Below are 144179 nucleotides of genomic sequence, written 5' to 3' on the forward strand. Positions count from 1 at the left end.
GCAATTTGGTGCTCGGTGAACCACAGAACACTGTCTGCCAGCTCACGCATAGCAGAGGTAGTGTGTCAAAAAAGATACGCTACAACTATCCATGGTACCTCTCATTTATAACATCACATCGCATTATGTCTGGTTACACTATGTCAAGCCACATCATTACCCTCATGTCACTGCAATGATGATCTGCACTCCTTTTTTATTTCATTTAGTATGAATGACCCATCTGCAGCAATACTGGAGACCTCCCCTTTTCTCTTGCATCTCCAAGGACTTTTCCAAGATTTCTGTTTATTTTGTGTTGTGTTGTTTTTTTTTAATACAAATGCTAGAAACAAACGTGTACCTTCTTATATCAAAATGCACGCAGATGGTTTGATAAGGGCCTTGCCATACATTCCCTCAGGAATGCCACTTGAAAGAGCAGGAATGGGAAATGGTATTTTATTACTTCAAAACAATAATATTAATATTCTTTGTTCTACAATGTACCCACACCTGACACACGTGGATTACAGCACTTTGCAAACACTAGTTTTAAGAGACTAGCCTAGAATAAAGGTTGGGTTGCAAACATGCTGGGGACAGCTGTCCTACTTACTTGCTCATTTGATTTCCTCAGGAGCAGCATGGAATATACAAACACTGCCTGAAGCCATTAAAAAACTGGTAGTAGAACTGTAGCAGCATTTAGGAGTAGTTCATGTCTCCCTGCATACTGCAGTTTTCCATTTTTTATTACCTGTTGTCCTTCCCCTCAGCATCCTGCTTAGATCAGCACATTAGATAAGGGATTGGCTTTATCCCAGGCAGCTGGCACAATGAGGAATAACCTGGGGATCCAGCCATGCTGTAATACCCATGGTCAGCAGTAACTTTCTAGTGCTAGAAGTATCCTAACACGAATACCTGCACACAGATGTCTTGAAATATGCATCTGCCCCAGATTAACCATGCACCTGGATATGGTGCAAGCAAGCATGTGGGAAAAACCCATGAGAGAGTGACTGCAATCATCTGTATTTAAGGCATCTATCATTTCAGTCTTCAGTAAGGTTTTGCACTGAGTTCAGCTACATTTATCTCATAGATAATTGCCAAAGCCTGAGACTCGCTATGTTCATTGTACTGATAACTCAATATAATATATTATCCTACTTAGAATATCTTCAGTGATACATAAATTCTATCACTTGTGAAAACATACTGTGAAGAAACAGAGGTTACCACTGTTTTTATTTAACTGTAACAGGACATAGCATCCATGTGAGAAATACAGGGTTTATTACAGCTCAAATACTGAAGTGTTTCAGTGTTCAAAAGAAATATAATTCTTGCACAAATTTCATTCTACAAAACTCATTTTTTAATTAAGGTTGATTAAGGTTAATTAAGCTTGTTCAACCAGCCAAACCAACAAGTTATCTTAGAATTCTCCATTAAAAAATACATATATAGTATTTTCACTGAGCTATAGAAAACAATAATAATAATAAAAACTTGTTTTATAAAGTAACAGTGAATATTTGAGTCCAAAAGCTACATTATGCTCAAAGTATGAAATATGCATTCCACTGTACATAAGCACAGGAATCCAACTGCAGTCAAGAGCAGAGGATCATTCATTCATGGAACTTCACCATAAAAAGCAAATCTGAAATTACAGTCCACCAAAACAAGGCCTATGCTTTTTTATGCCTTTCAGAATGCTCATATGTGAAAGACTACGGTGAACGAACAAGAACAGCACATTTCCTTGTTCATATATAAGTTGTTTCTATACAGCTGCAGTAAGAACACGCTTATAAGCAGCATCCTTACCAACGAAGAAGAGATGAACTGCTCCACAATTAAGAAGGCTCTAAGTAAATATATAAGAGGACAACAATTTCACACATATGACCCTCAAGAGGAAACATATGCCCGACAGTCAGAGGTACTTGCTAGACCACATCTCAACAGGTGTCTTGTCAGGAAACCAGTGACAGCTCAGTTCTCCAGTCGAGACAACTGGACAACACTCAGACCTGCTGTCCATGTGCCGAGCCATTTCCTTGTGATGCTGAGCATGTTTCTCATACAGCTAGCAAATAATCCCAATATTTGGATCACAGTGAGCTAGGTAGTCCCCTCCAAGACACACAGCATTTGGATCATTTAGGACTGACAGAATAAGAAACAAACAACCGGACACATTTCTACAGTGCATGATAAGCAGAAACTTGTCATGTCAGGCTTGGTATCTCGCATTAGCGGGTCATTAAAAAGACATGACACAATATTATATGCTTGTAAAACAGCTCAGACTCAGTTTCCCAGAGCTAAGTGGGAGGCAGGCATTACCTCACCTCTCCAGGGCCTCCAGAACACAGAATCACTCAGTCACTGCCCTGAAAACCCTCATGAATCCCAGGGGGGGAAAGAGACCATTGGGCATGGAGGGCAACTCGTGGAGGAGATGCACTAAAAAAACGCCGGTCTGCTGCATACCGACCTGACCAATGGAAGTGCTGAGAGCAAATCCAGCAAGTTCTGTGGGTGAGGATTACCCACTGAACTATTAACACTTATGAAAGCTGAGCGTGGCATTAGCCTAGAAAGCTCCCTATCAATTCTTAGCTTACATCACAGCCTCACCTTCATTTAACTTGGGCTTACTTTGCTGCTGAATAAAACCTCCCGAGCAGCATTTCTCCCAGGTGCCTTGGAGGAGGGTAAGAAAGCACAGTGCCCTCCACCACGACCCAAAAGCCCCACCATACCTGAGCAGCACCAGAAGGGTGAGGGGCTCCCTCAGCGTCCTCAGACGCATTGAGGGATGAGGCAAGCCCTGAGGACACAACCGGAGGGGCAGCTGTGTGCAGCCGACCTCCTGCCAGCAGGGCAAGCCTCCAAGCAGCACAGGAGAGAAATGAGGCAGCAGAGCTGAAGCCAAGGACTTGGGTCACGGGGGCAGACCGGAACCCCAGGGGCATCTTTAAAGGCTCCTTTGTGACCCCAAAGACTTCGATTTTTTCCATTGAAGGGCTGGGGGAGGCCGTTTTGTTTTCTAACACTGACAAAACAATGCATTCAGTCCACGTTGCCGACTGAGAAATGGCTGACTCACCCCCACCTGCAGCTTTCCTCAGAAGACAGTAAGCCAGGACCCAGACCAAGCGTGGAAAAATTCAGCCTGAAGGGTTAAAATCATAAGCAGCGGATAAAGGAGTCTGAATTAGGTCTTTGGCCATGTATCACATTCAGCTTCTCCTGTTGCACTGAAAAAGGGTACAGATTAGTTCCTGTGGGAAGGGTTAATAACATCTTTCATAACATCTCGCCGCTAAATGAGCCTTGTTTCAATGCTACCTATGCCGGGGCTTACTTGGATGTAATTCCATTGCTCCTGATTTATTCCAGTTCAAGGGAAAAATGAATGCACCCGTGTGTGTCTGGGCCTCTTTATGATTGCAGTCTATCAGAAAATACATTGAAATGTCAGGACCATAGCAGCCTGTCAGCTTTATTTCTCAAATGCCAGACTGCTGCATAAACTCACAAAATAGTTTATGGCTTAAACAAAACTCTCCTTTTATTCTCCAGAGCTTGACTCTTCCCTGATCCCTTCAGTTGCATGTGGTACACCAGTTTGGGGCACGTTGTCAGGCTGCACCTGGGGTATCGTGTCCAGTTTTGGTCCCCACATTCAAAAAAGAACAGATCAGAGATGGTCAAAAGTAGGGCCATGAAGGTGATCAGAGTGCTGGAGAACCTGCCCCATGAGGACAGACTGAAGGAGTTAGCTCTTTTGATCCTGGAGAAGACACCTAGGGACCTCCTTATAGAGTTTCAGTGCTCAAAGAGTAGGTACAAAAAGCATGGAAACCCTCTCTTCAAAAGGTGCCATGTGGAGAAAACAAGAGACAAGAGGTAGGGACTTCATCAGGAGAGGTTTCATCTTGATATTAGAAAGAAATCTTTCACAATAACACTAGCCTCTGTAACAGTGTCGCCAGGGACATGGCAGAGAAGAAAATGAAATCTAATTCTTCATTAGAAGATTTCAAGATAGAGTTGGACAGGGTGCTAGATAATCTCATCTAGACTCCCTTTTCCCACAAAAGTTTGAACCTGATGATCTTTCAAGGTCCTTGCCAACCACTGCCGTTCAGTTATTCTACAGATGGAGTCCAAGGCTGCCCTGATGCAGGAACAGCAGTGAGAACAGGCAGCTGAGATATTTGTTTTCTGTTTCTCACATATCCCTCAGCTACTCTGACCAGCATGATTGTGTGGTGACCCTTCACCACAAAGCCATCTAGGTAAAAGCCAGCTCATCTTTCTGCCAGCCAGTTTTAAAGGATGTGTTTAATACAAAACTGCTGCAACAACTTTGCCCTTGCTGTTGGGTACCAGCAAACCTGCAGCACAGCAATCTTCTTTGCAGAAAGGAGAAGGCTTGATGTTGTACTTTTTATAGCTTCCAGTGTAGAATTTTAATTTCAGTTTGAGCAGTTTAGTTTGAGCTGTCTAGAGAGAAATGCTGGAGTAAAAATCTGGACTGTGCCTGGACATGGCAAAATCAGCTACAAATATATGTCTAAAGAATTGGAGTTGGATTCTTCTTATGTTTATTTTTTATGCTGTTGTTTTTTTCTTTTTATTTTCAGACATTAAATTTTTATGATGTCTCTTGTAAAAGAGTAGTTAAAAATAAAATTGTAATAAAGAGAAATATAGCTGTGTTATCTTCCTAATAATACACTGTAAATATATATAAATTTCTAGCACCCTAAACACCATGCCATCTCCAAAGGTCATTTTGACTTTGTTATTTGATAAAAAAGGGAAAAGGTAGAATTCTCTACTAATGCTTTATTTCTGTGATCTTAAATTTTAACCTTTTCTGGCTATTATCTATAAATAGATGCAGGTTTCTATATAATGAGCTGGAATCTCAGTGGATTTAAAATAGGCATAGTTCACCGAGTTGAACTGAGCTATGCCAATTTATGTCCACTGAAGTTCTGGCCCACCATTCATAACCCTTTCAGCAATTTCTAACTAACTTGATACATTCTTTTGCTGTTAATCCACACTTCTTTAACGAGCAGCATACCAGAGCTGATGCTCCATTCAACTGTACTACATATTCCCTAAAATTCTTAGCAACACGAAATAATATCAATTCAGGACATCCTCAGTTTTCGTTAAGGCCTAATAGCTTGATCTGCTCTGTTACTTTCAATGTGTCATGTGCTTAAAGGCAGTAGCCAACATCTGACATTTATCTCTGACTTTCAATCTATTCACTCTATAAAAATCGGCACAACCTGTTGGGAAATTTCATTTGTAATTGTTAGGCTGATGCTCCTCACTAGAAAATTGCTCCAAAGTCTTTGCTTTACAGAACTCTTTTTATGTCACTAAAACTTGAAGTTTTTCTATGCTTATCTTCCACAAAAGTATTTAAGTCAATTCTTTGTCTTAATGCTTATTTCCTTTTTGGCATGGGCCAAACTCTATAATATGCATCCATTTCAGCCTAGCCGCTTGGCACCTTAAATAGCATATGAAGCAGAATAAGTTATCTCAGATTTGGATATACTTGCCAGAATTGATATATTCACTTATACTGTTAGGTCAACATTTATAATAACAATTCTTATTATATTGCATATCTATTATTATAAGATTATGATCTAGCAGTGCCTAGAGGTCTCAGAAGAGGCTGACTTATCATCCAAATAGTGAGAGACAGTTTTATACTCCTGGAGAAACCACCCGCAATGAATTTGGGTTATTTAAGCAGCTTCAGCATACCTTCTAATTTCAGCCTCTGGACTTGTTCCACACGTCATTCTGAGACACAGAGTGTGAGATGGAAGAAGATCATTTCCCAGTAGTGATATTAGCTCATTTCCAAAGCAATTTTTAGTGCCTCCAAGTCTAAACGCCTATAATGGCTGTCCCAGGAAAATAAATGGACCATAAGCAGAAACAAGACAGGTTTCAACCGAACAAGGAAATTATATGTGAATTTGAACTCATTTGAGACCCAGATAGAATGGAGGGCTTAGGAACATGTCTCTGATCCATATTTATAGTTGGGTAATTGAAACTGTAATTTTGCTGAGTTTCAGTACTCCATCATCATCTACATTTAATATCACTCCCCAGGGTGCTCACTGTAGTGTTAAAAATACATACTAATAGGAAACTTTACAGACAATACAACATAGCTGAATGAGAGACCCCAAAGCTGAAGCCACAAAGAACTTTGGAGAAGAGAATGATGGAGAAGTTCTCAATACACCTAAGCCACTCACTGACTTCTACAGAAGACCTGGTTGCGCTTAACTCTGCCTTCTTTTCCAGACTGAGTAGATGCTGCCCTACTCTGCTTATTTTTTCCCTTGTTTATGCAGATGTGTCTGCTGGAATCAGGCACATCAGTGCAGTGTTTTAGTACGTGTCTTTAACACATCTCTCAAAGGCTGCATCTGCAACAAAACATATGAGACTTTTTCTTCTGATACAGGAGCATAACAGTGAGCCGATATTAGGATTACATGGGGTTCAGGGTAGTATTAGAATTGTAAATATATGTATTTTAATCACATAAGAATAGGCTAATACTAGACAATAAGAATAGGCCAGCAGATATTTCTGCATGGAATGTGTCTTCCAGGTATATCGGGGGGCATTTTCATACTGCACGATAGCTGTTGTTCCTTTTGCCTGCTTTTGTAGAACCCACAAGTCTAAAGGGCTTCTCATTCCGACCTTTCCACAAATGTTCAGGGCCACAGACGTGCCTTTTCTCCCTGATTTTCAACCTATTTGTCTGTTCACCCTGACCTCTGCTGACAGCTTCCTGCCTCATTTACTGGAAAACATCCATGCTGTGAGCAGCATGCTTGCAAAAATAATGGCCTGTGTATGCCCTTCATAGTACGTATGAAAATATTTTTCCACTATTGAATGAATAGGCAGGCCAGACAGCAGGCGACAACATGGGAGAAAGGCAACCATCTACTGAAAAAGTCCAGCGAGAGCTGATGAACTTCCTCTAAAAAGTGATTCCATGAAATAAAGGTGTTTTGTGCTAGTCCAGAAGAGAATCTAAACAGTTGATCTTTCGTGAAGGGGCTTCCCGTTAGCAACCTCATGACCGAAATCCCCAGGGGCATTAGGAATCTGTAACATAAACCTGGGCTTAAAATGAAAACTTTTGTCATCTTATATAAGGCCTTCCTTAATTTCAGCCTTGGCAGAAAACAGCACTACCTTCCACAGCTGCTGTTTCTCTCTAGACTCTTTTTAAAAAGACCTCAGACAAATCTAATACACGTCTCACTTGCTCCAGGCACTCAAACCTTCTTTGGAGTCACAAAAGCATTCTGGCAATGATATTGCTGAGCTGAAAGCAGATTGGTAGATTCAGTAAGTGTGAGAAATTCACACGTGTGTCTGAAAGGTTTAAAAGAAAGCTAACAGATGCGAGACCTGTTCTTACAGTCTAAGTATCACATAGAAAAACAGCATAAAAACACAATTAGCAACTTTGTCCTTAAAGATATTACATCTCCACTGCTACCTATTCAGTCATTCACATGCCCAGTATGAACACACATTCTAAGAGTCAGTCCACAGTCTAGTCTTAATTACACCTCATTTTGCACTTAAAAGTTTAAAAACATATTTTGGGTCATTAAGGGATCCCAGGAACTCTTATCTACGCTGAAAATTAAAGTAGCGCCCTACTGAAGCCAGTGGGAGTTTTGATACAGTCTCCTGAATCTAAGCCCTGGCACTCACTGTGAGCTAAACTAAAGCTGCAGTTGTTGCTCTGGCAATCTGTTACTTCAGAAAAGGAAGCTAGTGGCTAAAATGGAATAGCTGTGTGCCAAAAGCTACGACTTCAGTTGTTTCTCAACTACCATTCCCCCGTCTACATACCCTTCTAAGAGATACTGCATTACCAAAGTCATTAGCAAGTCATTTTATTTCCATTATATCTGCATTTCCATCCAGAAATAGAGGAGAAAGGAAATCGGATCTCTTTCTCACCTACACACACTGCATGTTAATGTGACTGTGGCATTTTTTTACTTAGTATTAGAGACAAAACTCCCTGGCACTTACCAATAGCACACCAAACCCAGACTGACTGCACACGTACACAGACACAAACCTAGTTCAGTCTTGTATTAAACATCCCCCTTCGCTTTCAAAAAGATACGGGGGAAACTGCAGTTCATAACTCCAGATCAAGAAAACCCTGCCTGCATAAACTGTGTTAAGAAAACTCTCTTGGCATGCCAAAACGATGACCAGTGCTGGATGTGCTGGCCAAGCTCACTTGCAATGAGGAGAAATGAAGGCGCCTACCCATGGACAATATCTGAAAGCAGAACTTGAGTAACTAGTGAAGAAGGAATTTTCTGACCCGGGCACCACCATGTAGCCTGACGTCTGTACAGTCTGCAGGGCCTACCCAGATGCAGCTGAGATTTTAAATCAAGGTTCATTTTGCTGCTTCAAACAGTATTTTCACATTGTTTCATTTTATTTATTTGTTTTGGCACGCATCTTGACTTCAACCTCATTAACAATCTCTTGGCTATATCATTTGGTTGGCACAGTTTAAACCAACCATTCCTCGGGGCAGAGGTATAAAGTGTCTGTTGCATGCATAATTCCCTGCAAGTGCTTAGTGTCTGCTCCACACGTTATGAACCACCAAGTTCAAAACACAAATCAGGGTGGAACCACTCCAAACATCAGTCACCTCAGGCATATTTTGTTCCTTCTTTTGATCAAACAGATTAAGACTACCACAGCTCAAACATGGAGGTGGCATACCTAATTGAAAACCTTCCTGAGCATCACAGGAATGCCAAATAGAGCTTCGTACATTGCAAGGTAAAAGATATGTTCTTAATTAACTCAGTGCTTGATTGAGTGGCACTGCCACACCAACACAAAGGGCCAGTCATATGAGTGCAAATGAAACACGGATGTACAAGAGAAAAGAAGCTAGTTAAATGAATAGCTTCATCCAATGACAGGAACAAGCTACTTGCTTCCCCTTTAGGCCTTTGTAAATCTCTCTGGTAAGTCCCAGGGTAAGTCCACAGTATCTACGTGGTATGGCCACTTATCTGAAGCGAATTCCACCGATGATTATGGGAAGTACCATTTACTGAGCTTAGGGCAGGTCACATTTCAGAACTATTCTAAAATTGGATGGTGGGCTTTCAGTGGGAACAGAATGCTCTTGCTGAAACAAATGACATAATTGGAAACACGCCAGTTCACAGGAGCAACAACATTCTTGTCTCTAATTCCATATTGACCCCTGCAGGACACAGGGCTTGGCACCCTATGCCCACATCGTCCTCTTTCTGCTGCACCGTGAAAAGACTTCTTGCTAATGAAACATGTGCCTTCCACGCACAGCCATTTCTCATCTTCTGCACACATTTTATATTGCCTACACTTTCCCTTCAAATTGTTTAAACTGCTGCTCGCGTAATCAAGCTGCAGTCAAATAAACACTCGTGTGTTTCTATTAGGAAAGAATAACAATACAGAAGTGTGAAATTTCAGTCATCACAAGCAGACAGATTTAAAGCTGACATTCTGTCAGAGCTCCTTTCCTTGCAGGAATTTCGATGAGGAAAATGCAGCAAACCAAAAAGTCACATAGTCAGTTGCTCTAATCTACTAAATGGCTCTAGCAGTGTCAACACACAAGTGAGCTGACATGGAGCAAACCAAGCCATACATTGTTTGTGTCAGCACAAATAGTAACCATCCTACATGTGCACCTTTATAATCTCCATAATCAGTAACTGTGGTAAGTACTGTTATCTACAGTGTGGAGCAAAGTTTCTGGCCAGATCACAGGTCCAGATGTCTACCAGGGCCATGACCAGACTACAGACTAGGATGAGCTCCTGTCTCTGTTTCATGCCTAATTTCCATGGGGAGGAAGCTGGGCATATGGATTCATGCAAGTCCAGTCTGCCCCTTGAACTTCCTGTGTTTCAGAAACTGGGAGATAATCATTTGATGTAGCTTGTACAGCCAGACTCTGATAGTCTTATTCTTTCACTGCTTATGTGCACGTTGAAGCACTGTGCAACTCCACTGGGCACAGACTTTCATCCTCTTTACAAATCCTTTACTTCATCTAGTAAAACCTGCTCAAGAGATTGTTGTAGTATCTCAGGTCCTGAGACAGTTGCAGAGGAGCTGTTTTGCACAGCATGATTTCATTAAAATTTCCAGGATCACATCACTAGAAATAAAAATAGGTGTGAATGGTCAAAGACATTGAGCTTCAACTACATTTTAATACTGCTTTCCATAGCAGGGTGGCTACGTTATTTTTACTTTCTCAGGTTTCTCAGTAAAAAACCCAGCCAGAAGTAGGCAAAATACTGCTACAAACACTATCTTGTAGTATCATAAGGCTGGGGATCCACAAGCTCACATCAACCACCAAGTCTTTCCCCTTAAAAAAGCCCTCCAATGTTGCCTCTTACAGTTGTCCTGCCTACAGGTGAGGGTTTCATTCCCAGCATTTTACTCATCTTGCTGATTGTCCTTAAGATTTTTTCTGCTTTCTGTCATCTTTTGTGGGTTGCTGACACTCGTGCTACCTGTAGAGTGCTCCTATCTACTGTATTAATAAACAGTAATATTTCAGAGCACATCTGAACTGTTCTACTCATGCTGCCTGCAGAGGCATGGGATAGCACACACGTTTATTGGTGTAACCATGCAACAATGGGTTGTTTAATTGTACATTCCCGAGCAACCAGGAGCTACAAGAATGAAAATCATTGCAAGCTCTGTTTGAACCAGCTAGACACCCTGGATTTGAGTCACACATAAAGTGGATGCAAAACTTCTGGGACTGCTCTTGCACTCAATCTGTCATTCTTTTAAAATGATTATTTTCTGAAGTGTTCAGCACAATACTCAGTGGGTGCAGAATTCTAACTCATTGCCAGGGCATCTAGAGTTTGACAGACAGTGATGCAGGCATACCTACATAAAGAAGATGCTTGAGAATCAAAAAGCAGAAGACATTTTCCTTTTTTTCACACTCCTCATGCAGACTTATTATGCTCAGAGGCAGAGATAAAATAGACCAGTCACTTGTGAGGGTTACTGCAGCACAAAATGTTACAGTTGTTTGCACTAACCAGAGCACTGGAGTGGCCATTTCTAACTTGTTATTAATGGTTATAGGACTGATCCAAAGAACACTGTAAGCAATTGAAAGACTCTGACTGACTGATGGGATTTAAAACAGCCCTGAATGCACTCATCTATGCACAGATTTCTGTTGGGAAATCAGTGTGGGTGTACACAGACCGCTCAGAGCCACTGTGATGAGTGAGGGTCTGCAGCTAAGGAGTTATTTCCAGTTTCACTGAAGAACAAATCTGGAGGTAAAGATAAAAAGTTAGGTTGCTTTCATTCATCTTCTGCTTAGGGAACGCTTTTAATCATGTTTTTAGGCTTTTTTCCCCCCAATTTTCATGCTTTTCGATGCAATCCAAGGCTCTTCTACCACAGCAGCAAGAATTATTGAAAAATAGCACATATCATAAGATTGATGGTAAAAGGTAAGAGCTGACAAAATGCAGTCATCGCAAAGGAATCCTTATGGACATCCTTCACCTTCTCCACTTCCATGCAGCAGTAACCAATATCATAATATTTTTAACATGTAGGACTTCACTATGTGTGATTCCTCCTGAATGACTAACATTTGTCTCTTTCAGGCAGCTGGTATTACATAAATCTATGGAGTTCAAGATACTGCTCATTTAAATTTCTTTATTTAGCAGCTGAGCCTCGTGCCTCCGCCATTTCTCCTGACACATTTTATTTCTGAAAAGAGTCCTAATGACTCTCAGTCTCTCAGTGGCTTAGCTTAGCAAGGAACAGAGAAGATACCAAAGATCTGTACCTTTGCTGATTTTAGCCCCTATCTTTGCAATCCCCTGCTTAAACTACTAATCTGAAATATGTGGGTGCTTTCTAGAGCCCCCCCAGCTCTACTGGGCTGGTTTGACAGAACAAGACTTTAAACCATTGAATGTTAAATTTCAGTGCAATATTCGGTGCATGCTTCTAAGCACTGTTCCTTCAAAAATACCGGCATTTGCAAACCTGTGACACTTCACAACATTATTTCTCCCCAGATTACTTTAAATCTGCATTTACAGCTGCAGGCATAAAGATGGGAATGTTTGGGGATGATTTCTTCTGTCCTCAGTTAATTAGCACGTGGAAAGACTGTCATCCCTGGAGCATGGATGGCTGGTTCTGGGACACAATCAGATTTTCTAAGCAAGTCCGGCTGCAGATGGTCCAGATTAATTTTTCTTTGATTTCAAATGTAAAAAAAAAATAAAATCATGAGTCACGGAGCTGCTGTTTTCACAGATGGCCCAAATGTGACAGTGCACAGCATTCCCCATGAAGTTAATACAGAACGCATACCTCAGTTTGGGATGTCAGCATCTTTACCTGTTAGAACTGCATTAATACCGTATTCATCCATCAATGACAGATCTTCATCCATTGATTCTGTGAAAATATTACCAGCTGAGGACAGTCCTGAGCAAATAATAACAAGGATGCCCAAGGAAGGTACTTAACAGCGCTCCTGTCTCACAGTTAGAAATTCCCATACTACAGCATGAAACGGAAGGAAAGATATAATAACATGGCACATCTTTATCTTCACCAATATTAATAACTGGAAGGGAAGGAAGAATCCCCAGAAAACAGCTATCTGGTAAGGGACCTTTTGCTGGAAAACCTCTTTTTGTAGACCCAGACTTCTATAGGCTAAGGGAATGATTTTGACTTGTGTGCGATGGAATTAAGTTTCCTGCAGTGATGGTTCATCTCCATACTACCATCTCCATACTGCCATCCCACTGGCCCTAGCACCTGATCAGCATACAGATGGGAAACTGCTGATGCTCAGAGAAACAACTCACATCCCGCTTCATGAAACAGGCCTCACCACCCCTGGAGGTGCACAACCAACACTGTGTCCCTGAGAATATGCATCTGCATTCCGTGTTCCACATGCAGTGCACTGGGAGTGAGCCCAAGTTAACATACTTGAAAAAGATGCTTGGATAACTGCATGCACAAACAACAAGTCCAGCATGCACAAACAAAAAGTCCAAGTGCAGATCCCAAACACAGCTGTTCTCGGGCACTCTGGTATACTCAAGGGTACAAGTTTTTCCAGGCAATGGTGAAGCTGCAGGATGTAAGCCACATCGCTGAGGCCCAAGGCTAGGCCTGGAGTCTGCATTTGCCACCAGACCACCCCCTCACTGATCCTGGAGCAGTGTATGGGCCAACTCACCATCATAGTAGCAAGGCTGGGCCCAAAGAGAGTCTCAGTTCCTGGCCATCTCCATCAGGACATCTCCCTCAACTGACCAGAGTTCCCTCCTGGGCAAGCACTGTGGCAGGAGGCGGGCAGAGACTTGTAGAGCTGCAGGTGCCCTGGGCGAGGGTCAAATGCCCTCTTAACAATACATATGCCTGCCACAGAAGATGCTCGGTCTCATTTGTTTTCACTCCCTTGGCTCTGCCTTCCCACAAGGAGTACAGAGAGCCAAACTCTGATTAATTCAACACAACAGCAACAAACCGCAGCTGGATGTCATAGTCATATGCTGTTTATTGGGATGCTCAGTTGGATCTCAGCCTGCAAACCAGATCTGACACATGCATATTGGTAAAATCAAAACAGGTAATGAAGCATTGCCTTCTGGTTACCTGAAGCACTGCCCTTTTACACACAGGCACTGTCTAGTAAAATGGGAGCAGGAGAGACAGGAGATCTGCTCCTACCCTGCCTCTGATCTGCCTGTGACTCCAGACAAGTCATTTTGCACTTAGTTTCTCCTTTTTTTTTATTCCCACATGCAGACTGAAGTCCCCCTGTGAAGGATATCAGTATACTGTATGTTCTAACACTACTCAAGTCCTATGCCAAAGACTTAAGCTGCCATTAACAAAATTCCCCCCAAAATCTGTAACAGTCCACCCAGGATTTTGAACTCTACCACAGAAGACATGCAGCAGGTCACGTGCATAATTCAACCATTTCTTTCCCCTAGTTAAATAATATCAAAAATAAAATAAAGAGCTTCTAACACTGTGGCTCTAACACTTCTTTTTTACATCAGCTCCACAGTTCACAGTTAGGCAGAGCTGTTTCTGCTTTACATTGTTTAAGTGAAAAAGGATCAAACCTTATGCCTCTAGAAGCGATCCAGCTAAGCTACTGGATAATCTCCTGAAATTTCTATGGCAACAAGAAGGAATTTGTTTGGCCTGCTGTATGTGTATTTTCACTCTGTGTGTACGAGAGAGAATGTTATGTCAGAGAGACTGAGAGAGAGAACATTTAACACATAATCAATTAGATTTCACCTTTGATCCAGTCAGTTGTTTAGAAACATTATCTTGGCATCACTGAATGATTCTTCTCATGGGCTGACAACGTGTCTGTTTATTTTCTGTAAGGAATGATTAAGTTAGACATGGTTATTCTTCCTGTGAATGAATGCTGAAGAATTGATTTGGTATTGATTGGTCCATTTAGAAATGCTCCTGGACCTCTGTGCCTCTGCTCTTCATAAAACCTTAGCCCTGGAGAGCACCCCTCTCATGCCTGACCTAGCAAAATCTTCCTGTCACCACCACATTTTGCTTGGCCTCAAGTTGGCCAAGGAAGAAGCTTAAGGAAGGAGCACAAGGAGGGGTCATGGGGGCTTTCACAAACTTTAACAGCTCCCACACGGTTAGAAATTCACTCACCACACTCCCTGTGCAGGGGCTTCAGTCCTGCCTCGCCTCACCTTACCCCTCCTTAGCATCCCTGCAAGGTCAGGGACTGACTGCAGATATGCAGCAGATGCACCATTTGTCCAGGTGCCATTTCTTGGTTCACACTGAGAAAGGAGCAAACTGAGTCCTCCCAGTGGAATGCTACTGACTGCTCCTTTGGATCAAAAAACTCACACTGAGTTCTGTGGGGTTTGTAACAAACTCACCATATTGATTAGGGTTTTGATGCATCTTGAATTTGAGGACTGAGTGACACCAACTGGAGCTGCTTGGTGCTTCAAAACCCAATCTAAACCTGAGCATATACCAAAATTGCATGCAACATACAGAACTACACCTTCCTACTAGACAAACAGCAAATTTCACACCACAGAGAACTGAAATCCTGGCTGTGTAGACAGAAGAAAAAAATAACTCATTAATGTTCAGGTCTTTTCAAAGTTTGCTGAATGGGACAATTCAAGCTTAAGTCCAGAATCCTGATGGTGTGATGACATATTATTATTCTCTTTCTACAAAGGGAAAATACTCTTACGATAAGAAGCGGACGCTTAAACATGGCGTAATTCACAACTCCTGCATTTGGCAATACTGACTATCAGAATACCGTACATGTAAAAGCAGAGCTAGCAGTTCACACATTGGTATTTTATGTGTCTGTGGGCACAATGTCATCTGTGGAAAATGTGAGGCTGACCCTTCTGTGGCACATCGGCTGTGCCCTATTTTGCTGGATAGCAGCACCTAGATAGTGCAGTATCAGAGTGACGTGGAGGCACAGTCTAGAGTTCATCGTCAGTCAGACCCAGAAGTGCACACCGCAAACTACTCATTTTGTTGCCACGCAATCAGCATTGACTGAAAATGCTCTAATCCCCATAGAATAGTATTGCAATGTAGTACAGTCAAGTACATGGCACAACTAGGATCTATCCTTCCGTATATGGTTTTAGGCATTCTAATTATGTGATGTAAATTACCTCTGTGCAAACCTGCAGTGCTTCACAAAAGATTTTCAATAAATACTAATAATGCTGCTGAGAATATTGATAGCCTGCTGTTGAGATACAGCAAACATCTCCTACCCCTAGATTTTGTCCTAATAACGTTGCAGCACCATATAGTTTCCCAATTATATATTACTGCCTGCTGAACCAGCTCTGTTTGTGTTAGCCGATAACGTCCATGGGTTTAAATCAGAGGATCTACTGCTATGAAATGACACCTGTGCTACAGCTGTAGCAATTCACCCATTTTCAGGCTGAGGATTTGTCCAAATTATAAATCTCCTGTCCACCAGCAATGCCCCGGAGTTTGGAAGGAGCTGCAAGATGATTAAAGTGAATAAATAAAGCGAGCAAGCCAACCGACATTTCACTCTAAATAATAATCAGACAGCTGGGTCTGATGAAGTGAGCTGAACGGGTGCCTTAGAGTCAGAAATTCCCATGGTTTAATTGCAGTCTCTGTGGACAATTTCCTTTACCTCCCTTAGCCCTGCTTTTCAGTTTCTTATTTTTATTTACTTACCCTAATTAGGTGTGTGTTGTGTTTTTTTATAAACCAAAGAACATATACATAAATAATTTGAAGGTATAACAGGGTGCCTTTTATTCTCTTGGAAATTTTGTGAAGCATTGCCACATATATACAATATTGCACATACACACACATGCAACCTCCTTCATCAGTAGCTTCCCTCACCATACATCTGCGCCGCACTAAAATCTACCTATAACAGAGATCTCAGGTTCCAATTTAGCTCAGCGGCCACCTGCTGGAGTTGGTAAGCACAGGTGGGAATGCGGTTGTTTTTTGAGAAAGCAATATGCGTTCCAAGTGCCAGCACCCATACAAACATGAAAGCTGGTGCTGGCTGGTGAGGGATGAGGCAGCTTGACATTATCAGGAGCTTTCCTAACTCATAAGATGAAAACAGGAGAAAGTGATGCTCAGCTCCAAAACCCACAGCTAGCCTACTACTTCGGAGTGATGAGGGAATGGATGCTGCTATTGACCAGTCCTCTTTTCATTACCTACCGTACACAGATGATTGGGTCTGAACAGTCTCTAATGCAGACACCTTCTTGACAGCCCTCAGGAAGACAACTCGCTCTCTGGGAAGCTGTAACAAACACAACATTTGGACAAGCTGAAATCTGGCGCCGATGGGTAGGTACACAGACAAGTTTCACCCAGTACCAAGGTTTACTTGATTCCCTCAGGGACAGATTTCAGATCCAGATTTTCAAAATCATTGCCTAAAACAGAGCTCCCTTGGCCTTACTTCAGCCCCTGTTTGAGCCATTTCAGTTTCAAAAGCATCAAGTATTCAGTACCTCCAACTGATTCCATGAAAGATAGAAGAAATACGGGTGTTCGGTAGCTCTGAAAGAATCGTGATATTTATTGTGAATTAGACAGAATGTAAGTTTAGATAACCGGTTAGCAAATGTTCATCATGACTTTGCAATGTCACGAAAGCAAATATGTTTAAGGCTCTCCTATTTCAGCTGTTCAGTGCAACTCCATGTGATACCCAACGGCACGACCTTTAAATGCAAAGCAGCATACGTTTCCTCATCCATAAGACAAGACAAAGCTCTCTGAAGAATTTCACTGCTCTGCTGCACCTTGCATGACTTTCTGAGCAGCTGAGCACCACAAGTGCTCACACATCATGGGGCACTAACAGATAAGCCTGTCAGGTTTTGAAAAGACTTCTCCTCTTATATTAGTTAGTATAAGAAAGGTACAGATTTATTAAAATGCGTGGAGGAGTGAAAGAGATCTCATCCCATCACTTCCTTCATTTCTTAGCAGCTGAACAAATCCCATGCAAGCGAATTCAGCACAGCCCTCACTGCTTGCACGTGTCTGTCTCCACTGACAGTGCTTCAGCTGCTTCACTCATGCGGTTGCTTGGAATTTACTTGCATTTCGGATTGCTTTTGGACAAATAAGACCCTGGAGCAAGAAGAGATTCACTGGTATATCACTCCTCACTGACAGTTTGATACAACAAAAGATTGAGAGCGCTGAGCCTGAGCCTGCGAAGCAGTAGACATAACAATGTCTTTTACTCTGAACATGGTGAGAGCAAGCCCCACGCACAGACCCTTTCTGTAGCGGTGACAGTAGCTCATACCTGCTCTGAAGAGAGCATTTTCCACTGGAACCGATGCAGGTTCCACTTCCTGTACAGGTAGCAGTAGTGGTAGGCTGAGACCTATGGACAGCAAAAGCGGCAATATTCCCCTGAGGGGTAAGAGCTTCACATCAGTACTTGCCTTAATATTTGTCTCTTGGTCTACAGGGGAAGAAACTGGCCCCAGAAGCAGGATCACACAAGCACTTCCACTCATGGTAAGAGCTTCTCCCTACCTCAGTATCACCAAGCCAGCCCTACACTGCTTGCACAAACACAAAAGGGGTCGGGTATGTTTTCTTTCCTATTTGTGGAAAAGATTATTACAGCACCTGGCACGCATGTGAAAGATACATTATCTTCTGCAGTATAGCTTTGACTATTTTTTTTATGATGTACCTTTTAACATAACCACCAAATAACACAGCTTGTTTCCTTTGTTTTTGGATATATTTTCCCTTGGTGAAACTTTCCCCCTACAATGAGGGCCACAATACAAAGTAATCTTTCTAAAAAGAAAGGAGCTCAGAATCGGTGTTTGGAACAAATCTGGTGCATTAATTCACTGTATATCCTGCATGTTGGTTGGCTTTCTGGAGTTCTTTCTCAATCCTGTTGTCCTAAGATCATATCCAAAAGCTTTAATTCATCTGCCAGAAATGAAAGCAAAAGGGCTGGTTTCCAGTCCTGACTTTGTAATCTCAGTACAGCAAAATTCTTATAAGCCAGTGCTAACACACACCCATATATTTGCATGGGTCAACCTTTCATCATCAGTACAGCTATACTTCGCATCACAAAAAAAATTGATGTCTATCCTAATGATAAAACATTCATTTATGTCCTATCATTAATTTACCGGTCCTTCTGAGCAACGTAATTACCCAACATCAAACACTGGTTTGCTTTCTTTGAAAACTGTGTGGGAATAGAAGTCATCGAAAACAAAGTAAATCAGTACTTTAAGGCACTTAACACAAACAAAACAACATCATGTGCTTTTTGAATGATCAATTATTTCCTAGTTCTGTTTGTATACTTGGAAAGAACAAAATACCCCTGACCTGGCCTTTGCCTCTGCCTGCTCCAACAGACCACTGAAACATGCAATACTTTGACAGCTCCCTGTAAAGTGCAGCCTTTAACCTTTAGAGTGTTCTTTCTTATGTCTATTCTTGACCTCATGTAGTAAACCAAAACTAAGTCAATCTATACTCCCTCCAAAAATACTGCATAGAATTAAACAGATCAGTTATTGTCCACCCACTTCAAAAACCAGTGAATAATTCTTCAGGCAGTTGTTCATTCGGAGCTTTTTGGAATAATTTAGGAGAGCTTGAGTACAAAAGCCACAAATGGGAACAAATTAACCGAGTACCAGATGAGACACAATAAAGGTAGAGAGGCTACTTTGCTCATTCTAATCAAAAACAAACACCTCACGAAGAACTGAAGATGCGTATGAGCTGTCTGAGGGCTGCTCAACGACTACAAGTTCTACATTTCTCCTCATTACTTTCAAAACGGAAGGAATAAAATGTTCATTTCTGTTCGTATTGCTTATCTGAAACTATGCTCATAGAAAGTAAATGTCAATCCCAGAAGCTGTAAGAGGTGCCAAAAGGCCACACAGATTAAAACTACAAAACGAGTTATCTGTAATTCTCAATATTCTAGCTTTCATTTAAAAAAAATAGGAAATTATATATATATATTTATATACATATATACTCTCTCAGAGTGTTTGTTTGTTTGTTTCTTCCATTCCTTGTATTCCAGTGGTTTGTTGCGTGTTCAAGTTGTTCAAAAGTTTTCAGCCTCTGAGGAAAGAAATCATCATTTTGAAACAATATCTCACTTCTTTTATTGTACAAACCATTTTTGCTCTTTTTCTCCAAACCATTTAGTTAAATTACCATGTTCAAGACAGGGTGGTGAGCATTATCTTGCTTCCAAGCCCACAGAAGGATGACCTGAAAGTTAACTGCAGCAGGAGCCATGGTGTTTGCTACCTCTGCTGCTAACCATTGCTCTAGCACCTGATCCTGACACTAACACTGATGCTGATGCCGGTGCCATGGTTGTGAATGATGTTACTGCTGTGACTCACAAATGCCAGTCTGCTGCTCAAAGCTGTACCTTTCCATGAGACCCACTCTCTGACTGATGAGCCTCAAGTCCTCTTACTTCCACTTCTTCATCACCCACCCTCCTTTCTGCCCAGCACACTCATTGAGAGTCAAGCTCGCCCGCCTGAAGCAATCAGACAAAAATCAAGGGAAAAGCACTGCAAGGCAAACTTTTGAGGAGCAGAAGGGGCTGTGCCAGCACCCAGCTTGTTGATTTTCATTTGTATGTCTCTGCAGAAGAGAAAGGCGCTGGATTCTCGGCCACCAGGTGCTGCCCTTTGAAATGCACCTTTTGCCCCACGAAGAGAAACGCAAAGGAGAAAATAGACAGTTCAGGAAAAACTGTTGTGTCTCCTCAGGGAAAGGGAAGAGGGATACTTTTCAAATCAGAAATGCTTTTATAATTAATTTAGGAGGCTTTTTTTTCCCTTCCCTCTTCCTTTTCTCCCCAGCAGTAGTTAGTTGCTATTTTCACCACCTCCTAATTACTTAGTACTGGTTTGTGGGCGGATTCTGCTTCACACAGCATCCCACACAGGTTGTCATTTTGTCAAGAATTCCTTCATTAACAAGCTGTCAATACCCTGCCAACAGCCACCATTTGGTTTGTTAAGGGAACGGGGGCTCTGGAGTGAAGAGTTGGCTCTGTACTCTTTCCTCTTTCTTTCTTTTTCCTTTTTTTTAAAGAAATAAATAAATAAGGCAAGAGGCAGATGTCTGCCAGTCTGTTCCTTTGTGACACATTGCAGCCTTTTCCTCCTTATTTCTTTATTTATTTTAACTTGCTGAAAGAGCAAGGCAGGAGAGGAAGGAGAGGAGAATCGGTGCAGACTGTGGGTTGGAGCTTGAGCTGCCTTCTCCCCACACTCTGCATCCCAATCCTGGCACCACCTGCCAGTCCATGCCCTCCGACATGCCCAGCATCAGCCTGTGCAGCCAGGGAGAGCTCCGGAGCCACGAAGGCGCAGGTCTGCCTGCAACCTTTAAAGCAATCATCCTAATGAAATACGAAGAGAGCTCGCCTGTCGCTGAGGTACTTCCAGAGGAGTTTGTCCTTTCTCACTAATTAACTGGATTACCACAGATGCTGACGGGCTTTGCCAGGTCCTCCCATCGCTACTCTGTTGAGATGCTGATGATTAACGACAGCTTTGTGCCTCTCCCCTCTAGAAAGCCATACATATCTGCACTGTCATCTTTTTCTTTTTTTCCTTTTTTTTGTTTTTCCTCCTGTTAGCTCCCAAGATCAAATCCCAGCTTGGTTTCACTGATTAGATTTTGATTGTGCTGTGCCTACCAGGTAGGGTTTCAAGGTTAACGCAGATGCTGAGAGAACTGGGGCATCTGTCCATCATCAGGGGCATTTCGGAGGACCTGCTGCTTCAGCTGGGCCTCAGCTGTGTCAGGAAGGAATTCAGCTGGGTTGGCATGGTGACTGCGAGGGAGAAGGCAGACAGGGAGCATAGAGGGACAGAAATCCACACTGCATCCAGATAGAACAAAAATACAGGATGGCTCATATTGGCAGGGGTTGAAGTAAGTAGTACCTCTGGCTTACTTTTGGTCCTTGCATACCAGTGAATCTATCATTCATATCTGGGGAAGCTTAGAGGAACCCGAAGGGTTCCAAGAAACATAGTTTCATTCCTCTTTTTGTCTCTGTCTGATCACTGTGACTTAAATGTCAAGCAGACCCTCCTTTCAGCTGGAAAATCATGTATGTAAGGGTCATATCCAAACATACAGCTCCAATAATTGCTTGTCAGTGTTCTTATGTAAACACAGCCACGCACAAAGGTTTACTGGTGAAGGCAGCTACACATATGGCTTAACAGTAAAGAATGGGTGCCAGTCTTAATTTTGAAAAACAAAGGTATTTATGCTCCTGTAATTCTCAAACACAGACACACAAAAAAAAGCTCTCTGCTATGTAATTAGGAGGAGACAATGCTACCTAATTTTTGTCCTAGTGCACAGACACATTTTTGCACAAGAGTGGTTGCCTGAATGATGAAGGAAGCAGCAAAGACCACTTGAGATTCCAGCATGAAAAGCAGGTTGCAGCTATGTCAGATGCAGCTCTGAAGTTGATTTAAAATATTCAAGTGCAATTTAAACACTTCGGTCTGGATGGAAGAACTTCTCCGTTATCAGCTGCAAATATATCCTAAAGCTAATTGCCACGGAGCCTACGTGAGTAAAGTCAGGGGATAAGCAGCAATTGGAAAAAATGGGCTACATGAAGTGCGTGCCAGTCATCCTCTCTGCTTATATGTTTTCTTATCCTTTCCTCCCATCTTTTTGTCTTTCTTTTCTTATTTAAAGCTCTTCCTGTTAGCTCACACAATACCAGAAGTGTAACACTAGGATAAGAAGAACCAGAGAGAGAAGCTTTGGTTGCCAGAGTATATGTGTGCGTGCACTTTGCAAGACACAAGTATATATAAGTACAAGTACCTTCACGTCTGCCCTCTCCATCCTCTTTTGGCTCTTTCCAGCTGCCACTGCCACCTGCTCACCCCCAAGCCAGGCATTTAGGATGCCACAAGACCAGCCAGGCTCATCCAAGGGCATCCACATGAGGGTTGCCCAGAGCCTCCTCCAAGCATGTGTTGCAGGTCCTCACAGCTCTTTAAACCTGCCAGAAGTATTCAGTGTGTTCCTGCAGATTAAAAGCCAGCTCATTCAGCTCATTCGTTTTCATCTGAGAGCTGTTTTTCTCCCACATCAGAGTAATTAAGCACAGCACCTGTCATAACCTAGTCTAAAGGGCACTACACATTGTCCCTCACATTAGACCTTCCAAAAGTTGGTTAGTAGCTCTGAAAGCAAAACTTTACATAACACATCTGTAGTCAGAAGAGCCAAAGGGAAAAGGAGAGGCTTTGCACTCTCAGCATGCAAAGGTTTGTCTGTTGATAAACATTTACCTGTCTCTGTTCCTCAAGGAGAGCGTACAGGAATGCATTTATTTAGGGTAACATTTAGAACAAAGGCAAGCAATGCATTTACAGTGCCCCAAGTGGCATGTTGTTAGAAGAACATCCCCAGAACACTTGCCTACACACTGGTAGGAGAACTAAAGCAGTAGGAATGGGGGTGTGACCCAGAATCCAGCCTCTAGCATGACCCTGTGCATACAAAAAAATTCATGCATTTAATGCAAAAAAATTCAACAATTAAAAAAAAAAATCATAATAGAATGATAGAATGGCCTGGGTTGAAAAGGACCACAATGATCATCTGGTTTCAACCTCCCTGCTATGCACAGGGTCACCAACCACCAGACCAGGCTGCCCACAGCCACATCCAGCCTGGCCTTGAATGCCTCCAGGGATGGGGCATCCACAACCTCCTTGGGGAACCTGTTCCAGTGCTTCACCAGAAGAAAAGTGCTGAACAAAATTTTCTAAGTCCAATAATCCATTATGGACATAATGGTACTTGGGGATCTGACCACGCGGTTTCCATATACTTTAATGGGTCATAGACAGCCAAATCCTTTATGCAGCACTTCAACAATGTCAAAAAGTATGCCAGGCTATATACCTATTGTTGTTACTGGCTGTACAGCATTAAAAAACTCCGTTAAGATTTAATATATTGGAATTATAAACTGTTTTTTCAAACAAAATACAAAGGAAGGATGGAGTTGCTAGCAGGAATGGCACCCTTGTAGATCACAATACTGCTGCACAACAAGTTATTAAAGTATCGACAGGACTGAAGACAACAAAGTAATATTAGTCCTTAATTTTCAGTATACAATCAAGATAGAACAATGTATTGATCCCTCTGGTAGTGGAAGGTGTAGTATTATTCTTTCTCTTCTTTTAATGAGAAAAATATCACTCCATCCTGGATTTTTTCAGAGCCTTAGATATTATGATTTTCATCTAGGATTTCTTGAGCGGAACTGTTACACTTATAATATGTCTGCGTGGACACTGAATGATGTGTTAAAAACATGTCAGATGTGTCAGAACATGTCCCCAAAACAGTTTCTTTTGACTAAATTTAGCATCCAGTGTCAACGAATGCCACTGTTTTTTCTAGTAAAGAATAAAATACCCAAGTATTAGCATAGAGACATGAAGATACTTTCCCATTAAGTATACCCAAAATATGGAAACTCCTGTGGGCTGAAAAAACTCTGCTGTGTTAGCAATTTTCCTGTTTCACACAGCCAGAAATACAAAAAATAAACAAAAACCATCGTTGCAGAGAGCTAGCCTAGGCTTAATAAAGTCTTTATTTTAAAGTTTTTAATAGCTAAATCATCAAAAGCAGAGGTTATGGGGCTCTCTGTGCTGCACAACTATCATAAACCTAATCTGATCCTGCAGCCACAGTGCCCATTAGCAATTGGCAACCAGACCATAGACAGGTTCGATTCTGGACTTGTCCTTTAGCTCAGCTTCAGCTGGGAATAAACAGAAGTGAAATTTAGCAATACAGAGTCTACTTACTCCCTGTTGCCAAGAAGAGAGCATAAAATGGCTGATTGTTTTCTACTCTTGCAGCTACTCAAGGCTACCCGGAACCAAACCCCCTAGTTTGCTAATTAGGGTGTTGCCATTGCTAAATTATTTTCAGAAAGAGGCATGAGTAAACCCTTCTAATGAGGTGAATCTGCCCCTGTGAGCTTTACTAAAGCAATGCCAGTTTACGGCAATTTTACATGTGGGCTCAAGAGTCTTATTTCATTCATATTAGTATTTGCAGAACAGCTGTCTAAATAGTAACACAACAAATTCCTCGTAGCAGACTTAGTTCAAGACAAAGAAACCTGTTTTTCTTTGAAGAAGTTTAAACATCTACTGCATTTAAAATGCTTTTCAAATTAATGATAGATGCGAACTGTTTCAAGAGAGTTAGCCTAGTTTCTGGGAAAAGCAGTTAAACAATGACTCTGATGAGATTTGAAGCCTACGTAATTAAGTTTTGCATACGTGAGCATGGAGTTAATTTTTTATGCGTCGCAATGTTTCTGTGGAGCGGTTCATTTTTTTTATTGGCTAGCTGTGATGTTTTATCTGTGCCCCTTTCTTTTATTGTTCACAATAAAAGAATAGATGGTATCTATGAAAACTGGTTCAGTTAAAGCCCTGCCCGGGCACCATCTCTAAAGTAGTTTCATGATTTAACAGAGAAATCTGGCAGAAAAGTACTTGGTTAAACACGACCCATGGAAAAAGAAAAGATCAGGTCTCTCATCTCACTGCTTCTTTTTTAGCCACATACTAGCATCATCTTACTGAGATGAATAGTACTACTCCTCACCTGATGCCCAGCTTCTGATTTTGCCCATCCTTCTAGTTGCATTCTCATTCCCACCAGTGAACGTTAGAAGCTTTTTGCTTGGAGAATAGAGTCCACTCCGCAATCAGTTTAGGTCCAAACAGGAGATGTCTTTGATTCTGATGTGATCACCATGACTGCCCTTCCTGACACCCCAGCTGTTGCATGGCATACCCACCCACATGGCTGGCTCCTTTCCTTCCTTGGCAAGGAAGCAGTGAGACATTCTGTGCCTGAAGTCAGAACACAAATGAGTCTGCACAGTTGTGTTGGTCTTGTTTAGACCAAAACACATATGAACGGTTGTATATGGCCATGAGAACATGCAAGGAGCTCCAGCAACTAACAGGCACTGCATCTGCAGGACAGAGCAGGAGCCACTTAGTTATAACCCTTCAAACAAAACACCACAATGACACTGTTCCCTTAGAACCACTTGCTCTGCTCTGCAAACCTTCTCCATTTACACCCAACCACTTGCTAGCACAGGCACATCCCTGGTCAAAGAGTATCTCCAGACTCCAGAAAACAAATCTATTCCCAGTTGTCTCAACTCAGATATAGACTGAGTCTCTCTGCAAACATTTACCCTGACACCCTCTTTCTAGCTTCCTGCTATGGACTGGAAGACCCAATTCAATTACTGTTTGTATCTTTCCAAGGAAAAAGAAAAACTACAGGGACCTGTAATAAAATTACAGACAAAAATTGCAGTGGTTTTGGTCTGTTTGCAGCTTCCTCTTTGGCAGTCTTGAGGTTTGCTGTGCTGCTTGCTATTCCGTAGAAACACAGAAAAATCCATGATGTGTATTTGAAGCCAAGACAGTAAACATTAAGTCAATATTCCTAATGATAAAAGCACATTCTAAAGGCTGTTACAACCCAGGCGCGCCAACCACCACCAACTGCAGGATGCTGCTGTCTCTGCCATGCAGTCAGCACTAACAGTGCATGTAGGTTTGTATCAAAGCAAACATGGGCTGAGGGAAGTCATGATGATAGCAATTCTCAGATGTAATTATGCATATCACAGTTCTTAAAGAGCACTTTTTCAAAGGAGAAACTCTGGGTAAAACTACTGATTTTTACCCAAGTATTACTGCCAGTACATTTCATCACGAGCTCTCAGAGCCCACAGCCTATTTCTAATGTACTTCAATCAGCGCTCTTAAACATAAACCACTAAGGACAGAGGAAAGTGTTTGTGCTCCCTCTAGTTTTATAAAGACACCTTGAAAAGTTTTTTGTTCACAATTAACAAACATTTCTCTCCATTAGTGGCTTATACCATTCAGCTGAAATTCTTGGGTACAAGCCAGAACCTCCACTACGTATATCCCCAAAGGTACACAGGCACTAACATAGGTGTTTGATCAGATAATCAAAATACACAGGTACTAAAAGGCCTTGAGTATCTCAGAGAGGTATTTGAGATCAGTTTCAGCCTGGGGACATTGGTCTTCCTCAGTTCCCAGTGGAGGATAGAGGTATAGGCTTCCTTGGGAGCAGCTCAGGTCAGCTATATCTCTGTGTCTCCCTCGGTTGCCTAAACAGGTTTCGATACCAGCAGCACAATCATGTCTGAGTAGGGTGGGGACAATTTTAAATGCATGTATTCCTAAAAAAAAAAATACAGATGGGTGCTTTAGGAGACTGTTAGGTGTCTCTGTTCTCAGTGGTTTCAGTTGCCTCAGTCTGCACACGCACCAGGCTTTCTAATCAGCCTTTTCATGACAGAATGTTTATGGTATGGCCTGGAAAAAGAAACACCTTGGACTGCCAACCAGCTATCAGCCTTCTTAATTTCAAGCAATTTGAAGAGAAGAGCCTGATTCAGTTATGAATTAGAGGCTTAAGTAACTAGCTTTGCACTTCCAAAAGAAATCTCACATAAATAGCTTGAAATACTGCTTCTCATCCCAACAAGAGCCTACAGCAACAGCAAGAATGTGTGTTACTTTGACATCAGTATGTAGAAAGCATACTCTACAGAGGGAATCTGCACAGAGAGTCGGTGCTTTTCAGTCTGCCTGTTTTAAACACAAATTGTTGCTGACTTGCTTCGACTTATGGTGCTGATATTTCTGCTAGCATCTATTTTAGTAGATCTGGGAAATCCAAATACTGAAAATCTGGTACTCAAGCAGTGCTTCAACAGCCGAACAGAGGGGACAAGGCCCAAAGTCGGTCCCCACAAGCCGACACCTCAGAGCTATCAGCTCAAGGTTAGCTTTTCTCTCGCAACGAAAACATTTCCTCAGCATTAGCAAATAGATTTCATCCCCTCGGTTGCCAAATTGACTGTGCCTTCCTGTTTAGACACCATTATTGCAGATTAATTATTTAATCCAATCTGACTGTCATGCCTACTGATTGTTTACCAGCAGCGTCTGCTTTCCTTTCCCTACTTAGACAGTACAGCACTACCCGAGAAACTGCATTTTGCCGATACTGATATGTATGTGTGGCAATACATGATTTTGAAACAGAACAGATTCTCCGCAGCCCCTTACCAAACAGCATCAACACTGTGTCAACGTCACCACGTCGTCTGTCCACTTTCTTATCCCTTGCACTGCTGGGGGGACACCAACTAGTAGTTAGCTAACATCAGCAAAAAGATGTGCCAGTTGTTGGTGAGACTCATTTTGCAACCATTTACATTGCCCAGCGGTATTTTCTGCTTAACCTCCTTATTTGCAATTGACTACAGGAGAGACGAGAATCGAGATATTTATCATGACGAGTGATATCTATGGGAAAGAAACGGTATTTTAGTCATCCGCTAAAAAACTGCTCACCCCCGGTAAGTGGGTGAATATACTCTTTCAAGGCTAACCGGAGGAAAAGAACAATAGTTTAAAGCTTCACTGCTCCAATTGTTCTGTCATCCCTACAGCTAGCAACCGTTGCTGCCTGAAAATTGTCATCTGGAAAATTTTCCTGTGAAAAATGAACAATCTCCTCTTCTGTCAAGAACAGGATTTGGCGAAGAAATGCGATTTAGCTCCTTTTTTGAATGGGATAGCTCATATAAAATTAAACAAGCACTGCGGGTTCAGTGGGTTTCCAGACTTTTCATTCTACTTTCATCTTTTGCAACCCTAAACACTTGACTGAACAGGACTGATTTTTTTTTTCCAGAACCTTTTCCAATCTTCCAAACCATCAGAGAGTTGAGTATGACTGAAAAGACAGCAGGAGCAAAAGGAGAAAGAGAAATCTTAAAAACTCAGCCAAGAATTTAAGCTTTAAAAAGCTAAAAATAATAGACACTTAGGAAAGAAAGGAGATTAACAGCAAAAAACCTTCAATAATGTTCATATTATCAGACTCGGTGACAGAAAAAAAGAGAGAGGGGATTAATACAAAAAACATCCTGAGCAATATATTGTAATCTAATTTTTTCAGAAAACATTACAGTCAATACAGTGCCGTTGGTAGCTGTTCTTTGTAAACAAGGATAGATAAAAGCATGCTCAAGCACCCCATTATTTGCCTTTTACTCCCAGCTCCTTTTACAAGCTGTGACTCACCACTGTGTAGAGCGACTTCTGTTTCTTTCCCTGATTATAGTCTCTGATATGTATTGTCCCATACCATACATTACCACCTTATTTCTGGTAACATCAATGACACAACAGTGTGATGGAAAGAAGTCTTAACTGTAATAATTTATGAAAATTGTGCAATCCAACTATTGACTGCATGACTGTATTGGCTAAATATAATAGCAGGGTGTTAGAAAACAAGACTTCCTAAACACACAATGGAAAACTTTGTCTCAGAGATTGTCCTGAGGATCTCACTGCATTTATCATGGACAGCCAGCCCCAACTGGGAAGCTAAAAGGCAATGGATAGACAAAAGTTGTTTGGATAAAATTTGCTTTACAAAGTTACTTGTATAAAAATGAGAATATCTGTGCTGTATTAACAGAGGAAATGATGGGGATGGAGCAAGAAGGCCTCTCTGAAGGGACAGAAGAAGGCAGCCTTTTCCTGTGACTCTTTCCACAGAGTGAATGGTTTCAAATAAGGATCTTACTGTCACAGCCCCCTTTTTCTTTAGTGAAGCTCTGCTATGATTAAGGCATGCTTGGTTAGCTAAGAAGTCTGTCTAGTCACCAGTGACAGTTTGCTTCCAGTGAGAAGGAGCCCCCAGGCTCCTCACTGAGGCTGTGACTGGCACTGGGTGACACTCGCTGGGCTTCAGTCTGATGCTGGGAGGACACGGGAGGAAAAGAAATAGATCTGTGGGAACAGAAAAGAAAGGCAGAAACAAGAAAACAAAAATAGTGAGTCAAGATCAGCCCACCCTACAGCCACATAGCCCTACTAGATGTCATTGCCTTAAAGGCCGGGATAAGGTGATTTCTGCTTACTTTTCTGTTTTGATTTGTTCCCCAGCTTGTTTAACAGATATCCCTACTTCATTCATTTGGAACCTGTCTAAAACTTCAGGTAAGTATGCAGTAGCCTACCATAAGATTTGCAGTCAGTGTGAATGAGACATTCAATTGAAGTACCCTGATAGAGATGCCAGGTGCAGCCTCCTGTGACCAGCAGCACTGGTAGTCTACCTGTGGCCATTAGTACTGGCTGTGTGTCACCTGCTCCTCAGCAAAAAACTGTGCAGATTGAAGGACAGCAAGCTGCTTCTCCTTGCCATAAGGCTTTTTCAGCTTTAATGTTTCATACTCATTTTCTCCGCAAAGAAAAAATCTTTAGCTAGAAAACCTTTTCTCTCGGATTAGATGCTGCTGGCGACGCAAGAAATAATAAAACTTCCAGATTAACAATATTTTTCAAGTAGTGAATCAGATGACTGATATCTTCATTTCACCTCTTTTAGCTACTCCTGCTTATACGAGAACATAATTTCCCTCTCTCGTTTTATTTTGGGAAGTTCAGCAGTGCAAGGATGATACATAAGGACCACAAAGCAAACTTGGAGGCTGGAGATGCAGAAAGAATATTTGTTAAAAAGTATATAATTGTAAGTGCCAGCTTTTCTATAAAAAGGAAGCTGAGAAGCATGCTATGAATGTTCATTTGCAAAGTTTCAAGCTGTGACTGTGTAGCTGTGAATTTCATTCCACTATTGTCAAAGCAGCGCATTGGTAATTGGCAAGAATGGATGGCTAGCCACATACAAAGTAACAAAAGTTACAAGATCAGCAGCAGCTAAATATACTTGCTTCTTTTACAAAGCGTATAATCTACTTTTCTTCTTTTTCACCCAAAAGCGGCGTGATAGGTGATGAAGAATAAAGTTAGGGCATAAACTGGAAGTGCAGTCCCTGAGGCTTAAAGCTGGGATTGAAGCCATTGCTCTGACCTTCTTTCTGCTCTTTGGCAACACTGCGAGAGGGGCCAAGAGACAGCAGCACCCAGCAAGTGCCCATCAGCAAGCTGCTCAGCAAACCCTTCAGGGACCACCGAGCGCTCAGAGGTATTAAATCACACGGCTGTTGCTGCAAATGATGCTCCCCAGGGAAAGCATCACCAACTGGGAGAGGGAAGGTGAAAGCAGTTTCTCCGCAGTATTGGGTGGGACATGATATAGCACACAACACGATAGTCTGCATCTTGGTACAGCACCTGTGTATGGGGCAGGAATTTCATCTCAGCAATAACCCAGATTGCAGAATATCTGCTATAAATTCCCTCACTGTGAGAGAGATGCTGCGAGTAAAAAGATTGTACCTTTTCTGGAACAGCTGCGAATCACTTGACATTTAGGCAATACTGTAATACAAATAATAAATAATAAATAATTTATAATTTATAAATAATAATAAATAATTTGGCTAGAGTCTCTTGGATCCTTTAATAAATGCAACACTTGAGCTGCTGGTGTCTCTTGAGCATTTTTGAAATGTTATCGGAAAACACAGGTGAAGGAAGATCCCACTGGTAGCTTTGAATGTCTTCTAATGATTCTCTATCCAGATAATTTGCTTAGACTCATCACCTTTGCTATCATAAATCAAACTCTGATGTGATTTCCAGTCCCTAAGCTACCCACACAGAAAGGATATTGTATTAGGATGTTTTCTGTTGCGTTTTATCCCCTCCTTCAAACAAGAAGTTTGGTAGAAATCAAAGCAAGTTTTGAAATTATAGGGAATTTTAAAGTAGTTTTCTTTTTGGAGGGGGATGGAGGGGGTTCAGATGAAGAAATGGCTCCATCTAGTCCTTTCTTTTGGTGGAGAGTCTGAATGAAAGCATGTGGAGGCTTACAAAGTAAAAAGACTCTTTCTTTGTATTGCTTACTCTGTAGCAAAATGGAAAAACTTTTAACTTCATTCATTATGTTGCTTTACATAAAATTAACTTTCCAAGACATGGGTTGTGCCACTCCAACTGCTGTCCTGGAATAGTGAATTGGAAATGGACTGAAAACAAGGAAACCACTGGTGGCAACATCGACTGAGTGAGAAGAACGAAGCTGCAAACAAATAAAGTATGCAGAAGCACATCTAGCAATCCTTTAACCCAGAAAGGGTTCTTCTAGTAGAAGCAGGAAGCAGGAGTACTCTAATTATTGAAGAATTTTCATTATGCACCGAAATGTGGGTATTTCAAACCACCTTTAGTTTTGAACATGCCAAAACCAAAACTGGTTTAAGACACCAGTGAAGGAAAATCACATATCCATCCCCAAAAAGGTGATTTGGGCTCCAAGCTGAAATTCCACAAATTGATTTCAGCCATTTCCAACTCTTCTCAACTCACATACAAATGTAGTGCAAAACTGAAAGGCTCTGCTTTCATCTGAGTTTTTTTCCTTCTAATCACCTCCCGGTGTAAAATTCTGAGCAAGTGGCTCAGGTAGTGTAATGCATCCCTTCTAACATCAGGGCCACTTCTCCCCGTGGGTTATACTTCCCCCTGCACCCTCATGACCTGTAGTATCGACAGGATAATATGGAGGGAGGTATGGAAGGAACATGGCCAAGCAGGGTCCTGAGAGGGCTTGCAGGGAATGAGATGCAAAGAGTTGTGCAAAGGCACTGATGAAAGGAATCGCTATGGGGAAAGGACTAGAAACTGAAGTGACTGCAGGCAGGCAGGCAGGCAGGGAGAGGTATGAAAGAATAGCAGCAGATGGAAAAACCTGGAAAAGATGCTGGATTTAAAGGGCAGCAGTAAAGCATGATCCCAGCAGGGGAATGTTTGCCACAAAAAAGAGAAGCGTCAAGACTAGAACAATTAAATAGCAGGGCAGATTTGAAACTCTATTTTCTTAAGTAAGGTGAATGCCAGAATGCTTTAAATATGTTCACTTTCAGCCATCATTTTGTGTGTAAGGGGAATAGGTTAAATTCTTCCCCAGGGTTGAAAGAGAAGGAGACCTATGGAATAAAAGGAGAAATTTTCCTTTGCTTATCTCATCTGGAGGTCAATGATCCATCTGGAACCAAGCGAAGGACAATGGGGAATGGCATCTTTTCAGAGAAAACAGTGATCCTCTGAGCAGGAACTCCTTCCTTGGCAGGAGTGGTCCTGTGAGAAAGGCAGCAGGTGATGCAGAGATGTGTCGCATAAGAGGTGTCAGAGACACATCGATAAATGTTTTCAGGATCTGAGAAAGAAAGCTTGAGCAGATGTGCTGCCCTCCGCCCAATAAGAATGCTGCTGAGACAGAGCAGCAGCCTGACTGGTGTGCTCCCCCAGCCGACCAAAAGAAGAAGCTGGTTTCATTTAAAAAGGCTCTATTGCTTCCCAAGAACATTACCACCTATATCAGCTCCCTGTGAAGAGTTAAGTCCTCATTTCGGAGTGGCTGTAGGCAAACAATGGGGCCCAGGCTTTCAAGGCCAGGCCTTGAGACAAGGGGACCTCTCCTCATACACTCAGGCCATGGTTGGGGTCAGTACACGGAGGCAGCAATGCACTACAGCTGACCTTTCCTTCTTCTGCCTCCATCTTGCATGTTCCCCCAAACTGGCTCAGGTTATTGCTGGCTTGTTGGCCTTGGTCACCTACCCAAGAAGCACTGGCTAAGTAACAGCTCAGCCACCAGTTCATCTCTTTCCCTTTCTTCTCCCTCTCCTCCCCACCAAGCAAATGCACTTTCCTAAAACCTTTCTGTTGCTCTCTGCCTTGGTTTTTCAATCACACCTCCTTCCCTTTGCTCTGAGATTCTGCAGAGAGAAAAAAAACAGGAGTTAAACAGCAATGAATAAACTGACTAAGGCACATAGATCCACGTAGAATCATAGAAGCACAGAATGGCCTGGGTTGAAAGAGACCTTAGAGACCATCTAGTTCCAACCCTCTGCTATGGGCAGGGTTGAACCCACCAGACCAGGCTGCCCAGGGCCCCATCCAACCTGGCCTTGAGCACCTCCAGGGATGGGGCATCCACAGCTTCTCTGGGAAACCTGTGCCAGTACTTCACCATCCTCTCAGTAAAAGAATTCCTCCTAACATCTAGTCTAAATCTTCCTGTTTCTAGTTTAAATTAATTTTTTTCCCTTTGACCTATCACTATCAGACGGTGTAAAAAGTTGGTCTTTGTTTATAAGCTCCCTTTACGTACTAGAAATACACAATGCAGTCTCCCTGTAGCCTTCTCTTCTCCAAACCAAACAAGCCCAGCTCCCTCAGCCTTTCTTCATAGGAGAGGTGCTCCAGCCACCTGATCATCTTTGTGGCCTCCTCCAGACCCAGTCCAAGAGCTCCATGTATTTCTTGTGCTGGGGGCTCAGGCCTAGATGCAGCACCTCCCTCATCTTGTTGGCCACCCCCCTTTTGATGCAGCCCAGGATACTGTTGGCCTTCCAGGCTGCAAGTGCACACTACCAGTTCATCTGTAGTTTTCTGCCCACCAAGACCCCCAAGCCTTCTCTGGGGCTGCTCTCAATGAGTTTTTCCAGTCCGTACACAAGGCATTGCACTTGGTTTTGGTGAACCTCATTAGTTTCATGTGGGCCCACTTTTCGAGTTTGTTAGGGTCCTTTTGGATCTCATCCCTACCTTTTGTCAGGCCATCTACACCACACTGCTTGGTGTCCTCTGCAAACATCTACACAGCACTGCCATTTAGACAGTCTGCTTGGGTTGGCTCCTCTCAGATACCCAGCTCCATCAAGCCCATGGCAGTACTACTGCACATCTTCTTCTGGATGTCATCCTACAGGGGCTATGTCAAAGCATAAGGAGGATACTTCATTCCTTTAACCATATTTCCTCTTCCTTTAACTTTAGGAAGAAAATGTGAGCACTGATTATAATACTTAAAAGGTCATCTTTCTGTTCCTTTTCTTCGTATTTGCCTACCAGATATTGTTGTAAAGGCAGAATTTCACTTTCAGTAGAAGTAAAGCTTGCTGTAACAGAATACATATGCAGTTGGACATATGCAGTGTGGCTGTAACTTCCTCCCCACACACGGACCATTTCCCCTGGTAACTGAAACACTTATACAGTGTGTTGGGTGACAAAATATATTAGCATATTCCTTATATAGAAAAACCATATACTGCTGTGTTTTAAGCATAACTGGGAAAGAAAGTTGTAACATGAGCTCTTGAAAGTTGGATTCAGAAGAGTGAGCATTAAACCTTCCCAAGGAAAAGTCTGAGTTGAGATTTGGCTTCTACATTAAGTTCTGGTGGAGATGTAGCAGGCAGCTTGTATTTGCTTAGGGAATTTGGCATGCTTCATTCAAATGCAACTGGCTTGATAAAAATGCACATATCTTCTGCATAAACATCAAGGAAATCTGTATTTAATGAAAGCAAGGCTGCATGTGCACACACATAGAGGAGAAAGAAAGGATGAAAAAGAGTAAGGAGTGCAAATGAAAATCAGACAGTGGGTGAGTCAGATCATCCACTCATCAGAACCTATGTTTGTCTCCTAAATTCATGTATCTACAGACTAATACTGTACAAGAAATACTTCCTTTCTTACTGAGGAGTTTGTACACGTCTCATGCCAAGCAGAAGTCTCTATATACTCTATATAGCAATGGCTTCAGCTCAGAGGAAGAGGACTCGCATGCTTCCTTCCTTCCTTCCTTCCTTCCTTCCTTCCTTCCTTCCTTCCTTCCTTCCTTCCTTCCTTCCTTCCTTCCTTCCTTCCTTCCTTCCTTCCTTCCTTCCTTCCTCCCTCCCTCCCTCCCTCCCTCCCTCCCTCCCTCCCTCCCTCCCTCCCTCCCTCCCTCCCTCCCTCCCTCCCTCTCTCTCTCTCTCTCTCTCTCTTCTTTCTTTCTTTCTTTCTTTCTTTCTTTCTTTCTTTCTTTCTTTCTTTCTTTCTTTCTTTCTTTCTTTCTTTCTTTCTTTCTTTCTTTCTTTCTTTCTATAAGCCTTTGAAAGAATAAAGAGCTTAATTCCCAGTAATTCTAAGAGAAATGAAAAGCTAAGAACATTGCGCCCTAAGGCCCAATCCAGTGAATGGCTCTTAGAGAGAAGCCCACCTTATCTGCAGAGAGCCCTGCTTAAAGTCAGGATAACAGAATTACCAGACAGGGAGCTGTACTCTGAGCGGGTAAGAGAATACAGAAAATTACTTGTGCCAGGATCCTGGCATTCATAAAGCTTGACCCTGCCCTAGCACATCATCCTGCGTGAAATGATGAGGCTTGTGAAGGCTGCTCTATCTGTCTTCAAGGAATAGCACCAATATCAGCTCTTCCAGCTCTGCAATAACAAGACGTGAAGACTTGGTACCTTTAATAGCTTGTTTATAAGTCAGCTTGGATTTCTATCCCCCATGCATGTGCCTGAAGCTATAGTCCTGCAAGGACAAACATTCTGCCTTCAGTTTTCTTACATATCAGAGGGGTTTCTGCAGAGGCTTCAAAAGCCACAGCACAGGAACAATAAGCAGAATAATTCTGGATTTGCCTTCCTAGAAATGCCCCTCCCTGCTGCCGATGCTCATGTTTTGACATAAAAGCTGTTCTGGAGCCACTGATGTACTCTACTCTTGCCTTTTATGAGGTATCTATGAGATCTATGGCATAAAATCTAGGGCACAGCTGTGGATGAAGCAGTGCCATTTTCACCCCTCTTTTTCTTTCTGTGAAGCTGCAGCTTCTTTATTCTTCTTTGCTATCAGTGAAAGGAGAAACTCCTTAACTATTTCTCTTGGCATTTGGTTTTTAAAGATTTTTTTTTTAAGCATCTATTGCTACATATGCTTTACTTTTCTGTTTTCTTTCCCTTCTCCCAGTTATTTTTAAAAGAATTGCCTCAGCCACATTTACTTAATATTTCTGGTATTTTAGGACTGTAAATCTCAAATACCAGCATGAACTTCAGATAATGAAATAGCTTGAAAGAATGTACTCAAGCTGTCCATCAGCACTAAGGTTTGATACGTGACTGAATGCATAGAGCTGGGTACACGGGGAATATTTTTAATAGGTTTTTTTCTTTTTTTAATGCACAACGCTACCACAATAACATTTAATAAAATGCTGAGAAAAGGAATAAATAAATGGTACTTTCTGCAGCAGTCTGAGAGCAATGATGGACAAGATAAATACTTCAGTGCTGTCTGACCAAGAACTCTGCAACATGGTTCAGGTGTAAGGGCATTCCAGCTAACGGTGAATTTGTCCAAGAAAGCATTTAGTTTGGAGATACTATTTCGGAATGACTGATTGGTGCTGTAATTGTTTAACGTTTCTAATTATTTTTATAGCTTAAGTGTAATTCTGCGGAGGAAAATATTGTTTTCTTTTACATCTGTACCACAGAGTAATTTAAGAACAGGTAAAACTGAGCTCCAAACAAAAATTTAACACAGTTACTCCTTACCTTGCTAAATACTTTCTCATTGAGTATTTCCTGCAATGAACACGCACAGTTCTTGCACTCACAACAGGGATACAATTCTTAGCAACAGCTCAGCTTCTTAACTGCAGAACTGGATTAAAAACATGTCTTCTTTCTATTACAGTTTTAGGTCCCGATCCACAGCAGTATTAAAGGCTAATTTTAAAAGTCTGAGTAATTTCATTGTCTACAATGACAGCACTGTGTAAACTGGCTTCTTAGTCTTACATACAACCAAGTATCACTACTGCACATCAAAACAGATTGCTAAGAGAAAGGAAGATGCTTTATTTTCATGCAACTAAAATACATAAATATGGAACCACAGAAATACTCCTGACTGTTCTCTGGATATGAATCTACAGGATTAATGCTTGGATTTCTTGTTGATGGTTAGAGACAGTTATCATTACCTCATTCTCCTTCATTTTGCCCACTGATAGAATTCTCCTTTAGGATAAGAAGCAAGAGAATCTGGCATACCTGTTGTTCAGCACTAACAGATGTCACTGTTATTATTATGAGCTTAATCATAATTCAGCTGCATGCAGTATGTTACTGTGTTTTACGCTGGATCTAATGAAGCTGCAGATACACTGAAAGAAACAAGGGGGAGAAAAAAACATCTCTATTTTGCAATTCTGTTGGTGCCAATAAATATCTGGATTTTTATTTATGGTTTTTTATATGTCTGAGCCAACTTAATACACTGGAAAGTGCTCATAAATGCCAGAAGTACAGGACATTTTGAGTGTAAAGTACTGCAAACTAGGAAAAAAAAGGCACTTGGTGACTCAGCTGCATGGCCAGTTTCCTCAAGCCACTCATTATTAACCCCGTGCTCCTTCTGACCTTTTCCGTCTCTCTCTTGAACAGAAATGAGAATACAACTGGAGGTCAGATGCTTCCCCATTGCTCTCAACCTCCATGCGATCATTTCCAGCTGCAGAATGAGTCAATTTGGGAGGGCTGTTTCTTTATGTTAGAAAGCAATCATTAAGGAAAAATTAGGTGGGTTACACAGTTGTGTAGGATATAACGACCTCGATGAACATAGTAAGGTCTCTTGGCAGCCGTGATAGTGAAGTTGCTTTTGAGGTTTGCCAATTGCAAATTTGAAGTGGTGGTTGCAAAGTTTCTGGTATGGAGGAGGAGAGGATGCTGTACAGGGAGCTAACATTGTTTTGAGAAACATGTTGAGGGATGCCACCCCTCTTAAAATACATTTTTCCAACATATGGTCAACATGTCGTACTTTAACACTTTTACAAGTCAGAGATCTATGCATTACTAACCAAAGTAAGGTGCAGCTAACGCTAGAATACTGCTCTTCCTGCAATCATCTTCTTGTACCTTTGTCTTCTACTTAGAGCTCCATAACCACCTCTTCCTGCTAAAATGGGAGTCAGATGGCAAGTGCCAGTGAATTAGTAGCTTAGAAGGACTTAGGAACAAGAAATGAGTCTGGGGTTTTGAAAGAAATTTAAAATGGGACATTACCTGAACTGCTTTCCACTGAGAAATGGTCACCATCCTACACTCTTTCTTGTACCCTTCAAGGCAAATATGAGAAGGAAAAAATTAAAATTTATCTCCATCTATGAAGCTTGACTTTGTGCCTTAGAATAACAAATAGAATAGAATAATTTAGGTTGAAGAAGACCTCTAAAATCAAGTCCAGACATCATGTAACACTACCAATTCCACTACAAAACCTTGTCCCTAAGTGCTACATTCACACATCTCTTAAAAATCTCATGGGACAGGGACTCACCACCTCCCTGGGTAGCCCATTCCAATGCCTCCATGGAGAAATTCTTCCTGATATCCAATCTAAACCTCCCCTGGAGCAACTTGAGGCCACTGCCTGATGTCCTGTCACTTGTCACCTGAGGAAAGAAGTTGGCATCTGCCTCACTGCAGCCTCCATGTCAGGTGTACAGCCCTCAGCTTTTTCTTTTCCAGTCTGAACAGCCTCAGTCCCCTCAGCCTCTCCTTGCAGCTCTTGTTTTCCAGTCCCTCCACCTGCTTCCTTGCTCTTCTCCAATGTGTTCCAGCAGCTCAAATCCTTCTTGTAGCGAGGGGCTCAAACTGCACACAGCACTCAAGATGCAGACTCACCAATGCTGAGTACAGAGAGAAAATCACTTCCCTGGTCCTGCTGACCACACTACATCTGGTGCAGGCCAGGCTGCCATGGGCCTTGTTGGCCACCTGGGTACCCTGCTGGCTCACATTCAGCCAGCTGGTGACCAGCACCCCTGGGACCTTTTTGTCAGACAGCTTCCTAGCCACTCCTCCCCAAGCCTGAATCACTACATGGGGTTGTTGTGCCCCAAGTGCAGCACCTGGCATTTAGCCTGGTTGAATGCCACACAAGTGGATGTAGTCCTTCAGTACAGCTCACTGAGGTCCTTCTGCAGAACCTTCCTGCCCCCAACCAGATCGACACTCCTGCCTAATTTGGTCCCTGAAAACTTATTGAGGCTGTATTCAATTTCCTTGTCAAGATCACTGATAAAAATGTTAAATAAAACCAGGCCCTTGAAAATGCCACTAGTGCCCAGCCACTAACAAGCCACTAACAGTGGCCTCTGGGCCTGGCCATCCAGCCAATTTTTACCCAGTGAGAGTCCATCTGTCCAAGCTATGAGCAGCCAGGTTTTCCAGGAGAAGGCAGTGAGAAACAGTGTAAAGTGCCTTGCTAAGGTCCAAGTAAATACCCAGTCTTGGTACCACACATCCCTATAAGCCTGTATGATAGCTTTATACTGACTATCAAAGGAAAAGTCACTTAAGGTAAAGCGGATAGGGAACAGCGGAATAAATTGTGCATATATGGTTTAGCTGCATTCATTACCATGATAATCTCTTGTTGCTATGGAGAAGCAGGTTTTGTACGTGCCGGCACCATCGGGTAATTCAGTGCCATGCTACCAACTATTGCAAAGATTTCAAAGACGAATGGCAGAAGTTTCTCTTTTAAATGGGGAATTTTGAGGGACAGAGAACATACATCTCCATTTAACAATTTAAGGTTTTCTCAGCCATTTGAAATCTCTAGATCTTCAGCACACCTAATGCAATTACCTCTGCCTGCAGTAATTATAAAGAAGTCAACACAACACAGAATCCTGAAGTTCATGACATAATGTAAGTATTGTGGTGCTAATTTTTTTAATTCAATAACATATTCCAGCAGATGACACATATTAGAGCTTTTCTTTTCTCTCTCTTGGCATTGACTAACGATGTGTTTTTTAAGAGTGTTTTCTATGCTTGAAGGTAAAAGAAAGGCAAACGGCAACATGGAACACTGCCAGGAAAGAAAAAAAGAGAGAGAAATACAGTAAAAGACTACCTAAGAAATGTGAATAGTTGAGTGTCACAGTGCATGCAGTCTATTCAGAAGCCAAAGATCGCATCTTCCCACCTCATGCAATATTATGAGGGATTTCTTAAAAAGTTTTTTTTCATATTTAATATTTATACTTTCAAATTTCCTTCACGCCTTAAGACTAGAAAAGGTCATTTCTGCAAACAATAAATCCCTATTCCCCAAACTGATGCCAGGGTGAGGCATTTTTGAAAAGCAGACCTTAGCAATACCAGCCCCCATGTGCTATGCAAGCTGGGAGCCCCGCAACAACAGCTGCTCAAGAAGAGGCACCAGGCAAGTGCCATGATCTGCAAACATAAATGTGGTGCCAATGCAAATCCACTTGTCTTGAGTATTCCTTGGATTTCAAAAGAAGTGGGCTTAGGAGAACTGGAGTTTGTGGAAACAAGTGACACAAGTGCACAAGGCTGTTCTATAGGCAGTGTTTATTTATAAAAGATTAGCAAGAATATAAGAGAGTAAATGCTTTTAATCTGCACGTTCTACCTAGCTCTCACTAACTGGCCTGAAAAGCACAGATTTACTCACATTTTCTTCTATCATTACATCTCCGATTTGTGATCAGATAGCAAAATAAATAAATAAATAAATAAATAAAAATAAAAATAAAAATAAAAATAAAAAAAATCTTAAATAGCAGGCAGCTTATCAAAACTAAAATTCACGTGTTTTTTGTTCTCAGCATTTGTAGCAGTTAATCTCTCTCCTCACTTCCCCCTGGGTAAGCTCGCATCTCAGAAACAGACTGGCATCACTCAAAGAAAACAGACAGCAATCAACAACAAAGGGCCCAGCGTTCACTCCAGCTTTCCAGGAAAGATGGCAATCATCATTTTTTTGGCTAACACGAAGGCTGAACCAGGACATCCAATGACAAAAGGTTGATGTAGAATAAAGACAGAAACAAAACTGGAACACAAATCTAGGAACCCAATGTATGCTGCTGGTAGTGATCAGTTTAAAGAAGTGTATTTTTCTTATTAGTTTACGCAGCTGACCACTGAGTTAAATATACCTGTTGTTTTCTAACAATTGTGTGAGCTATCATCGATGCATTTCAGTAGAATTATCAGTTCGAGATTCAGAATTGCTTTACTATAATATGCATCTGAATACACACTTGAAATTTAAATGTGGTAAACATTTAATTAAAAATCTTCACTTGTAAGAGGTAGAATGACAGTAAACAGAACACGAGAATCAAATCTCAGAGCTATCTTCATAAATTCCCTCAAAGTCTGTAATGATCTGGTGCGCAATCAGTGCTTAGATGGCATACATCTGACAGCTCAATCAGTTCCTCATGAACCAGACTGGGAGGATTTCCACACCTTTGACAGCTTTGGCTCCCAATCCTGGCTTACTGCAGCAGCAACCAACCCCTGTATTCCCAGCTTCACACTGGAGCTTCCATCCAGTCCCTGTGCTACAGCATCAAAGCTCCAGCTCTCCCCTGACCCCCGTGGACCTGATTCCCATCCTCAGCCCCACAACACTGTTATCAGATACGATGTGACTATTTTAGGGTATGCAGAAATTAGTGGGTGAAATCACGCCCTGCATTATTCAGGAGATCAGACGAGACAAACAGTTCCTTCTGGCCTTTAAATCTGTGAATCTCCACTTGGGCATTTTGCTGGTGTTACAACACAGTCCTCCTGCAGAGACTTCTTCCTGAAATATCTCAAGATCTCTCCTTGAGATAAATGCAAGGAAGTCCAGTGAAAATCAAAAGCATCCTAGCATTGCTATGGGATGCACCCTCCTTGATAAAGACAATCAAGATGGTTCCCATGGTAATTCTCCCTTCCCATTTCCTATCAAGTTTATCCAAGAAATAATTACAGGAAGCAATACATATTTAATGAAACCTATATCTCTGTGGGAACTGGATGGCTCACGAAATGGTTTCTGGCAATGGGAAATGAAAACTTTTACATATCCCAGACTAGCATCAGAAGTTGCTTTCATAAGAGAGTTTGGGATTGCTCCCAGATGCCAACACTGAACTGTTTGGATGGGCAGTTCATGCCACCTATTGCCCTTCATCCAACTCCTTGACTCCCAGGTCACTTTGGCCTTCTGTCTTATCACAGAGGACTCAAACCTTTGCCTTACTATTATGTGACTGACAGATCCTATCACAAAATAAGCACATCTGGCCACATGTTTGTTGTTACAAGCAGCGCTGAATCACATATTGCCCATAACTAAATAGAAGCCACACCTCTGATCAGTTCTTCTGTGTACCCAGTTCACAGCACACTGAGGTTTTGCTGATATCAGGGAAAGCAGTGCAAGCACAAAACTCCGGAAAGAAGACATGTCCCAGAACCAGGCCACATAAAGGAGAATCTGTTGTTGTGAACAGCAAAGGAAGGGGAAACAAAGACACCGCTTGACATGCTAGAACGTATATCTTTCTCTGAGATGCTCAATTAGTGCTATAAAATTCACTATGAATAATATTTACATATGCTTGATAAGCCTTATTAGTGCTTCTTCAGGAAAACAAAAAGTACATTTCCACCCCTATGGAGCTTCCAAGTCTTCTAACCTTTCCCATGGTCAAGCTTCTGTATGCAGAAGAAATCACAGCTTCAGCAGGCCTGGAAGGCCACGTGAGATTAGGACCAGACTGAAGCTTACAGCAGTAAGACCTTTACACAAGATCTGCTTAAAAAAATACTTGTTTCCACAGGTGAAAATATATATAAATAAATAAATGAGAAGCAGGAATATTTATGTGATTTTCTGTAGCATCTCTTGACATGGGAACTTGCAATCCTATCATCAATGGGAGTTCAGCACCTTGCCACCAAGGGACACTACATTATTAAGCAATCACAAAACAAGGAGAGAGAAAAACAATGTTATTGCTTCTAAGGCTGGGTCAGGTCACCACTTAAAAAACCACCACCACATTATCAGGAGTGGAGACAGGGCAAAAGCTGAGCCCAAATGTAATAAATTGTCCCAGTCAAGAGCACTCAGGAATAGCTCAGAAACCTCCCTTGTCATTCAGGTGCATTTGAGAGAACGAATTAATTAGCACGAGGATCCTTTATTGGCAGCTCTCAATGTGAAAGCCCTGTCAGCAAGGCTGGGAAAGTGACTCAGAAATGAAAATGAGGAAGAGACAGACAACTGCCACAATACCCAGCCTCCATCCAACACCGACCCATCAAGCCAGTCAGCGGGCCAATTTAGCTCTTCTCGGTCTCACACCATTGTGTAACTAACACTGTGTCATACTACTCCAAACTGCACCTTGTCATACACCTAAGTGGCAGAACATCTCTTAATGTAATGGCGAGTGGAACAAACAGAGGAAGAAAAGATACTGATTATGGATTGCATGCCTGCTACCAATTTACTTGGTGGTTATCCAAACTGAATCATATTTTTATTTTTAATACAGTTATATTTCCCTCTACCTTTGCCCTCCTACACATTCTTCCCTACGGCTCAGCGGCTTCTTTTTTTTAAATATATAATGCACCAAACAGATGCGAAAGCTGATTTTTCTTTGCCCACATTTCTCTAGCAAAACCCCTGAAACCATGCTTTTAATGAGGAAGAGTTTTAATAGAAGGATAGAGAGGTTAAATTGGCTAACAGAGAAAAAAAGAACTGGATAAGAAGAAGATCAGGTTTCCGTGGAAACGGAGCCACATCCTATAATACTTTTGACTTTCTGCATTTATTTATATATTTCAGCTATATCCGTTTCTAGGCAATAGGTTTAAAAAAATGTCCAAGAATTCAGAGTTGAGAAAACTGCTTTTAAATAAGGGCCCGGCCCTTTAGCTACCATAAATAAGCACAGCATTGCTGAAATCAGCAAGGCTAATGACACCGTCAGGATTTACACCACCGAAGAATTCAGCTCCACACAGAAATTAAGTGCATGAACACAAGAGGTGAGACAGGAGATTAGCCAGAAGATCTGCACAATGAGAAACTACCAGAAACCAAAGCACAGGATTATAGGGGGATGCTCCCAAGTGCCCTCCCTCTAGGCATGAAGGAAAGGAGAGGTTTGTATAGAAGGAACCACAGAGTCATAGAATGGCTTGGGGTGGAAGGGACCTCAAGGATCAAAAAGCTCCAACTGCTCTTCCATAGGCAGGGTCAGCAGCTTCCCTGATTAATACTAGACCAGGCTGCCCAGGGCCCCATCCAACCTGGCCTTGAACACCTCCAGAAATGGAGCATCCACAACCCCTCTGGGCAGCCTGCTCCAGCACCTCATCACTCTCATAGTAAAGAACTTCCCCCTAATATCCAACCTAAATTGCCCACCTTCAACTTAAAACCATTTCCCCTTGTCCTGCTGTTATCCACCCTTTCAAAGAGTTTACTCCCCTCCTGTTTATAGGAGGGGCTTCCTTTAGGTACTGGAAGGCTGCAATGAGGTTACCCCACAGCCTTCTCTTCTGCAAGCTGAACAAGCCCAGCTCCCTCAGTCTTTCTTCATAGAGGAGGTGCTCCAACACACTGATCATGTTTGTGACCCTCCTCAAGACCCACTCCAACAGCTCCCTGTCTTTCTTGTATTGGGGAGCCCCACACCTGGACGCAGTACTTCAGATGGGGCCTCATGAGGGCAGAGTAGAGAGGGACGATCACCTCCCTGTCCCTGCTGGCCACCCCTCTTCTGATGAAACCCAGGATACCATTTACTTTCCAAGCTGCAAGTGCACACTGCTGGCTCATGTTCAGTTTTTCATCCACCAGGACTCCCAGATCATTCTTTGCAGGGCAACTGTCAGGATTGCACCTCCCAGTCAGTATATATGCTTGGGTTTCCTCCAGCCCAAGTGCAAAACCTTGGAGTTTGCTGTGTTGAACCTCACCAGATTCACCTGGGCCCACCTTTCCATGTAGGTATCTAGGAGAGGTGTAGACCTCAGTGTGCAAGCAGAAAGACGGCAAGCAGTTCTGGTTTGCCGTGTGAAACAATAAGATAGGGTTAAATAGGCTTACACCTTCATTTTCCATCATAGTCCTAAAATATCTTCAAAGAAGCAGAAAATGTTCTTATGGTTTTAAAGATATGTTGATGAAAACGACTTACAGTTATCCATCAATCAGCCAGCCACATACATATTCCACCATAAGCATTTACTGGTGTGATAATGTATTTCATCAGAAGCAATGCATTTCATTTTTACTCAGGAGTCCATGCAGCACTGCATTGGGCAGACGTACTCAGAAGAGACTTAAAACTCTGCAGCACCAGGCTGCATTTGAGCAGGCTTAAAAACTCCCTTTCGGGGGACAAAAATAAAAGTAAAATCTGGTTTTGCTAGAATCGATCTGACACCAGAACCATTTCCCATTGCCCACGTAAGTGGAGTGACTGCAGCTGAACTTTTCTTTCCCAGAGAGACAAAACTTCATCTCTGCTCTGCTGAGAATGTTGATTTCTGGAGCCTTCAAACCTACCTCCAGATCTAAACAATCTGTCTCCGCCCCATCTCCTGATGTAAGATGAACAACTTTGGCGAACATTTCACCTACATGTTTGTCCATCTTTCTATGCATGGAAAATATAGCAAGATCGGGAGCCTTATTTAGCCTTTTTTCATCTCAGTTTATCTAGCAGAACTCAGAGAGTTGAGCCAATCTAGTACATAATATGACTTGTCTCCTTATAAAGGAGGAAAAGAGAATTCTTATGGCTCCACAGAAGGGAAACATATAACCAGGTAAAGATATATGTCCTGGTGCTCTCTGGGGGACTCTGGGGCTCTGTTTGCTCAAGCAACACTGCCCACTGCAGTGTTGTACTGCAACCATGTGCCAAAGCCATCAGTGTCACTTCAGAAAAGATCTAAATGCAGAAAGCATTTGGAACTATTAAAATCCCCATCACAAAGCAGCAGGTGCAGCTCAACCTGCCAGTCAGCCTGGCTGTCTTCTGGGGTCTGATGGACCACAAAAGGGTGGGAGACTTCCAGCCCCCCTCCTTACCTCCTCTCAGCAGATTTCAAGCACCTTCATTTCAGCATTTGCCTCAAGCAGTCAGGTAAAGCACCTCTAACATACAGCAACTAAATGCTGTCCACCAGGATGGGTGGAGGAGACAAGTAGAAGGAGCTGTGATGGGGAGACACCTCACTCTGGAAATCAGAGGCAACATTTTTTTTCTGACCAGGCTTTTACCAGATTTCTGTTTTGGTTGAACTCTAGACAGTAATTTCTTTCCACTTCACTAAAAACTTCATCCAGCTCTGGCTGTATCACAACAGGCCTTTAGAAATGCTGGATTATCCCAAGTCCTCTTCAACATCAAGGAACCATGAGCAGAAATACATTATTGGTGTGACGTGACAAATGAGATGTTTTTCCCCTTCCCTTCCCTTCACTTCCCTTTTCCAGATCTCTCTGTCCATAAGCTCCCATTAATCATAAGTAGCAAGGTAGATACGGCTGTATTCTTAATAGCAGTAACCTCCCAAATCCTGACAATTATATTTTGTGTTATGGCAGTTTTGCTGTATATTAGGAAACAAAGATGCTTGCTGCTATTAATGAACTAAGAGGAAATAAATCATTTTTTCAAGTGTTAGGAAAGTAAGTACTTGCCCTTTTTTTAATGAACGTGTGTTAGGTTTGTTGTAAGCCTCTTTTAAGAAACTACAGTTTCTAACATTTCTAATGATAATAACTCTATAACTCTCCTCTTCAAAAATCTTTGCTGAAGTGATGCTGCACATCATTTTCCTCCTTATAATCACTTATCACTTGGTTCAGATTTACAGTTTGCTTGCTTCTGGTCTCTCGAGTCCATTCCTCATCCACATGCAGTCTCCGATCTGCAGGAATGGGAACAGCATAATTCCAGATGCTGGGACAGCTTTGTGTGATGGCAATACAGACATGCAGCAACTGTCCAAAATCCTCTTGGCAGCAGCTATTCAGCCCTGAGGATGAAGAGGAGGAACTCACCTGGCAGGGTTTACTCCCAAGTTCCTTTTTTGTAGGTTTGCACACAGTGTGTAACAGAATCAGTGGGACTTCAGCTGCACAAGCTTGGCAGGGCAATTTCACTCCTCTTGGCCTAGGAGCGTTGGTACGTGAACACTTGCTGAAATCAGTGCTTGCAATCTTAATGAAACGGAAATATATATGAATTCAGGAAACTTTTAAGAAACAAAGCAAGACACAACAAAAACTTTGGGTAAAGATCCAGTGTTTTGCCACGCTTGAAAAGTGTTAGGCGATGTACGTTTTCTCTGACTATATCTTAGGGTTATTCGGCTTTAAAGGTTTCAGTTACAGCATTTCCAAGATAACATGCTACTTCATTGAGTTCATTACTTTACTGTCCTAACACTGCAGCTTTCTGCTATACTGAATAAGACATGGTCCTGCTTAATGCAGGACAGGCTCAAAAATATCTATTGGGGTTATGACTGATTTGCAGCTATCAGCCAAGCTGCTAAAGATATGCAAAACAATACATGAATCTGTTTCCTCCTGAAATAATTTGGTTTGGTTTCCACACAGTGATCTATGATCAGCATGTTGCATAGGAACTCTCATACAACATACACAAATTTTCACTGCATTGTGCTTATTCTTCTCTTATTCTTTGTTCAAGGATTTATTTGGACCTAACTTTGCTGACCTGCTGGAAAAAAAAAGTATTCTTTGGTGTGTGACCTGCTGCTATGTTCTTGAAAAGGCGGTTTGCAATGGATCTACTTTGCATCTCTCAGCAGTTTTTATTGATATCTCGTAGTAAACTTCAAGCGCTACATCAATTCTACAAGAATTTCTTCACCTTCACACAGTGCTGACAGGCATGTTCCATAAGCTTTGAAAATGCTCTGTACTGCCATTTATTCTCTGGAGCAAGCTCATCAAGACCATATGGCAGGAGGATACATTCAGCAGCTCTTGCAGTTCTGTACTATGCCTTTCTTGCCTTCATACAGACTCAACTGAACCATGCTGGTACCCAAAGGATCCCGTGGAGCACAGAAGTGCTTTTTTCATGCCCGGCTTTAGACAACAGTTAGCACGATTACAGAAATAATTTGCAATGTGTAGAGTAGAAGTTTATTTCCCAAGATCTACATCATCTGTTTCTGAAACTTCAACGTCCACTTAGTCACATTTCTGTCAAGAAGCATCACTTTCAGAAGCATCATTCTATTCTTCTCAAAATCGCCATGCATTTGCTTCTTCATTTTTGTTGCTGTCAGTAAGTCATCAAGACCTCCCAGCTTTTGCTGGCCAGCAGTCAGACAGGTGGCTTATGTTTTTTCAAGTCTTACCAGATCTATCCAACTGTTCTCAAGCAGTTCCAATGAAATCTCAAAACCTGGTTGGTATTTCTGAATCCTAGAGAACTACAGATCTTCTGGAGTTAGAAAAATACTCATCTTAGCGTGTCTGTTGATGCAGGTACATGAAAATGATACACTGCTGCATTGCTCAGCAGATAAACAGCACATACTGACGATCCCGGTTTAAGAGTAAACACCTTTGTAGCTCTTTGAATGTGTATATTTTTATCTGGCCTTTCATCAGTTAACTGAGGTCTTCTTTTACCAAGAGTACTGCCATTTGAACACAGTATCTCCTGTTCTTAAGATAGATGTGAACATTTGGGAAGCTTTTTAGTAAATATACTATCTCCTTATGGTTTGGAATTTTCATTTATCACCTGAAAAAAAGGAATCACGGAATAGGATTCCGTTCCAACCCCCTGCTTAAATGTTCAGCATAATCTCATCATAACGTGGACTACACCACTGTCAGAAACTCAGAATTCTGACAGGTTCCATCAACACAATTTTCCAGGTAACTGTTCCTTTTGGTAACAGAGTTACACTCCAAGGACTTCAAGGATTTGTGAATATCTGTCACTACAGAGCAGTCCACAGAAATGTACCTGGCATGTGTCATCACAAGCATCATAGATATATTTCAGTGTTTCTCTTCCAAGTGGACAACTTCCAAAACTAGAAGGCGATAATGGCTCTGAGCAGGTTTCAGAAGGGCATTCTGTAAATTTATGCTCCACAGACACTGTACTGGCACACGGATCTTCTGCAGTTGTGAGAAACATTCACACTTTCCTTTCTCATTTGAAAGACTGTCCACTGGCTCGTTGTTCTTCTATGCTTATCTCCATATACATGAACTTTATTCTGCAAGCCTCCAATAAAAACACTGGCTGTATTGTAAGCTGCACAACAATTCATCAGCTCAATTAAATAAAAGCAGTAGAAGCAGATGTACAAATGAAACTGCTTCCAGTTTGATTTCAGCAACCATCTTGGAAATGCTGTTCATTCATAAAGGTTGTTACACACAAGACAGAAATACAAAGATGAATATGTTTGACTCAGATTTAGCAATAGTTACCAAGCCGGTTAATCATCACCAGGTAAACACAGCTGAGCAAGTGCCTGGAGCTATCACTTTCCACAAGGTGTTTGACTCTACCAAACTATGTGTTTACTCCTTTCTCTTCTTCCAGTGCGGGTGCTTTAAAGGTACTACAGAACAGCAAGCTCCTGTAAATTAGATCTGCAGAGATGTTTTATTCTTCCAAGGGCACAGTTCCTCTCAAGAAAAGGCATTCTTTGGAAATTTTCCATCACTGCTTTTTAGTGTTTTCCTGGACAGAAATGCAACTCACCTATTCTAGGGTCTGTTTCGGAAATGGAATCATAGAATCACAAAATCATAGAATGGCCTGGGTTGAAAAGGACCACAATGATCATCTGCTTCCAACTCCCCTCCTATGTGCAGGGTCACCAACCAGCAGACCAGGCTGCCCAGAGCCACATCCAGCCTGGCCTTGAATGCTTCCAGGGATGGGGCATCCACAACCTCCTTGGGCAACCTGTTCCAGTGCATCACCACCCTCTGTGTGAAAAACTTCCTCCTAAAATAGAGGAACAGAGGACCTTGAAATAAGACCTCTTTAACTGGGATTACAAACACTCTCTTTGATACCTAATGCAGTGTAACAGATCCAGTGAAATGTATATTCATGAGCTTCACACTGGCACGGCTTACACAGAGCATAGCCAGTCCTGACCTTGCTTGGCTGCAGCTGTTGGAAAACTTCATGACATAAACAGAGCACACCGAATCTTGATCACAGTATGTTGATGACTGCAGGCATAAACTTGGTGAGGTTAACTCAGCAACTTGTCCATCATTACCTCAGCCTTCAGTGGCTACACGTCTACAAATGCAGAACTGGTCTCAGAGAAGAAAATAGCTCCACTGCCATCAACTCCTAATTTCCAAATGGTGTCTCTGGGAGCACGCCCTTTGGGTCAGTTACAAATCATTTATAACCAATTAGTCTCCACCTGGAAGGAAAAGTATCTTTGGGCATGAAGAACTGCTCACTCAATTGCACCTCCTGGTACTTGCAACTGAACATCACTGAACACAACCAAATATGCTGCTACTCTTGTGATACCCTTCAGCAGAAAGTGAGTACAGCATTAATAGCAAATGCAGTGCCATAGGGTTTTGGCTGGGATGCAGAGTCCTCATCCACAACAGTAACTGATGGTCTCTATCACCTGTGGCAGTCTGCTATGAATTAAACTGGTGACTATATGTTATCTTCTCCTTCCTAGCTGAGTGCTTTCTACATACCAAGTATATTTTAACCCAAGGCAATTTTTATAGACAAACATCTGATTAGACCCTGCCCTGAGCTGTTGTTTCTGCTGCTTGTTTCTGGCTGGGTTCCTATTGAGTCTCCAGCCTTGTCACCCAGGGATGCCTCTCCCATGCCCAGGTTGTTTGCTGGTGAGGATTTTTTTCCTAGGCATTCTCTCATCTAAACTGCAGGACATCCACAAGTAGCAAGTGTTCCCTTCAGACTCCACCATTTTTGATCCACCAATATTTCTTGAAGTCCTTCATGCGCTATCAAGGGACAGCCTTGCTGCAGAGAATTAATTCTTTTTACAGAGAATTAATTCTCTTTATAGAAATTCACCTTTTCTGTGGGCAACTCTCATACGACCAGGTCCACAGCTTTACTGTGTTTTCCATCCTCTTTTGCTAGTGATGATTTTCACTTATTAACTCATTCAAGTCCCATCTCAGACCAGAGTCCCTCTCCAGGATCAGCACTGGCTGTGAGCCACATCCAAGACTGGCACAGCAATTTCTGAAGCAGAAGTCACAGACAGAATGGACAAAAACCTATTAATATATTTTCTTCACATAGATAACTATCCCACGTTTTCCTTTCCTGTGCTCATGTGCCGCTCTGTCGTTCCTCACTGTTCCATCCTCCTGCCCTAAGGAAATTAATTATTATAACTCTTCTGAAAACTATTTAAGATCTATGACTTTTAGCAGTAATATTTGGGTAAAAGGGGTAGATATCACCATTCAAACCAATCTGCTCATTTTGCTTCTCCTGTTGCTCTCTTGTTAATCTGCACTTTCATCATCATGGAGCTGCAGTGGCAGGGGGGGTGAATAAACTTCTCTCATTTCCCTTCACGCTCACTCTAATGAACTACTGGCATCTACAACTTTCCCTGCTACACAAACGTGCTGGCTATTGCATGACGAGTCTCCAACGGCTTCGAGCCTGGCTCATCCCAGCCTCTCTCAATGTACCTTAGCTCTCCAGCTGGCACAAACAACACACAATTCTTATCATGCCTTTCAAGATCCTGTCATCTCTTTTCCAGGCTGAAGAGGCCTTGCTTCTTTAATCATTATGTATGTTTAACTTCTCCCATTGCCTCCGAATCCTTTTGAGTTCTTCTGCATTCATAGAATCATAGAATCACCAAGGTTGGATATTCTTTCTGGATATTCTTTCTGAGGGAAGGAAAACAGAAATGCATACAATACTAAAGACAGGAAGGTTAATTTCTGCTTTGGTCTCTAATCCTTTCTTGCCCATTCTTTACATTTGATTTATATTATTTTTTCATCAAAAAATAATAACTTTGCGAGGGAAGAGCACTGAAAGATCTGTTGAAACGCCAAGGTCTTGCTTCTGAGGAGTAACATCCATCTCAAGCCCATAGACTTGTACCCCGATACTGTGGGTTTATTCCTTTCACATCCTTCCGAAGTCTCCTGTGGTGGAAACCACAGCAAAAATAGTATAGGAGTCAGTGCACTTGTAATACTTCATTTCTCAGCTATGCAGTTACAGGGTCTTGAAAGAGACCAGGAGTTGGGGTTGCTGTTCTGTGACTATCCACAGCACAGCTGGACTATGGATTTACTGTAAGATGGAGTGAGGCTACACATGCAAGTGCTAGGGTAACTTTCTTCTCCTACAAGCACGACCAGAGTGAATAGATTCTACCTCTGCATCACTACTAAGAGCAAGTTCAGTTAACCCTGCTGGGGAGATACGATGAGCACCCTTCACAGAAGGCATTTTGTCTCAGAAAGAGATCACAGTGTTAGGAGACAAGGAGGGAGAAGAGAAAACGGAGTAAAATGAGCTTCCAAGAACAAACAGGGAGCCAGAGACAAACTGGGAGACAGCTCTCCCCTTAAGCCACACAAGAAAAATATTGGTTGCACACCCTTGCCAGAAACCAACCACATATTGAGAGAATTAGGCTAATTACTTGTTCTTCTAAAAATGGTAACTCAGTCTGGTAAATAACTGATGGTTTCTACAGTGGGATTGCTTCTCTGTTGCCACCACTCAGACCTGCAAAGTCATCCAGAACCAAGCTCTGCTTTTGTGCCCTGCTGAACATGATTGCCCAGCATGTGCCCAAGCCACAGACTTGAAAAATGAATGGAAATTTTACCAATAGCACAGAAAACAGAAATTTGAGAAATAAATAAATGTGTAAAAGTTTGAGATTTTTTTTTTCTTTCTTTCTACTGGGAATAAACAGTAGAGACCGACCACAAGGGAAAAGTTGGTGTCAGAGTTCATTGTATTTCCTGTTGTATTCACTTTTTGGAGAGAGCAAGCAGGCTGTAACCATCCCTTTACTTAAAGAGTGTGTGACTTCTGCTCCAAATGAAAAGCCAAGAGAGATGAGGAGAGAAAAGCTGAGAGAACAGAAGGAGGAAAGGAAGTGTTTCTGCACCAGGCAACTCTGAGCAAAGCCGTGGTAAAAATTCACAATGTGTAAGAGCCAAGAAAACATCTCAGCTCCAAGCTGCATGTGCACGTAGGCGGACTCGAGGTGTCATATTGGGCTGTCGAATAAAGTATGAGTGCACAATAATGAATAAAAATCTTTTAAATAAATTGTTTGGTTTTGCTCGCTGCCTGGTATGTGCACCTGTGCTCCTTCTCAGGTGATATACGTCTTTGTTGTCCTCTTTAATATTCAGCACATGAGACCGACAAACAAAAAAATAAAATGAAAAAAAAAAATAGGTGAGGGGGAGAGCAGGAAGAGAAAATAGATTTCTTTTTCTTTTTTTTTTCTTATGTCACTTCAGATTTAAATCTTAAGGGTAAGAGCATGCACACAGGTGCCTGGATAGACTGAATAATTATCAGTAAGGCTTGCATGAGAAATGAGGAGTAAGGTAGAAGGGCTGCATCGCACGTGCTGCTGGTGGGACCGCAGATGTCCATAGCAGGAGCAGGTGCAAGGGTGATTCTTTAAATCTAATGGGGAAAAGCACACTGTCTGATATCTCTTCTGGCTATAATGCATTTCTCCCAATGTGAAGCTGTAATATACTGTAACTTCTGTTGTCCTGAGGCAGGCAAATGTGCATATAAGACCACAAAAGAAGTCAGCTATCCCACAGGCTGCTTGTGACTTTGTAAAACATAACACCATTGTGCAATGAAAGCAATAAAATTTAGAGAAGGAGAGAGAATGGTTTCTGCAAACACAAGCTGCCTCACAACCATCAAAAACTTCTCTCCTTTTTTCTTTTGCTAGCATGTAATGTCAGGAATCAAACTGAACTGTCCTTTTGGCAGCAACTCCTGCTAGATGTGAGCAGTGAACTTGCCTTGCCCTCCAAGATAAAAGCTTAAAAACCTGAGATGGGAAATGCTCCTAAGAACACAAGCTGTTGGAGCAAACTAAACCAGAGCTGCGGTGTTTATTCTTTTCCTCCAGGACATTGCTACACTGTTTTGCAATGATGGCTTCACACCCTGAAGGATCCTGTTTTTTCCACTGACTTCAGCAGAGCCCTCTTCTGAATAAAATCTAAGAGCTACAAGTTTTCCTGAATAGGTTAGTAATTCATTTTCAGTATTATTAGTATTTAGTTGAAAGTAAGATCCTTTAAAAGCCTTTTACAGGGACAAGGTTGTTAGACTTCAGTTTGCCCATAACTCCCAATACCGAAAGCCTGAGTCTAACGGACAAGGGTAGACAACAGCAGCACACAAGAGAAAACTGCACACAGGCTGAGGAAATATTTGACTACAGTTACAGCTCTTTGTTTTCTTACACACTAAGATTTGAGTCAATTAGTCCTAACATATCTTAGTCCAATATATCCCATCAAATTGCTATTACCAATTTCCTTTTTTCTTGGGAGCCTGAATTGAGTGCCCATCTCCCACTCCCCGAACAGCTTAAGGCACATTCCATATGCTCATGTTTCAAGGAAAGGGGTGGGTAAAATCAGTAGATCTGACTAAACTAACTCCAGAGGGCAAAGAAAATATGACTCTACAGTAAAAGCAGGTAGTATTTTGGACTGCACAATGGAACCAAGATTTAGAAGAGACAGAATCATCAGCATTCTTTTGGAAAGAACCTGCACCTTAAGCTATGCCCTTCCACTGTGCAGCACTGAAATGAAAATTTCTAATTAAAAAGCTACTCTATGGGCTAATAGAGTATAAGTCACCAGCATCTTTATTGTGTTCAGGTGTTAAGTAGATTTGCACTGCATCTGGTGATAGTTGACCTTTATGTTCCTGTCCACTAACAAAGGGATGCTTTTATCAGGGAAAGGCATTCAGCCTTTCAGAACCTGCCTCCCATACATATGTCATGCTCCTCCTGCAAAAAGCTGGCATTAGAGCTTGCAGTGGCCCCAAAAAAAGATTACAGTACAGTAACAAAATATGGGGTCAGAGATGAGAGAGTGCAAAGCAAGGATTTTCTCACTAACAAAATGAAAGTCTCAATATTTCACTTCAGAGAGCAAGGGCCAACAGAAGTACATCCTCTCTTTATCACTTCACTAGGCAGAGGCATTATTAAGGTCACTGAAATGTAAGGATGGGAAGCTGGAGGCCTGAAACTGTGCCTCTTTGTGTACTTAAAAACATAGATTTTTAAGAGAGCATCAGTAGGAAGCAGATGACTTAATTTTATTCGTAAAAAAATGCAGAACTGATAATTATTTAAAGAGAGACAACAGGCGAACCCCTAATTCAAAAGCCCTTCCATTTTGGAGGAATACGTGGAGGAAAGCCTACAAACCTGTTCACACCATTACATGGGATCTATATGTGAATCAGCTAACAACTGCTTGGACTTTGGTAGTGACAGAGCATCTGGGGCTGTCCTGCTGAAACTGTCTCCTTACTTTCCCTTTCTTGCTGTCTCTGGTGATGTGGATCAGTTGTTTCCATACTCTTGCCTTATGATGCCTGTATTTTTGACTGCCGTGGCATTAACAGAAGTGCATACAACATTTGACTTAACAAAAATCTTCAAATCCTGTTGAGAAGAGTTCATTAAAATTCTATTAATATCTGTTTGTCTCACACTGTGAATAAATTGTTAACACTTCTGTGTTCCTCCAAACAGCCAAAAATAAAGCAATATCTTTCTGAAAAATATTTGACACATACAAGAACAGCCAAGTTCTTGATGCACCATGATACGTTTTTGCTAATAGGTCCGCTGTTCAATATTCTGGTAGCTTAAGATGGTCATCTAAACACCAAGCCTTGTGATAATGAGTATGACATTTCACAGTTTAGCTGGGGATCTGCCTACTTGAGGCTCAGACACTGAGAAAAGGAGAACAGATGGAAACAACAAAGAAGTTCTTCAGGTCTTTGATTTTCCACAGCTCCTGAGAACCTCCATAACCTTTAGAGTGAGATCATGAAGTTCCATATAGGTTAAAAAAAGAATCGCAGTCTTGTGAATCTGTGTGTATTTTACAGCTTTCTCCTTTCTCCGTTATGCCTCATGGGCAGCACAACTCCTGCCTCTAGGGTAGAGTACAAAGGGAACCCAAGAGAGATGGACTGCCAACATCACCGTATGTCTTCGTTATTACAGAACAAGAGAACATTCACAAGTCAAGTACATGGCAGCTTCTTTGAACTGCCTAACTTATGCAAGGAAACCTGAATAATGGGCAGGAGACACATGGATCAAGAGTGTTCTATCTCAGATCAGATATAAATATCTTTACATGATTCTCTAAGAGAATCTTGCAGCAGTTTTAGAAGCTGAAGAAACAACACATCTTTCCAGTGCAAATACCCATGCAAAAAATCATTATTCCAGGAAAGCATTTCCCTGACCAGGCAAAATCAGAATTATCTGATGTTAACTAAACAACACAGGCTTTCCCTTTACCTTTTTCCAATGTCCCTATACCTCCAGTGCATCTTCATTTGTCCTCTTACCCATGTAGGAGAAGTTCTCTTCCACATTTTTTTTGTATTATCATTTTTTTCTCCACTCTGTTCTGCTCTATACAAGTTACTGGTTTAGCATGCGCAGAGCTGTCAGCTTAGCCTGTGGTAAAGGTGTTGTGCTCCAACACTGTTCTAAGAGGTCTGCACACACTTTCTCAGCATGCGTGTTTGGATCTCAAGTCTGATTAGCTTTAGAGCTCAGGAGCTTTCAGTATGGACAGATTCTGTGCAAACCATACCTCACTATGCTCCAAGAATCCAAGTCTGGCACACTTGAGAGCAGCAATGGAAACTAAAGAGGAATCCAAGAAACTTTGCCACAGACCAACATGAACTCTTCCATGATACTGTTGACCTTTACACTAACCTGAAGAGTGTGCTAAGTTCTTTTATACCATTGAAGCTGTAAAATTTAGATAACTTTGCTATCAAGCCAAAGAAATTGTTACCTAACTGCTTGCCCGAATTACATTCATCTGAAACAACTCTGAAGACAGAATGTGCTAGAAGTTTGTGAATAGACTGACACAATGGAAAGAAAACATAAGATCTCACTGTGCGTGCTTTGACTCACCACTGACTAAGGTGAGATTTAAATTACTATGAATGTTAGAAAGAAGTAAAACCTTAAGAGAAATCAACTAGTCTTCATCACGAGTTCCATTTATTACCAGATGTTCTGCCCAACATTCACAAAGACGACCCTATGTCATCTTTGGTGCCAAAAAGACCATTTCCTTGCTAAAGCTCACTTCCAATAGCTCTCCTGCTTTATCACCAAGCACTGCTTTCCACATGCAATCAGGTTACAAATGACTGCAAAGGACTTAGCGTACCGGCCATCAACAAAATGTTAGCCCTTTGCACAGATTATCAAAACACCTGCAGAAATGTCAGCCTACCAGCCTGCAATACAAATATCAAGACCCCAAAAGTTAATAGATCTAGTCTCTATGAATTAAATAAAGAACAGCTGGGTTCTCTAACGTCTTTTCAATCCACAAAGTATCCTTATTAGTACTTTTAAAGAGACTCGTATTTCTCACTGTATCTTCAATAAAGTGAAAGCAAAGCCAAACACATCAGAAATGTGATGCTAAGTACAAAGCTGATGCATTTTGCATGGCAGGGGCTAGAAAAAAAACTTGGGCTGAGATTTTTCCAATCCTGACAAGACTGCAGTAAGGTGCAAAGTAGGCGGAGGGTGTGTAGTTTGTCAGAAATGCAGTCAGTCTGGTACTTCTCCCCAGTGAAGAAACCCAAACAGCTGCCCACACAACTGAAAGCTCCCCTGCATCTGCTCTGAACTGTGTTAATCCATGTATGCAACATTTCTGTGGCACAAATCAGACGCCTCACAGACTGCGAGCTATAGAAACTGCAGGAACATAATAACAGGAAAATGTAAAAATATAATTGCACAGAGGGAGAGCAACGCATAAACACTATTGTTTGGTATGTATTTGAGTGATGTAACAAATGAAACAATTCCCTCCGCCGCATAAAAACTGTGCACAAAGAGGGATGCTGTGAAACCCTCAGGTACCTTCTGTACTGTCAGAGGGCAAGCAGCACCATACAGAACAAAGCCAAAGAGCCAGCCATTAGAAGAAACCTACTCAAAGTTATTTTGCTTATATAATGATTGAACCCACAAGGTTTGTAAGACAAGTATTTCAGTACACTGTAGTCTCACACATCTCCAGCAAGTCCAGCATGTTCCATCTTGTCGTTTTTGCAAACACTAAATGGGGAACAAAACCAATATTTTTCACTTTCCAGTTTGTTTATTCTTAATGTTTGCGATTCCTCTTAGGAAGCTTGAAAACAGCATTTATTCCTCAACAGATTTTGCCTTTTTCCACTTGGCCAATAGTATTTCTGCTGTCACATGGTGGGAGCCAAGACAGCCTGTTTTGTTTGCTTCTTTTTTTATGAGCTGGCATCCCTGATCTGCCTTTCTTGCAGTTATTAAACGAGGTGGGATCCATTAGCAGCTCTGGCACAGGATGCTGAGAAGATGTGACCTCAGCCTACGCTGCCCTTTCCTATAGAAACCTAAGCATTTTTTCTTTTATCCCAACCTCTTCCTTCCTTCAGCAGAAAAAGGAGAAAGATTCATTTCACCCACCCTCAGGAAATGCACCTGCAGCTTAGATTTCTTTTGTAGTCAACAGGAGGAAAGAGGCACCTGTATATCATGCTGCATCTTCTGAAAGAATTTGTTTAAAATAGCCATGCCTCCAAGACATAGGTCTTTTCATTCACAGGGGTGACTGGTCAGGTGAACATGGTTATTTTCTGCTCTCAGAGTTATGTGAGGCAAACGCCAGCCAAGGCATCTTGATCCCATAACCAGCAGACAGCACAAGAAGGAAAAAAAAAAGGAGGGTATCACGTGAAGAAAGCTAGTATTTTCAGTCTGTGTCTTCTGAGGCATTAGCATGATGCCAAATATAGCTGACACCTTGCAAGCTTTACATTGCCACTCTATTTTCAACTCTAAGACTCTGTTGATGTAAGAACAGAAGTGGTTGAATTGGTTGAATTTGTACATCTATACTCTAGGGCCTTCTGTGTCCTTCCTTACACAGCTATTTATATCTTTATAAGGTTCAAAAACTGAAAAGAAAAAATCCATACTGAAACAGGAAGCTAACACTTTTCACTCCTCTGTGCGGGTGTAAAATATAAGACAGCAAGAAGCCAGGTTCTGCAGCTGAAGTCTCTGCAGCAATCTAGAAGTGGTATGGATGCAGCATCCAGGATTCCCACAGCTGTGCAGATGCTGGTCCCCAGGAGCCCTCTGCCTCTCAGGCACACTCCTGCAGACCACTGGCTGCAAACTCAGCCAAGGGAGGGGTAGCACAGGAGCACTGATTTCTGTCGGTATTTTATCTTTTTGTTTTTTGCCTTGTTTTCATCTCGTTTCTGTATCAGTTTATTCTGCTTTCCTGCTTATTCACCTTCACTACATTCTGCTCGATGTAGGAGGATTCACTCTGGGCTCAGATAACTCATGTAAATGCAAAGCTTCCATTTTTATTTCCAGCATGGACAGCTTACTGCCTGGTAAAGTACAGAAACTACAGGTGACTGCTGCATGCTGGAGAATGTTGGTGTTTCGTAGCAACTCGCTTAGAGAAACAGACTTCGTTTCCAGTTTAGTGAATTGAAAGGATGAGGCTGCATGGATTCAGCACAAGGAGAAGCCGGGGTTGATGACCTCATTTTGTTACTTCCAGGGGAACTGCATCTACACTGCTCTGTAAAACAGTGCAAATGTAAACGAGGTGGAAACTGCTTTCACATCTCATTTAGGTAACAGATGAGTGAGGCATGAAATGCATTTCACAGGCACGAGTAGAAGAGCAATATGCTAAGGCTTGTGACAAGGAAGAACTCTTGTTTTTCACACACAAGCACTCTCCTCAGAGCACTGGATTAGCTCAGAAGCACGTGTGGAGAGGAAAAATATTATCAAGGAATGGCACCTTGTATGCTTTTATTAGCTCTCAAAATATTCTGGATAGTAATCAGAGGTTCCAGAGGTCTTCCTTCATTGCAAAGATTGCTTCTTTTTTCCTTTTCACATGAAATAAGTCACATCCAGATGGCACCAAACAATGAAAATAAATAAGTAAGTAAACATAAAGTCTCTGCTCTTAGCAGTGAGATTCTGAGCCAGAAAAGAGACTCACTTCTGCTGATACATAAAGACCTAAACTGTCAGGAAAAAAATGTTATCAGCCATTTTCCAAATCACAGGTTGGCAAGGATAAGGCAACAGATGTAACATCAGAGGGCTTTTTTAATGTCTGTAACACATAGAGGACACAACTCAGGTTTAAGGCAGATGAACATAGCTATGAAAGAAGATGGGCTAATGAGGGAAAATGCCAAAGTCTTCAAAACAAGTTAAAAGTAACAAGGTATTCTAAATTAGAGAAACTGCGGGATGAACTACACAACTCATGGAGAGACATTCAACCCCTCAGTATCAGGTGAACATAGAAGGAAATTTGCTGGCAGACAGTCAGAGGAAAATCTGAAATGCATTTCAATGTCAGTGGCACAGTTGAAAAGTTCAGCAAAGGACACAGTCACTAGGAGCACTTCACATGCGAAGGGCAGTAGGATTGCAGACATCCAAGAGGAAAGCAAAGCAAAGCAAAGCAAAACCTCTTTCGCATCACAATGATAAAGCAGTTCAAAAAGTGTTCTGATTTTTTTTTTCAACCCCACCAGAAGTCACTTCAGAAGTCTTCAGCGTTTATGTCTTTCATCACAGAAAAAGTTGGAATGTACGTGTTCACAATATGAAGTACTGCCTTTTCAATGTCGAGTCAACCAGGAAACAACTAAAAATACCTAAACCAAATGCCATTTCACTCAGTTAAGAACAGTCAGCCACAATGCTGTTGATTGAAATGTCGGTGTTTTTACAACCATTAGAAATTCATTTAAAAACAATGATATTTACCAGCACAAATTATTTCTTAGAAAGCACTGCTCTTTGGTAGTGCTCAAAGCCCTGTAAGAGCAGATGTGCCTCCTGCTCTGTAGGCTTTGGTTTACAGTATCTTACAGCCTTTTTTAATTCCAGTAAGACACAAAGTCAGGTATACGGACAAATTGGCTACTGATAAATAACGGCTTTGCAATGCTTGAAACAATAGCTCTAAGAGCCAAATAATCCAGCCATTGCTCAAGAAAATCTTCCACTAATTTGAGACTGAAAGGGAAATTTACCTGAATCAAAATTGCATGAGCAGGACATAAATTGCTATGAAATGAAAAGGAAAATATGGAATAGAGAAACAAGTAAAGGACTCTGAGTTTTGAACAGCACAGGAATGACCTGGAGGAACATCGCTAATGATTCAGATAAGTCGTTACAAGCATTTTTTTTTTCTTGTGTTCTTCTTATGCATAAACAGTCCTTCCTTCACTCTGCTCAGTGTAATTGGTAAATGTCAGCCCTGTGGCCCACATTCATCCCCTCAGTTAAATGATTATGGCTCTCTTGTCTGGGTATCATTGGCAGCCTTTCCTGCCTATGTGCTAAACTAGCCCTGCTCCCACCTCCCTCCCCAGCCCAAAACAACTGACTCCCAAATTCCTCTTGCTCTGTTCCTTCCCCCCTGCCAACTGTTTGTTACCAGCTAGTTTTCACTTTTCTCCCGCAATTCTCCCTCCACCTTTCTTTGTTTTTCCCTACCCTTTCTTTAGGTTCCCCACCTCACCCCATCCTTCTGACTCTTCTTCCCTATCTTAATCTGGGATGGTCCTGTTCTGCAAACTTAGCCATGCACCACAGCATCCATATGCAGCTGAGAACTGCCTACACACATCTGCAGCCTTCATCACACACATCTAATCCAAGCCAGGAAGGACCCTTCAAAGTAGGCTTTCTGCCAATATATCTGACTTTCAAGAGTGACTGTCATGGCACAGCATGTCAGCAGTCCTCTGGCATTCACTCTCTTTTAGCCTCTGCAAAGAAATGGATTCAAGAGAACATAGTCCCCATCAACCTGTTGCTACTTTTTTTCTCCAAATCCATTCAGTGTTTCACTCACCACAGCAGATGAGCATTCCATGGACAGGAGGGACCCTGGGCTTTACATTATAGCTTCAAACCACACAGTAGAACTGTCAATCTTTGTATCTCTGCCTTTCCTTTTCCTGCAAATGAGTTCATCTGTCTCGATAAATGGCAGCCATCTGCAGATTCTCTCAAAAGCATCACTGCCTCAAAGATAAAAGGTACAGCAAATGAGTTGTTTGGAGATAACCATTGTCTCAATTCATCATTTGACTGACTCTCAGCCTGCTGTCCATTAAACTTGTTTTTTCACATGCTGGAAAGACCAGAGGGTCCTCTAACTCTTCCTGTGGAGCACTCAGGGCATTTCAAAATGTCATCTGAACACTACTTTTTGTTCTTTTTGCCTTTTTTTCTCTCTCTCTTTGCTACTTTTTCTACCAGCACGGCTTTTTTGTTGCACTGTTATTCAACTGCAGACTGTTGAGCATGCTGGCAGAAGCAATTCAGCCAGAATCATAGGGTCTGTCTAAAGGGACAACAGCAGCCCAACACAAGGACTGCGAAAAGAAATTTTGACTTCCAAATTCAAGAAAGTAACCAAAAAAAAACAAGGAGCACAGAGGTGGTCTTTGCAGTAATCAAGAGGAGATTGCAGGCAGCAGAATGTGATGGAGATGCTCAGACAATGACCCCTGTTTTTTTTTGTTACCTCATTTGCAGTGCCACTGAAGAGGGATGGGAGCTGTGCAGAAGCAGCTGTTTACAGCCTGTTTCTTTCTGTCCCCTTCCTAATAACTGACACTCTCCTCCTCACTAAGACCTGCACATATTGCTGACCTGATCCATGTGCCAGCATTGTTTTGGGGATCAGCCAAAGATCAAGACCCTACTGAATTCCTTTCTCTCTTGTTTCAGGTCACTGCAATTTTCTCAGCACATGCAAGCCATGCAAGTGGCTACACCTGTGTTTGAGTCTGCCAGAGGGATCTCAGGATGGCATCTCACTGCCAATGGAACACAGGGCTGAATAGCTTTGAATTAATTATGTTTTACATACATTTTTCTAGTAGCCTAGAAATTATACTTATTATCATAAAAGACTGCAGAATAACGTCTGAGGACTATACTGCTGTCATGACTTGGTGCATTGGCATTACAGATCACCTTTCTGGAACACTTATGGACAAATGCCATTGCAAATGAGAGCCACTTATCTGCTATTACATTAAGAGCGAAGATGCTGTGATAATGCCCTGTTATTTGTATTTTATCAAATGTGCAGCACAGACAATCATCCTTCCTAATAAATCCATTGGAGCGGTAGAGTGAAAGTTTTCCAATGACCCATTACTCCTCTGCTGGTATCTGATCACCAGAGCTATATGGTATGAGGTGCTGATTCAAGAAGTCAATGAGCACTCAGCAGACCTCAAAGTAATTGGATCTTAGTAGCTGACCTGGTCTGCGTCTCCTTCAGTCAGAGACCACTTGACCCATAACAAAGATGACGATTGAGAAAAGTATTTTAGTTCTGCTAATACCTTGCCAGAATGACTGATTCGACTTCTTAAATGCTATCTGTGATAACACTTCTGTCCAGGAACCCCAACACTGGTTTAACAGCTGACTTTCTCAGTCGAAAATAAAAAAAGAAGAAGAAAAAAAAGGGACAAATTCCCTTGATTCTAAAGCCAAGACAGCTCTTATGTCTTTGTGATCAAACACTAAACTTAAATGAAAAATACTCATGTTAATCTCATTTTACGACCTGTCACTGATATATCAACTTAGCTTTTGTCTTTCACCCTTCCTATCTCCCCTGCGTACCTTTTTATGCCTTTCCTACTTTTCTCCCCTTGAATCGCTGAGGTCCTGTTTCACCTCCACAACTAATAAGATTCTTTAATCATAAAGCTGTTCACTCAAATATTTCTTTTGCACCAGCATGGAGGATGAAGATATTCCTTATTCTCCTGTAAGGGATTAGCATCAAATGTGCACTAATCAAGACAAACAGGGGAGAATTCACAGACTACTTGAGGTCAAACATTCCATACCTAATGACAAGCATGTAAATCTATGTATAAGTAACCAAATAAATAACCCAGCTAAAAAAAATTACAGAACTCCCAGCAATTCCCCACTGATGTCCCTGATCCCTTTTTTAACTCCCCTGCTATTGAAAAACTGAGTACTTACATGATTCCTCACTCTAGATATTCCCCTTTTTAAACATTCACTTTAGGAACACTTCTCTGAGAAACTTCTGCCCCAGTGTAAGAGAAGAAAAATATCAAAACTGGGGTTTGGGTTGTCATCTTTAAATTATGGGATTAAGAAAATAACTTGTGTATCTCGTGTAACGTCAAACATACAGTGTCACCACACAGACTTAATTTAACTGGTAAAAAATTGTTCCTAATGACTGATAAATGAAAGTTCGCAGGTTTGCAAAGTCGGAGACAGCCATCGCATGATTTCACACTTGCTTTTGTAGCAGACAGCAAGGAAATTATTGCTGTATCAAAACTCCTAAAATTTGTCAGATCGGAGAGTTTTCGGAATGCAGCGTTATCTGTGGATCTGATCCTGGAATCCCTAATCTCTATTCAACGGATCCCACATAAGAGAAATGTTTAAACTCAGGCTCCCCAAACTATTTCAGCTGGTTTGCGTTGGTTTGATTGTCAGACTCCAAGGAAAACAAAATCTGGAAATGGTCCAGGAGTGCGGCAAGACATACAAAGTACACAAGGATGGTGGTTTGCATTCACCCATGTCCATGCTCCTGGATATCCAAAATCCGTTTCATCCATATCATAGGGAAGCACTGAGAGTTCGTACTTCCAGAGCTTATGAATAAAAACTACACCTCAGAAACAGAAAACACAAACATACCGCAGAATGGTCTGGCTACTGCTAGGCTACATTTTCCATCAAAGATGTTCCTGGTGGCTACTGAATCTTTCAGCTTAAACACCCTGGCTGTGGCAGTATTGACACACAGCAGCATCCAACCCATCTTTGCAGCACAGCAGACACAGGATGCTGTTTGCTCAGGAATGTTATTAGCCACAGGTCCCTGAGCTCCAATTGTTAGAGAACACTCATTATCAGGTTCCCGTATGAAAATGGTGAGAAGGCAGCAAATATGACGAGGCAGTGTTCTCAGTTTTACTAATGCAGCTGCCTCTGGGGACTAATTAAGAGTTGCTTTTGTAATTCACAAGCTATAAATTCCTTCAGATGCTTTTGGAAACACTGTGTGATCTCTTTGGCGAGCTTCTGTTTTGTGCTGATCCAGCAAGTCAGCTAAACTTCCCAAAGCATGTAACAATCTGTCTGATTAACAGCAAGTGGAAAGCTGGGCACGGTATCTGGCTAACGGCAGCCAGTTTGTTAATTTGCTGTTTCCCCTCCTCACTCAGTTAAGGTTAATTGTACATCCCGCAGAAGTCTGCACACCATTCTCCTGCTAGACTTTTTTAATTAGCTTAATAACATCATCTTATTTAATGACTGACCATTGCTAAGAGGTAGAACCAACTAAGTTTGCACTGACAAAAGAGCAAAAGTGGTAAGATGGGAGGCTGAAATGCATCTATTCTCTGCCTTAGGAGAAACAGAGCCATGGTTTTAAGTTCCAGTGCTTCCTTCTTCTGGGCATGCAGGGCTCACTATCAGGTATAAGTATCTTCAAGCCATAGGCTTAGCCTATGGTTATCCCCACAGCGGACAGCAGACCAGAGGTAGTGGCATAAGGGATGGGCCCAGACAAATTCAATATGTAAGCTTGGATAACCAAAAGGACATTTCAGCGTGCTCCTGGCACATCTCCTACCTACAGGTTAGAAACAAATTGCAGAGGAGCTTTTGGACAAGCAGAAAATGTACTGCTTTTGTGTTTTGTTTGGGTTTTTTGCTGAGTCTGCCATTTGGGAAAAGGAAGAGAAAGCTAACAATGGGAAAAACAAGGCGGCAGCAACAGCAGCAGGGGTGGCAGAGCTACCTGGGGATACCCAACCAGACAGCCAAAATCCAGCTGCAGAGGAAGGAGCGGGTCTCTGAAAGAAAATGAGCAGGTCTAGGCACAGCTGGACCTAACAAGACAGACTGAATCACAGGAAAACCTGCACAGGCAGCAAGAGTCTCTGATTTAAAAGAAGCAAGATTTGAAGAGAAAAATGAAAACAAAAGAAAACAAAAAAGCAGTGACTTTTATTACGTCAGACTGAAAAAGCCGGGGGAAAAAACAGCAAGATTTTACACATTCTTCTCCATTTTTTCCCAATTATACCAGTTGACCTAATACAAGATATTGTAATTCCCTCCAAACCATCTCTCCCCCACATCAAAAGAGAAGCACAAGCACAATAACTCTTTGCTATCATGCAGGTTCTATAATATCATGTCTTTTTCTTTTTTTTCTGTAAAAATACCAGGAATATGTGGGGAGCTGATGGATATTAGAGTTGTTCTCTTATGCTGACACCTCCCTTGCTAAATATTACTGAAAATGGAACTAATAGGATGGAGGTTTCTTTTTTTCATTCAGCCCTTTTGGATATAAAAGCTTTCTGTTTTGTTTATATATATACATATATATATATATATCAAGTAGGAAGAAGTAATGCACATGGATAATGAAAGAAAATTAGTATCAAAATGTGTTTCCCTCTTCGCTGCTACAATAAAATAAAAATGGTATTATGCTAACGAAGCCAAATTGTCAAATACTGAATTACTATTTGGTTTAATATGCCGTTGCACCCTGCATATTCAAAATGTCCCAAAGTGTCTTGTAATAGTGAAAACAGTCTCATTAACATACATGTTTGATTTCATTACCAACCAAGCACTAAACTGAACAATTAACCACCTAATAACGTACTTATCAGAGTTTTCTTGGTTTTCTTCCTCCTTTAGCTGTACACAGGACTATTATCCTGGAATTCTCATTTTGTTTGCAATTTTTGTTGTTGTTGTTGCAATTCAGGGCATTTAAGTGCAAAAAAACTGATCTGAAACCACACAAGCACTTCAGATTTCATTCTGTATGGCTACATCCCTGCCATTGCATTCAGGTGTGCCCAGGAAGGCTCCAGGAAGGCTCCTGGGCGCTGGGCAGTGACCATGCGACACCCATCCATGTGCTTTCCGAGGGTTCCCAAGCAAGGTCTGTGGTACAGCACAGGTTGCTCCTATCAGAGTGAATGCATATTCTGGAGCCTCTAAGATTCATAGGAGTCTTTAAGCAGCAATAGATTAAGCACTGCACAAATTTACTTTGTTTACAGGATGAGAATATATTTAAAGCCAGATATTAAGAACAGATCTATTATCATGCAGAGACCAAATTACTGAGCCAGATTTGCAGAGGAGTCACTACAAGAATGTCAATCAACACTAAAAAGTCCTATCTTTTCCATTTCATTCCTTTAGAAAAGAGATTTTAATACTGGACCTTCCAAATATACTAAATACAACTTTGAGTGAAACACTAAAAAATTGAGTTAAGACTAACTGTAACATACAATATCTAAACAAATATCACTCATTTATTTAAGCTTCATCTCACTCTGCACAACAGTGTTCAGAACTCTCCTGGATAAGGGCTCTCAAGCTGTCTTATTTCTGATACCTCTAACTTTCTTTTTAGCTGCTGATCACTGTCTTTGCCAAAGCGTTCTCCCAGTTCCAATTTGTATCTGAAACAGATTTTTTTCAGTTCAGTCACCAACCCAAACACCTGTTCAAAGAAAGAAGCTTGAGGCACGCTGAATTTTTAAAAGAAAGTTTTAAGAGCGGTGAATTCTGATCACCTAATGAAGTCAACTCCTAACCCCAATGAAATTCCCATCCATCCCTTCAAACTAAATCCTGCCTTGCACCCACAACCTAACCTATGCCACATTCTCCTATTGAGATCCTCTTGAGATCTCAATCTTGAGACACCTGGAGCACGAATCTTCCAACTGCCTGTCATAGCACACCCTACTCAGTGTTTCTGTGGATCACTGGCACTGTCCTGATAAAAATGCAGAGGATAATACCAGCATACTCTCTTTCCACTATCACACAGCTAACTCTAGTACCTAGGAAGTTAGTCTTGGCTGTGGGTACCTGCCACCAAAAATGTGTTTTCCAGGTATCATTTTATCTCTGCTTCAAAATAATGAGGTCTTGGCAGAACAAACTGTAGGTTCTTGATCACATTCAGCTATGGACCTTCTACTGTATTAGGTTATATTGGCAAGATGCTCTGCTGCTGTTGTTGCGAGCAGCTTGCATAAGCTACTAGACTCCAAATGGTTTCCTTCTACCACAAAAGTATCTGCTCACCTTTCTCTGATCTAGCCCTGCTGCTCATCAGCATTGCCAGAGCTACACTGAAACATAGGTGTAAAGTTCTCTAAACATATTGAGGATGTCTTCCATGGATGTCACTACGGCAAAGGAGGGCACAACAGAGAGCTGTGATACCTGTAGCTCTGATGGCTTGTTAATGTTATTCTGTGGTCATCTGCTAGTGCTTGCAAATACAAAATCTGGTTTTCAACAGTCTCTCCTGTAAAATCATGTCACTGGTGTTGTGGTTTAACCCAGCTGACAGCTAAACGGCACACCGTCATTTGGTCTCTGTGGGACGGAGGAGAGAACTGGAATAGAGTAGAACTCATGGGTTGAGATAAAGACTGGTTAATAGGACAAGATAGGGAGGGTAATAATAACAATAATAATAACCATTATTATTATCATATTAGATACATACATATATGTACATGCAAAGCAAGTGATGCACAACACAACAGCTTACCACCTACTGATGGATGCTCAGCCAGTCCTCAATAAGAAGCAGACCCCTGTTTCATTGCTGAGCACAACACCACATGGAATGGGATACCACTTTGGCCTGCTTGTTTCATCTGTCCTGATTCTGTCTCTGCCCAGCCTTCTTTCTGGCAGGGTAGCATGAAAAGCCGAAAGTCTTTGGTTCTGTGCAAGCACTGTCAGCTAAAACATCATCATGTTAGCAACATTACTTCTTCTCCTAAATCCAAAACACAGCAACATACCAGCCACTATGAAAAAAATTAACTCTATCTCAACCAAAACCAGGACAAGTGGTAACAGAAATGATTTTCCTCAGTTCTGATTAGTCAATCTATTGTATTTCCAGAGTTAGGTATGAACAGAGATCTTGGCTTGGTGGCATACACATGTATTCACTCAGGGAACATGGAATAAGCTCAGACAAGCCTGGTCCATTGGAGACAGTATTCGACATGTCAAATAATTCCCTTCATAAATCTAGCAAACTTCTTTTTAAAGCCTTGGGAAAGTGGGCTCAACTGCCATGGTTGACAACCTTGCTTTAATTTATCTTTTGCCACCTTAGAACTTTTGTTCATTTTCCATCATTGTTCTTTGTCTTAATGTGCTTTTTATCCCTCTCCTGATATACACATGGACAACAATTATCCCTGTTCAGCCTTAATACTGTTACTCTAGAGAGAGCACGTCCTTTTAATCTCTATTTGTAAGATAAAGTTCTCTTTTCTCCCAGCTACCCTAATACTCTTTCTTTTCCAACTTGAATTTATCTTTCTTGAGCATGGCTGAGCACACAGACGTCCCCTGCAGAGAAGCATTAACACTTGGCCTTATTTATAGGAAATCTCAAAGCAATCCAGACTAGCAGTGCCTTTGTCAAAGCAGGATCACCAGTGTTTCATTGCCATTCTGTAGTGAAACTTGGACCCTCATTATCCCTGGTTAGGAAATTTTTCTACTTAGTTTCTAGTATGTAGTTTGTTATGGTCCTGTTTCTTCTGGGTTCTCTAGTGTTGACTGAGTCCAATCAGCCCATCTATGTTGATACTTCTCACGAGTACTGCTGACAAAAGTCTCCACTTGTTTTTTACCTCTCACCCCAGCAATAACACGATAATAGCTCCAGCTTCCCCTTTTTTCACTTTCACCTCCCTTGTCAACTCATTAGGTGGGCTTGGTCCTTACTTGTACCATTTCTGTACAGTTGTCAGGAAATGCACCATCTTCATAGACTTAAAATCTTTAATATTGCTTTTGTTCTGCTAATCTGATAAGCATGCTCTCACTAGACTGACCATGGGCACTGTGCTCCAATTCTACACCTCTTACAATGACAAAAAGATCAACTTTTAGGTACTCTTTCCTAAGTCTTTGTTCTTTCATCTGTGATCTCCCCTCCAAATGCCTTGTTCAAGCTACAAAGGAAGACCACAGTCCTGGCTGACACCTCAACATGGAACAACTCACCCAAAATGTTCAGATGCATGGATAAAGGCACTTTTGCTTTTCAAGCCTTAACCTGCACTTTAGGAGACTAGGAAAAGTTCCTTTAACATAACCAGTTTGCAGCAGACTCTCCCCAGTGCACTGCAGCCCTGGAGGACAAAATTTTTCCCAGTGTTTTCACGCCCGTTGCTTTCAACAACTTCCACACACCAATCATCATGGCATACATCAAAAAGCCTTTCATCTAAAGTTCTGACAGATTTCTACAGTAAGGTTGGGGTTTTGTTCATTTAATAGACACCAGGGAAGACCAACTCCAGTTTTTAAAATCTGAGTGGCCTAAATGAAGTTATTTTTTCCCTGCGTTAGCCTTGAAACTAAAACAGAGATATTTTCTTAATGTTGGGACTATTGGTATTCTGTAAGGCAGGAAACACAGCAAAGGTAACACAGTGCTTAGCAAACATATCAGTTATAAACTAAATTGTTCTAGAGTGTTTCTAATTTGAGTTATAGGGTCAGACTCTCAGTTACGTTTGAGGACTCCAGAGAGAGCAACTTGCAAGGAAACAAGAGAGAAAATTATTCACATTTGCCTGTGCCTCTGGCTTGAAAAGTGCCTCTGTTAGTCCTCTAGCTCCTATGATGCTGATAGAGGAATGCTTCTCTTCCATCAGCTGCCAACAGTTCCAAGGAGCCATGGCAGAGAATAGGACAGAAGAGATGGAGTCCCAGCCACACAAGCAGTTAAATAATGCTGTTCATCTAAGAATGATCTTAGTTAATATTGTCTGCTGGCTTTTCAGGAAAGATCACATTGAAAATAAAGCAGATATTTTGGAACAGAAACAAGACATTTCTTCCTGTTTCATCTGTGTTTCTAGATTAGTAGTAGATGAAGGCACATATGTGTGCTCGTAATGTTGGATGTGTCTCAAACACATGTCCAAACTGTGAACTTTTTTATGTCTATATATCCCCACAGTATATTGGTTAGAGTATCCCTCTATATTACCCAGTTTGGAAACAAAAAAAAAAAAAAGAAAAAGAAAAAGAAAAAGAAAAAGAAACTGGAAGACTAGCATAAAAATATAGTTCCTGGGTTGAAATGGTATGCTTGGTTGTTATAGTAACTTGTCTTTTGTAAAGGTCTCTTTGTGACAAAATAGCAGTCTTCAGCATTAGCAGAGGATCTTTTATGAAAAGATGTAAAATTATACGTGCAGGATATATAATTTGAGAATTTACAAAAAAAAACCCTTTGTCTTTCTAATCAAATTAAACAAGAAGACACTTTCTGAGTCAGTAACAAAAGCAACACAGCACATTAGCCTAAAACTTTGTTAAGCTCTGCTTAGATACAAGTGGAGGAGAGACTTCTGCTATCTTCTCAAAAACAACTAGTTTAGCTGTTAGGGGTGTTACAGTCTCACACACATCCACATTCACTGTTCTTTCAAGTTCACTGTCATGTTGCCTTTTTCTTAATAGACAGGGCAACAAGGTCTCTTTGGTTGACTTCCAAATGTACTTTTTAAGGGATCAGATGCTTCCTTTCCCACTTCATAATTTCTTTCTGAAAAAGGGAGATTTAATACACCTAGGCAGACATGAGCATGTGTGAAAGTCTTGTCAACTGCTAACAAAGTGTCCTGATGCAGACATTAATTCGTACATGTGCTTGTTTTTCTGGGAAGATTAGAGTTTCGCACATGTCCTCCTTATTTTTCCTTGACCTTTGAGGGCTAATTCAACACACATGCTTGATTAATTTCATTATCCTATCCCATCTGCACAAAATGCTCTGTTTGAGCATCTGTAATTAGCCATTTTTTTCATTGCTGTACTCCTATATTCTGCCCATAATGAGATACATAATGCTTTTCTAGTGTGCTAGAAATTTTAGGAGGGGGTTCTCTACTGTCAATTTGATTGGCTGTTACTGTACATTCTTTTTGTAAAATGAACCATTCTTTGTCTCTCAAAACCCAGGATATTATACCTTTCAGACAAACAGCCTTCTTAGCCACATTTAGCTAATATATAAAATTTATACATGGTGCCACCATAGAACACATGCATACAAACACACACAGCACATGCCTCACAGTTTCCTCTCTGCATGCTTCCCTTTGGCACATTTGGGTGTAAAAATTCAAGCAAAATTCCATAGGACAAACATTACTCTCCAGTTCAGATCTGCATGCTTGCGATCAACAGAATGGGTAGTCAACACCCAGTCTCCCACCTTACCTGTAGAAAACATGCTATGCTTATGGGAAATACATCTCAGCTTTGCAGTCAGTTGTATACATACAAACCAATGAGGAATGCACACGAATTTGCCCTATAGTGACTAACTCAGATTTCTCCCACATGCACTGCAGAAGCAAAGATCTCTGCTTGTCAGGAGAAAAGACTCCCTTTTGAGCTGCTTGGCAGAAGCAGTGCAGGGTGACCACTTGTCCTGGTCCAGACCTTCACTGTACACAGAAATTAGGATAAAAATGCCGGTTGAGAATTCTGGGCAGTAGGGGCATATTTTCTGTATTTGATCATGAGTAGGGGTGATATTCTCCTGTTCACAACTTACCAAGAATCCTCCCTGAAACATGGCCTGCTTCAGGCTTCTAACAAGAAAATAACATAGATGTCATTTACCGTGTTTAAGAAATCTCTGCAACAACCTGTGAAATTCTTATGATCAAAGGAAGTTCCTCTTGCTAACATAATAAGCATTTTGGAAAATAAAAGCCTTATTGAATAAAAGCCTATTCCTTCCATGGATCCAACCACTCACAAAAGCCATACATGTACAAAAATCTTTAGGAACATGATTTTCCTAAGACTCTTTAGTGAGTCTAAGAGAACACCAGGAGAAAAAATGGGCCCCCTGATTCACAGCGGCTCATGGCCCTGCCCATAGATCATGCAAGCAAATGTCTTCTGCATGTGCTTCAGAAGAAACACCAGTTTGTACAGAAAGTCCTTGTGACCTGCTGAAAAATGCCATAATTTTTGGTAAAGGCAGCAAAGGAATTTAATGAATCTGAAAAAATCTCCATTCCTTTGAAATAATGACTAAATAGTCAGAAGATTGATTTTGGAGTTTAATGTTTAAACAAAATGACTCATGCTCAAAAAATAAAACCCTTTCTCTAATTCTTAATCAGCCCCTGGCAGGATGAAGCGTGCTGTACAAGTTTTCTTTCATCAAACTCTTCTGCATTTACATCACAAATGCTCTAGCCTTCCTCAGGACCAAAACAGGCATCACATCATGATCGAAGACTGCATGTTTACAGCACTGACTCTATCAGTGGTCTCAAAGGAGTGACAGCTTTGCTTTAGTTTAGCCACCTATAAGATGGTCGCAGTGATATTGATTTATTCATCTCTCTCAAAGGGCTTGGATTAGCTGCCCAGGATAATAAATGCTAGAGTGCTTCCTGCAAGCAATCCAGCAGATAAGTTTGTAAACACTTGTTTTGCTTTAGCAAAAGCCATGTTAGACCACCTCTTATTTTACTTTACTAGGAGAACTTTTCAGTTGAAGTCAAGTCTCTTGACTCTTTTTATCTTTCTGCTTTCTACTTTTAATGTAACCATCTCTTACAAGAAAATGTTTGTTTAAATGACAATACTGGAGGAGGAGTATGGACTAATAGTTCGTGCATCCCATCTCCTTGCAGTGGATATTTACACAGTATAAGTATACATCTAACTCCACATCAAGTTATAGGATCTTGTGAAGGTGCTGGGCTGTTCTGCCAATTCATTATGATAAATAAACAACAAGTTTCTCATTAATACCATACACAAGCTGCAGAAAGGTACCTTCAAGCAAGAAAGGAAGGAACTGGGAGAGTGGGGAAATAAAGAGAGACTGTGAATCCTGCAGGAAAATGCACTAGTCATCACAAATGACATGGATTTAGATCCAGGGTTAATGCTTCTGTTATGCTTTTCCCAAGCAGATTCCCAAATGCAAAGCAACCTTCAGATTGAGTTTAAATGAGAGCAAAATAAGTTGCTCATCTCTGCCACTGCCTTGAGATCTTTGAGACTGCCAAAGGCAATGTTTCAGAAAATAGCATTGCTTCCATTCAATCATGGCTCTCTTTTGTCTGGTCTACAGAAATACCTCCGTCACCAAATAGAGATCATACTTCTCTTTCAGGTCTGAATAACCTCTCATACTGTTTGCCATTCCGAGGAAGTTTTAGTGCTGGCTTATGTCTGTGCAATGCCCCTTTCTCTGACACCTGGAATACTTGCTTCCACTGCACGCTTCTCTTGATTTTCCAGCATAGCTTGCTGCAGTCTGCATAGGAGGAACCTCCGCTAATTCTCACCTCTAACAGAGTCTTAGTTAAGTTTAAGATCTGAGTGTTTTCTTTTCCTAATCTGATTCTACACGTTTGCCAAAAGGCTGTATCTTTTGGTTTTAAGCATGGTGGGCTGTGTTATGCCACAGAAAGTCTGCTTTGTTAATTTGTTCAGTTATCCCTTTGTTTTCTTCTGGGCTGTAAATAAGGAGTGCAGATGGTACATCTTTCTGTCCTCTTTCTCCCTGTCTCATGCCAAAGGCAGGAGGAAAAGGGTGGGGAATCCATCCACACAGTAAGACAGGACAAATGAAAAACCTGTGCTAGAGGATGGCACATTTCAGTGCAGCTGATATCTTCAGGAACTAGATAAGTACAAATGTTTTCTTTGTGAATCCCTGTAAATGCGACTTCACTGTCAGAAGTGAGCTGTTCTCTTTGGCACAGTTAAGATCTGAAAAACAGGAGAAATACCAACAGAAGGTAAAGCATCCAGAACGAGGGGAGGAGAACTCAGAGAAAAGATTTTTCACTAGTGGTCACTGAGCATTTTGTTTAGTATGTGCAAAACTAGCAAGCATTAACCACATTCATCTACTATTATGTATTAGAAGCCCAAGTGTTCAGTATAGTGACTATAATTTTCTGTTTGTACTGATAGCCAAGAGGCAATGAGACTTAAGTATATCTCACATCAGTTGTTACTCGACACTGTAACGTGTTAGAAGGCATTATGCAAGGTGAGTTTAAGACACAAGATCTGTAAACCTTAAACACGAGCTCAGAACACTTAGTAAGACTTGAGGAGTTAGCATTCAAGTTACAGTAAACCAAGTAGTTGAGGAGTAAAGGAGACAGTCGCCTCCAGATTGTGCTAACAGGTCCATGACAAGCTAGAAAGGCTTTAGAGTTATTATCATTCTCCCTCATTCATAAAAACACAGCTGGAGGTGGGATATATTACCCTAAAATGCATGAGATTTTATAAAGTATGCCCCATACTTATAGCAAAGCTTACATCTAGGAAATATATTGGTCCTTTCCTCTCTGTGGCACACCAATTTCTCAGGTCTATCAGCTGCAGAGCAGTTTCATAAGGCAAATAAATGTCTGCTGCTGGGGACTTAGGTCTGCTGATCTTTTTCATTTGTGAGCTAAGACAGATCTGAGACCTGAGTTTAGCTTGATTTCCCTGATACAGTGCCCATGCCCCAAAGCAGGTTTCATAAAATCCTCTATCAAGCTCAGAAAATCAGTGTTTCCCATCTTGAAACATCAGCATTTCAAGGTGTGCAGCAAAATGAAGGTTGTAAGTGGAAGAAAGGAAAGTATCACCTTCCATTATCTTTAAAGAAGAAGCAGGTATCTCTGTAGTTATTTTGCTCATTTCTTGACTGAGTGCTATTTATTGCTAAAAAGCAATGAATGGGAGATCACTGTTAATCATGCAGGCATCCTACGTTCAGTGCTGTTCTCCTTTAACAGACTAGCAGAACAGGATGAAAAGGGCCACACACTACGTATGGCTATGTACAAAGCAAGAGTGATTTTCTCATTTATGCAGGAATAATGACTGGAAATGGGAGGAAACAATCAACTATTATTCAGTGTGACACCAGGATATTAATCTCTTATTACACTAGCTAAGCTAAGCAATATTTAAACAAACATAAGAGTTCATGCTTCAGGATGTGAATGAGCTGCTGATATGATTCAGAAAGTTTTTATGGAATGGTTCATCCTTAATAGACTGTGAAAATGTTCACACAGGTATCTATCTCTGCACACCCTAAAATGACCTTAAGTCTCCCTCTGTAGCAAATCTCAGCTACCTCTGAATCATTATTTTCTTATTTCAAGTGATTCAGGGAGACCTTATCCTGGTAATATCAAAAAGTTCTTTATGTGCTTTCCTGCCAGTCCATCAATCTGATGGGTCAATACCCAACTGGCTTTGCCCTCTATTTTTTCTGACATCCAAGTCTTTTCTCATAACAAGTGATAGATCCTACAACAGACCACATAAAACACTGTTGGAGAACAGTGCCAGGCCCAGGAGAACACCAATCTCACGTGATACTCATTTGCAATTCTAAAGTCAGTCCTAAAACACTCCATCAAGGTCTGCAGTTAAGAAACAAGGTGCCCTTGCTGAACATGTAACCCACTCAAAGCATAAGGGACAGGGGGTGATAAAGCATGTTGAATAAATGGCCCCAAAGCAGACTTACAAGCAGATATACCAACCTAACATAGCAATTCTACCAGTCTACTGAAAATAAACAACAGAACTTAACTACACAAATTGTAGTTAAGGACCACTTACTGCCAGATAAGCAAAAGGTATTTTATTTGTCTAATGTACAGAAGACAACAGTGGAAATTCTATTCTCTCCTCCTACTCTCATCTTGTGTCCCCTTTCCCCTTCCTCTCCCCACCAAAAGCTTCCTCAGAACAAGTTCTCTCTTGCTTTATGTAGGAAAAAGTGAGTATCTGTCTCCCAAAAACCTCAGTTCCTCTCATATCCCTTATATGATTCTTATTTTCACCTCCTTCACCTGGTGTCCTTCAACTTTTTCAACCATTACAGGTCTTCCTCTTACTTACCACCCCCTACTGACATTATTTTCCATTTCCCAGACTTCCAGACACAAGAACATAATTATCTTCTCCATCTTTTCCTCAACCTGCTGCATCTCATCTCAACCTGCTGCTAAGGCTGTACACGAGATTTTATGGGGGAAGAGGATGCACCGCTGAGGTACAGAGAAGAGTTAGTGAAAACTGTTGTTTTAAGAAGCTGCAGGGAAAAACCTCAGATTCAGAGAAAATAATCCAGATGTCGCCTGGAGCCCTCTGACAACAACTTTCTGGGTCAGGTATTGGACAGACCCACAAGTGATAAAGTATTGCTCAAACTGGTGCTCACCAACGTGGAAGAGACCATTAAAGAGTGACTGTGCCCTGCACGGGTTTGTGATCTCAAGGAATGTGATCCTGGCAAAAAATGGAGTCAGGACACTGAACTTCAAGAGAGAAAACTTCAGGCTGCTTAAGGAATTGTTAAGTAAGGAGGTTTAGGTTAGATGTCAGGAAGAAATTCTTCACTCAGAGGGTGGTGAGGCACTGTTATATTACAAATACTATCAGGTTTATTTCCATTGGTTATTCAGCATAAGTCCTTACATGAACGAAGGACTAAACCACTCTGCTACAGGGATCCATGATACTGACATTCATCCCCTTTCTTCTTTCCTCCCTGTGGCACATCACAGTTTTGAGATTCACTTACCCTTCTGGCCTTAAGTAACACTGCGATGCATTCTGAAGCTTACTAACTACCACCACATGTCGGAGGATCTCTCCTGACCATTTTCGAATAGGAAAAGCAAAGAATTAGACCTCAGCATAACTGGCCTTTCTTGACATTCTTGTATCTATGCCCACTCTTTGCAGAGCTGCAGAGCATGAGGTGAGTAGCATGTGAGCTGCTGCGATTTTAAGTAGTTTTGAAGGCTGTTTTGCTGGGTTTTATTAGTAGACTTCAAGTTGTCACAGTACCAAATCTGCTGGAGTTCAAACAGAGTTTGGGCAATGATCTCACAAATGTGGTTTGAATTTTGGGTGGTCCTGTGGAGAGTCAGGAGTTGGACACAATAATCCTTGTGGGTTGTTTCCAACTCAGGATACTCTGTGATTCTATGATTCTGTAACTCTTTCTCACTGTATTTGGTGTAGCTGACAAAACGAAGCCATGGTTAAAAAATAAATCAGCTCCAGCAGTCAGAAGCATTGTTATGCATACTCACATCTTGACAGTTTTTCACAGCTTTTCAGTGTTGGAGGAGAGTGCTTGCCACTAGAGCTGTAAATACAGCTTTTAGAGAAGGCTCCTGCTACTTTTTGGCCTACCTGTACTTGAGAAACAAAATGGAGTATGTACATATGGAATTTATGAAGAAGAAGTACAAATGTGAAACAATAAGGAAACAAAGACTTCGGAAATTACAGAAAATTAGAACTCAATCTAAGCAAAGGAAAAATAAACACTAGAGGAGGCAGTGACGTTTAATATAGAGAGCTGTTTAAAACAGGGATAATGGTTTTGCAAGGAGGTTTTAATTCAAAAGGATAATGAAAAAGAAAACAAAGAGGTAATAATAGTCCATTCATTTCAGCACAAATAGTTGTTTCGTGCTGCATGTGAAGAATTCAGCAGCAACACCACTTGCCAAACATATAATATTACTATGCATTTGCTTGTGAGGAGGAGTAAGATATGAAGTATAAGTTAAAATAGAATTAAAAAGAAATAAAACTACCTCTGCTATTAGAGTCTGCAAGACCAGCAACAACATTCCACTGTGCTATTTATGAAACAGCCAGCAAGAGGTTATAGAAATGTCAAACACAACATCTTCTACAGGAGTTGCTCCAGGCTCCCAGTGCCCATGCAAGCTGCCCATCCAAGGCCGGACAAGGAGTGTAATGCAAACCACATCACGTCTGCCTCACTGACACCACTGCTGGCTTGAGGAGAACAGCCTCGCTGCACATCAAATCTGATTCTGGTAGCAGTAACAATAAGACAGAAGAGTGGAAGCACCTTTTGTAATGCTTTGGGAAACTGAAGATTTTGAAAATTCAGTGAGATTACTGACTCACCCTTCAATGCACATTAAATAGCTATCATCTATGCTTACGCAAGCAACAGTCTAATTGCTACCTTAGAGGTGAAATGCCTTGTAGCAGACTTGTTCTACTAAAACTGATCCTGCTGCCAAAAATAAGTTGGCAGCCTTCACTCACATTTTGCATTAGATTGATGTAATGCCTTAAAAACATCTTGTATTAGTGACCTATTATTATTCATAACTAAGGCTTATTGATTTCTTTGGAAAAAAATACTGAAATTGTTGGTCCAAGTTCAACAAACCCTCAGTTCTGCTGTTAAAATGCAGCTCCTCTTTGTGCCAGGCATGTTCCTGACTGTTTGTTCAGCTACTGCTATTCATTTAAACCTTGATATCCAAGGGGTCTTAAAAAATAAATAACTAAGGTTGAAAACATCATGCCAGTGTCATTTGCTTCAGTCACCCTGCTTCCTCTTGAGACCAAAATGACACAGAGAACCATAAGAACTGCGTGTGTCGGTTGTGACAGTAGTAGAAAATCCTACTACTCAATTCTACACCCAAAAGGTATTAAAGGAAACTGCGTACTGCATATTGCTGGCACTGTCTGCTGTAACATCTACAGCAATGCAGTGGGAATGTTAAACACAGCAGTGTACCTGTTACAGGCTGTAGTGTTGTGCACACTTCCTGTCTAGTTTTTTTTTTAGGTTTTGTGAAAAAATAAATAAAAGTATACGTGTGGCTGTTTGGAGTCACTCCAGAGGTCTGAGACTTGATCTGGGACTTGGTCTCAGTTGCCTGAAGGCGATGATTAGGGAAACAGAGATGTACAACGCAATAAGCAGCAGGGTGATCCTTCCCCTGCCATATACTCCCACCTTCCTCCCAGTTGTTGTTTTTTTTAAGTGAAGATAGATTTTGAATGGGTGTTTAAAACAGCCAGATTTCACAGTTACGGGATCCCACATGTGCTGTTTTGACAACCCAGTTTGCAACCTCCAGTCTAACCCCAGCATGGGTAAGAAATATGACACAGTGATTTAACACTGCACATTTTCTCTGTGAATCAGCACATGTATCTAGGGCAAAATTGTCTTCATCCTCAAAGCTACAATACTATGAGCAGGATACATCGCATCCACATGTAATTCGTTACCCGTTTTTGGCTCATGTATCTCTGCCTCTTTGCATAAGGCTGTATCCTTTTACACTTCCAAATATTAACTCTATTTTGAAAGGGGGGATTTTATGGTTTTATTCGCTTTTACCACTCTAGGAAGAAAAGAGTAAGCCTTCCACTGTATCTTTATGCTTCTTCAATGCCTTCAGCAGGATTGCTCTCACAGACTTCTATGTGGCTTCTGCTGCTTACTAAGTAAGAAAAAAAACAACACTGCAGATTGCAGGGACTCAAAAGCACTGTATGGGAAGTGGATTATATCAGAGCTAAGGATACCTGTCTCTTCACCTTTTCTTGGCTGTTTGCCTGCTGAGTGACCAAGGTTGAATCATTTTGTCATGTCTCAGTGACCCTATCTATAAAACAGGAACACAGATCCTTCTTGGGAAGATTTTCTACTTTCTGTTTTCAGTAGCAAAGGGTTTTACTGTCTATACTCTTCCACTTTATATTTCAAGACCCCTAAGATACACAGTAGAGGACCAAATGAGACATGTAAAAAGATCACAGAACAACAAAGACTATCTACTATGATGAAGAAATAGTATAACAAGAAGAAACAGAAAAAGGCAGAGTGAGGAGATGAATTTACCATGCTCAGCATAACTGCATGGTGTTTTGATGGAGGCATAAAGATCTGGGCGTCTCTTAATGAATGTATCAGAACTGCATGCTCATTTCTTTTATGGCTTTTTAGTTGCATGTTTTTTGTATTGGCACAAATGTATAAATTTGAAAAACTAATCTGGAAAACTGTAAATCACTTAAACAGAGCACAATAATGATTTTATGTCACTGAAAGTTCCTGCTTTCAATACCAAGACTTCAAAAGATGATTTCTTGCTTTTGGTCACAGAGCATTAGTAGATGTCCAGTTAATGCAAGCAGGGGAAAAAAAGGTGACACGTGCACACAAGGTGGTAAGAGATGAAACGTTTACACAAACTGTGCTGGACCTGCAAATTACTATATGCATTCTGTGAAAATTTAGGATATTAATGTGAACTGGAATGAACCATGAAATGAAGTATTTGACCAGCCTGAAGAAAAGGAAGCACTTTGAAAAGCAGACTGAGCGATGCTCACAGCTCCTACAGTTTCCCAATATGAAACAACTGAACCTACCATAACAGCCCAAGCGCTGTGGCTTTGCTAATTAGCTGCCCTTCAGTAGCACACTGCTTAATCAGAACGGCAGCTTTAGAAGTCTCTCCCAGCCTCACAGAAAGGTGTTTCAGCAAAAGCTGAAAAGCTGTAGAAAGATATATTAAATGTGCTTTTCTTACTTCATCTCGTTAAAAGTATAAATGGAAGAGAGAACTAGTTCACCATCTCCTCTTTCCTGTTTTCTTTGCCCCCTCCTGGTCCATGCATTCTCTGGGGAACCACGCTGGCTTAATTTAATTGTACGTGTGAGGGATAAAGAGCTCAGGTTTCAGTGAGACCTCAGGTTGTGGCAACTATCATCAGCAGCTGGGGCTGGAGCTGAGATCTCCGGAAGAGCTGCAGGAAGAGTCTGCAGGTCTCAATAGAGCTTAATAGCTTGTTAGTTTACACTCCTCTAAAGTGAAGGGCAGCACTTTGGCAAGGAAAACATCCGGTTCTCATATGGAGACAGTAGCAAATAAACCGGAAAAAAATAAAAATAAAAATAAAAGCCCATCAGGTGTGACCCGCAGAAGAGCTGCCAGGAAAGTGAAAAAAAAAATAAAAGAAATGAACATCCTTTATCTTCAGGTAGCTGCCAGTTTCCTTGTGCCCTGGAAGGGCTCCTTCAAAGCACCACAGTAGAAGCCTGAGTCAGAACTACCCTCAAAATGAGTGCAAACTGGGCACCGTCCAGAGTCTGGCCCCATGACAGTCACTTCTCTCTCATCATCTCTGCCATTGGAGCTGACAGATGCTGTGCGCTGAGGCCCCACAAGGAACCATGCTAGTTACAGTGCAACAAGGCAGGTAATACAGTCATATTTTACACTTTTGAAGCCAGCTACATGGCTGCCAACCCTTTAAGTAGAGTGCATAAGCTTTGCTAATAGGGATGCTTAGAGGTAGGTTTTTGAAATGGCTCTCCTTTGACTCATGTCGTATACACCAGATTTGCTTTCACACCATTCTGAATCTCTCCCTCAAGTCTCAAAACTTCCACAGATTATCCTTTGCCTTCGGATGTGGAGTTTGATTGCTTGCCCAATTAACACAGGTGGGTGGAAAATAACAGACCCAAATCCACAAAGTGGAATAATTACCAGAAAAAGATATCTCAGGATCCCAAAAGACTTTGGGGAGAGTTGTGGGAAGCAGAAAACTCACACACCATGCATGATGGTATGAACGGCCTGTGGGAAATAAACCTTCAGTAAGTCAGCATTGCCAGTTTTCTCTCATTATACTGTATTTGGCATGGCTTCCTATCCTGAGTGCCTCTGAAACAGAAAACCCCAGATAGGAGCAAGGATTAGCTGAACTGCACTACCAGAAAGCTGACATACTTTGGGATGCAACAAGCTCTGGAGTGATGTAGCTGTTGCAACACCCACGCAGTGAGCAGGGCTCCATACAGTGGGCAGAAGGGAGGCGGAAAGAGAAAGTGAGTAAGGAAGAGGTGGGCAGCAGTGCCGACCATTTAAACAGAGGCAGCTGTCAGCACTACTTCTCCACAGGACCTCACATGGCTTGCATGGATGGCACTGCTCGGTAAGCATGTTCTCAGTTATTTCTCACCTAGAGAGAATTCTGAGGAGGAGGAAGATGGGGAGAACCCAATGCAGCAAATCCCCTTTTTCTCCTGCAGACAGTGTCGATAAGCTGAAGAGTTAGCGTTGATAATAGTAAGTGCTGGTACATCTAGTTCAAGCACAGCATGAGGGATTCAAAAGGTGGCGACAACTGGCCAAATTCTAGAAAACTGTATCTCTCAAGATATGAATATTTTAACCAGAGTAGGAAGAAGCAACAAAATAAAAAGCCACCTCATTTTCTCTAAGCCGTTCCATCTGTATGGCTGAAATGCTTTAGATAAAAACAGCATCCAGTGAACGTGAAAAAAGACAAAATTCTCCTCTGAGGACTGGTAGTATAAGTGCACAATCCAACTATTATCATATCAGAGCTACCATCATGACTGGCATGTCTCAATATACTTACCTTATGCAACTACTTCAAACATAATAAAATACTATTACTTTCAGGCTGAAAAGGTTATTTTTGTTACAGTCTAGATGCTAGTTCACTTAGTCCATCCTATGAGAGATGTTACATGAAAAAGTAGAGATTATTACTGAGATAACCCCTCTGTCAGTCCTTATAGAGAGCTCCTCTGATCTAGTCCAAAAATAAGATTACCCAGAGGCTTTAATGAACTATACTTAATTGATATGAGGTATTAACTGCACCCTCATAAGAGAGATAATATCTTTTCCTCAGACATGTATCATTCATATCCTCACATAAATCTAGTGTTTGTCGAATGTGCTCATTTATATCATCTTACAAAATGTCAGACAGATCAGTCCTTTCTCCAGCTTCTAATTTCGTGATATAATGGATATGTACATTCACTGTTGCCAGGTAGCAGATCTCAGCCTCAACAACATCATTCTTTTCGATTTCCACACTAATTATTGACAGATTATACGATATTAATTAAGAATAGCCTGAAAAAGCATGCCTCACTGCCAAACATAGGGATTATCTGGCACAGCAAAGGAAGACAAATAGTCATTGTGGGGAAATGGAAGAATTGATTGAGGAACTTTTAGGACTTTGGAACGTCCTTCTCTTTGCAACAAGCAAGTTCAAGAGAAGGCTTAACTCCATCCCTTTCTCCATTCCAACTGTCTCACTAGAGCGGGGTAAAGACATCCACTGTGGTTAGAAATAGTCAAAGCCAGGACAAATGACAGAATAAGCCCCTACATCTGGATGGCCCAGCAGAGCAGCACAAGTAGCTGAGGAAGGGACAAAGTCATCGGGCTCAGCTTCTTCTGCATAAATCCTTTTAGCTCCATCCAAACGTTGGACAAAATCTTTCCAAAGTACAAGACAGACAGGACCTCTCTGAGTCAGTGTTTTTGAATTGGCTCTGAACAAGTATCCTAGGCTTTGCTCATGCTGAGGGTCATGTGGAGCTTCTGCTGGCACTAGTGCATGTCTGCAACCACACTACGTGCAACAGCCCTCACTGTCTGTGGGGACCAGTATTCCTAAGGAAGGCTTTGCGATACTGAGGTGAGTAAGAGAAAAGGGAGACATGCCATGCTTGGCAACAGCAGATGAGAGGACCATAATCCTTATAGCAAGTAAATTGCAGAGCCTCCCTTGAGGCTGATGATAAGATTCCCCTGGGGGTCAGGTGTCAGCTCTTTGCAGAAAAAAAGAGTCTGGTCTGTACTTTTGGAAAAAGAGCATTAATGTTACATAGTACGAGGTCCAGCATCTGCTATGGATAAACATTTGAAAGGTTGCCGGTCCTGAGAAACTTATTCCATGAGACTGCAAAAAAAAAAAAAGCATCTTAATTCTCGTACTATTTGCTGAATACAAAATTGTGGGAGTGAAAAATTCACACAGCGTTAATACGAAAGTGAATGACTGTCTCACAGCATCTCATAAATATACAACGAGCAAGTTTCTGAGCTGATACTATTTCAAAGAGCTGCCATCCAGCTGTATGAACACTCATTTGCACACATATGTAGATCAAAGGACTCTCTCTGCACTTGGCAATTTTTGCAATGTCTGCCTACCACAAAACCTTTTCCCGAGTTGGTGTTGTAACTCACAGTCATATTTCCAACAGGTGAGATCAAAGGGCATCAAGTTGGAAAAAAAACTAAGATTTCTCCATCTACCTATTCATACAGACTGCTTCTATAACCAGAAGAAACAGAAGGCCAAACAGGAGACAAGCTTCTAACAAGCAGCAGCCACCCACCTGTTGAATGCAATGAGAAAGAAGCTCTGTCTGATTCTGCACAGGTGAAATGCTGGAGATTACATACTCCCTGTGAAAAGGTGTACATGCTGATGCTTGCTTTCCCATCTTCTCTGTCCAGTTTCTTTCCTATTTCCAGGCACATAAAATGAGGGATTATTGATTTCCAGGCTATATCGCAGGCTCTGATTATTCAGTGAGGTCACAAGGGGTTAACTAGAGGGGGTGATTTGTTGTTGTTCAACAGCTAGAAAGATTCCTAGCAGCCAGTCCAACCTTGCTTACCTTATGTACACCTGGAGGTTCCGGAACAGGAATGCACTTTCTTGTCTGCAGCCCCTCAAGAGTTAAAGCTCTCCTCTCCAGTACCAGAAGTTTTCAGTTCCCATCCATACCAACAGGATTCTGAGGGCACTGAATGTTCAACAGAGGCTCCTGGCACCTTCCAGGAGGTTGTCCTGGAAGGACAAAGACAGTGGCAAATGTGAGACTGGTAGATTGAATGCTTTTTCTACCTCCCTCCTGAGAGAAAGTGCTCCTTTTCATGTTGTCCCTTTCATTATATTTCAGACTGCACGCAATCTTTCCATAGTAAAACATCTTCACCTGCAGTCAAATCATTTAAATATTCAGCATTTTTTTAGATCCATATCTTTTGATGTCTATAGAGGCCCATTCAAAAGCCTGAGGTGTCTTTGTCATTAAATGGGGCTCTACAGATGAGCACTGGCATCCAGTAGGCCTTCTCAGGAAAACGGCTGTCATGCAAGCATCGTATTAGGATTAAAAACAAAACCCTCTCAGAATCTTATCTGGGCTTGAATTAATATCCTGTACATCCGACTTCCTGTTTGTTCTGTGCACCCTAGCTGCAATGTTCCTAATCTCATGCTGTTTCTGTAATTGTGTGGAAAAAGGCCATCAGATTCAGAGCACTGTTTCCCATAATTCTGAATTACATTTATAGACGAAGGCACTCCAGGGTACAGCGCACGCTTATCTTCCTGCACTTTAAAACATGGCAGGGGTACCGCAGTTCTGGACGAAAGATGCATTAGCAGAGTCATGCGGTGACAAATTGCATAACACCTGCTTTTACTAGGCTTCATTCTCGTCTGCTATTAGCTTCTGCTTTCATGAGCTATGTATTTCACACGCAAAAGAGTGAAAGCAAACTTGGCTAAGGTAAGGTTGTAAATAAATGCCAGTATATTAAGTCAAAAAAGCTTTAGAGAATGCCAGCGTCAACAACCAGCAACACACAGAAGAGTGAAAAGGTAAAGATTACACAAACAAAACTGGTGGTACCTGAAGCCATGTGTCACTCCATGCAGCACCACTGGGCAGAAGCTTGTGTCTGTCACCACCATCAGGTTGCTGACTCACAAAACCCAACGCATAGGCCAGACAGGGTAGGAAAACAGCTGTAAAAAAAGAGCCAAAAATGAACACGTACATACATTAATAAATAAATAACTAGGACTGAAAGAAGGAAAAAGAACAGAGGCGGATCTGGATGAAGGAATATAGAGAACTAGCTAAAAAAAGAAGGGGGGATTAGAATTTAAAGATAGTAATCAAAACAGTGTTACTAGCAGGAACAGGGAGGTAATTGTCCCCCTGTACTCGGCATTGGTGCGGCCACAACTTGAGTACTGTGTTCAGTTTTGGGCCCCTCACTGCAAGAAAGACATTGAGGCCCTGGAACATGTTCAGAGGAGGGCTACGAAGCTGGTGAGGGGTCTGGAGCACAGGCCTTATGAGGAGCGGCTGAGGGAACTGGGATTGTTCAGCCTGGAGAAGAGGAGGCTCAGGGGAGACCTTATTGCTCTCTATAACTTCCTGAAGGGAGGTTGTGGTGAGCTGGGGGTCGGCCTCTTCTCTCGTGTAATCAGTGATAGAACTAGAGGGAATGGTTTCAAGCTGCGACATGGGAGGTTCAGGCTGGACATTAGGAAGTATTTCTTCTCAGAAAGGGTAGTCAGGCATTGGAATGCACTGCCCAGGGAGATGGTAGAGTCACCGACCATGGGAGTGTTCAAGAAACGTTTGGATGTTGCGTTGAGGAATATGGTTTAACTGGGAAGTATTGGTAATGGTTGGACTAGATGATCTTCTAGGTCTTTTCCAACCTGAAAAATTCTGTGATTCTGTGATTCTGTGAAAAAGAGACACAGAAATGTAGGAAGGAATGACAAGACCCAAATATTGAAGTTGGGCTTTTTCCAGAAAGTAAATGGAAAGAGAGGAGCAATGGATAAATATTTTAATTACAAGAGGAAAGCTAATGATAATGAAAAAGAAAACGGTCTGTTCTGAGTACACTCCTTGTACCAGCACCACAAGGGCTCACCTCCTAATGCTCAGGGGATCTCGGGATGTTCCCTTCTGCATTTCTCAGAACTGATAACATTTAAAACAAATAAATAAATACATCTTGTTTTGTTCAGCACAGAATGCAACTGATATTTTCAGTGCACAGACAAAACGTGGGTATATGACTTCTGTGCCTCTGAGTCATGGGAAATAACACTGTAATGTCACTGGTGTGGCATACATGCCACTGCTAATAGAAGACTGGGGCTGCTAGATTTGTTGATATGGGAGAGCAGGGCTGTCACTGTTCTCCGAAGCACCAATAGCCCTTGTTACTCAGACAACTCTTCTCTTATACCATCAGCAAATCTTAACTGCAAGCCCTCTGCTGTGCTGCTGGACACTGCTGCTGTTTTCCATGTGAGATGCTGGGGTCTCCTTCAGAGACGGGGCTGGGGCTGGTGGATGAGGCACGGCACGATCTCAGAGAAAAAAAAACAATATGCCCATTTCTGAAAACATCCATTTCTTGCTGTGACACAGATCCATGTTACAGCACTACATACGCCAGTCACGTCCCCTTTTCCCCAACTATAAGACAATAAGATAACTGTACTTACAAATCTCTTTAATTACCATAAGGGACAGGACATACAGGATGGCAAAGCATCCTCTGATGCTACAAAGAGGGAGTTAGCAACATGAAAATATAGAGGACGGGCATCTGGCTGCCCATTTTGCCTAATGAGCTCCTCTGCATCTCTCAGAGCATTCTGGGAGGTGTGCTGCTGGCTTCAGTAATATTGTTATGCAAGGTGAAGGAAACAATACTATATTTAAGGCAATGACCTGAAACCCAAAGAATTCAGTTTTAGCTCTGAGTCTGCTACAGATTTCTCACTAGCTTTGACTTAGCCATTTAATCTTTCTGCACCTCAGTTATCCCATTAGAAGAATCACGAGATAACCCCTTTAACTCACATGAGTGTTGTAGGTACATTCAAGTTGCTGAGAGCTCTGATACTAAGATGATTTAGGCTATAAGAATCCATAAGTGTATTAGGAGTTCTGTAGCTAGCTGATTCCTATTTCATAACATCCTCTAAAACTGGCTCATGGAATTCTTAATCCATAGATAAATGCATTTTAATCCCCGAATCTAGTCAATGGCACTGCCTTCCTTCATGATCAGCACTCACACATAAAGAAATATATCTGTCCCAAACTATCTGGATACTACTGGGTGAAGAGAAGCCAGAAAATGGGGGAAATGAGATAAAAATCATAAACACAATTCAAATCATTCATAATTCACTAGTGTCTCGGGCGGTGTTTTTAAACTTCCCATAAGTCAGTCTTCACATAAATCTGCACATGCAAAATGTCAGTCGTGTCAATTGCATTTTATAGTTCAGAGGCCAGGCTATGAAAATTGTACTTTAAAAGAGTAAAGTTAGTTTCAAACTGAACTATGAACAGAAGAAATTTTTTTGCAATGCATAAAGTAAGCATGTTTTTTTTTATAACTGTAGCTGATCTCAGTTTCACAAAAGCAGCGAGGATCTTGAGAAATGCATACTCCAGAACAAAGAGGATATAAATTACAATGAGAAGAATATAACTAGTAAAAACACTGAAGCAAAGGACTACATTGTGTTGGATATGAAGAAACCTGTCACAGATGAAACTTCAGTCTGAATGCAGTGAACTTACTGAAATGAGTGTATTGCTTGTGTAGTATGACTAATGCAATCATCCTGTCCATGTGACTTGACAAGAGCTTTCTGTAGGTGAGATTTAAGGTGAGAATTTAATAACATCATTGAGCTAGAGCTAATGTCATCCGGCACTTTAAATCTCTCAGATGGAAAGTTATCAGCAGATAAAAACCTTTTGTTGAGTTCAGTTAGTGATTCAGAAAGGTAAATCTGCTGAAATAGAATGACTGAAATGAAAGGTAGTGTTAACATTCATGCTTTTGCAATAAAGAATGAATTTAGGAGATCAGGAAGGCAGGTGCATAGAGCCCAAGATAAAGCAAAGCACAACCTGGGCAGATGCTGTTTTAGACTTATTTCCATCTTTTCTCTTTAAAACAGAAGACAAACAAAAACGAGAAAAATGCAAAAACAAACAAACAAACAACAAATCCCTTCACTTCAGTATTTCACAACCAAGTGTCTTTTAAGTAGGTAATCAACTAATATTCTTCTATTTGTCTGTAGCCTTTGACGCAGGCAAATGCCCATGTGGAAATGGTATAAAACAATAAAGCATACTTCATCTGGAAACCTAAATAAGCCATAAACTGTGAAGAATGAGTGAACTGGGCTCTTATTTCATAAATCATTAGTTCCATTCTAAGGAATCATGACTTCTAGCCTTTCTGCAACCTGAATTTGACAGCAAAGCTTTATCAGACTATAAGAGGAAAGATGAAATAACACCATCAGTATTTCAAAAATGAATGAGGAATTTTCGAAATGAATGACTGAGCTTTTTCTGTGAGGAGACATTTAGGCCTAAGCATAGCACCAATAGCAAAAGCAAACAAAGAAAAGAGAGCCCTTGGAAGTCTTAGCGATTGAGGGCATGGTTGGGTGACAACACAAAATAAGCAGGGCATAACAGAGATAAAACAATAATGGACTGGAGGCCCTTCAGAAAACTTTCCATCATCTTAATATCCTTGAATATCTTTCCAGAAGTTTTTGAAGTACCTCCACCTTGGATTCTTACAGTCAGCTCATTAGAAGGCAGTTTAATAGAAAGAATCTTCAAGATTCAGAGTGAATCTGCAATATATTAATACTGGCTTTATTTGATACGTGATTCTCTAGATGACAGAAATGCAGGGTCTTCATCAATACTGACATGAGAAAAGCATCTGATGAAACACCACATGATGTTTATAAAGCAGGTGAAGTGCAAGGAATGAAATGAGTTTAAAAAGGAAGTTCTTGGGTGAAACAGAGCTGGCTGCTTCTGTACCTTAAGAATCAGCGGGCACCATTCATGACTCATGTTTCCATATAATGACTTCAGTTAAAAACAAGACTGATCTATGATGCTTGCTGAGAGATGTCATCAGTAAAGATGAATATCAGAATAGTGTGATGAGAATCTGAGAATTCAAGAGCAGGAATAGCTGAAATTGAATCAAGTAGCATAGTACAAAAGTGGCATCATCTTGCACTTAGAGTTTACTAACAAGAAGTCCATTTCTAAGCAGACAACTCAGAGGACAGGACCGAGTTCACGAAAAAATGCATACAGTCTTCAGAAATTATCAGTGACAGCATACAGATCATAGATGCCATAGGCATCCATCTGCAGTATGGTTCAAGGCATTCATATTTAAAGGAAAATGAAGATAATTTGAAACTAGATCAGGACATTATGATAATTAAGGAAATTAACAGCTTTCTTCCAAAAGATATGAAACAAAGGACTCAAAGAGATATGAATGCTACCCACAGATATCAGAGCCTACCAGGGAAAAATTACTTATGCTAAATGATAACACTGGGCACACAAAAAAGCATTAATTTGTCATGATCAGATATTTAGACGGAGATCAGAAAAGGAGAGAGGTGAAAGAACTGTCTTCTTCTGCAAAAATGGTAACAAGAAACTAAATAGAAAGACCAGCTGCCAAAATAGTGGACTTGACAGGGAAGGGGAAAGAAAAAGGGAATGGGAAGGGAAAAGATCTCTTCCTTTGCCCCCTGATTGCTATCCTAATTCCAGTAAGAGTAGGTTTCTGAGATCTGTTAGTGTTTAAGAACTCCAGAGGATTTTGGTTTAGAAAACCTTTGAGGCAGAGGAATTCAACTTAATATTATTTATTGTAATGACTACATAGCCCCAGCAATACTGCATGATGCTTTTTGTTTGTTTGTTTGTTTGTTTCTGGGTTTTTTACTGTGTTTGTTGTTGTTGTTGTTTCAGTCTGGCATGCCCAGACTGGCATTACATAGGTAGGCTACTCTGAAAGTAATGCTTCCTATTTATTTTCATGGAAACCACAACCAATAACAAAGAGCACGATGACGTTATTTGATAGAACAAATTCTCGGCTACAGAACTGTATTTTTCAACAGTCACCACCATTAGCTATGCATTTTCACCTGCAATGAACACGAGCCTGCGTGCTGCAGTCAAAAATCTGCTCTACTGCTGCACCACCAACACACATTTCTGACATCATGAGCCAATATAATAAAACAGGAGGCATTACTTTCAGAGCAGCCCTCGTATAACGAGTTCTCAGATGAATAACAAAGTGGATTCCCAAGTGCTGTGATTCAGCAGACTATACATCCTTGTTGTTCTTGTTGTTTCTTTCTACTTTGTTATGCTATACTTTCTTTGCCTTATTCCCTTCATTTTGCTCTGCAAAATTGCAATCGTTTGGATTAATATTTTGCTATATGCTATCATCATAATTATTTTCATATTTCATTATGTTTCTACACAGCTTTGAAAGCTTCTTTTATATATATATATAATCTCCTATATTTTATAAGTCTTTTCCCAGATAAAAGATGTCTAGATGAAACACTCATCATTTTCATACTGCTGATTACATCTCATCACCATAGCTCCATCTATCTTTTTAAGTTCTGATTCCTCTTTAAGTCTGGCTGAATTTTTAATCATGACTCATTATGATTATGTCCACTTGGATTTGGTTCTTTTCTACAGAAGTCAACGGCGTCAGTAACTGAACTGTTATCAGGAACAGTAGTAGCAGAAGTTCCTCATTGGTGTCCAAAGCCCATTGTGATCACTGAAGCAACTTAATGATCTTATCAACAGAGTTCGGAGTCCATATTTTAAAGATGCCTTTCTCATTTGCGAGATACTCAGTATTAGAAATTAGACCTGTGCTACTTAAACTTTCCAGTGATCTTCTCATGTATTCTCTTTGCACAGATTTTTGCAGGCTCTTCTAATTAGACCAGAAGTAATTAAGCCACGCAATGCGTTGCTGTGTTCCTGCGGTAGGTGCAGAAAGAAATGCGGGATTAAATGATGTGTGGCTACTGCTGTCTTAAACAGGAAGGATGGTTTTGGTGAGGTTTTAAGTCAGAAATATGATTTTCTACCTGCTTTTATAACACAGCAAAATGAGCAGTCACGAGGCAAGCCCATGACAGGTAGAAATGAGAAATTTTAAGGGCTATTAAACTTTCTAAAAACGTTCCCAGTGGATCAGCATAAATTTATTCAGTGACTACTCCTGTAATTGTGATATAGTGGGAACATTCACGATGTCCAGTGGTTTATTCAGTGAACTTTTAACAGTTTGGTAGTAACCTTGGCTGTCAGGAAGGACCTCTGCATACCTGAGACCCTGCTTCAGGTTATTTTGCACCTATTCCATTTTTCATTATACTTATTTTGTAGACTCTTGTTTTACCTTAAGTTTCTTTGTAGATTTTTTTTTTTTAATTTTTCTGGTGGTTATTCTGTTTTTTAATTTTTCAACTGAAAAAAAAGAGCAGACACCGAAAGAGAGGCAAGGTGACTTTTTTCCTTGGCCTATGGGTAAAATCAGAGCAGTGCAAAGCAATTTAAGTAGCCAGGTAAGGAAATAAAATGCATAAGGTCAGCGTTATTGACAGGCAATCTGCTAAAATCCAACTTAATGCATGGAAATGAGTACAGCCAAGTTGTATTTTGCATTTATATATAAGTTTGGCTTTCCCCACAAAAAAAGACTTCCAATCCAAAGGAAAGGAATGAGTGCACAACCAAAGTTAAGAAGATGGCAAATGTCTGCACTGGGCAGTAAGACTATCATCAGAGCTTTGAATCAACTTTCAGGCAGGACCCGCATCTATCACTTACACCCTGAGTGGCATGTATAATTGCTGTTGACAATATAAAATTTATTCTAGATTTACACTGGGGTTACTGAGAGCAGAGGTCAGTCTTTTAACATGAAATAGGTCCCCTGAGAGACATTTTAGGGTAGCAGAGTGACAATTTGCATCATAAGAGTTGCAATGACACTGACATCAGTAAGTGCCCTGTCAGCATTCTGAGAGAAAAGCAGGCATGAAGTATTCAGATTTTTATTTAGTGCCTTATATACTTGACATGGGAGAAAAAGTTTGAGTTCAAGCATCCAGGTGGTTACACAGCTCTGTCTTTCTGTCCCAGGTACTGCCATGCCATCACCAACCAATAAAAACATCTAAGTCCTCATGGGACCAACATCTTTTGCAAGGAACTCTGAGGCAAATCATAATCCTTTAAAGCACACCTATGCACTGTTCATAGATGCTCCAAGCTTCTTGGAAGGAAACTTGAAGTTTCTCAGCCAGATATCTCTACAGAGTATGCAAAAATATGGAACTAATTTGACAGCCTCCTTGAGTTCAGGAAAGGATGGGAAGGAGTAGAAAGAATTAGCTGTGCCCTTACATGTAGTAGCAGCCATCTCCTGCTTTATTTCTGTATGGAATTTGGCTCTAATTTACACCACCACAGGAGCATGAAAGAGCCATAAAGCCACACTGGCTGACAAGCCAGATTCCCTTCACATAGGTTGTTCATGTACCGCAAAGCCAGAACAAGCAACTCCACATCATTCTTCCCTCCCTCTGGAGGTGATGTAGGCAAATGTCAGCAGCAGCTCACAATTGCAATTCTCCAGCTGCTGGAGCAGCTGCATGGGGCCAGTGCTGATCTGGAAAATATCAGAATACTCTTAAAGCTGCTTTGAATTATTTCACAAGCCGAACCAGCTGGCTTTACTTTCCACAGCAGACCATGCTTGACCCTCTCAGACCCACTGTCAGGATTTTCTTTTCTACAACTCAAATCCCTCCTCACATAGAAAGAAAACCACAGGTGCAGGTTATCTTCTCCAGAGGACGGAGCTACGAGGCTGCTGATGAAGTCAGATATTGAATCTAGGGGGGGAAGCGAGGGGGAAGATTATCTAGGTGCTGCTACCAGCATATTTCTTGTTTCATGAGCATATCTTTAGCAAGTGACTGACAGTGCTTCAGGCACTTTAACCAACTGCTGCCCTCGTTTAGCGCCAAGTTTGCCCAGATCCTTTGCTTCTGCCAATCAAACCTCAAGTTTGCCTTCCAAAGTTTTTCTCAGAGTAAAATCTGTAGTTTTTGCCACGCTGATTTGGAAAGCCATCTGACAGAGCTCTCCTGATCAGCAAGAGGGGAACAAAATATTTCCTGGAATTAAGCTATTCATTAAAGGACTTTCCCTTCCAGGGAAGTATAGTGTAGTTGTTACAGCATGTAATTAGAAGTCAAATGACTAAAGCTTAAATAAAATACCCGCGTGACTGAATTATTAACTTTCTTAGCTATTAATTTGCAATATATACCAACTCATCTCCATCACAGGGATATTGAGAGGCTTAATCACCAAATATATCTGGATCACTATAAAATGTCAAAAAGCTGAATACTTGGTTTTGTGGAGGTGGCCATTTTTGTAAACAATTCTAAATGAACAAGGGAACTGATAGATTTGGAGCTAAAATAAAATGAAAGGTACCCATGGTAGGACTCTCCTTTTTCATGAATCTGGAATAAATTATTGGGAACACATGTAACAACAGCAAGTTGCATTCTATGAGTGAACAACACTACTACTTGAATTAATTTCTTAATAGTCTTAGAAGTGAACCTGACTATCATCAGACATAATTTGTGAATATTTGGAGCCAGGATTCTTCCCTTAGAGAAGAAAAATAATTTTCTGCTCCTACTGAAATTCTTCTCTTACTTGTAAAACACATAATAGTAACTAAAGAAAGAAGTCATCAAACAAAGACAAACATACACAAGAGACCAAAAAAGAACCTGCAGGGGATGGAATCATTTACTTAATAGCGTATTATAGTCACTGGAACTAACACAGACTCCAGCTTTACCTTTACACAAATTTGATCTCATTTAATGAGCCATTTAAGGACAACCTATAAAAAGTCTACATCAACTACAGAATCAAAGTGGTTGAAGTTGGAAGTGACCTCTGGATGCATCCGCTCCAAGCAGAGTCACCCAGGGCAGGCTGCCCAGGCTCACATCCAGATGGGTTTTGAAGACCTCCAAGGAGGGGAGCCCACAGCTATTTGGGAAACTTGTCCAAGTGCTCACAGGGAAAAAATTATAGTTAGATGGAATTTCTTGCAACTCTCTTTGTGATCACTGCTCCATAAGAATCTCCATAAGCCTTTGCTGGACTGCCCAGTATCTGCATGTCTCTTCTGTACTGGGATGCATTTCCAATGCTGAGTAGAGGTGGAGAAGTTTACACTTGTCAAATCCTTATTAAGAATCCTTAAGCAAGCATGTTATTCTTCCATAATCTCTGTTTCATTATCTAATGGTACCTTGGTGCACAGAATTGCCAAGACTTTCTATCCTAATTCCTACGTGCAGTTCTCTCTCCAGAAGGAAACTGGAGACCTGGTCTTGAAGGATACAGAGAAAGCTGAGGTATTCAATGAATTCTTTGCCTCAGTCTTCAACATCAACGGCTCCAGCCACACTGCCCAAGTTGCAGAAAGCAAAGGTAAGAACAGGGAGGAGGAAGGTCTGCCTGCTGTAAGTGAAGATCGGGTTCAAGACCATCTTAAGAACCTGATGGAGCACAAGTCCATGGGACCTGGTAATATCCATCCACAGGTTCTGGGGGAACTGGAAGATGAAGTCACCAAACCACTATCCATCATATTTGAAAGGTTATGGCAGTCTGGTGAAGTTCCCACTGACTGGAAAAGAGGAAACATAATCCCCCATTTTCAAGAAGGGAATGAAAAGAAGATCCATAGAACTACAAGCTACTCAGTCTCACCTCTTTGCCTGGCAAGATCATGTGGCCCTCTGGACACACTCCAACAGGTCCATGTCTCTCCTGTACTGTGGACTCCTCTGGACGCAGTACTCCAGGTGAGGCCTCACCAAAGCAGAGCAGAGGGGCAGGATCACCTCCTTCACCCTGCTGGCCACACTTCTTTTGATGCAGCCCAGGATACGGTTGGCTTTCTGGGCTGTTAGGGCACATTGTTGACTCATTTCCATCTTGCCATTCACCATTACAAAGGCATATAGCAACAGGATGAGGGGAAATGGCTTTAAACTGGGAGAGGATTGATTTAGACTAGATATTAGGAAGAAATTCTTTACTGTGAGGATGGTGAAACACTGGAACAGGTTGCCTAGAAAGTTTCTGGATGCTCCCTCTCTGGTCTAGAGGGAGGCATTCTTGTCTACAGAAGTGTGTTTGGAACTACATGATCTTAAAGGTCCATTCCAGCCCAAATCATTCTATGATTCTATGACTCTTTGATGTTTACAGGACAGGTCCCATGACCATGCTGTTCCTCCACAACCTGTGGAGGAACAACCCAACAGGTGCAGAAGGTGCAGGCAGAAGAAGAGCAGATGAAGTAAGTAGTAGTCACTTGTAAAATGTCTTCTTAAAAACACTTTCTGCTTTCCTCTGTAGGACTCAGTAAGCACAACAGTTTGAAAACAATCCCCAGAACTGTGCAGGTTTGTTCTAGGCCAGTTCCAAGAGAGCATGAATGAGCAGATGTATTGTCCTTACAACCACAATAGCACATGCCCCTTGAAGAAGTTAATTAGGACATTCATTCACATTTCCATCTTAAGTCATCAATTTGTAGCACATTTTAAGTAGATAGTGTATTTGTTATTCTTCTAAAGAAGCAGTCAGCTTAATTATGTTTTGTAGAAATAAGAACCCAACTGATACTGTTGTCATCTGCACTATATGCTACACAAACATGCATACATCCTGGCCTCAAAGAACTTGCAATCCAAATAGGCAGAACAAATACAAAGCGGAGCTATGCAGGTTGGAGAGATTGGCTGTTGCCATCCAAGTGGTTCACAAAGACTCAAAATTTTCAAAGTACGTGAATGACTCCTGTGTCCAGATACAAAAATCTCTGCCTTACTGAGACTTGGTGCTCCTTTAAGACTCGGGAGCACCAAGGTATTGCAGAATGCTACAGTGCAAGTAAAGAAGAACACGACTCAAATTCTGGAAAAAAATTACCAAAAAACAAAAAAGTTAAAATAGTTCTGATTGTATTAGAATGTTAAAACACCCAGTGCCAAACCTCACGGGTAAGAAAAGATAATTCACAAGTGACCCTAACAACCAACTTTGCTTCCAAAAATTTTCCAGAGCTTTACTTATCTCTAACATTTCTCTGCTTGTCTTTGGCTTTTCAGGTGGTTCTTTGCAGATCTTCCTTGCCACTTTCTAATAACAGAAGATGTTTTCTGAAAAATAAGTTGAGATCTGTGAGAGTGACCTACACATGAGATGTCTGTGGCTACAGAAGCAGCACAAAATGCTGAAGGTTATGGAGAAGGAAAAAAAGATCACTTTTTCACCACAAGCATAAAGACCCAGCAGATCCATGATGGATTTCCTGAAAATGCTAAGCGAAATTAGGTGAAGTAAACAGTGTTTGGGGACAGGGTAATAAAAACAAAACGTTTCATAGCAAATTGCAGTGAATACCCTCAGGCCACAACTCAAAAACTCCCGCACAAGAGATACAACATGAACCAGACAACCTTGTACACAGAACAACTATAGGCTTTCCTGCATCTTACAGTCACAGTGGAGTTTGGGGAGGGAGGGGGAGCAGCTGTTAGAGTCACTTAGCTGTGGAAAATCTTTTCCTATTTTGTGGCTTTGCATCCCATTATGTATGCCCTTCAGGGCAAGAATTGATGTAAGCACTGTAAAATCATTTGGCCTGTGGATGGACTTAATGTGTGATAAGCTATATAGCATAGAAACACATCTAGCACGCTTGGAAAGGAGCAGGGACTTAAGGGCTTTATGGCATGCTTACATAGCATCAGCCATTAAGACAAAAGTTACCTCAGCTTTTAAACTGTAAGACTTTTCAAGACAGTATATCTTTAACTAAACAGTTAATAAAGAGTGGGGCACAACGAAGTCCTGGGTGTGACGAGCTTCAATATACTACTGCAACCTAAACATTAACTCACTGCACAAAAGGCTTCAGCTGGGCCAGAAGTTGGGCCCTGATCTCTTCATGAGTAATCCAGAACCTGGAAGATCCTCTTCATTAAAAATACTTGTGTTTTTTTTAATAACAAATAGAAATCACTTTGGGGGTCAGAGGAAAACCAAGTAGTTATTGAGTAAAGTCCACACCTTACAGAAACAGCACAGGTTTCAGAAGTAAGCAGTGTGGACTCAAGAAAATAGCCTACAAATAAATCAGAAAATGCTTAACTTCAGACTCTGTGTCACAGGCAAATGGGAACTAAGATCTGATTATCACACTGACATGTTACAGAAAATTAAAAATAAAAACACTTTCTGCAACTGTCACAGTGTCAAAACAAATATCTGCATATTCAAGCAGATGTCAGATATTGTAGAGGCGTATACGTACACGCAACTTTAAACAGAAAATCCTCTGAAATTGGAGGCATAATCTGTTGGCCTGATTGCAACATCCTCAAATCTTAGTTGGAGGGAAAACTGCTGATTTCATTTTTCTCTTTTTCCATAAGCAGAACCTGACTTCTGTGTACAAATAAACTGAAATAAAAGAATCAATAGCATTTTTAGATAGATCCAGGCCCATCCTGAATGTCGTTATTTTTCCTTTTCATCCTAGTACTGTTATTTGTAAATGTGAAGAGAGTGTTGTATAAACTGTCGTATTTGTATTGCAGCTAGCAGTAATAACAGTATCTTTTACTAAGACTAAATAACGTCTCACTTCTTAAAAAAAAAAAAATATCAAATTTATGGGCTATTTTTCTTGGAAAAAAACAACTGTGGAAAGAACCCATCGATGGCATCTATTTAAATACTCACTATATAAAGTATAGGAACTGCGCCTCTAAGCTGACTTCTTTAAGGCACAGAGTCAGAGACCTAAATATCAAGAAATTGCATGCCCCAGAGGTTTGCTTAGGAAGATGCACTCATTCACCCACAAATGACCAAGGACTGCAGGACTTTACTCCAAAGCTAATGTTCGAGCTTTCTCTTTTCACAGTATCGCTGGTACAGAGCTGCACATGCAAAGGCAGCAGTCAGGGACAACAAACAGGTTTTTCTGTAATCAAAAGTGTCAACATCTCTTACCTGGTGTGAATCCTAAGAGAATCTGAGATATGCCAAAACATCTTCCTATTTTGCCCGCCATGCAAATAACCAGTTTTTCAGTTTTTTACTCAGTTGTCACTTAAGGCAGCTGTTATGCAACCTTTAGGTTTAGCCAAGAAGACAAAGGGACTCTTCACTGCAGACAGCTCCCCTGTAAATGCAAAGAGCCATGGTTCCACTGAAGTCCTCAAAGCAAAGCCACATTTAGCTCTGCTCAAACACTGGTTTGATGTGTGCACTGAACACACTGAGCAGTTCTCAAATAACAAACTAAAATAAAAGGGTCAATACACATCCTGTGTCTGGTGTGAAAGCAACAATGAAAAGTAACATGCACAAGTTAAAAAAAAAAAAATGATTACTAACTCTAAAGACATAGTGATGGGCTCTGAACTAGCAATTACCACTCCAACAAGAGATGTTGGAGTTATAATAGATAGCATTATGAACGTGTCAGCATGGTGCTAAGTAGTTGTCAAAAAGCAATGGAAATTTTAGAAATAACAGAAAGAAATAGAGAACAAAACCAAAAACTATCATTTTGCCCACATCTTGGTTACTGTGTTAAATTCTACTCTCCTCATCTCAGAAAGAATGTAAGTTGACTTAGAAGAAAGACACAGAAACATGAAAGAGAGGATCAGAGGTTTGGCACAGCTTCCCAACAAGGAACAACTAACACAGTGTGATTCCTCACTGAAAAAAGATGGAGGGGGTTGGCAAAATAAGGAAAGGCATGGAGACAACAGCAACAACTGTTCATTTTATGTCCTTGTACTAGAAAGCAAGTAGGCATCGAAGTTCTTAGAATGAGGATGTACCTTCTAAACAAGAACTGAATGTACAGTCTGACCATAGAAGCTGTAACCAAACATGTAGTATTTGGTTAGGATGCTACAAATTCGCAATTGCAAAAGCAGGCCAGAAATAATCATGGATGAGGAAAATAATAAATAAATTCCTTCAAAAGCTAATAAACATGAAGACAGAATACCAGGCTGGAGACCCCAGGCCACTGGAGGCTGTGATAGTCTATCAGCTAAGTAGGATCACACACTTCCCAATATTATTCAGATCAACCTGCAACCACTGTCCAACATAAGATGCAGTGCCCCATGGTCCAATACAGCCACTTCTACGTCCCCGTTCAACCTCTGCTTCCTATGCGGACAAGACAGAGAACCAGGGATGTCTTACAAACAGAAGGTTTCCTGAAGCAGAAGGGCACTTTGCATGCCTAATTTAAGCTCATACTGAAGTCTTACTAGGTTTAATAGAAATAAGGTACAGGCATAAACCCATTCTTAAACTGAGGTGATTTCTGGTATTGGAGGCTTTGTCATTACTATTCATATAAATGTCTCTGCACAATTGCTTTCACCTTCTGTTGCCATTTTCCCAGGTGAAAGCTAAATCTGCATAGTTTGGCAACAAATCATTAAGAGCAGACTGAGTACACACTTCTTTGATTTAATTACATCAAAGCACTGTTGCCAAAGTTGTTTGTCACTAACGCACGGTAGTTTGTCAACCAAATATTCTTAACATCTATACCTTTATACGCAATTCTAAATATTCACTAATGACATTTTCACTTTTGCTGTCACACACTAATGGAGCGGATTTACATCCCAAAGGATTTTCTTCAATGTATATACATGAATATATATATAATAAGAGTCAGTGAGTCTAAGATAGCATTCTACCTGAAGCTTTCACTGACCATGTTCCATTCAGAAGATATAGAGCATAAAAAAATAAAGACCTGAGGGAATTTGTGTGTTCAGCAATGCTAATGACTAAGACTCCAGCCATGTTTTCTAGATGTAATAATATATCCTATAGCCTTTCGGACTAATCAAATGAAAGTAGGGGATTTATGTTCCAGTGTGCTTTAAGAAGAGGGCTTAGAAGATTCCCAGAGTAATTTCATTTGACATTCAAAGCTATTTGATTGCAGTTTCTGAACATTTCTACCGCATTGGTATTCAGCATGTGGCAATCTGGATTTTATGATGTTTTGAAGCTGATTAATACATGGCATTGGTCTTTTCCTTCATTTTTTCTTGTCCCACAGTGCCAATTGCTTTCACATCACCAAGGCAAAAACACTGTATGTTCAAAATGACTAACATTACAAAAATCCCAAAGTCACTGGCATACTGGGGACTATTATGAACTATTTGGGGATTTGAAATTTAAGGGGAAGAAATGGAAGCCTTATTGTACAATAACGGCAAGCAATTTTCCACCACTGCAAATTTTGCTAGGATGGTGAAAAAGCTGCTGCCAATATATTTTCAGGGGACAAAATGCTGATGTAAATACCTTTGTGAGATGGTATTATTCTGATGCTTTTATTTTTACTAATATGATAAGGCATGGCTGACACAGAGGCAAATTTAATCCTCTTTCCACTCGCCTAGTTCCTGCTCTTCCACCCCACTTTTCAATCATTTTACAGGTGCTGTGTATGTGTTACACTTCTGCATTATTCAGCTGCAGAGAAAACTGGAATCTTCAGCAGTTTCTGATGTCTGAGAGACTGGCACTGTTACAGCACAGTGACAGAGTCAGGCTGCCAGTTGCTGCCTGACCCGGTGATGTGACAAAGCCAAGAGTGGACAGTGCAGACATTCAGAAATACTGAACCCACTGCCATGGAGCATCTCAGACTTCCAGTCATGACATCAATTTTGACAGGACAGGGACTTTTTAGCCCACTAGGAAAAGCACCATTTGTACTTAAGTGGATGTTCCAGTTCAGACTACACAGTTATTTTTGCACTCGGGATTTCTAGATGGCTTTTGTTCTAGCACTTCCCTAGCAGTTCTTAAGGCAGTAAAAGCCATTTTGCTCAAAATCTATACAGATGTTTCATGATAAATGCCATCATCTTCTCACTACAGCTGCTACTAGCCCTTATTGTAATGGGAGCTAAACTAGGACCTCTCTGAATGCAGGGCAAAGGGCTGGATTTGTCCTTGCCTGTGTGACACAGTTCTTTCAAGAGAGACCCTTCCAACCCTGACTTGCTTGGTGCTTAAGGAAAAGGAAAAGAAAAAAGAAAAAAAGAAACAGTTTTTCTGGTGGCAAGGAGGAAGATAAGCAAAAGATGCAAAAGATGCAATACAATGAACAATGCTGGATCGTGCCTACTCAGTGTGTGCTGGCAGTGCAGTGGGATGGAGAAGTGGGACCAGCATGGCTTACAAAACCTGGCTCTCAGCTACCAAAGAGCCCTGGATGCTGAAGATGGGGTGCCTGGTGATTCATTCCTCTGAAGGCCTTGTAACAAATATGTTTACACACACTGCATTGGTTTCCGTATCGTCTCTTCCCCACCCTCTATCTACAAACTCTGCAGCAGTGGGGCTGCTGAGCAATGCATCTGACAAGGTCCCCATGCCCACCAGTGTGGTCCTCTCACTGCTGCACAGGAGTATCCACAAGTACTGCCTTCAGAAGAAGTGGTGACAGTTGGAAAGGCCCATTCTATGCCTATTTAGTAACCAGCTTCCTGGGAAGAGAGAGAGCTCTGAGCAGGTAGACCATGAGAGAGAAGGAGAGGAAACCTCAGCCCACTGTTAACTTACACTTTGAAGATTTGGAGAGAGTAAGCTGGTCTCTCTCACACTGCAGAGCCATTAGCTTAGGGTGCTTTGTCATGCAAGCAAACAAAAAGCTTTTAATAAATGGGGTAAGCCAGTGCTTTTGTTACCACATGTGTATCTACTTATTGTCCTGAGCCAAATGCAATTAAAACAGGGATTATTCTTGGACAGCTGTATTTGTGGTGATACATATGTGCAGCCCAACTCAAAAGCAGATCCATTTCTTAACACCTTTTTATAATTAGAAGCAAGTGATCTACTGTGAATTATTTATTTGATTAATTTCATCCTTTTTTTTTCCTGCTCTATCAATGAATTGTCCACAGACATCATGTTGAATTCTTGAATTCATTTTTAATTTAAATAATAACTTTGATCATTATCTCCGGGTGTGTAAATTATTCAGCATTTGTTAATACTCACAACTCAAACTTTTTTTCCACGGCATGCTATTACGAGGTTCAGAATACATGTATTCTTTCTTTCTCCCTCTCTGGCATGCTATACCTAGTATGGTATTATGTAAACTCTATGAATTTTACTGTTAAGTATACAGTGTATATATGCTTACGTATGCACTATTTTCTTACGGTTAAAATTTGAATTAAAAACTCTTTCCCAATGCTAAGCTTTACAACTTGAACCCTACTGTGATTCTAAAAGAAACGTAAAGTCAAAACCCAGAAGAGGAATAAATGCCCCCCAGAAATTCAGCATGTAAATCCTGTGGAGATAAGATGTTAAAATGGAATAGGGAATGATCCAGAGAAGTCCAGTGCCAGATACTTTTATACATTTCAAACCAGATGTCTGCAGCGATTTGTCTCCTTAGGAACACATCACCCGTTCCCACCCTCCAGCTGACACGACAGACAATTCCTAATCTGCTGCTGGAAACACAAACAAAAGTAGTTGCAAGCACAAAAATCCATCTTAGTCATGGAGAATGCATGATGTTATAACCAACACCAACACAAGCTAAAGCTGCCTTCCTGGTCTCTTCTTATACAACTTTGTGGCACCGAGCCACAAAAAAAGCTGCTATCCTGAGAACATTTCTCATGGGGTAAGAATGGCTTCAAAATTTGAATAAAATATTTGGTAACAACTTCCTGGTCTGCAGCATCTCATTATTTCCAAACAGCAAATATTCACAAGTTGCCATCTTTCTGTGACATACAGGCATCCAAGCCTTCCTCTTCAGACCCCACATTTAGCCCTGCATACTTATGTAGCTACAACAATCACGTTTATACGACTGTTAGTACGGAGCTCTGTTTTAACAGGTGAAGTTTTTAAGCTTTAGGCTATTTTTAATCTTCTGGACATTTTTATGACATAAGAAAGGATGCTCTGTTAATTTCCCATTTTAGTCAGCAGGAAAGAAGGCAGATGATATAATAAACACAGTCGATTGCACATATGATGACTCGTAAACTTGTCTGTAAATTCCACCACGAACTATTAACAAGTGGCTGCAATGTTCTCACTGAGAAAAAAACGAGAGAAAAGAAAAAGACATAATAGTTCAGCATGGCAGAAACTGAGTATTAATACAGATTATTTTTAGCTGGTTCCTATGGAAACTTGACTTATGAGATCACACTCTATATATGTTTCTCAATAACTTTCAAACCGATTGGCTAATGTCAGCTACCTCTGACAGAATGGTGGAGTGCCCACGGGAAGTCTTCCAGTTTGTGCAAGGCAGCTGGGTATCCAAGTGATTGCCCTCACTAAAGAAAGGCTGCTGGATGAGCTCAGCAGAGAAACTTCTGGCTACGGCAAGGAATAAGGCATGGAATGAAGATGGTGCATACTCCAGTCATGGTGAAGATGACCTTTGGAGCTAATAAGTAGCCAGGAAATGCAAACCCATGGGAAACTAGACTTCGGTGGCTCAGATGCCTGTTTGAAAATTACATGATATTCCACTGTCCTAGAATTAGTTTGTATCTTGAAAAGGAAAGATGACCTTAGCATAGTGCTTTTATTTAAGGCATAAAATCAAAAAACTCAAATCTTCTCTTCTTTTGACATATTAAACTGCTGAGTGCACCTGATCCTTGATACTGCAAGTGCAAACGCAGAGGTTTAACTTTAAGGTATATCGAAGAATATTCTGCTTAAGCAGGTTGTGACAGGCCTGGTGCTCATATCTCCTAGAGGACCCTTCTCTGTTTCCTTTAAAATCTACCCATGACCCCAGTTGTCTGTAAGTTGCCCTTATTAAGGCCATCAAGTTTAGCTGGTCTTTCCCTGCAGAGCCCCAGTCTTTCCAGTCTCATGAGGGTGAGCAGCCTGGAAAGCAGTTCAGCCATATTCAGTCACACTTCAGAGAATGTGCCGCTTGGACAAAGTTTCCCTCTTCTTTCAAGGGAGAAATAAGGGAAAGCAAAGAGAGCACCTCACAGTGTCTAATTCCCACCTCCTCCCACCAGGCACCAGAACTAGAAATACGGCAAACAATGACAAAAAAAAAAACCACACATTTTTCTGATGGATGATGTCACCTCCAGTGTGTCACTCCAAACAAGTCCCACCTCACTGTCCAATGCAAACCAACTTCTGTTCTCCCTCATCCATCTTCCCAGTCCACTAAAGAAGTCAAGATGATGGAAGCAGTTGTTCTCCTGCCTTCTTGCTCTTCCAGGAGAATTCCAGCCTCAAGCCTGAGAAGGGGCAGACTCCTGAAGGTCTGGGGCCAGTACACAAGTGCAACACCAGTTCTAAGCCTCCTCCTCCAAGGTGGCCAACAATCAAATGCAACAGATCTTTAACCACAAAAACAAGTCAGCTCTATAAGCCCAGTTTCTCAGTGGCATTTACACATCAAAAGAAACTGTTCATCACTTAGGGCTGATTTTACCTTCCACCCTGCTTAGCCTCATCATGGTTGTGCCCATAAGCCACCCCTCTCCTTTCTGCCCCATGAGGAACACACTGTTAGCACAAAGCTGACATCACGTCCCGCAACAAGAACACAGGGAACACACAGACCTATCTTAAGTCTTCCGGGCCACCCTCTGGACTCACCTCTTTTCTCCACCGACCTTGCAGAATACAAGCAGGTGCTCTGAATGGCAACTGAATTAAATGCCTTCAGCAGCAGAGAAGGCTGTTCATACCACCTACTTCAGTTACCTCTCCCTGCTACTCACAATCCTTTTTAACCCTGCGAGGTTTTGAAACAACTGACACATATAACAGCAGCAACTCAGCTAAAACTAGAAATCTTTGGAAGTCTCTACAAGTGGGATGTGACATACAATTTCAGTAGCTTTTATAATATGTTATTATTCCAGCACACATTACTCCAGTGATGCTCAACCAAATCAAGTGCTTTTCATACTATTACACTAATAAGAGAGACGTTAAGATTCTATCCACAAGGACAGGAGAAGCAGTAATGAGGGAATTTTCTCCGGCACTGCATTTAATTTAGAAGTGCTGAGCTTTGTATGCAAGATCTTGTGGACACTTTAGGAGTTGATAGCCTGCTCTGTAGGTGTGTACACGTCTGTCTCCTGCGTGGCTCTTGCACCTGTGGCTGATAATCACATGCAGTTTCCAATGAGTTGAGAAAATGAAAATTACCTTCAAAAGGAAGGAAAATGCGTTTGACATACCTCTCGTTCCAGCACTTGGAAGACTCACTATAATTACCACTGCGAGCTCGCAGGCAGATGGCAAACACGGCAGCACCTTGAATTCAGTCAGCAGGATGCTGCAGAAATGCTCTCGCTAACATTTTGTTCAAGATGTTTCAACACACAAATCTAAAAACTGGCAACCCAGACAGAACTCCTGCGATTATTAGTGAGCCTTAAATAATGAGCACATTACATCTCTGCTGGCCTTCCAGGTCTCTCTGCACCCGCAGTGTGTTGCCTATGTGGCTCCCCACCTAGCTGCCTGTGGTCAGCCCAGTTAACGTTTTTACAAACACAAAGGCAGAAGGACCAACCGTCATTAACAGATGAGATTTAAAAAGAGTCAGATTCTGCTCTGATGGGGAAGAAAGAATTCAACTCACACTCATGATGAGGGTGTAATTTTAAGGTTTGAGTGGCAGTAGTGTCCAAGCAACCTGAAGGATGCAAGTTGAGTCACACTGAGCATTTCATATGACAGAGGGGAAGGGGAGGGGGAAAGGAGGGAAGATAAGGTTGGAAAGAAAAAAAGAATAAGAAGCAGCATCAGGCTGTGTTTCCTCCTGCCTTAAGGCAGAGGGGTTATCTTTGTTCAGTTTTATAATCCACCTGGTTCCTTGGCGAGGGGATTTGGGAGTATCTCTTTGCACAAGAAATCTTTTCCCGTGGAACTGTGGAATAATTTGAGAGGTTGTAAAGGAAAGGGTGCTTATACGTCTGAAAAGCATTATAAGACTAATGCCAGAGTCCTATTGCAATGGCAGTCACAGAGGGAAGAGGGTTAGCTATGTTCTCTTTCTCACCCTTCATAAAACCTTCCATTTAAGCCAGCGGGATTTTTTATTTTGTTTGCTGCACGAGATGTGTTTTTACAGATACAAAGTCCTCTCTCTGCAGTTACAGCACTAAAAAGGCAAACGGATGCCTCTTCAGCTACCTTTTCAGAGCAGTCTAATTTAGTGTCTAAATTAGGAATGAGCACTTCTACAGTATTTCCACATCTGAGTCTTATTACTGTATGGATGAAGGGATTGGACTGACCACCCCTAAGCACAATTAATTTTGCTTGCTTAAATCACTTTAGGCCGTGTTATTCACACCCCACATTCACTGCAAAAGTTAAACCTCAGTCTGAACTGTCAGCTGGTTGTTTATGCTTGTACACTGTTAGGGCTTGTTTTAACACCTTGAAGGAGAATGTTTTTAAAATGACCCAATATATAAAAGAAAGAGTATTTTTCTCCCATGCCCCTTGCTCAGAATGACACCAGTGTGAGAGCAGAGCCAGGCTCACTGTTCTGCAGTGTGAGCTGCTGTTTGCAGCATAAGAAACTGTAGCTGCAGCAAGAGAATGCAAATGCAGCCCAGGACATACATGGTGTAGATAAAAGTCCAGCTTCTATATCTGGACTGAGATTCCCAGAAAATTAGAAATTTTTCTTCCTGTTTATTTAGCTGATAAGAGCAAATATAAAGCTTTTGATGCTGTAAAGGACCTGACTATTGGTGAGTGCTCACACTCCTTTGACCTTCTCTCTGTGAAGGCTGCAGGGGAATACAGCAGTAATTCCACTTTGACTGACAAGCCAAGACACCCCACTGACCAGCAAGTGCCTCATCACTGGGGCAATATATTTAACATGGAAGTGCATCTTCTGTTGCAAGTATACGTCACAAAAAGTCAACGTCTATTTTCATGCCACGTAGATCTCAAGGTGGCTGCCACTCACATTTTATTGCAGGTAATTTACGCAAGGTCTATGCTGCCCCTTTTCTCATTAAATTTATCTTAGAGTAAAACTAAAGCATCTTATGTCTACTTCAGGATTGTCAAATTGTGATAGATACTATGAAACAGAATGTATACATATTAATGTAAGCAATATTTAGCATCTGGGTTTGATGAATATATATTTTTATATCCTAGATAGTTGTAGATAACACATTAGAGCATCCCACTTCGAACACAAACAATAGCAAATTAGTATATGGGGTGTACAGAGGCCGTGCCTCAGCCACAGGTCATGAAAACAGCACAGGAAAAATAATCTGAGGTGGGGAGAGCTGCAGCATTTTAACAAGCTTTGCATAATACTGTGACAAGAACTACAGAAACAAAATACACAGATCAAGCAGTCAGAGGCGTGCATGCAGCATTCAGATCAGAGCAAGGGAGTTCAGCAGGGACAAACACTGCTGATCAAAGCGCACCATCCTCCCCACCAGTGAATGGCACCATTCCTTTGCTAGAAGCCCTTTATAACAACGTAACAGAAAGCACTTTGAGCAGGAGCCAACTTTGAAGAAGACAGAAGCACAGGGAAGCACTATGTATTGGAGCAATTAATACTGAGAAACAAATTGTATTGCCTGCTCATCCTTTCATGACATAAAATAAGCAGCCCACAGAGTACGAGTCAAAAATACAGTGAAAGGTGTAAGGGAACGATTACCAACAAACCAAAAAGCAAGTTTTATGTTTTTACACAGTATTAATCTATATCTACTCCACATCAGCCTCAGCTGTTGATAAGTTTTTCATCACTCTTACATTAGAGCTCATCACCACTGAAAATGAATGCTGCCATGAAGGAAGCTCAGGATTGGGATTTTTGTACTCCCAGGGATCGTAATATTGCATACAACTTCATATGCTTCCAGATGAGGTACTTTCCCATTTTAAGCTGATGTAATATTCTTTCAGTACCCAGAAGATTTTGCTAATGACTGTTTTAGCACTCCCAGTTTTGAAGTGCTGTTAGTGATAAAAATTACATCCACAGCATTTTATATTTTCAGAGTGCTTTCAGTTAATAAATGAATTGATCCTTAACAATGTAAGTAGGTTGCTATTTAGATAATCATTTCTAAGTGAATAACCCAAGGCAGACAGAGTTTAAGAACCTTTCCTGCACTGACGCAACTGAGGAAGTAACCGAGTCAAGAGTAAAACAGAACCAAATGCTGGTCATTAGAAGTATTCCAACAAGTATGTTGCAGGATCTTCTTTTTAGGGGAGCTAATTTTACAAGAGTTAGGGGAAACAAACAAACAAACAAACAGAAAGATCTCTTCAAACCCTATTTACAGCAGTGTATTAAAGTCATGCTGAATTTGACTTAAATACATTAGGCAGAAATCTTCCCTGAATACCATGAAAAGATGCCAAGGAAATTCTGAACAGCCACTCAGGTTTTGTTTATTCGACAACTTCTGAAAGCATGATATAAAACATCCACAGGCAGTCACATCCCTCTTGTGGGAGAGGCAAGACAGGTTTGCTTTAGCCTGTTTAAAAGCTGTTGGAAAGAAATAGAAGCATTGCAAGGCTCTATATGCTAAGACTTGCAAAAACAGATGAAAGTCAGGAAGTTTCCCAGAAAACTATCATTTTCCAGTAGAAAGTAGAGTAATTCCCTGCTTATCTTGATGGTAATGAGGACACCCAACCCCTTATTCTTATTTTTATTGTTTTAATTAAAAATAAAAAGTGTGGGATCCCCAGCTGCAGAAGGAAACTGCAGTGCTGCCTTCCAGGGCAGCAGCAGACATTCCTGAACTCTGCTTACCAGACTAATTTTGCAGCTGCATAGGTTTCCTAAAGTCAACCGATTTACACCATCTCATTATTGGATTGTGTATTTAAATCTCAAGTAAATATGCATTTTGTGGACTCACACAAATACCCATTTGAGCTCATCCAGAACTAATGAGAATTACTGCAGACAAGCAATGCTGGGCCCTGGCAGAATAGCTGGGAAAGTTTCTGTATTTTCACTCTGCAATTCCAGCAGACTCCATAACCTCATTTCTCTGTATTTTAAGTGCTGCAATCACTTTGTTTTGCATAAAGAAGCATCTATTTCACCTTGCATTCCATATGAAAGTAACACTTCTATATTAAGCAGATGTAAGGAATATTTTCAGTGTCCAGTAAACAAGTAGTTTATATATACAGAAGAAAGAAAAGGGGGGCGTAGGGAGGGAGGGAGAGGGAAAAAAGGAAAATACTACAGAATTGAGTTGGACTTGGATATATTTTTTCTTAAATGAGGGGACTGTAATGTTTGTAGAGAAGATGAAATGACAGAATAGGAGATGACCCTTCTTACTACATACAGCAACAAGATGAGTAGCTGAAGGGGTCAGGTTCCTATTCTAGCTGATTTGCACCCCTAATGGGAAACCTAGATGAAATCAGATGGTGTTAACTTGCTTGAACTGTTAAACCATAATAAAATGTTAAGATGAGGAACTGCATTTGAAGCAAATTCTTTGTAGGAAAGTTGGTTCAAAGAGTAACAAAAAAGAACATTATGTTTGAACCCATCACCTCCATTCTGGTACATAAATCAGAACAACTTAACAGAGGCATCTCACCACCTGTCTGTCTTTGGATACTCTTTGGATACTTTGAAAATTGCAATACCAGGCAGAGGAGAGACATGGTTAAGCAGATAAATCAGCACATTCTTTCATATAATTTAAACTACAGAAATGAAATTGCTGTGAAATTCATGGCTTCCATAGTAGTTGATACAAGAAGAGATTTCCTCTTCTTGGATGGTATTCATGGGAAAAAGAAAGAAAAAGAAAAAAAGAATAGTGTGTTATTAAAAGCAATGGGAGATTTAGTTGAGCAGTGAAAATATTTAGTTCAGCATCTTGTTATGCTACGCACTGTTTGTGAGTTCCCTCTACTCATTTCCTATGGTGGAACATGATGAAGAACTGGGCGCCCTACTTAACATATTTCCCATTGCTACCAAGGTAAAAGGTCACCGATACGCAGGAATTTTAGTTAGACATTCACCTAACAACATGAGTCATTCTTGTTACTATGCAAATGTCATCCTTTACCTGAAGGCAAATTCCTGCCCCTTAATATTTAAATCCCATCTAGCTTTCACTGATTTCTAAACATCACATCCTTGAAATATTCAGAACAGACTGAGGGACAAAAAGTCCCTCTCTTTTTTCCTTCCCCTGTCTAATAGGATTTTTCACTTATTTTACCAAAGCAAAATGTTGGCAGAGAAAAAAAAGTCAATTAAAACAAGTTCCCTCCTTGGGCAAAGATGCTCACACTAAAGACAGAACTGAAGACAGCCACTACTATATCAGACTTTAGAGACCTCAACTCTACAGAGAGATCTTGTCTAGTACATGGTGCATTTAATGCATGATAGCAGGGTGTAAGGCACTCAAGCTCATGAACCAAGGGACCACGTAAGATCCACACTCCTCTACCCTTAACTAACAACTATTCAGTAAGGATAGAGTAATTCTTAAATCTGCATTCTCCTCCAGCAACTTCATCATGGCTGTAGTTGATGCTTCTGTCTCCTTGAAATTCACAGCTCAAACCCTTCTCTGTAAGACTGGTGCCCTTTCTCTCTCTTCTGAGGAAATGAGACAAGCAGGTTTGATTATTTGTTTTTAAATCGCTGCCAAGTCGTACAACTTTTCAGATGACCTTCTTGGAACAGGACCAACATGGGAAGTTGGTTCAGACCCTTTCCAGGATAGTTTGCTTTTAGACAGGTGAGGGAGAGCAAGGAATGAGTTGAATTCCAAAGAAACATTCCAGTTACCTATATTTGTCCCCAGAAGCTCTGTTCTTGTTCTGACACTGTTAGAAACAAACAATAACACAGCCACAGAAGCCTGCTGGCATAAACACATCAGAGGGAGAGCAGAATCAAGCCCATTGAATCTTTTATTGCAGTCACCGAGATGATACTGCTACAAGGCAGTGCTATAGCTATCAGCTGCAACAAAGCCACCCGGAATATGGTCATTTTTCATAAAACATTCTCTATCCAAACAGTGGAAGAAACAGGAACAAAGATCCATTTCTTCCAGATCAGCAGAACTTTGCTTCTACCAGGTCTGAACCACAGTGCAAGTCTGCTTTCACAGCCACAAAGGTTAGTCAACGAAATACTAGTCCAGTTTCTAAGGCAGAGCCAAAGCTTGCAGTGGTGATAACAGTGTTTAACTTGGGTTTCCAGTATGGAAACACGGCGAACGTCCAAAGGCTTTTGGCCCTGAAAACCTTTTACTCCATTTTGAGTATAACATATGGAAATCCTTCCTTTAGACTTAACACCAAAACTTCGGAAAGCTCCAAACAATTTGGGGAATAACAAAACTCAGCAAAGAAAAGTCAGACCAATTACAAGCATGCCTTGCTCACTGTAGATTCAAACAAGTGCTTGGATCAGATCAAGAAAAAGCAGAACATACACTTTTCTCCTTCCCTAATACTTCTGTCTGCTCATTCCCTCTCTGACCTGGAGCAGTCAATTATGTATTAAGAGAGCACAGCAAAGACACCACTCTCAGCTGTAACTGCTTTTGCAAGGCCACATCTTCTGTCTCAGAAATCCCAGGCCGCAGTCTGCTAATTGCTAACAGGCTGAAGAGAGCTTTGCAACCCCTTAATGATAATAACCCTGGCAATCCAAAGAACAAGGCCGACAGGGTGAAAGGAAAGAGACCTCAGTGTTGTTCCTTTCCTTGCAGAGGCACTGCCAAGGAGAAAGTGTTTAAGAATTTGCAAATGCAACTGAGCAGAACTGCTTGCAGAGGTGCTGGAGAGTGTTCACAGTCAGCCTAAGGCATGGTGGCAGCATCCAGGCAGGCATGGAAGACATGGGAACAGAACCATCGTGCTACGTGGGGCTCTTACACCTCATCCTGAGATTGCTCCAAGGGTCAGCGCCACTCATTCCTGCCTTATCCCTGTTCCTGACCACATTTTGCTGTGGTTGTGATGACTTTGTGATCCTTTGACTGACTTCCAATTGTTTTTTGGCCACTCCATATCTGACATTTCGACTCCTCAGCTGTTTGATTTTGGCTTGTATGTTCTGAAACACACTATTCCTACCTCCACCCTCACTCTGCTTTCCTGTGTTTCTTTGAGTCCTAATCAGGAGGTTGTCTGAACTGATAAATGCCCCCCAAGGCATGGTCCCAGCTGCAGGAATACAGTTCTGCAACCTTTTACTTTTATGTTTCAGCTGCATGCTATTCTGTCTCGACTCAATTTATAAGCCAGCGTTCATGGAACACCTGTGGAATTTCTGAAGTGCATTTACATGTGATTGTTGGCTTGTACTTCAGGCAACAGAAGCAAATAAAAACTGAAATTCATTGCAGTGACTCAGAGGTACAGGAAAGCAGAACTTGAGTCTTACTTAATCATTTGAACAAGCCACAAATGACTTAACAAATTAATATTAAAAACTCTAGGAAATACGAATCCTTCTTCTCAAAATAATGCTCTAAACAGCAGACAGTGGCAAAGAAGAGTATTTATGCTGCTGTTCTACACAATTAATATTATTTACTACTTCAAAAGAAAATTACTGACAAAGCTGGCTACAATGCACAGATAAACATAAATTTGTTGTCAGCTAATAGAGGCTATGTGCGCCATCACCTGGATGTAAGAAAACAATCAATTTTCCTGTTACTTCTGACTAAAATGTCTCAGCAAGACACAGAAGGTAAGAAGCTTTCCTGCCTGCCCTTCTCCTTCAGAGCATTTTGCATTTAGTGCTCATATTCACATTGTTTAAAGACAGAGCAAACTCACGCTGGTCATGCTGGAACCACTTAACCGCTCTAGTGTTTTACTGACGCCTATTCTCCCTCTGCACCAGAGACATCTGAGCTACAGGGCAGCTGGAAGAAGATTCAAAACACTGAACAAAAAACAGATGGTTGAGAATGGTGTGCTAGAATAACTCCCAAACACCAACACATAGGAGAAAAGTCATGTTAGGTTTAAAAAGAGAGAATACTAACCAGGTCCCAGAAAAGTCTGAAAAGCCGTATCGTATTTTTAAGTATAAGAAACAACAATTCACCAAACTTTCCAGACATAATTTTATGATGCTTCTGTCTCAGGTGCAGGGGGAAGAAGAATCTGTTTGAAGTGTGCCAAATAATTCACCACGATATTAAGTTATGCCATCTGGAAATGGGATATAGGACTCAGATTTCTCTCAAGATCAGATTTAGAGAAAGCATCTCATACTCTGATAGGCCATTTAAAAGCAAACATCTTACAGCCGACCCCAGATGCTTTCTCTATTTGTATCAAGTGCTTATTAAACCTCCTCATCATAAGTAGGTTTTTGTTTTCCAATCTTTTTATTTCCAAGGGCAAACACAGATGGTGCACAGCAGCATAATGCAAGGTCTCAGGCAAACTGAGAATGAGCAGCAGAGTAGGAACAGGGCTGTCCCACGTGGGGTGTAGCTCAGGCCTTGCAAGCAGAAAGATTTCTGGTCATGCAGCATTTGCTAATAAGCAAATATCCTGTAAGCACAGTCTCGTGGCTTCAAGGTACTGCAGTTTTTCCTCAGAGTCCAATAAAGACCCATCAGGAATAAGAAGCATCAAAGAAAATTCTAGTTAAATAATAGTGAAAAATGTGGATCAGAACTGAAACTGGGGCCCATAAAGGGTATGGAATACTCATCCTTGGAGATTTTTAAAACTTGATTAGACAAGAATTCCAGTAACCTGGTTTAGCTTTGAAGCATACCCTCCTTTGAGCAAGGCATTGGACCAGAGGACCCAAAGGTCCCTTCCAACCTGAATTATTCAATAAAGCTAAACGGCACTAGCTGTACTGATGCAGAGCATTGGGAAAAGACAGGCAGGTAAGATTTGCAAAATCTGTCAACCTCGGGATATCAAACTTAGACTTGCAGGCTGAACCAACACACAGAAATAAGTTTCATCATCCTTCCCCACCAACAGCAGTATCACAGGTATCCCACTGATCTTTCTCCCCAGCCTCTGACTCATCCATAGCATGCTCTTTACAGCAGGGATGAAGCAAGAAAATCCATTTCCCTATGCCCTTTCTCTGCTCTTTCCTCCAGTACCTCCCCAGCAAAATTTTCACATTCCCACTGCGTTCACCTGAGCTCTGAATGCCTTACAAGAAATGCAAAAACATCTAGCAATCATAACAGGTGTTAAAATCCTGCACGTTGTTTTTATCTGGTGTAACAAGCAACCATGAGGCATTATGCAACTGACCCAATTTGAGGCATTTAACATAGCAAGGCTTAGCAAAGAGTGCCTGCTACAATCTACAGATTCTGTTCCCAATGAAAATCAGTAACCCTGTTACTGGAGGCAGAGCCAGACCCTACACGTCAGTGCCGCCTATCTATATTTCTAAATAAGTTGTGCAGGAAACATATTAGTTTCTAATCTTGGTGCTTCAGTGCCTAAATGAGCCTCATCACCATAGCAACAGATGGCTTCACAATCTTTAATGCCTTTATTTTCACAAGTCCTCCGAGAAATAGAGGAGGACAGCTGTCCCCGTTTCACAACTGTGTAACTGCCAGGCAAAGAGGCAAAGTAATTTGCCCCAAATCCTGCAGGAAATGTATGGAGAGCAGGGTGTCAGGGCATCAGGTTTCCCATCCTTCCTACATATGCTCCAACCTAACCCATCCTTACTGCTAAAAGTACTTCCTACATCTATGGATACAGGAGCATGGCTTTTAAAAACACGGCTTTTCTATTTAAAGGCTTGGGTCTCCTAAAAGGCTGGCCTATCTCTGCAGGGAGATGACCTACAGAGGATGTCCAAAGGGCAGTGGAAAATGGACTTGGCCAATTCATTAAGCCAGAAAGAAATGATGCCGTGTGTAAATCTCACAAGTTTCACAACATTTTAAGAGGGTGCAAAGGATTCTAATTCTGTAATTCCTTTCTGTTGTATTTGGCAAGCATCTGGCTTTTACTCTGTCCCTAGTGTGCACTCCAGGGAACAACACATTAAGGAAGCCAGCAAAACCAATACTTGTCCAGTTGTTCTGGATGTGTCAGATCACAGCAGATTTTCCCAGGCAGGCATGAGCTCTGCAGAAAGCCGTATCTCCCCTTCCAATGTCATCTGAACTTGTATTTTGTTTTAATTCAGTCTCTTCTCCTTTCCAGGCATAAAACTTCAATTTCCAAATTTGGGATATTCTGATCATGTCCTTCTATGTTGAGCTGTTTCAGCACAATTCATTGCATGGTCAGGATAGGTTTCTAAACCCATTTCACGTTGTTCTGTTTCCTCTCAAAGTTCAGACATTCTCTTGATTCTCTTATTTATAATGGCTTATAGGTAAAACAAATTTAACTCATGCAATTGTGCCTCTGTTTTATGAGGGGAAAAAAAAAAAAAGGAGAAAAAAAAAAAGACAAGGTTCATTTATCAATATAATCTTTTTCGTTTACAATTAGCATCGGAGCTGTATACAAAACATCTCAGCCCTAAAATGCCTCTACTTATCACAGCAGTCTACACTGTTTATATTTATGAGGCAATTTGCACAAATGCCTTCAGATTGATGCGGCGTTCATATTTATTTCATTTTTCTACTTCTGGTATTTTGTGTTCCTCTTCCCTTTATATTGCCTTTCTGAGAAACCTGCTTCATTCATCTCTCAGGAAGAACTGCTTTAAGAGAGGCAGATGGGAGCACCTATAAAGTGAAATATCGAAACCGTCTCTACATGACATAAGCATCCTCCTGGTACTGCTGAATATTACAGCTTTTAAAAGTCATGTTTTACTTTGGAAATAGAAGCAATTACTTTTAATTGTAGTTCTCAGCATGAAAAACTTAGAAAAAGAATGTTTTTCTCCTCTTCAAGTCAGATCCTTATATTAAAAACAGAAACACTTCAGCACACACTGAGAAACAGGCCATAGTTACCCTAGGAATATACAGCAGCAGCACTGTTAAGCATGACTGCATTAAAAAGATATGTTAAGTGTGAAGTTGCCTTAGGTTTATCTTGGCTGTCTTAACTCTGATGAGATTAGAGTTGCAGAAGCAAATGTAAATTGCCTGTCCCTGTTTTACTACAATAAACTTGGAGCTTCTTTAGACTACCAAAACATGTCAGTGCTTGACTGTATTACCCTGTTCTGAATGTTATAACTTGGTTCTTCAGTTATGGAGAAGGAGCTGAAATCCAGGACAGATGCTTTAAACTGAAGATGGATAGCAGAGCTACACCACTCAAGACAACTGATGCTAGGAACAGAGTTCAGCTCAGGCTGTGCAATTGACCTCTTCGGTTCAAATATGCTGTGATGAAGCCTATCAGGCAGTCTGGCAGCTACCAAAGAAAAAAGTCAAGGCAGCACAGAGGACAGAGGACAACATGAGGATGCTGTGGCAAACATAGACATAGAAACCAAAGGATTCATGTCTGTGGTATGGGACAGTTAAACAAATGGACTTCTCAATGGATGTCCCGGCAATGGCGATTGGTGTTGCTTTTGTATCAAAGGTTGAATGTCCACATGCTCATAGATAGAAAGTGTAAAGGAGTCCTATCTCCCTTCATTGGGGCGGAAATTAAACAGCATTAACTAGTAACTACTTACTGTGGCATCACACACCGTCCAAGAGAGAAAATAAAAGTACTTTCAAACATATGAGGTGCATAACAACTTGATGAACAGGCAATTTCAGCAGCCTTTGCCTGAAGTTGAACAAAACAGGTTTCACGTGTCAGTTTACATTTATGGTTACTAACAACAGCTATTGGCAAGGACTAGGTCACCAGAAGTAATTTAGATGATAGAGCACGGCTGGAGTGGCATACTCCCAATCTATTTTCATTCTATATATTAAAACAAACTTCCCTTAGACTTCTACTTGCATTTCTCTGAAACAGTCTCAGTAGAAGATAGCACAATTGAATTAACAACTGCTTATATCAAATGCATTTTTCTTGCACGTTCTACCTGCCCAGAGGTATGTCTGAAAGTGGACTAGAGTTTAATGGAGATGAATTTAAAGAGAGCCTAGAGACAAGCAACCACTAGTCACCATTATCCTTCATTTAAATAGGTACTGGAAAACGGTATCAAAATAAAGTGCTTATTTGAAAGACCGTGGAATCAGTTTCCTATCCGTATTCTGTACTATTTAATTAAGGAACAATACCATTAAAGTGTGGGTTGTCACCCTCCGACACTGTGTTCAACAGAAAATTGAAAACCAGAATGCCTGCCTACGCTGTTGAAACCCAGTGTCAAACACATTAGAGATTTGCTGATTTATAAAGCAACAGACAGAGAAAAACAAAAAATAATACAATTAGAAGCCTTAGAAACTATCCTATTTCATGAAAATAGTTCTGTGCATCTCAATGGAGAGAAACAATGGTTGTAAAAAGTGATAGTGTCTCAAGAGGTTGCCCTCAGTTATATGAGACTGTCATCACAGACGCATTTTATGAAGGAGCAGACAACTTATTCTGACAAACACACAAAGAAAGGATATACATGGCACTCAGTCTGCCCTCTTGCCTGAATGGGACTGGGAGAAAACAGCTGGTACAGACTGAGACTATGAACATGGAACAGCCAAAACAGATGCATCTGTCAATTCCTGACAGTCGTAATGCTATTGAGTGAGAATATCTCACACATTGGAGGGAGCACTGCAGAGCATCTCAAACATAAGTCAAGCACTTTGAGCAGAGTTGACTACTAAGCTGAGCATAGTGGCTTTGGTTAGAAGGTGACAATGAGTAGCACACTGAAGAACACCTCTCAATGCTCTTTCTCAAAAGAGACATCTCAAAAGATGAACACGTATGGCGGTGTTAGCAGTGAGATCAGTTAGGAACAACAGAAATTTAGAGCTGGTACAGTAGAAAAGCCTGTGCAGGTAAAGGTTCAGATGCTGTACTCCCTAGTATGAATTCACAATCTCTGTTGTATTCTGTGGCCTGAATTCACACTCGTAAACTTCCTGATTTTTTTATTTTTTTTTTTAAATCTTGCTCCTCACAACAAAAGGCAAACTTAGCAGCTTCTGACCAAAGCAAATTGGAGGTTCTGCAGTTAATATTACCTTCACATTAGTGCACATATACAAAATGCCCCTTGCTCTTCCCATTGCTCACGTAGTCACATTTTGCAGTCTATTCAGCAGGTGATGCAGTAACAACTGAACACTTTTAATACCTTGACACTAGCTTACCAAGAGGGCTTGGGTGCAAAGCTAAGCAGCAGCATGTATCCTTACTTTCAGCAGGTGGACAGAACTACTTCCAGAGAGCTCCCTGGGGAGCTCTTGGCCAAGAAAAGCTGCAGATTTCTAAATGGGCTTTACCAGTTACTCTGCTCTCGCTGTCACAAAGGTCCTTCTCTCAGTTGCTTTCCTCTTTAAGCCAGCAGTAAGGCACCTCAGCAAATGTCCAACCACCTGACATGGCAAAAATTCTGCAAACGATTATGAAGATTACAGGCATGTCATGGGGAGGTGCTACAGAGGAGAAACTTCTTCACTAGTTTAGTGGTTGGGATGAAGTAGGTAATGAAGTAGGTAATGAAATACCCATAACAAGCTTTCCTGGTATTCTGTAGGCACAGACATCACTGACTTCAGAGATGGGCTGAAAGAGTGACATAACTGAGCATACTTCCAGTATAAGTGATACAAATATTCCAGCTTTATTACAGCTGCTGCTTAGCAGTCAGGGAGGTAAAAATCCATGCTTATGTGGCTCCAGAGTGACTCCACAGGCTGAACTGCCTTCAGTTCTAGTCAGTAGATAGCAAAGCTTGCTTTATGTTAATAAAATGGACAGGGTTTAAAGACAAGTAAGACACATGAAGTGAAGGAACTCATCTATAAAGGAGAATTAAAGTGCCAAGTCTCCATAACCTGTCCAAACCATGAGGAAAGGGAGAGATCAACAGCCCAGGAATGTGTAAAAAGATTGGAAATAACAAAAAAGGAAAGAAAGAACACATTTACTATGCTCCAGAGGAAGGACGTAGAAGGAACAGTATGAATTCGTGGCTCCTGTGTCAAGTTTTTGGGGCAGCCAATTCTGATAGCATTGATTAACTATCACTGAATGACAGGGGTTGGAAGGGACCACTGGATGACACACTTTTGCTTCATCTGCACTTCCATGCCAAATACCACTTTGTCAGTCTGCCCTCCTGCTGCTGTCTGTCCCACAACAACAAAATGTAGTGGAATATTGGTGGGAATTTTCATTCTCTACTGCCATACCACCACCATCTGCCTCTAATGTTGTAGGCCAACAAAATAGAAGGCATTATTTTTGGAGCAGAGCTTGTATTTCACCAATGAGGATGAACTATCATTAGTTTTGTTCAAAATTAATTTTAGGTGGAATATATGCAGCAAAGTAAGAAAGCTTTTGCTCTGATGAGAACCTTCCTGTGAACTCCAGAAGCATGAAGCTCAGACTGAGCTTCTCTGTGTTGATGGATCAGCACGAGTTCGGTACAGAGCAATTTCATACACTGCTGCATCAGATCTCTTAGAAACAGTACATTTGATATCTCAAGTATTTCTTGATAGTGATTCATATTAGGCAGTGGAACATCCTCCTGAGAATAGATAAGGCAGCCTTATTGTTGAGAGCATATCAAACCAGGAGTGCACAATACTAGAAACCGTAGTCCAGAGAATAAAACCTGTAACGGCCTTGTTGATGACTGAATAAAGCTTTTCCATCTTTAATATCTCCAGTGATGCACAAGCCCTTAGGAAAGCAAAACGGATTCATATCTAACAAGTCACAATATTAAATTCATATTTGGGGGGAAAGAAAAAAAAAGAAGGGAATTCTTCTTGCTATCCTAAAGATAAAATGAGGTCTATCTAACTACTAGCACTACTGTGGGACTTTAGGTCTAAATTTTAAACAATCTGCCACTCTAATATAAAATATGAACAAAACTACTGAATGCTAATTTTTTTTCTGAACTAATACTCGACATATTTCTCCTTCCTTTAGTCACATTTTTCTTCTCCTTCTTTTCCACTGTAAGTGGACTCAGGTAAATACTGTTACATTACCTAAATTCCCAGTCCAAATTACAACAGTTATTCCTTGCAGGAATTGCTGAGTTCTGAATAATAAGATCTTAGTGAGCTTTCAGCAAGAAACCAGAGAACAAGGTGCCCCTCTAAAGCAATATCGGAAGAGATTTCTTTACATTTGTCAGAAACAAACTGGAAAGAAAATTTATGAAGTACAGCACTGTCAGCCACAATCAGTCTCTCTCCAGCCTGAAAGACTGGGGGAAAGAAATTGCTAATCCAGTACCATCCAAGTCCTATTAACACTTACTTTTCACAGAAGATACAGCTGTTCTAGAATTCAAGCTGACCAAAGCTTTCAGAAAGTAGACTGCAAAAAACTGTGGCCAACCCAATATTCAGAAATACAGAACAAACAGATGCCAAGAACCCAATCTGCCCTTTTCAGAAAACATGCCAAATATCATTCTCTACTTATCTGAATTCCCTCCTGCATAAACTTGCTTTATTTTATTTTATTTTTTAAGAAGGATAAAGAAATGGTTATATAAAAGCACACAGAAACTGCAAGAAAATGGCTTAATTTAAAGAAAAGTAGTGCTCTAAAAGACCAGGAATATTTCACTTATTCTTGTAGAAAAGCATCATAAGCTACTCAAGTAACTCCCAAACCATTTAATTTCAGTAAAAATCACCTGAAGGAAAAACCTGTAAATGATTATCATGATTTCTAGCAAAAACAGCTGGCTTTACACCAGAGCTAAGTCCTCCATCTCCATCCACTAGACAGAGTGAAGCAAGACCAAGGAATGCAGATCATGCCCAGAAAACAATCTCAAAATACAAGCATGAAATAACTACAGCCTATGCAATTTCCTCCCCTTACTTCAATTTTTACCAACTTCTGATAAATTAAATTAATTTTAAAAAGCAAGAGAAGTTAAAGCATCAGAATGAACATACTGAGTTGACCTCTCTCTTCCCAGATGTACTGGTTGCTACCAATTTCCAATGAACTTATCTATGTTAGCCAAATAGGCACCTGAATAGCAACAGGTTCTCCTTATGCCACAGCAAAATGAGAGTGCAGAGTGCATAAAACTGTCATTAAATGGAGCCAGAATCTGTCAGACAGTCCTTAGATAAGTGACTCAAGAGGAAAAATGATTTGGGACAAAGGCTATGCCTTTTTTGTTACTGTTGTTCCAAAACACTTTCCTTGTGGGTATTAACAGTTCAATGTGAGTTCCTCCTGTTTCAATCCTTAGCTGTATTTTTCTTCCTTTTGAAGTTTTGCCCATTCACTTATAATAATAATGAATAATTTACTAAAAGAAAATCAAAGAAAACATAAGTCTGCCTTAATATTGGCATGTCAAATGATGTTTAACAGTTGCTTAGCACCACAGATTTCAGTAGAGCGTTTCCTCATCCTCATTAGTGTAAGTCAGAGAAGCAGCAGCAACACAATGAAACATTTGCAGAATTTTCTAAGTGGCTTACTTCATCTAAGAGGAACAGCACTTCACTATAATAGGAATGATTATACGTGGATTTAGCTCAATTAAGCATCACCTTGGTAATGCTCTCACTTTTGTTATCCAAACATCCTTCCGTATGTTTATCAGGATGACTGAAGTTTGCCCAGGAAGCCAAGTTAAATTTCTAGCTTTATAGTTAAAGGAGCCAAGTTTAAAGAAACATTTCAAACACGTACTGGCTGTATTCCTTGACAAGTCCCTTCCACCTTTTTTCCTGAACCTTACCCACAAAATTAAACGTATTAGGTTACATGATCAGAGAAAAGAGTGGAGGGTCATGCATTCCCACTGAGCACACAAGGTACCTATAGAAACTAAGGAAGATTTCTCCCAGGCAACTGCACAGATAAACTCATTTTTCAGAGTTGTTCTGAACTCTGTGCTTCTGTAAAAGATAATACACATTTCCAGATAAAAATCTCATTTCCCATCTGTGCTGCATCATGACAAACATCTTGAATAAACAGAAATCTAAGGGACTCCATGAAATAAAGTATAAACTCCAAGGGCATTTGATGGAAACTTGAAGGACAACTTGTGGGTGGTTTTTTCATGTTTATCACTTGCACCTACCTGGCATATTAACTTGGTACCAGCTTGCACATGCAGACCCCAGAAAATTATGCATGAATGCTCTGTGTCCTATCGTTCATAGGGAGCAAGTTCCAAACACGCTGTCTACTTTTTTCCATGTTAAATGTCATTATCAAGAGGCAATGTTTACCATGCTTAAAGCAGAACGTTCAGGTTTATAAGGCTTAAACCCTACCTGCGGCAGCAAAATTATTCTGTGCTCTAGTTACTCATGTCCCCTCGCCAACTCTTTACTAAAATTGGCGCCTCATGGCAGACAAGCAAAAATCTAAATCCCTTCATTAATGTGTCATAAATCACAGTGCAGCAGACTTGGGATTGCACCAAAATTCATGCAGGCTTTTAAAAAATTGCATAGTCAGAATGAGCAAGCTAACTGTCGAGAAGTTAAAAACCACAGCATCTCTTTGAGGCAGCTTTTCCTCTTCTGGTATGTGTCCGGACAGCTTCTTAAAGCAGAACACACATTCACGAGTTCAACACTAATAGTGACAAAAACAAAAACAGAAACAGAGAGACATACTAAGTTCCCTTATAGCATTCTGAATTCATAAAAAATTAAGGTGATAAATTAGAAGTACAAAGATCATGCTCCTTTAAAAAAAGAAGGCTCATCACGAAAGACAACTCAAATGACAGTAACCTCACAACAGAACTATCCTGGTTTTCAGCCTTTCTTTGACTATTCAAGTGCTCCAACAGCCAATAAGATCAAAACACTATGTGTTTTTAATTAGGTACCCAACTTTGATGCATTTCATAATAAAAACTCTCCGAGAGCATTCTTATCTTCAATGACAGCTACTGCATTTACATCAGATTAAGGGCAAAGATTCTCTTCTAGCTCAGAAGAGAGCAAGCAGCCCGTCATGGAATGGCTTAGGTTGGAAAGGACCTTAAAGAAATCCAGTTCTAATTCTCCATAATAGCTTTAATATTTCTTTTCCCACTGAAAAGGACTGTGCTTAGTAGAAAAAGGTTGAAGAGTGAAAAGAAATGCTTAAGTAAAGGAATGGTGACAATGTTTGGGGACAGTGACGACCTTATGTTCCACTGAAGTGAAATGTTCGCTCAACAGCGATCTGGGGTAGCACAAAATCATAGAATCATGAGGGCTGGAAAAGATCTCCAAGATCACCTACTGCAAGAGACAGAGGGAAGCATGAGATTTTATTGAACAATAAACCTTCTTGCTGTATGAGCCTCGGGCTGTGTGACATGGCCACGGCCAGAGCTACCAGATGGGGGGCGCGGGAAGACGAGGCCCAGGCCCCAGAGATTGGTGTGAAACACAGATGCCAAACACAAAAGAGGTGGGGGGTTAAACGGAGTGGGCAGCAGAGTGAGGGAAAGCCCAGGAACATGTGCTGGGGCTGCAGTGCTGCTGGCACACGTGCAGCAGGTGAGGCCGGCGCATAGTGATGACCAAGCAATGGATGGCGTCATCACTCTGAGACGGGCGGTGATGTCCCCCAGTGAAGGTGCGGCCTGGCAACACGGCCAAGCCATGTTTGTGACATCTCCGTGCGATGGATTGTGACTGCTTGGCCCACGCTGCTCTAATGCGGGCGCAGCAGCCCAGCCCAGCAGTTCGTTCCTGGCCTCCAACCGAGCGTGTGTGCGAGGACTGGAGTGTGGACAGGGCGAGCTTTGGAGCTGGAACGTGCTCTGGGTGTTGCTTGCGCAGCACTCAGCCGCCGTCTCAGAGCCACTTGTGCGGTACCCCGACCCTGCTGTTGGCAGCAGGCAGCCGGGACATCAAGGAGAGGAGCGTGCAGCAGCGCAGGTGGGCAGCGTGGCAATGCCTCATGCCAGCAACTGGGGGTGCTTCTTGAGGGACCATACCCAGGCTGGCCTATGCCTGTAAGGCACCTTGTCCACTTCCTACAGTGGCTGGAGGGGAAGAGGGACAGGGAGGGTTTGCTGATGAGAGACAGTGGCAGTGAGTGACTGTGGCCTCTCTCTGTCTTTTGCAGTTGGTGAACCCTTCTGCCCGCTGCAGCACCTGTGAGGGGAGCAGCTTCCCGACCTCAGCTCTCCCCAGCCCACCGCACAGCCCGGGCCATGGACGCGCCATCCACCTGGACCTGCCCCATCTGCGGGCAAAGCCGGGAGGATGTCGCTTACGTGACCCCCTGCCAGCACCAGCTGTGCTACGGCTGTGCCATCTGGTGGGCAGAGAAGAAGCCGAGTTGTGCCGTATGCGGGCACAGAATCGCCACCATCCGATACTCGGTGAGGTCGGACGAGGACTACCTCGAGTGTGCTGTCCCGCAGCCCGATGCGCACTCAGGTCACGGCCTGCAGGACAAGCAGGGGCCTGCAGAGCCGGTGCTCATCCCAGCTGAGCACAACTTCCCAGCCGAGGTCTGGGCTGCCTTCTTCCAGCAACACCCGCAAGACCTCGCACCCCTGCTCCAATGGCTGCAGGAGGAGATCCAGCAGGTGTCCAGCGACGACTGGTGGGAAGTCTACGTGGCACAGTGCACCACCGTCAACTTCCTGTGCCAGCACGGGCTGGACGAGGACGCCTTGGTGCAGGCGCTGCAGCTGACCACCAGTGGAGATGTGCTGCCCTTCGTAAGAAGGCTCGTCAGCACCGCTGCAGCCCTGTACGGCCCCACCATCCGCCGCCAGCTGGACCACCAGGACACCCGTGCTGCTGGACGGAGGGAGGACAGCCCTGCAGCCAGCACCATCAACAGCACCTCCCAGCAGGAGCCTCCTGCCTCGGGCCCAGGCCACTCCACCAGCCCCGCAGGGCCCAGCACCGAGCCAGGGCAGGCGGCGACAGCGGGCCCCTCTTCCCAGGGCAGGGACCACTCGTCTGGGGGGCCCCGGCGCCCCCCGAAGAGGAAGACCTGCAGCAGCCCCCAGGACTCCGAGCCGCCCTGCAAGAGGCGGCCCCGGCGGCGGCGCTAGGCCGGCACCGCACTGCCATCAGAGCACGGCTCCGGCGGGCTGGGAGCACAACATCTGCCTCTCGGCCTGCTGCTTATAATACCTAATAAACATCTCTTACAACTAAGAACAAAAAGCCTCTGTGTTATTGACAAGACTGCTCGTGTTGCTCTTCCTACCCATGCTACCCGTGCTGCTTTCTCCATATTTCAGTCCTGATGGAGGGTGTTAAATTTCATCTTTGTTGCCATGACCATAAATCAGAGCTCCTGATATTACTAATAAAAGACACAAAGACCCCAAAGAGCAGAAGATGGACCAATTGTGATGACACGTGATGACACTTTCTGATGACATCAGAAAATCAGATCCCATCCCAAGCCATCCCACTAAGGAAGACTTCTCCCAAGCAACTGCACAGATAAACTCCTTTTTCAGAGTTGTTCTGGACTCTATGCTTCTGTAAAAGATAATACACATTTCCAGATAAAAATCTCATTTCCCATCTGTGCTGCGTCTGATGCATCTTTACAATCGTCTTGAGTAAGAACAAACCTAAGGGACTCCTTGAAATAAATATAAACTCCAAGGGCATTTGATGGAAACTTGAAGGACAACTTGTGGGTGGTTTTTTCATGTTTTGCACTTGGACCTACGTGGTATATAACTTGGTACCAGCTTGCACATGCAGACCCCAGAAAATTATGCATGAATGCTCTGTGTCCTATTGTTCATAGGGAGCAAGTTCCAGACTTGATCCCTACTTATTTCCATGTTAAATGGCATACGCAAGAGGCACTGTTTACCATATTTAAAACATAATGTTCAGGATTATAAGGCTTAAACCCTACCTGTGGCAGCAAAATGATTCTGTGCTCTAGTTACTCGTGTCCCCTCACTAACACTTACTAAAATTGGTGCCTCATGGCAGACAAGCAAAAATCTAAATCCCTTCATTAATGTGTCATAAATCACAGTGCAGCAGACTTGGGATTGCACCAGGATTCATGCATAGTCAGAATGAGCAAGCTAACTGTCGAGAAGTTAAAAACCACAGCATCTCTTTGAGGCAGCTTTTCCTCTTCTGGTCTGTGTCCGGACAGCTTCTTAAAGCAGAACACACATTCACGTGTTCAGCACTAATAGTGACAAAAGCAAAAACAGAGAGAAATAGCAAGTTCTCTTATAGCATTCTGAATTCATATAAAATTAAGGTGATAAATTAGAAGTACAAAGATCATGCTCCTTCAAAATAAGAAGGCTCATCATGAAAGAAAACTCAAACGACAGTCACCTCACAACAGAAGTATCCTGGTTTTCAACCTTTCTTTGACTATTCAAGTGCTCCAACAGCCAATAAGATCAAAACAATATGTATTTTTATTTAGGTACCCAACTTTGATGTTTTTCGTAATAAAAATTCTCTGAGAGCATTCTTGATCTTCAATGGCATCTACTGCATTTGCATCAGATTAAGGGCAAAGATTCTCTTCTAGCTCAGAAGAGAGCAAGCAGCCTGTCATGGAATGGCTTAGGTTGGCAAGGACCTTAAAGAAAATCCAGTTCTAATTCTCCTTAATAGTTTTAATATTTGTTTTCCCACTGAAAAGGATCATGCTTAGTAGAAAAATTTCTAGATATCAGTCCCATGAGGTCCTTAGACCGCGCTAGTACTTATTTTGCTCCTTCACAAGGTCATTTAAATTTCAAACTTTAATTTTTGTGGTTCTTCGTGTCAAAAGAAAACAGACTTGTTGTCAGTTAGTCCATACGTTTCAGATAACTCCTCAATGAAACATCTTCTTAGGCATTTTACCTACATTCATCCAAAATGGCACATGAAAAGAGGTAGATGTTCCTACCTTCAAGGAGTTTACTTCATCTTGCATTTTATATCCCAACGGGCAGGAATTAAATAAAAAATACCCAAGAGAAGCATAGAACTTTCATATGACATGGGAGGAAGAAGGCCCAAAATGAAATTATACTCCAAATAGAACAGAAATACAAGAAAGCACCAGCAAGGAGACAGTTCATCTTTTTGCAGTAGGATTTTCTGCTTCAGCCAGGAACTGATGCTCCTGACCCTTCAAAGCTGGCTTAAAGAGAGAAGCCTCAAAACCATTTGCTGGGGGACAGCATCAATTCAACCACAACTCAAAAAGGACAGTCCTTAGGCAAGTCACAAGGCAAGTCTGATACTCAGTAGCACTCTGAAAGCAGTAACAAAACATCCATTCTCACCTGTGGGTGCCATTTTCTACATGGTGCCAGCACAGCATTCATTTGGGCGATACATATTCTGTGACAGTAGATATGCTCTCCATACATGTGAAGGTATAAGAATCATAAAGTACCCTTGTCTGGAGATCAGATACAGCTGATCTGTTGTTGACAATGCACTACATTCTCTCCACTGAGTGCTGAGAACTTGATGTGTTTGCATTGGGCTTCTGTTTTGTATCTCTTGCAAAATAGAAGGACAAGACATTGGTTGAAAGAAGTAACTTTTTGACTCCACAGTTTTGCCAGTTATGTTTTGCCTTATATTTGCAGACTTGTTCTTTAGTCACTGCAGCTCTGTTCATAAGCCAAGATGGCTTATGAAAACAGCTAAAGCACAGTCTTAAGTACCAGAATAGAATTTCTTCACTTAGTAACAAAAATTATTATTTCTTTAAAAAAAATTAAAAAAAGAAGAGGAAATTTCTGTTTGATTGTTTGTTTGCTTGTTGTTTTTTTTAATCTTGCATAATTCAAAACCATGTAACTTTCCTTCACACCAGAATACAGATCAAGATATCCAACTACATATTTGGACAGCAAATTCTTTATTATTTTACCTTCTTCAAACTACGTGATAACCAAATCTTACAACAGATTCCATACATTGGCAGTGAAACTTCATTAATAAAGGTTTCCCTCAGCCTCAAAATCAGAGCAGTCCAGGGTAGGACAAAATCATAGAATCACAAAGGCTGGAAAAGATCTCCAAGATCACCTACTGCAAGAGACAGAGGGAAGCATGAGATTTTATTGAACAATAAACCCTATTGCTGTATGAGCCTGGGGCTGTGTGCCATGGCCACGGCCAGAGCTACCAGATGGGGCGCGCGGGAAGACGAGGCCCAGGCCCCGGAGATTGGTGTAAAACACAGATGCCAAACACAAAAGAGGTGGGGGGTTAAATGGAGTGGGCAGCAGCGTGGGGGAAAGCCCAGGAACATGTGCTGGGGCTGCAGTGCTGCTGGCACACGTGCAGCAGGTGAGGCTGGCGCATAGTGATGACCAAGCAGTGGATGACGGCATCGCTGTGGAACAGGCGGTGATGTCCCCCAGTGAAGGTGCGGCCCGGCAACACGGCCAAGCCATGTTTGTGACATCTCCGTGCGATGGATTGTGACTGCTTGGCCCACGCTGCTCTCATGCGGGCGCAGCAGCCCAGCCCAGCAGTTCGTGCCTGGCCTCCAACCGAGCGTGTGTGCGAGGACTGGAGTGTGGACAGGGCGAGCTTTGGAGCTGGAACGTGCTCTGGGTGTTGCTTGCGCAGCACTCAGCCACTGTTTCAGAGCCCCTTCTGCTGTAGCCCGACCCTGCTGTTGGCAGCAGGCAGCCGGGACATCGCAGAGAAGAGCGTGCAGCAGCGCAGGTGGGCAGCGTGGCAATGCCTCATGCCAGCAAATGGGGGTGCTTCTTGAGGGACCATACCCAGGCTGGCCTATGCCTGTAAGGCACCTTGTCCACTTCCTACAGTGGCTGGAGGGGAAGAGGGACAGGGAGGGTTTGCTGATGAGAGACAATGGCAGTGAGTGACCGTGGCCTCTCTCTGTCTTTTGCAGTTGGTGAACCCTTCTGCCCGCTGCAGCACCTGTCAGGGGAGCAGCTTCCCGACCTCAGCTCTCCCCAGCCCACCGCACAGCCCGGGCCATGGACGCGCCAGCCACCTGGACCTGCCCCATCTGCGGGCAAATTCGGGAGGATGTCGCTTACGTGACCCCCTGCCAGCACCAGCTGTGCTACGGCTGTGCCATCTGGTGGGCAGAGAAGAAGCCGAGTTGTGCCGTATGCGGGCACAGAATCGCCACCATCCGATACTCGGTGAGGTCGGACGAGGACTACCTGGAGTGTGCTGTCCCGCAGCCTGCAGCGCACTCAGGTCACGGCCTGCAGGACGAGCAGGGGCCTGCAGAGCCGGTGCTCATCCCAGCTGAGCACAACTTCCCAGCCGAGGTCTGGGCTGCCTTCTTCCAGCAACACCCGGAAGACCTCGCACCCCTGCTCCAATGGCTGCATGAAGAGATCCAGCAGGTGTCCAGCGACGACTGGTGGGAAGTCTACGTGGCACAGTGCACCACCGTCAACTTCCTGTGCCAGCACGGGCTGGACGAGGACGCCTTGGTGCAGGCGCTGCAGCTGACCACCAGTGGAGATGTGCTGCCCTTCGTAAGAAGGCTCGTCAGCACCGCTGCAGCCCTGTACGGCCCCACCATCCGCCGCCAGCTGGACCACCAGGACACCCGTGCTGCTGGACAGAGGGAGGACAGCCCTGCAGCCAGCACCATCAACAGCACCTCCCAGCAGGAGCCTCCTGCCTCGGGCCCAGGCCGCTCCACCAGCCCCGCAGGGCCCAGCACGGAGCCAGGGCAGGCGGCGACAGCGGGCCCCTCTTCCCAGGGCAGGGACCACTCGTCTGGGGGGCCCCGGCGCCCCCCGAAGAGGAAGACCCGCAGCAGCCCCCAGGACTCCGAGCCGCCCTGCAAGAGGCGGCCCCGGCGGCGGCGCTAGGCCGGCACCGCACTGCCATCAGAGCACGGCTCCGGCGGGCTGGGAGCACAACATCTGCCTCTCGGCCTGCTGCTTATAATACCTAATAAACATCTCTTACAACTAAGAACAAAAAGCCTCTGTGTTATTGACAAGACTGCTCGTGTTGCTCTTCCTACCCATGCTACCCGTGCTGCTTTCTCCATAGTTCAGTCCTGATGGAGGGTGTTAAATTTCATCTTTGTTGCCATGATCATAAATCAGAGCTCCTGATATTACTAATAAAAGACACAAAGACCCCAAAGAGCAGAAGATGGACCAATTGTGATGACACGTGATGACACTTTTTGATGACATCACAAAATAAGACCCCATCCCAAACCATCCCAATGTGAGTAATGCAGGAATTCATCAGAGGAAAGAAAACACACGGAACAGCAAAGAATCAAACTCCAATAACAGCACACTGCCTTGTGTGATCTCCTTAATTTTTGAAACGTTTAAGTTACATCATCATCTTTTGCTTGAGTCCACTGATTTTTTTAAATGGAGAACAGCTTCATATGTGGTACCTCTATTGGCTTTTAAAATCTGACCATTGAAAAACTCCAAATAGCATGAGGCACCAGTAGCCATTCAAAGTGAACACAGGAAAAATGAGAAACAATCCCATATCATTCAATGAAGTGAAACACTGTAGCAAGCACACCTGCAATAGAGCTTCTGCCCCACTGGGCAGCCCGACCAGCTCCAACAGGGATGAGGTGCCAACCATGGCAGAAGAGCTGCATCCGTTCCACCTTCATTGTGGATCTGGCAGTACCTGGTGAGGAACTGGCAGAGCCTATGGCAGGGCCCTGTGGCACCAGCCCATCTGGGGGGACCCAGAGAGCCTCCAAGAGGAAGGCCAGTTACTACCAGGATCTGGCATCACCAAAGAAGAGGCCTCCCCATCAGCAGCAATAAATCACCGTCCCAATCCATCCCACTGTCAGTAATGCAGGAATTCATCAGAGGAAGGAAAACACACGGAACAGTAAAGAATCAAACTCCAGCCCAATAACAGAACACTGCCTTGAGTCATCTCCTTAATCTTCGAAACACTTAAGTTACATCATGACCTTTGGCTTGAATTCTGTGATATTTGAAAGCACAGAACAGCTTAATATGAGGAATTCGGTCCAATGAAAAGCTTCAGCAAGCGCACCTGTAACAAACCTGCTGGCACCTCAGTCCAGAAGTCAGCAGAGCCACCTCGTCCACTCGGTGCAGACGTGGCAACATCAGCTGAACAGCAACAGACCAGAAGTTACACATGAAGCACGTTAGGCATTTATTTCACCACATTTCACAGACTAGGAAGGATCAGGATCCCTGATGTGTGTCAAGTCACCACTGCAGGCCCGGTACTGGAAGTGTACGGGGTATGCTGCAAGCAAACCCTGGGTAGTAACTGAACAAAAAGAGCTGGGACTGCCCTGCGATCTCACACAGATGGCCATATTCTGGCAAGGCACACACACACATCCTACTCACTGGTGGCCAGTTAATTCCACAGTACTCTGACAAGCACAGACAGTTGACCCAGTGGCTACTCAGCATCTCAGTGATGAAAACGTATTAGTAATTCTACTCCTCTATTATAGTCAAACGTGGTCCCCTTTGCTACCCTACCCCAGCTAATTAGCCTGTCATGGAATTCTCTCTAGAGCTCACTCCGTGACCGTGGGAACAAACCCAGGGGAAGAAGGAACAAAAGTACCTCCCTTCTCTAACAGCATGGTGTGGCCCGGCCCGGCCACGTGCGCTCTGGGAGAGGGGAAGAGAGATTGCGAATGGGTCTAGGAGGATAAAATGAAGAAAGAAAGGATGCTCTGAGAACGAACGGCAGTTTAATAAACCCAGTAACACTAAACAACAACGAGAGAGTTTCAACAAGGAGAAAACCAAATCCCAATCTCACCAACGGGCTGTGGGAGGCGGGAAGATCCGACCACTCTGTCTCCTGCCGGGAGCCGAGGGCAGAAACCCCGTCCCCTTCCCGACCTCCCCTCCGGTGCCGCTCCCCACATGCCCATTTAAGGCAGTCCGCAGAAAAAAAAACTTGTCCCCTTAACTGCCATTATCCCACATGATGTTCTGATGTGGAATACCAACACCAACCAAATTACAAAACCCTAACACAGCCCTATGCTTTCTCTGCAGTGGCTGGCTTTTCAGCAGACCAGAGCACTGCACTTAAGGTTGAAGAGTAAAAAGAAATGCTTAAATAAAGGCACGGTGACAATGTTGGGGACAGTGATGACCTTATGTTCCACTGAAGTGAAAGGTTCGCTCAACAGCGATCTGGGGCAGCACAAAATCATAGAATCATGAGGGCTGGAAATGATCTCCAAGATCACCTACTGCAAGAGACAGAGGGAAGCATGAGATTTTATTGAACAATAAACCTTCTTGCTGTATGAGCCTGGGGCTGTGTGCCATGGCCACGGCCAGAGCTACCAGATGGGGCGCGCGGGAAGACGAGGCCCAGGCCCCAGAAATTGGAGTGAAACACGGATGCCAAACACAAAAGAGGTGGGGGGTTAAATGGAGTGGGCAGCAGCGCTGGGGAAAGCCCAGGAACGTGTGCTGGGGCTGCAGTGCTGCTGGCACACGTGCAGCAGGTGAGGCCGGTGCATAGTGATGACCAAGCAATGGATGGCGTCATCACTCTGAGACGGGCGGTGATGTCCCCCAGTGAAGGTGATGCCTGGCAACACGGCCAAGCCATGTTTGTGACATCTCCGTGCGATGGATTGTGACTGCTTGGCCCACGCTGCTCTCATGCGGGCGCAGCAGCCCAGCCCAGCAGTTCGTGCCTGGCCTCCAACCGAGCGTGTGTGCGAGGACTGGAGTGTGGACAGGGCGAGCTTTGGAGCTGGAACGTGCTCTGGGTGTTGCTTGCGCAGCACTCAGCCACTGTTTCAGAGCCCCTTCTGCTGTAGCCCGACCCTGCTGTTGGCAGCAGGCAGCCGGGACATCGCAGAGAAGAGCGTGCAGCAGCGCAGGTGGGCAGCGTGGCAATGCCTCATGCCAGCAAATGGGGGTGCTTCTTGAGGGACCATACCCAGGCTGGCCTATGCCTGTAAGGCACCTTGTCCACTTCCTACAGTGGCTGGAGGGGAAGAGGGACAGGGAGGGTTTGCTGATGAGAGACAATGGCAGTGAGTGACCGTGGCCTCTCTCTGTCTTTTGCAGTTGGTGAACCCTTCTGCCCGCTGCAGCACCTGTCAGGGGAGCAGCTTCCCGACCTCAGCTCTCCCCAGCCCACCGCACAGCCCGGGCCATGGACGCGCCATCCACCTGGACCTGCCCCATCTGCGGGCAAAGCCGGGAGGATGTCGCTTACGTGACCCCCTGCCAGCACCAGCTGTGCTACGGCTGTGCCATCTGGTGGGCAGAGAAGAAGCCGAGTTGTGCCGTATGCGGGCACAGAATCGCCACCATCCGATACTCGGTGAGGTCGGACGAGGACTACCTGGAGTGTGCTGTCCCGCAGCCCGCAGCGCACTCAGGTCACGGCCTGCAGGACGAGCAGGGGCCTGCAGAGCCGGTGCTCATCCCAGCGGAGCACAACTTCCCAGCCGAGGTCTGGGCTGCCTTCTTCCAGCAACACCCGGAAGACCTCGCACCCCTGCTCCAATGGCTGCAGGAAGAGATCCAGCAGGTGTCCAGCGACGACTGGTGGGAAGTCTACGTGGCACAGTGCACCACCGTCAACTTCCTGTGCCAGCACGGGCTGGACGAGGACGCCTTGGTGCAGGCGCTGCAGCTGACCACCAGTGGAGATGTGCTGCCCTTCGTAAGAAGGCTCGTCAGCACCGCTGCAGCCCTGTACGGCCCCACCATCCGCCGCCAGCTGGACCACCAGGACGCCCGTGCTGCTGGACAGAGGGAGGACAGCCCTGCAGCCACCACCATCAACAGCACCTCCCAGCAGGAGCCTCCTGCCTCGGGCCCAGGCCGCTCCACCAGCACCGCAGGGCCCAGCACGGAGCCAGGGCAGGCGGCGACAGCGGGCCCCTCTTCCCAGGGCAGGGACCACTCGTCTGGGGGGCCCCGGCGCCCCCCGAAGAGGAAGACCCGCAGCAGCCCCCAGGACTCTGCGCCGCCCTGCAAGAGGCGGCCCCGGCGGCGGCGCTAGGCCGGCACCGCACTGCCATCAGAGCACGGCTCCGGCGGGCTGGGAGCACAACATCTGCCTCTCGGCCTGCTGCTTATAATACCTAATAAACATCTCTTACAACTAAGAACAAAAAGCCTCTGTGTTATTGACAAGACTGCTCGTGTTGCTCTTCCTACCCATGCTACCCGTGCTGCTTTCTCCATAGTTCAGTCCTGATGGAGGGTGTTAAATTTCATCTTTGTTGCCATGATCATAAATCAGAGCTCCTGATATTACTAATAAAAGAGACAAAGACCCCAAAGAGCAGAAGATGGACCAATTGAGACGACATGATGACATTTTGTCCCAAATGCTGGACCCAGAGTTATGCGGGCTAGCACATGATGGGATAATGGTGCCAAATTCTGTAATGCCTCTTTTTGGATCTAGTTCAGCTTTATAGAAAGAAAAGGCCACAAGCGTAAAAACAAATCAATTTGGTCTAACTTTACTGTGAACTTGCATCAAGAGTGGGAGCAAGACAAGAAATAGCCACCAAGAAATTGTAAGGAAATAGATTCTGATAAAATACACTTTTCTTTTTGATAACTGCAACATATGCATGTAGTGCAGAGCCAACAAAAGCCATAAAATTCAGCAATGCCTGCATGCATGACCATGCATATGTTGATTCACAAAATAAAGAAGAAATCCTAGTTCAATTCTGCATCTGATGAGGGTACTCATATTAGCAAACAACTCCCTGGCTACAGAAAATAGATTATTTCCTTCCTCTCACAGCCACCTTGGATATCTGAAAAACATTACCACATCCCACCCTGTCACTTCCCTCTATTCTGAGAAATTGCTTCATTCAGGTGTGTCTTTCCTCTTTGATTATTCTCTTCTGTGAGCTCTCTATAGTTTGTTCACATCTTTCTTTAGTGTGATATCCAAAACTGAGTAAACCACACCAGGTGAAGAGTTTGGCAGTATCTCAGATACTCAGCAAAGCAATTACTTCCCATTTCTGCATCCTAGAATTATCTTCTTTCGTTTGTTTGCTTTGTGTGGGGAGGTGACTTTACAAGTTTCCCCTTCACATGTTTTCCATGGGACTTCACTATTCTAAATCTGTGTGGCTGTTTAGCTCTATATACTCATAATATCTTCCCTTGTTGCTTCTGCAGAACATCTCTGTTTGTTTGCTTGTTGTTTTAATAAGAGCTTCAATTTATGAATTTTGAATTCATATCTCCCTCTTAAATATTTTGGCAGTTCATCCTGGATTAGCATCATCTATGTATTTAACAAAAGTGCTACCTACATTGACTTCTAGGTGATGGATGAAACTACTGCATAACATCGTGTTTAGGACAGCCCCTTTGATTTGACTGTTGGTGACTTGCTGTGACATTCCAGCAGTGCTATAAGTCCTGAACGAAGTTTCTCAGGCCAGCTTGATTTAAAATTTTCAGATTAGTCATGAAGTCTCCATTCTGTTTGTCCCTGTTACAGGCTAAGATTCATCACCTCTACTATTTCAAGCACAAGTTGCGGGCAACTTCTTTCATGAAAGGTGACAGAGTATTATTTATTTCTTAACATCACGTGCTGCTCAGATATCCCATTCCCAGGAATAGAAGACTGATTCTTCCCTTGTTCAACCTATTACCTTTTGTAGAACAATTTCTTACTACTATTTTGTGTTGCTGTTTCTGTGCCTTGACTTTTTTGATTTTGTGCCTTCATGTTCACTCTGTAAGATTAGTCTATCCTTCATCCTTACGCCTTCCTCTGATGTAAATCCAAAGGAAAACCAATGTTTTCAACAAAGCTTCTTGAACACAAACGATCATCACCATTTCTCGTGTTTCCAGATTTAACGCATTAAATTGTTTTCTTTTTTTTCAGTGAAGAAAGAGAGTTGGGCATAAGCAAGGACAACCAGATTTTTTGGTCTTACTGATATGTATACTCTCCTTATATGTACATACGTAGATACTTATACCTATGCACAAACCACATATATGATGCATACAAATACAGGTTTTCACATATACGTATACACACACATATTGTGAATGCATCCCTATTTCATCCCTTATCTCCAGAGCTATGTATTTGCTTACTGTATTATTGCATTGCTGACAGCTTGAATGGAATATTCTTTCCAAGAATTCACTCACAATAGCAATTACACAAGACATTATTTGGAGTCCTGAAGGAGGAAAGGAGTAGAGTTAAATACGCTTGAGAAATACATCCATGAAAATAACCAAGCCTGGATTTTTTCCATGACAGAAGGCATGCATAACTCAAGGAAGAGTGCAGAGGCTGACATAAATTCACCCCTAAAGGCCACTTTTAAGCTCCTTGCTCACTTTCCGACTAGGAATCCTGTGGAAGATACATTTCCTCTGGGCTCAGTGTTGGCCCTCTGCACAGAGAGAAGTTTAGCCACCTAGGATGATCACTGTACCACTGCAATCACATGATGCTGTAGGAGCAGCCCAAAGGAGAAAGTCCAAGATCAAATCCAAATCCATCAGTGGGATTGTTGGGAAAGCAGACCTAACTTAATGTTACTTTGTGTACTAATGAAAATAAGAGGTCTTTCTTATACTTGGTGGCAAAAAGAGAATACAAAAGGGTCCCGTACACTTCGGACAGTCATCAGCAGCATGGGGTAAGTGGTTCGGGGCTGCTCTTCAGAGCTGAGGCTCCCTCTCCAGGCATATTTACAGCCAGAGAGAAGAGCTGTAAAGAAACCACCAAATCACTTCTGTTTTGACAAAAATAAACTACCAGAAACTTTCAAACAGCTTTGTTGTATCTTTTCCTTCAATTGCTGCATGCGTCAACAGGAAGACTTATCTCCTCAACTGGGTATTGGATTAAGCTCATATAAGCAGAAATAAAAGAGGAAATCATAATCATGTGAGACCTAAAATGCTTGGCCTCCTGGTCTCTGGAAAGACAGGTCCCATTTATCAACAGAAGGCAGTTTTATAACCCTGAACAAACTTAGGTCAGTGGTAATATTTGTAGGCATGTACCCACACAGCAATAAAAAGGTTAAAATACTTCAGTGGTGCGGCTGTAAGAACTCCAGCAATTTTTATTTCCCTGGCCTTTCCTCAGAAAGATTCTGGGAGATGTACCCCCTGGAGTATAAATTAAGGAATAAAATCTCTAGGCTTGTACAAGCACTCTCTGGATATTATTGGTGCAAGATAGAAAAGGAAACAAGTAATGTTTAAGAGTAAAAACAATGCTGTGGTTAATCAAACGGGGGAGAGGAGAGGGGGGGCGGAGAATCCTTCCTGTCTTCAGTATAACTGTGGCATTTACTTTTATTTTAATGTGAAATATGTCTTCCCCACAAGAGACTTAGGATTGATAATTGTAAGAGGAAAAAGAATGTTTTAACGCTTTATATTCTTAAAAATCAGTGTTTGCCATCACAATGTTAAACTCCTCCTGCCTTATGAATTGCCAGGCTTCCAGGCTGAGCAGAGCATTCCAGAAGAACCCCAGACTAATCTTAAATTGGACCATAAACCCATTCATGCATCAACTGTATGGAAAATTTCCTCACATAAAGCAAATGAATAACGCTCATTCAGACATCACAATGAGGAACTTGATGCATTTAAAATGACAAGCTAACAGAGCCATCAGAAGCCAAAACTAAGGAGCTTCTTTTCTACAAAGTTTTGATCCAAAGCACAGCTCTGCACTCTGTCTGCATTTTCCAAGGATTTTTGCTTTGTGGGAGCATGCACAAGACCCATCTTCTTCAATGCGACACCTCCACTCAAGAAACGAATGGGAACTCATTCTTTTTTATTTCTCTACCTCATCATCAATTAATTGGGTCAGGAGGTAGTTAGGAGGGAGAGAGGAAGAAAAAGACATAGCAGCAAGTGCAGCACAAGCGCACGGTTTTCAGTTCATTTTCAGTGGTCTTCTACAGGAAAAAGAAAAATTGCATCACTGTCCTTACTTACCAAACCACAGAAAACTGAAGATCTATGGCCTGAGCTAACACTCAGTTAACCAGGTTCACTTAGGAAGACCAGAAAAAGTCTCCTGTATGCTGCAAATAGTAAACAGCTGAGCCCACACAATTACTTTCCCTCTTTCTTGCCTTTCTATGCCTTTCATATCATTCACGGAATATCATTTCCATTCCTGCACAACCAGCTGGGCTTTGTGCAGCATCAGCAGCAGCTCAAGCAGACAGAGGAAAAACAATCTCGTTAACAACACAGGACCAAGGCAAATCTTGGTTTTCATTTGCTCATAAAACACCTGAGATTCACTCTGCAAAGAGAAGTGGAAATCTCAGGGGCCCTATCACCAAGGGAAAATGTATCCTTTTACAATTCATGGGATCTGAACAGATGCCCAGAAAATTAATTTACTAATGTTGTTGGTCCCATAGCTGGTTCTTTCACCTTTCTGCAGTCCTACTTTTGCTGTGCCTCCGTGTTCGCCTGGGTAAGACGTTTTGCTTTCCATCTGCAAAGCATCAGTCCCATGCAGTCCCTGCCAGGCTGAAGCCCTTGCTGTTGTTTCTTACCACATGAAAAGAGTGGATCCAGAAGACAGAAAATGGAGCAAAAACACCTGTGTGTGCTGTGTGCCAAACCCAACTGCAACAGAACTTCAGAAAAACTTCAGCCTTAAAGGTAATTCCTATTTCACCACAGCGTCAAGAAACATTTTTTCAGTGGACCACAGTCACAGTACCAGGCACACGGCTCAGTGAAACAACAAAATCCCACTGGATTTTGCTGCTTCCCTGCCTTTTCATTTTTTTAACCACATTTATGTTCATTGTGTCTACTCTAAAGGGCAGAGATTTGAAACAGTTGGTGCTATGTCCTACTTATTAGCGTCCTTTAAGTTACACAGTATGCACAGTGAGCTTAATTATGAGACAATGATAGGAAATTAATTTTTTCCAAAGAGCAGTAGATGTTAGAAATGAAAACGTGATGTTTAATTTGCAAATTGACTAAAAATGTGAATTATTAACTGAAGAAGTGACTCAACTTATAGTGGTCTCAAAGATAACGGCTCTATTATTTTTTAAAACCAATATAGTATTAGTCCTGCATCAGCTAATAAATAAAAATAAGCAGCAAGACCAACAAAACCATTAACAACCTCCCATTACAGGAAGGAATGCTGCAAAAATAAGATGCATAGTCAAGGAAGATTAATACTAGCGTAAGGGAACGTGCACTTTGTGTAGACCACCACGTTTAGAAGAAACTCTGAATGGTATGGACACCCATGATATTCTCACCACAGAGAATCAATCAGACCAGTGTACCTCAAGAGAAAAATTGACTACATGCACCAGCCAAAGTTGAGAGATTCTATGTACCCAGCAACAGTGTTTGTGCTCACTGGGTCATCCTTGCCAAAAGTTGGAGTGCAAAAGAGCTTCTGATACTAGCAAATAAAAGTTTATTCACCATAAAGGAAAAAAATATATATAACAATGACTGGGGAATCTTTGTTTCCAGAGCTGACCATCCTGGCCTCCTTCCCTGAATTCCACAGGAAAAAGATCGTTTGTTATCAGAATGCCTTTATAAGAAGAGTCAGAAATTCATTACAACCATGCAAGAAATATCTCTATCACATCGCTGTCTGTAAGCTAATTGTACAAGGTCCCATTCATGTTAAACAGAAGGAAGACAAACCAAGAAAACACTGAAATAGCTTCAAAAAAGAAACAGAAACCCAGTCGTGCTGCTATGCAGTAGAAATTCCTTCAAGTCTGATAAGGTACTAAAAATCTCTGATAAAAACAGTAATGGCCAGAAGGGTGACAGAATTTCTGATGCAACTCATCCATTCTCACAGTGCATTGAGAGATGGACAAACCATAATCCTGCTCAGGTTAAGATGCTTGGAAAGCAGATCACAGGATAAAAATTCAAGTACGTTATCGTGTGTTTGGTTACTGTTGTCAATCAGACTGCATCTTTAAAAAAAGTACATGCAGCTGGTCACAGCACAATTATATCCTATTTTATTAAAATAAAGGAAAGAGAAAATGCTCCTCAGAATAACACTATCTATAAGCTCTTCAAAAAGTAATAACTTAATTCAAGGAAATACGACTTTTGCTATCTTCCCCTCAGAGAAAACCAATGTAGATCTTACTGCTTACTTTGTCCTTAATAAAGAAAATCATGAAATCACAGAATCATTAAATGGCTTGTGTTGGAAGGGACATCAAGGATCACCAATTTCCAACACCCAGTGAAGGCAGGGTAAACAGAAGAACAGGATAAACTAGAAGCTGGTAAACACTTCAGCATCACCAAATAGGTTTCACACATAAAATTCTTCCCAAAAATTTCTCAGAATTTCCAAGGGGAAAGCACTGAAAGTGTCTGCACCAATATTGGCAGAGTTTGATTTCCATAAATTAAATGTTTCTCCTCCGTGTGTGCTCACGCTCTAATAAAACACATATGGAAAATAGTGAAAATATTCAGAGAAGCAAAATTTTCTTTGATGATGATGATTCATTGAAAGCAAAATCAAATATGTTATTAGCCATTAGAGTCTAAATGCTACGATGAATGCCTGGGATTTACATGGCACTCTGCATCTTCAGAGTACTGTAATTAATTACTCTTACGCTGTGCGGCATTGTTTTCACACAAGGCTCTCTCCAAGTCCAACTAGATGTTAATTCTAAGGGCTCCTCTCCTCAGATGGCATAGTACAGTAAAACTCTGTTCATGTACCTAACAATGATATCAAACAATGTTCTACTGAACCCTGCAATGACATAACAGCATTTTTGATGCTTTTTATTAAAATCTCCCTCTAAATACGTTTTAAGGGGTTTTTTTGTTTGTTTGTTTGTTTGTTTTTAATAAGAGAAAGCTCCATAGGGACCCATGCACAAAGAATATATATTATAAAATAGCTTCCAGACTAATAGTAAAACTGTGTGCAGAAAGTTCTTCAAATCTACTGTTGAGGTTTCAAGGCAATCTATATAGGGAACTATAAATTTCAATATATGGGATAATGCTCCAAAGAACTTTTACATAGCAGGGCTTAACATTGTTTTATTTAGTGCACATATGTCAATAAACAGAAAGGAAAAACACTACAGAGTTGTAATGGAAAGAATCTCCAATATCAAAGATATTAAATCTTTGCCTCAGATAGAGAAGAGCTCGGGATAGCCTGTGGTTAGTTACTCATGGGAGATGAGAGACATCTAAAAGAAATATTAAAATAACAGTAAGAGATTGGGGGCTGGAGAGGAATGGCTATATTGCAACACCCCAGGACAAGTATCCAGAAAGCCATCCAGTCAGAAAGCCATCCAGCAACAGCCTGCAACAGAATACATCAAGGAAATCAGGTGCACAATGGACTGCTT

General features: G+C 41.9%; 1 long non-coding RNA gene across 1 annotated transcript; it reads right to left on the reverse strand.

Annotated features, from left to right (window-relative positions):
- Window positions 1–19766: 19766 nt before the first annotated feature.
- On the reverse strand, window positions 19767–107432 carry LOC140249176 (uncharacterized). Its single transcript, XR_011902956.1, has 5 exons — window positions 107319–107432; window positions 87474–87589; window positions 86451–86623; window positions 86166–86294; window positions 19767–19860 (listed from the first exon to the last, which is right to left on the reverse strand). It is a non-coding gene; the product is annotated as an uncharacterized lncRNA (long non-coding RNA).
- Between the last annotated feature and the right edge of the window lie 36747 nt (window positions 107433–144179).

Source organism: Excalfactoria chinensis, chromosome 2, assembly GCF_039878825.1.
Source record: "Excalfactoria chinensis isolate bCotChi1 chromosome 2, bCotChi1.hap2, whole genome shotgun sequence".
Taxonomy (NCBI): Eukaryota; Metazoa; Chordata; class Aves; order Galliformes; family Phasianidae; genus Excalfactoria; species Excalfactoria chinensis.